General features: G+C 46.7%; 4 protein-coding genes across 10 annotated transcripts in view; 2 read left to right on the forward strand and 2 right to left on the reverse strand.

The window, feature by feature from the left end:
• TIA1 (TIA1 cytotoxic granule associated RNA binding protein) overlaps positions 1 to 3,208 on the forward strand; it is a 22,637-nt gene extending 19,429 nt beyond the window's left edge. For all 4 annotated transcript variants that reach the window (XM_073325173.2, XM_073325172.2, XM_073325171.2 and 1 more), the window contains 3 exons: positions 1 to 28; positions 601 to 743; positions 2,058 to 3,208. The exon at positions 1 to 28 is cut by the window's left edge and continues 96 nt beyond it. In XM_073325173.2, coding sequence (XP_073181274.2) covers positions 1 to 28; positions 601 to 743; positions 2,058 to 2,181 — 295 coding nt within the window. In that variant the 3' untranslated portion in view covers positions 2,182 to 3,208. The remainder of the gene's footprint in view (positions 29 to 600; positions 744 to 2,057) is intronic.
• A 2,140-nt stretch (positions 3,209 to 5,348) lies between these two features.
• Positions 5,349 to 34,545, forward strand: C26H2orf42 (chromosome 26 C2orf42 homolog). 4 transcript variants are annotated; one of them, XM_073325167.2, is made up of 9 exons: positions 5,349 to 8,345; positions 15,868 to 16,702; positions 19,471 to 19,581; positions 19,921 to 20,025; positions 23,482 to 23,586; positions 25,540 to 25,647; positions 28,466 to 28,566; positions 29,401 to 29,563; positions 30,604 to 34,545. In XM_073325167.2, exons 1-9 carry the CDS (start codon positions 8,223 to 8,225, stop codon positions 30,810 to 30,812), a joined length of 1,860 nt encoding a protein of 619 aa, XP_073181268.1. In that variant the 5' UTR covers positions 5,349 to 8,222; the 3' UTR covers positions 30,813 to 34,545. The 4 variants fall into 4 exon arrangements, with proteins under 4 accessions (XP_073181268.1, XP_078706791.1, XP_073181270.1 ...); XM_073325169.2 differs by lacking the exon at positions 5,349 to 8,345 and adding an exon at positions 9,576 to 15,475; XM_073325168.2 differs by lacking the exon at positions 5,349 to 8,345 and adding an exon at positions 9,576 to 14,501.
• A 2,789-nt stretch (positions 34,546 to 37,334) lies between these two features.
• Positions 37,335 to 82,845, reverse strand: LOC140903512 (1,5-anhydro-D-fructose reductase). Its single transcript, XM_073324876.2, has 12 exons — positions 82,741 to 82,845; positions 81,989 to 82,087; positions 70,626 to 70,652; positions 48,426 to 48,593; positions 46,399 to 46,515; positions 45,059 to 45,136; positions 43,391 to 43,507; positions 42,185 to 42,291; positions 41,184 to 41,271; positions 40,893 to 40,976; positions 39,917 to 40,005; positions 37,335 to 37,789 (listed from the first exon to the last, which is right to left on the reverse strand). Exons 1-12 carry the CDS (start codon positions 82,843 to 82,845, stop codon positions 37,750 to 37,752), a joined length of 1,119 nt encoding a protein of 372 aa, XP_073180977.2. The 3' UTR covers positions 37,335 to 37,749.
• A 3,785-nt stretch (positions 82,846 to 86,630) lies between these two features.
• LOC140903547 (low molecular weight neuronal intermediate filament) lies at positions 86,631 to 121,015 on the reverse strand. The gene is made up of 6 exons (XM_073324980.2): positions 120,711 to 121,015; positions 101,359 to 101,513; positions 99,948 to 100,665; positions 92,577 to 92,894; positions 91,378 to 91,502; positions 86,631 to 89,422 (listed from the first exon to the last, which is right to left on the reverse strand). Exons 3-6 carry the CDS (start codon positions 100,656 to 100,658, stop codon positions 89,167 to 89,169), a joined length of 1,410 nt encoding a protein of 469 aa, XP_073181081.1. The 5' UTR covers positions 100,659 to 100,665; positions 101,359 to 101,513; positions 120,711 to 121,015; the 3' UTR covers positions 86,631 to 89,166.
• Positions 121,016 to 121,896: the final 881 nt, after the last annotated feature.

A 121,896-nucleotide genomic window follows, 5' to 3' on the forward strand; every position in this document is an offset into this window, starting at 1 on the left:
ACCAGATATGATCAATCCAATCCAGCAGGTCAGAGAACAGATTTACACTGCCTTGTAAGATGGTGATTAGTGTGATCTTATTAATGAGATTCTTAACAGATTTCTAGCACGGAAATACATATTAGTTTCAGGGTGGTGGGTTGTGGATTTCAGGGTCACGTGGCTCATGTGACCTCCCAAATTAATTCTTAGGTCCCTGATATCTGCCTTTTAAGATACTTGATCAAAATTAAACTCTTTGGAACTTGAGGAAACCTGCTTTGGTCAATGATAAAGAAAGAGTGGGAAGAGCTTTAAGTTTCTGACTAAATCTCAACTTTGCTCTTTCCTGCAGTGCTTTCTGGAAGAGTTATCTGTAATATTAGACTGCTGTACTCCAGAGAATAATCAGCAAAATGTGTGTGTGCAGGAGGTGGGGTGATTTTTCATATATATAGCATTAGAGGGAGTTGCCCAGATAAATTCTATAATAACCTTCAAAATGAGGTATTAGAATATAAGACCTTTTAAGTTCTTGATGAAAGACTAGCTTGATAGATAGGAGTTTCTCCATCAATAGGTGACTGTGTAGTGTATTCAATATTTCAACTTTCTTTGCAGAATCAAATTGGATATCCACAGGCTTATGGCCAGTGGGGCCAGTGGTATGGAAATGCACAGCAAATTGGTCAGTACATGCCTAATGGTTGGCAAGTCCCTGCATATGGAATGTATGGACAGGCATGGAATCAGCAGGGATTTAAGTGAGTATGCACGCTAACTGATCTGTGCGCTATAAATAAATTGCCAAGAATGATGCTGCATTGGGGGAAATCATCAGTTGAATTGGGATTCATTGAAGTCCAAGGAAGTTTTATACCATTGTAAACTGGTGTAAAAAGATCAGGTCCCATATCTATCTGAAAGTACAAGAGGAATTTTAGGTTGGCAGAATAATTACCATACTTGAAATATTTTCAGGGTGTAAGGGACTACTACCCTTGGGAAAAATGCCGGAACTGCTGTATACATCACCTACTCTAAAATGTAGTGTCCTGGTCAAACTAGTACTCTCTCTTTACTAATGGTCATCTTGAACTTTGTGTAAATATAGGCACATTTTGTTCCTTTGTCCTAGCCAAATTCTGACTCTGGTAATTACACTATGATAACTTACAATTCCTTTGAATTTTAAATTTAGATCAGTATTTAGTTATTTCAAACAGCTGCCATTACTTCCCAGTTGTGGGTGAAGTGAGGTCTGTGCGTATGCACTCATGTTTTGGGATGATGGATACTATATTAAGTATGTATCTGAAAATTGGTTTCTTACGCAGAATACTTCAGGGTTTAAATGCTGGATCTGTTAACCAGTAGTAAAACTCAAATCTACTATACTGACTGAAATCCACTGAACTACCCCTTCTGAGGGGTCTGGTGGCAACAAGCCACTTGAGCTCTACACTTTCCTCCCCTCTGTTCCCATGCCAGCCCAGACAAGGAGGTATAGCATCCTCCTCTTAATATAACTACAGGTGTTGTTTATAAAACAATCTGGCCCTCTTTAAAATTCAGCTACATACAGGAGCAGAATTCGTGCTTGAATTCTTTGTTTTTACATTTACTGCCCTTTGTTGTCAACAGTTTTCCTCTTTTGCTTATACTCATAGCTACACTTTATAAACATTTAAGTAACACCAATCTAACTGACAAGTGTTGTGAGGGATTTTCTCTCCACTGAACTTGTTCGTTTTCCCATCTGTAATTGGCCTGAATTTTTTTCAGAAGTGCTGAGCATCTATAGTTCCAGTTGACTTCAATAGTGCTTGGCATGCCTTAAAGTAAGGTCCTAAATGACTTGCCCAAAGCCATAACATCAGTGCGCAGAGCTGGGGTTACATTTAGGAATTTTTCTATTTACTGGTTAAGATTCTGTTGGCCAAAACTTGGAAAGTATCTAATTAGCTTTCACTGCAGTGTGGCAGTTCTTATCCTCTCCAATCTCTTTATGTAAATTCAGTCTCTTGGAACTATACATTTTCTGTAATCACCTCTCTTTCCCCCTCCTTCCACAACAGTCAGACACAGTCTTCTGCCACATGGATGGGTGCAAATTATGGAGTTCCGCCACCTCAGGGGCAGAATGGAAGTGTGTTAACTAATCAAACTGGATATCGCATGGCAGGTTTTGAAACTCAGTGAGAGAAAAGGACTCTGGAACCTAACACCAGTGACTTGAGGCAACAAGGAGTGCTGTAAAGCCTTTGTTTACTTAGATTTATCAAGTCAGCGCAAATGTCAGATACAGTGTATTTATTTAAAGAAATCATTTTAATCATGAAACTATTTGTCATCCACATTGTTTAAAAAAAAAAACAGGAAAAACTAGATGCTGGATGTCTGCCAACTTTTGCCTTCTTTTCCTCCTTTTGATGTGTGTTTCTTAAGATCCTTGTTTGAAACACAACAAATGCAGGGATTACTGCCACTGTTAAATTGGGGCAGAAAATTGCACAAAGTCAAACTTTTTTTCTTCTGAAGTAGTGTGCAGTTTTAGTTTGCATTCCTAATGATTTAAAATGTATTGTAAACAGTTGTACAAAAAAGCCAAAACTGTGTGAATTCTGAAGGTTCTTTACAATCTTCAGCCTGTGCACAAATTTGTTTTAAAAATAGCCTATTGTATAAAGTGTCCATCTCTCCACTTTTGTTTATACCAGGGTTTTCAAATATAAATTATTTTACATCATTTTGTATCTAGACATTTTTCAAACAGTTGTCTTTGCCTTATGACATGAGGAAAATGTGATGCTCAGCATAAAATTGTGTGCACAACTCTCAGATGGATCTAACTGAAGTCACATTGTGTTCTACATGAGAAGGTGCCTACAGAAATCCCTGTTGGATTTGTTCTATAGGATTTTTATCTTCAGTGATAAACTTTGATGTGTACTAGGGAATATAAAATCCTGTTACAAATACCACAATGTGACAAATTCCTAAGAACCAGCTTTTTTCTGTCAATCTATATTTACACATATCCATTATCATGTAAAATATTTTAGCAAACTAATATTTTGCACAAAAGTTAGCAAACTTTGTATGTTTCCTTATTTAAAGGTAGGCTGCAGAGTCCTTTCACATGATTTATGCGTAACGTTTTTAAGGGTTTTTTTGGGTCTTGCATGTGAATATCAAATATACACTTTGGTAGTCTTTTGAATACAAAGTCATCCGCTCTTGTTTTTAAGAAACTGTAAAAGACACAAAGTTGTATGTAGAAAACAAATCAGTCTTGCTGTTTACTGATAGTAAATTTTACTCAAATAGAGTAAGTTGACTTGATTTTAACATGTACAATTAGAGCTGTGAAAACTGTAGCATTGTATGTGTAAGCATCAGGCGGGGGGTATGTGGAATGCTCCAGTTTAGCCTGAAGGACCAGCTGGGCAAAGCATTTTTAAATGTTCAAAGGCCAAAAAACTTTCTATCCTACCTCCTTGACCAGCCTTCAAAGAGCAAAAACTTCTTCATTGTGTAATGTTATTTATTATCCCTATTAAGCTTTGGCTTCTGGAGTTCCCATATTCCTTTTTTTCCCCCATTAGTTGCCGTTGGGCAACTCAGAGTATCAAGGGATTAAACTTCTGCTATATTGACAATTATGTGACAATATATTTCAGGGTCTTATATGAAGTAATAATGGAGGATAGGGGGGAGTGGGACAGGAATGAGGTCAGGCTTCCCTCCCCCCCAGTTAGGGATGTAATATTGAACTGTTTAAAATTTTGAACATTTTTATTAGAAAATGGGAGGGTTGGGGGAGGGGAAGGCGGGTATAGGGCAAATCTCTTAGGAGATTGTGTTGGCCTGTATCTCATAGCCAACGTTCTGTAAGGTGTGGAGGACCTGAGTGTGTGTGACTCTCTGGAGAACTATTCTATGCAGCTGTTTTTAAAACTTGGCTTTAAAGATAGGTGAATACAAACCAACTTTTGTACTTGGAAATGTTTTCCCCCTTGTAACTCTTGCAAATAGGACTCACAACAACAACAGAAAACAAAAAAACAGCTTAAAAGTGAAATGTTTCACAAAGTATATCAGTTATCTTTTTCACTTCTATGGATTACTCTAGGTTAGGGCTCTATTCTGACTTTAATTATGCAAACATACATTTTTACTTTCTGCTTGACCAGCTATGCTGTATCATATTTTGCCCAAAGAACATCCATATCTGTGAGTAGGCTCTGGAGTTTCACTCAATGCTGTATTTGAATACAGATTTTAAAACCAATATATGCATAATGTGTATTTTTACCTCTTTTATTTTGACTGCATGAACAGCATCTGTCTAAATTTAAAAAATGTACTGTGATTCCTGTCATTAAAATGTACACATTACTGCTTGGTTTAATTAAAAGCAGAGTGGGGGAGGGCTTCCTGTGCTGATTGCTGAGGACTGAAATACCTCTTGAATTATAGACTCCAAGAGACAAGGGGACACCTTTTTTTTTTTTTTTAAATGAACCAATGAGAGGTCACATGCAATAGGGAAAATCTGATCTGTAAATGGAGAAGATACCTCTTTATTTCTCTGAGGCCTAGAGTTGTGAAGTGTATTCTCAGAATGAGACACATCTTGAATTCTTCCAATGCACTGTGTTTTTCCTTGCAATGGCCTTGGTGTAAACAGCTCTATAAAAAGCTTGCTAAATGTACATCGTGGAAGTTACGCCATGCTATTTGTTATCAACCAATGTTTAGAACAAACCTACTAAGTGAAATAACTTGTCGTGCTCTCATGAGTTTTGCATTGGGAGCCAGAGAGGGCCGTAAGTGATATTTGTATTAGTGTTGTATCCCGTTTGTCCCCCCCCACCCACTCCACAAAACACGTAAAGCAATATTGAGGTGACAATCATTTGAACACATTCCTCTGCCCTACCAGTGCTTTCCTTTCTTCCTCCCTTTATTTTTTGTTCTGAGTATTTGCACTTCTGCCAGGCTTTGGTGTTTACAGAAATGACACAGCTGCCTTGATATGTAAGGTATGCGTTGCAGAATCCCAAACACACAACAGAAAAGGATAAATGGCTTAATTCCAAGGTAGCAGCCTGGAATGGTTTTTGCATTAGCAGCCCACTTCAGATATGTATGAAACATTAAATTACACTTGAATGAATGTATTTTGATGTTTGTGGTTAGGGGTATAAGACTCTTAACTCCACGACTGGTGACTTTTTTTTAAAGCTGTTAAGGATGTTAATAAAACTGTGTGAACTTGCATATTCCCAACCTTATCAGTTTTTTTTTTATTTTGCTTGTCACAGTGGAGGTTCCAGTACTTCAGGGGGAAAGCAGGCACTAAGAGGATGCTTCCTTTTATTTTAAGCCTTATGCCAGAATGCAGTAGGGCTGTATGTACTGGCAGTGAGTTGTTTTCCTGTTTCCTCAGTGATCATACTGGCTCTGAATTTGTTTGTGCTTAAAGGTGTAGCCCTGGTTCTGTGCTAATACATATAATTTTCTTGATTTCATATTTGTGTTCCCTTTGGCTCTAGCATGCCTGCCCAGTCCTCTTATTACATGACTCACCAATAGCTATATACAGCAGTTTAGTAATGTAGTGCATCCTACTGGATGGAATTCTACTCTTCAAACAAAATATTTTATTTATGCAGTGATATTAGTAAAGCATGCTACTCAGTACGGTAGGAGTACCATACCAAAGGTGTGAGCTTGATGTCACTTTCACAATTTGTTAGCTTTTAGTTGGATTGTTAATGAATTAATGGTTTGTGCATGTGTCCAGGGTAGAGGTCGTGGATAAACTAGTTTAAGTATTTCTAGTGCCCCAAGGTGTTTTTTAGAGTCAGAAGTAATCAAATAACCAGTCTGTCACTTACCTTCCTCTCCAAGTTACTTAAAATCAGCTTATGAGCACTACTTACTAATTTCAATGTAGAAAATCTGTAATAGAATTTACTTTAAAGCAGTTAATGGTCTCCGCTTCTGTATTCACAAAACGTTAAATCCCCTTGTTCATGTAGGTGGTATTGGCTAACAATGCTTAGTCCCGACCATGCCCAGGCAACTACTGATGACCACTAACTTGTCACATACGAGGAGGCTGATACGGCATTCCTTTTGCAGGCATAATTCCCATTGACAATAAGAATTTGGCCTGTGTTTGACTGTCACCAGACTAGACTCTCTGCTAGGATCTAGCAAGTAAAATAGCTCATCAGCACCACTGGCTAAAAGGGATATATCAGTGGCACACTGTTTTAATATTTGGTAATTGGGGGGAATTAGAAGTAGGAATTTTTTCAACCTGAAACTTTTCTAACAGCATAAGAACTTAAAGGCTCTTGATCATGCCCTGGTCCTTTGTAAATCTCAGGGCCATGTTCTGTTACCGACTTAATATAACTTAGCTCTCGTTCCAGTTCTACATGTGCAGTAGCTTTGCCGCTCCCTGCAAGGTAAGTGTGTAGCTGGATAATTGTTGCTTCATTTATCCACGGGAATTTTTGTGAATGACTTCCTATAACAATATATCTGTGGACCAGAGGAAGACAGTGATGCATTGGAGAGTTATACAGGAAAAAACCACATTCCCATGTAATGTTCACAATCTAAATACTGCAACATAGTGATACTGCTTTAGAAAGGGTCACACTGTTGCTGCCTTTCATGACTTTACAAGGAGTCTTGCTTTGTTTTTCTTGAAACCATAGCTCTTGGAATCCTCAGCTTTCATTGGGGGGGGGAATTCTAGCCCTCAGTGTTTGAGAAAAGCTTGACCAAGCTGTACTAGTAAACGTCAAAAATTAGAAGTCAAATGAGAAGAACACATTTTATTTTTAAGATACTAGTTTTAAGCCAATCTCATGATTTTTAGGGCTACCTGCCATGATTTTTGAATAGTTGGGGTTGGCAATACTTGTGAATACCTAGGCACAGATTCACAGAGTTATTTAGGCTCCTTACTTCCAGTGAAATCAATGGCAGTTAGGAGCCTAAATGCTTTTGAAGATCTGGCCCTGAGTCCAATGTGAATGTGTAATTCACTAACACATAAGTGAAAGTGTGTTTTTTAAACTCCTGCAATCCTGGTCTCTTTCGGGAAAGTTTACAACCATGTAAGGTGTGAAGTTAAAGCTCCATGTCACTATAACTGCCCCTCTGAATATCCTTAAGAGCATGTGGTGGGGGTGATGATTAAGCTAAATTGCAAAAAGCCACTTATTCTGGAACATGTTCATGCATGTTTTATAGCGGTAGAGCTAGGGGGCTTAATTATGCTGATACAGCATCCTATAAATAGTAAAACTCTTGTTTAGACAAGGCGCAATTCACATCTATACCTCGGCGCACCCCCTGTAACATGATTACTAATTCACACTCAGTTACACTCCCCGCCATTAACTCACTGACAAAGTTACAGCTACGCTTAAAGAGCTACCGTGGTAATGCTCTTAAGGGTGTCAGTGTAGCTGCTGTTGGGAGGGGTTCTTCCATTAGCACAGGAGCAAGTTTCATGAAATAATTCTTCCAGGGGCCTAGCCCTATCTATGCTGGTGGTATAGCTATGTGTCTTGGGGGGTGGATTTCACCCCGAGAGACATAGCTACACCAGTGAACTTCCTAGTGTAGACCAGCTGTCAGTCCATGGAGCCCAGGATCCTGTCATCCAACTGGAGCCGGATGCTTCAGGGCTAATGCACAGAACAGGACAATTTCCAGTGCCCTATCCCCTGTTTAGTCTCAGCCTCTGGTAGTTTAGGGCAGGGGTTCTCGAACTGGGGGTTGTGAGCTGTCAGCCTCCACCCTAAACCCTGCATTGCCTCCAGCATTTATAATGGTGGTAAATATATTAAAAGGTGTTTTTAATTTATAAAGGGGGGGTTGCACTGAGAAGCTTGCTCTGTGAAAGGGGTCACCTGTGCAAAAGTTTGAGACCCAGGGGTTTAGGGATACTCTGGAGTTAGGACCCTGATGGTAGAGGCTCATTCATCCACTCATTTGCTAATTGCACTCGCACCCATTAACTCACGGGCATCCTAATTCACGCCCATTCATTAATTAGATTAATTACACTCCCAGGCCTTCCTGAGCTCCAGCCACTGGGTCCCAGCGCCCTAGTCAATAACAAGCGCGCTGCTCGGCCCGCCCCTGGCAGGCAGAACTACCTCTCCCATCATGCTCAGCCTGCCCACCACGTGACGGACAGCGGACCAATGGGGACTGCCGTTACAGCCGAGGCCCGCTGGCCGTTTGTAAGGAGCCATGGCGGAGGCCGCTCGCTGACTCCCCTTCGCAGGCGGCCCGGCTGGGACCCGGGGCCCGGGGCGGCCGCCCAGGTAAGGCCGACGCGAGGCCGAAGTCTCGCTCCGGAGGGGCCCCGCTGTGGCCCCCCCCGGAACAGGAAATGACATCAGGGAGGCCGGAGAGGCTACTGGGAAATAGTGGGGGGGGTCTCAGGCCCCTTTTCCCGGGCCCTGGTGTGGGAGAGGTGGTGACATCAGCGTGTGTCGTCGTTACATCACGTGCACCCCGTGACATCAGCGACTCTGTCGCTGTGACACAACCGGGGTAACCATGGTGCTGCGGCACACGCCTCCATGTGATGTCATCGATGTCGCTGTGACACAACTGGGGTAACCACTGTGCTGCGGCGCACGTGCCTGTGTGATGTCATCGATGTCGCTGTGACACAACCGGGGTAACCACGGTGCTGCGGCGCACGTGCCTGTGTGATGTCATCGATGTCGCTGTGACACAACCGGGGTAACCACGGTGCTGCGGCGCACGCCTCCATGTGATGTCATTGATGTCGCTGTGACATAGAGGTGTAACCATGGTGCTGCGGCGCATGCATGCAGAGGGACCTAGACAAATTGGAGGATTGGGCCAAAAGAAATCTGATGAGGTTCAATAAGGATAAGTGCAGGGTTCTGCACTTAGGACGGAAGAATCCAATGCACAGCTACAGACTAGGGACCGAATGGCTCGGCAGCAGTTCTGCAGAAAAGGACCTAGGGGTGACAGTGGACGAGAAGCTGGATATGAGTCAGCAGTGTGCCCTTGTTGCCAAGAAGGCCAATGGCATTTTGGGATGTATAAGTAGGGGCATCGCCAGCAGATCGAGGGACGTGATCGTTCCCCTCTGTTCGACACTGCTGAGGCCTCATCTGGAGTACTGTGTCCAGTTTTGGGCCCCACACTACAAGAAGGATGTGGAAAAAGTGGAAGGAGTCCAGCGGAGGGCAACAAAAGTGATTAGGGGTCTGGAACACATGACTTATGAGGAGAGGCTGAGGGAACTGGGATTGTTTCGTCTGAGGAAGAGAAGAATGAGGGGGGATTTGATAGCTGCTTTCAACTACTTGAAAGGGGGTTCCAAAGAGGATGGCTCTAGGCTGTTCTCAGTGGTAGCAGATGACAGGACAAGGAGTAATGGTCTCAAGTTGCAGTGGGGGAGGTTTAGGTTGGATAGTAGGAAAAACTTTTTCACTAGGAGGGTGGTGAAACACTGGAATGCGTTACCTAGGGAGGTGGTGGAATCTCCTTCCTTAGAAGTTTTTAAGGTCAGGCTTGACAAAGCCCTGGCTGGGATGATTTAGTTGGGGATTGGTCCTGCTTTGAGCAGGGGGTTGGACTAGATGGCCTCCTGAGGTCCCTTCCAACCCTGATATTCTAGGATTCTACGTGCCTATGTGATGTCATCGATGTCGCTGTGACATAGAGGTTTAACCGTGGTGTGGCGGCACATGCACTTATGTGATGTCAACAGTGCCATGGTGACACAGAAGTGTAACCGTGGTGCTGTGATACCACTTGTGTGATGTCATCAGTGTCACTATGACACTGGTGTAGCCATGGTGCTGCGACACACATACCTTTGTGACACTGTGCTGTGTCATCTCTGCAGTCACTGTGACACCGCAATATAAGGATGCCACAGCGCATGTGGCTGCGTTTGGTAGACCAAGTGATGCCGTGAAGTCACTGTAGTATGACATCAGTGTCACATCACAGTGTTGGCCTCTTGATGTGATGATGTAAAAGTGCACATGACCAGGTTGTGGGTCCTTTATTGTCTTCATGGCGTCATTGTATTGTGATGTCATATTATTTGGCATAGTGATGTGATGATGCCTTGAAGACACAGAATTTGCATCTTTATGGTAACTTCGCAAAATCTCTGTGCATCATTACTACATTGTAAACATCAAAACACTTTGCCATTGGGAAATCACAAATCTTTGTATCATGATGTGGCATCACCATGAAATGTCACTATCAGGTCAACCTGTGCTGTAATGTGACATCCTCCAACCATCAGAGGCTGTGACTACCCAAGGGTTTTGGGGGCAGGAGGGTTGGCAAAACTTGCTCATTTTTTGTTAAAAGTGATGCAGATCTGTGATAGTTTTAGTGCGGATAGACAAATCACCTGTGGTCAGTTTGAGCATTGTGGTGTCTAACTAACCCTGATCTGAGCACCTGCCAAATGATAGGGTTTTAAAAACACTGGGACCCTTGTCTACATTAGTGTCTTTACTGTTGTTAACACCAGCACGCCAGTGTTAGCAACAGTGGGAATTTTTTTTTGCCAGAAATGCCTAGGGTAGCCATTGAGTTACCGTGATATTATGACACAACATTCTGCACGACAACTTCTTCAATATTTGGTGATGTGATGGTGCAGAGGTTGTTAGAGAACAATATTTTTGCATCATGTTCATGTAATTAATTCATTGTGGCAAAGCGAAAGGAACTTCATCCTGAAGAATGCTGGATTAGGATAGTGTGTGCTGTGACTCATCTGATGTACCAACCACCCTTCTGTATTAGAGGCTGGATGCAAGCTGCTTCACTATTATGCTACATAGGGACAGCCCTGGGGCTTCTGGCATATTGACAGTGCAGCAAAATTTGGACTCACTTAATCTAGAAAGGTCTAAAAGCTGTAAATGATTTGGATCAATCTATTCAGCCTAGCTTGTAAATTAACTTTTTATTTTATTCAAGCCCTGTGTGATTAAGGAAGGAAAGACCCCTAGCAAACAACTGCATTCAGACACACTGCTTATATAATACTTCTATACTCTTCATCTGCATCTTTTAAATATAAATCAAGGAACAAAGACCAACCCAAATAATCCCACTAAAGAGTCTTTCAAATGCTATGACATTTTTTTCTCCAGTATTTTCTGAACTCTTATTATCTCTGTGTATCAGCTACATGCTTTTTTTGTTTTTACATGTAAATAACAAAACATAGAGATTCCTCTGAATCTGTAACGTTATGGGATTACTGTACATAGCCAAGTTTGTACATGTTTGGTAGCTGTTCTTCAAAGTTCCATAACGTCTCATTCAGTCCTGGGTGAATCTGTCATACATTAAAATCCTTCCTCACCACTCATCTCTTTGTGAGTCAACAATATTATCGCACAAATAAAAACAAACATCCAACTTATTTCTTCGTCTGGTTCCCAGTGTCAACTTGGTCTTGCTTAGATCAGAAGCTCATTGGGGCAGGAAATGGCTTTACTTTTGTGTCTCATCTTCTGTCGTGCACATTGCTGGCACTGAACGAACAAATAACACTTATGACAAGGTCCACATCCTGTGAAATAAATTGACATCATCCTTTGCTCGATCATAAGGTAGCTCTGAGCACAAATAGGTCTCATTGCATAGTGTTTCCCACCTACAAAACATTGGCAGATTTCAGTTTTCTTACAAAGTTCGCTGGGCTATTGCTAATGGTCTCAGTAAGGACTTGTTCTCTGACCTAGTCATTTTGGTTATATCTAGACTTGGAACAATGAGATTTTTTTTGGTAAATGTTGATTTCACTGTACATTGAAGTCAATGCAAAAATATTTTCATTGATGATCAGAATGTACAGATAAGCAAAGAAAGAAAAGAACTATTTGAGAACTTACTAGAGTTTGACTTAAGGGTATTTATTTTGTGTGTTTTGACATGTGACGTTGACAATTTGTGTTTAACAGTTATAAAGCTTTAACTTTTAATCTCAACATCTACTGTCATTAAATCATTTTGGTCCTCCCCTCTCCCCCCCACATAATTTCCTGCAACGGTGAAAAATTTAAATAGATAAAAAAAGCTTACAACGAACCATTGATATTACCAGTCAAAATTATAAATAAATACAAATCTAAGTCTCCTAGCCTAGTTTTTCATTTTGTATAGTAAAAGCCATTAGATCACTTGGTCCTCTCATTCTTTTGCCAAAGTCCTAGCACACATCATTCAAGTCCTAGCCTTATACATTCTACTCCCGGGATGTCCAGTATGTTCCAAAGGTCACTTTCTGCTGCATTGATTGTAGACCAAGGTCTTACCCTCTCTGCAGCTTACCCCTGTGCTCTCAGAGCAACAGCATGACAGTCTGCCACCAGCAGATCAAACGGAACTTCTTTATTATGACACCTCTAAAATTTAGAGGCTAGACACTGGTCAGAATTCCAGGAAGACTTGAAAGCATCAGATCTGACCTTTTCCCATCCCCCCAGACACAGAGCCCACATGAGACATTCTTACCTGAAGATGTGAGTACAACTTACATCCTATGTTGCTTTTCCTCTGAAGGAAGCGTCAGCAGTATTGTCAGGTAACATTGTGGTGGTGTGGGTGGAGGCAGGGATGGGGTTTATAAATCTGTGGTATAGAACATTGACTTTTTTGTCTGCGCCTCCCAGCATGCTGGGAACTCCAGCTGTAATGCCCACAGATATCTATAATCAACTGTGGAAAATAGTCGATCATCCCGTATCTTCACCTTCAGGGCTCTGCACAACTGTTCCCTCATCTCAGTGACTTTTTTTATCTTGTTTTACCACTCTCATATTCCCCTTCTCTTTCAGGTCATCCCCCTGTTCACTCCTACACATGGAACTAACTCACACTCTCTTAATGACCACTAAGGATGTACCCTTACATTTCTATGTGCCTTTCCTCCTCCCAATTCAGTTTGCCATTGACCACTTCCTGCAAGCCACATGCGGAACTCTCATTCTCAGCCCCATGACCGGCAAGAACAAGGCATTCACACTTGAAGGAAGGCTACCATCCGGGCAGGAGGCCAGCTGTCCTACAGAGAGCCAGTGCATAGCTCACTGTGCAGCAGTGGGGAGTAAGCAGCTTTTGGCCATGAGCCTGGAGCAAACCGTTACACGTTGAAAGCTGCTGGGGGATTTTTATGTCCATGCAGAGGAGAAGGGAGATTTTATATATATTCAAAGGACACATCAAAAAGACCCCTGATAACAAGCTGTATAGAAGTCAGTGTTTCTGCCTTAGAAGAGCTGAGACAACCCTACCAGAATTTGACCCCTGGGCCCAGATCATCAAAGATATTCAGATACCGGCATTGCAGTCCCATTTAGATGCCTTTATCCTTTTGAGGCTCTGGGCCCTGGTGCTTAAAGTAGTATCCAGATTGCTAGCAAGGGGTCAAGACCCTGATCCTTGCAGCCTTAACTCTGAGTTGACTCGTGGGGCCTGATTTGCCTCTAACACTTGTGTAACTCCTTGATGTCAATTATTCCTGATTTACACCCGGAAGAGGGAGGCTCTTTGTCTTTAGCAGACCTACGTCTGAGTTAGGGCTGACAGATGAGATCCCTACATAGTAAGAATATCATAGTAATGCCATTCTGATCAGGGTTTTAAGTTCAGACCTTGTCTACACACAAAAGTTATACCATTTTCATTAGACGGGGATAAGTAATACAGTACAACCCTCCTCGTGTGGATGCATGTATACCAGTATTAAAGTGTTTATGCTGGTATAGCTTTTTCCCATATGGGACAGAGGGACAGGAATAAGCTGTACTGGTATAAGGCACCTTTATGTTGATGTAACTATGTAACTCTGGGTATAATTGGTAAAACTCACACATCTCTAATCAAAATAATTATATCAGTATAAAAACTGTGTGTAGACCAGGCCTCAGGGTGGGTACAACAGTATTATGGCTATATAGGCTTCTTTGTTTTCAGTTTAAACTGATTGTTACTGAAAAAATCTTGGGTTTCACAAAAAGTATTATTCATTTTTTTTCCCGATTTTCACCCTACTTTTGTATCATTCAAATATATAGAAAATAACTTGTTCTGTTAGGAAAATACGTATGTTGCATGAATTACATCGTATTACGAGAATACAGTAGTCTGTGTGTCTATGCAAAGCTGCCTGTGGAAGCGAGGCTAGAGGATACACACAATAAACAAACAGGCACGCACGCAAGCCCTGAAGTGCCTGCACATCTGAACGTACTGACGACCCTGACGCCCACCCCGGACACATTTCAAGCCGTTAACAGGGAACGGTTTAAAGATCTGACCCGCTAAAATGGGAAGAAAACGAAAATCTGTATCAGATTCAGAACACAAGGAAAGTTTTAAAAAAACAAAACCAGGAGAAAAGGATGGAGTTGAGTGTACGCGCTGCAAGTGATGTGGCCCAATTCTTAAATGTAAATATTTATTGGCTAATAGTACTAGGTCTACAACTGTAAACTGATTATTCAAATGAAAAGTTTTATTTGGGGATTAGAGCTATCTTGTTTTCTTAAACTCAGAGGAGAAATTGTGTTCTGAGTTCTGTTTTAGTTCTGCAGAAAACCACACTAAATTCCATTCATCAAAACATTCATCCACTGAATACTTTTCCCCTCTCCTTCCGGCCACCAAAATAAACCCTGATATTTACCCAGAAAAATTATTAATAGATTTTTCTACTGATTTTCACCTCTTTTCGTTGTTGTAGTAATAAACACCGATAAATTCCTGGGAAAAATTAAAATAAAAACCAAAAATGAAGGGCCCTATTGATATAGTAAGTGTCTTTAAACTTTACTTTCTCCTGGACTGAAGAGACTTAAAATAGCGTATAGACTGAACATGATGCTGTGTGTGTGTGTGTGTGTGAGAGAGAGAGACACACACACAGAGAGAGAGCATTGTCTCTCCAGAGCTTTTTTTGAAAGAGTGCCCACCTATCACCTCCAGCTAAAGAAACACTAGGATCAATCAGCCACCACTATTTTAACCAATGTGACTGAGATTTTCAGAGCTGCCTAAGAAGTTTGCACACCCAGTTCTCAAGGAAATGTACTGGAATAGGGCATCCAGATCCCTGACATGGCTTCAAAAACACCACCCCACCTTCAGCGCTGCTCTTAGGGTTAGATGGCATGGTGACAAACATGCTGATGGCTGCTCCATACTAGTGCCCCACTTCACACAGTCCGAGTCTCTCAGCTTGGAATGTGGCTATGTATGCATGAGGCTGACTGCGTCTTTGAGCAGGGGGTTGGACTAGATGACCTCCTGAGGTCCCTTCCAACCCTGATATTCTATGATTCTGTGATCTGTGGGGCCCCTTGAAGATTTAATCCTGCATTCTTTTCAATTCTTTGATTAAGAGAAGCTGTGATGAACAACACAGGTAAGGACGCTCTTTGAAATATAATTTTTAATGCTTTATTATACTCAAATGATTTGAAACACACAGCATGGTCTAGCAGATGGGGCATTAGACTGAGACTGGAGAGACTTAGATTCTGTTCCTAGCTCTGCCCTGATCTGTCATGTGATTTTGGGCAAGTCACTTCCCCTCTCTCTGCCTCTGTGTCCCACCTTTTGTCTGCTTTTTCTGTTGAGCTGCTCAGGGCAGGGGGTGTCTCACTATGTGTTTGTACAGCTCCTAGGACGCTGGGGCATTGAGCCCCATTGGGGCCTCTAGGTGCAATTGTAATACAAATTATCATAATATGAGCATCAAGGGAGTGAAGCAGGAGATCCAGTTTGACTGAGTTCTTGACTTCTCTGATGTTTCAGGCTCCCTGGAGGATGGACCCGAACTCAGTGAGGACTAAAGTCCCAGCTTTCTTATCGGACTTGGGAAAAGCTACGCTCAGGGGAATAAGGAAATGTCCCCGGTGCGGCACTTACAACGGCACCCGAGGGCTGAGCTGCAAGAACAAAACCTGCGGGACGATCTTCCGCTACGGCGCTCGGAAGCAGCCCGGCGTCGACGCCGTGAAGATCATCACGGGCTCGGATCTGCAGATCTACTCGGTACGGCAGAGAGACAGGGGGCCAGACTACCGGTGCTTTGTGGAGCTGGGGGTTTCAGAGACAACCATCCAGACTGTGGATGGAACCATCATCACGCAGCTCAGCTCTGGGCGCTGCTACGTCCCATCGTGTTTGAAGGCAGCCACTCAAGGCGTGGTGGAAAACCAGTGCCAGCACATCAAGCTGGCTGTGAACTGTCAGACCGAGGCCACCCCTTTGACCTTGAAAAGCTCCATCTTAAACTCCATGCAGGCCTCCCCTGAAACGAAGCAAACCATCTGGCAGCTGGCAACGGAGCCCACTGGCCCCCTGGTGCAAAGGATTACCAAGAACATCCTGGTAGTGAAGTGCAAGGCTAGTCAGAAGCACAGCTTGGGGTATCTCCACGCCTCCTTTGCTCAGAAGATGAGCAGTAAGAATGTGCCAGAGCACAGATTTCTCTGCTCATGCCAGACTCTTAAATCCAGCAAGGCCAGCTCTGCCAAGGAAGAGGCCGCACAGAGATGCATTCACTTCTTCGCCTGCATCTCTGCCTTTGCCAGTGATGAGACCCTGGCGCAGGAGTTCTCGGACTTCCTGAGTTACGATTCCAGCGGTAAGCGGGGCTAGGGCAGGCGTGGGCCTGCAGGGAGGTTTAGAATGATGAAGCGAGCGAAAAAAGATGGGGGTGAGTGGGAATGAGAGAGCCCAGGGTTTGGTGAGCAATATTCCAACTGATGGGTAGTGTCTGCATGAGGATGGATTGCCTGAAAGCTGCTGTCCATTCCCCCATCTGACGACTGCTAAACCATGCCTGCCACAGAGCATTTCTGTCTCCGTCTCAGAAAACAAATGTGGCCTGCAGCAGATCAGAACCATAGGGGGCTATCGCCCCCTTCCCACCTCCCCCACCCCGGGCTTGATTACCCACCTCATCCCCATGTAAGTAACTTACTTTAGAAGAGGAAGCAGAAACTTCATGTGGATGGTCTGGGTGGGAGTACTGAGGCAGAGGCAGTAACACAGTGGATCATTGCTGGGCTGCCTTATGTGGAAGAAAATCAAGAACCCAGGAGTGGGAGGCAGACAGGAGTTTCTCTTGGGGTAGCTAAACTAGGAGGGAGCATCTCTCCATTCAGGGGTGAGGGGTACACAAGACTAATGGGTTTTAAAGGGTTTTTTTGGGTAGGGAGGTGGATTTGGGTCTTTAAGTGGTGTATGTTAAGAGATGACTGTCTAATCAACCCTGCTTAAATACAGCTTTGAAAGAATCTATTCTCGCGGCCTCTGAAAGCTCCTTACTCGCCTGGTTTAGAGTGGATAAGTTCTTTATTTTGCAGGGAAGGATGCCTGGTTTGTGAGAAGTTAAAAAATTTCACTAGGGTAGGAATATAGACCTACATTGGGCCTGGATGAACGACAGTTTTAACCTGCGTTTGGATGTCAGCACAAGTGATAAGCCCAAAGTATGTGGCCAGAAGAAGAGATGATGAGAAAGGATTGTTTGTGTTTAATCGGTAGTGACCCCTGAAATATCAGGGTTATCTTCTTTAAGGTTTGGGTTGAGATAATAAAAATAAAGACAACACGCTTAATTGTACAGAAAACCTTGATGAGGTTCATCTTGTCTTCAGTGGAGGGAGAAGGACAAAATTCAGCCCTAAACTGCCTCTTGTGGGTTTAGCTGGTGCAGTAACCAGCAATAATGTCATTTGTCTATTATAGTGTATAAAAGGCAAGGTTTTAGGGGTTTCTTTGTCAGAGCTATTCTTTCCCCTTCTGGAGTCATGCCATGACGTGAATATATCTCCCAAGGTATACTGCTGTGAGTATTTGGCCAATGCTTCTAACTGGACATAGAGTAAAAGGGGGTATATGTTTGTATTTGTATTTTGGATGTAATCTACATCAAGTGGCCTTTGGACTAATAAAAGAACACTTGTGTGGAAGCTGAGTAAACTAATTAGGGAAATTATTTCCAACATCTAGCAAAACCAAATTGGCTATGTGAACATTAAGGGCTTGATTTTGCTAGCTATTTAGGGACCTAAAGATAGACCTAGGGAGTTAGGCACCAAGGTGCTCTTGAAAATTCCAGTCGACACCAAGCATAAATACCTTTACTGAATTTAGGTTCCTAAATACCTTTAAAAATTTTGGCCCTACGGGACTAATTCTGATTTATGCCAGTGTAATTAAGATCAGGCATTGGCGCTACACCAGTGTAAATTATTATTCGTATTGGGGAGCAGGGGAGAGCCCCAGTAACGGATCAAGGTCGCATTCTGCTAGGTGCTGTGAAATTGGTGTATGATCAGAACCAGGCTCTAAGTAGCCAAACTATATTAACACGCATTAATGCTGCTGCTGACTTGCTGTGTGACCCGAGGCAAGTCACTTAACCCATCAGTGCCTCACTTTCCCCATCTATAAAATAGAACTGATAATACCTAATAACTTTGGGGGCTTAACTGATTAGTGAAGTGCTTTGAGATCTTTGGGTGAGAAGTGGTAAAGAAGTGCAAGGTATTATGGTTATTGTTCAGCTGTTACCATGTCCGTTTCCACCACCACTTTGCCAAGGTGTACATACTGGGCCAGGTTAATCTCTCATGTAACACCATTTAACCTGGTGGCTCTACCCCATGAGAGAAATTGGCCTATTGAGTTCTTTACCTCTTAAATTACAAAGCAATCCTTTCAGCCAAATGTTTTGGAAATCAGCTAACCCTGGTACAAGCATGTACCGTTCCTACTGAATGTCAGAGTTGTCCGTTTGCATTGGGAATGAATTAATCTTGCCTTGAATACGGGAGCTGTTGTGCCAGCCGTACAGAGGTGTGTTGTGGTTTGATATTAGTTAGGATCGCTAATATTGAAGCAAAAGCTGCTGCACACAGAAGCAATGGAGACCCAAGCTTACACTGACATCTTATCCATGTCTGTATTCCTTTTGATTTTCCCGTTTGTTTTTCTAATTCTTACAGTTGTGTACACATGGGAAAGAAGCTCTTTTCTCACTCACTCTTTTTTTCGCACCTGTAACTCAATGTAGCTAAACTCTGGGTATGTGGCTTATTGACAGTCCGAGATCCTTACTTGTGTGGTGAGGAAGGAACAGGCCCCTTATTAACATGGAGAGGGAGAAATGGTTAGAAATGAACAAAGCTGGGGACGTTTGAAGTACAGACTAAGTTTAGATCTTGCACTTTCAGGTGAGGAACCTCACACACGGGTAGCCCCACTGAGTTTAGTTGGATTGTGCACGTCTGTCAATTTAAGCATACACATACATGTCTGCAGGATCGGGGCCAGGATGTTGCCTTAACCTTGCGCTTAGTTATAATTGATTCGTTATAAAGACTCAACGGTTGTTTTTTCCAGGTCTCAAAGGGATCATAGTGCCCCAGTTAGTTTGCCATCCTGAATCCACCGTGCAGGCTGGCGAGCCCACTGCTTCCAAGCCAAAAAAGAGGAAAAAAGATGAAGCACCTGGTAAGGGACCATTTCAGTTCTTTAATAGGGGTTTCAGTGGGTGTTGGATCAGGTCATGGTTGATTTGGAGGAACATTTGAATCTTCTAACCAGCCTATGATTTTTTAACAGGATTCAATGAAACTAGATGTTTCCTCTGTCTTGTCTCTGAGTGCACGTGAGGTGCTGGTTGTTAGAGGTGGAAAGCACCTCGTCCATTCCATCCCTGTGCAGGGATGGAGCCCCTGGGTATCTCAGTTGTTAAACTTGACTATCAGAAGCGACTATTCTAGCTCTGCAGGTTACAAAGAATATGTTGCTAAAGCTTGGAAACTAAAGCTTTTTTAAATTGAACCTAAGGTACCCAAGGAAATAGCCCACTCCTGGCTCAAGATCCGGCCAACTGCAATCTGAGGAAAAGCGGATTGAAAAAGCCAGCTGTTGCATCTTCACTAAAAAGGCAAGGTAAGTTTCACTTCTGCGGTCTCTTTCGCTCAGCCATAAGAGCAGCAGAAATACAAAAATACCTAGTGAGTGGGGAAAAATGCTGCAAACCAAGGGCCATGAAAGAAACATTATGGGTCTGATTCTCCTCTCACCTACGCTGATGTAACTCCATTGGAATAACTCCAGGTTTGCAATGGAGTGAGATGAAAATCAGACCCTATATTCCCAATGGCCTGTGATGGGATGTTAGATGGGGTGGGATCTGAGTTACTACAGAGAATTCTTTCCTGGGTATCTGGCTGGTGAATCTTGCTCATATGCTCAGGGTTTAGCTGATTGCCATATTTGGAGTCAGGAAGGAATTTTCCTCCAGGGCAGATTGGAAGAGGCCTTGGAGGTTTTTCGCTTTCCTCTGTAGCATGGGGCACGGGTCACTTGCTGGAGGATTCTCTGCTCCTTGAAGTCTTTAAACCACGATTTGAGGACTTCAATAGCTCAGACACAGGTGAGAGGTTTATTGCAGGAGTGGGTGGGTGAGATTCTGTGGCCTGCATTGTGCAGGAGGTCGGACTAGATGATCATAATGGTCCCTTCTGACCTTAGTATCTATGAATCTATTGCAACTGATGGTTCTGTGCTGCTCTTCTGTAATTCCTCCTGCATATTGGCAAAATTATACACCTGAATACCAGTGTCTGTCTGAAAGATGGTGCTGACTCACTCTCTTGTGTAACTGCTAGGGTTTGTTCCTTCTCATTCCGAGTTTAAAAAAAAAAAGCGTTTGTAGAGAGGATAGCGTTGTGTTAATATAAAATAAAAAATTGTTTAAGATGAAACTGAACAGTTTGGCCAAACAGGAATAGAAAACTGACTTGAGCTTTTATTCTGGCCTTTGTCACTGTCTTTGTGTCGTCTCCCAGCTGCATGTTTGCGTGAGAATCAGAATCAGTGATTCACTGTCAGAATCAGTGAACAGATGCATTTTACAACCACCAGGTGGCAAATATTTGTGCAAAAAGACAAGCCAGGTTCTGTCTCCTGTTCTTCTAAAGCCCAGGGCCCTGATTTTCTTCCCCTTTACTCCTGAGTAACACCGGTATAACTGCATCAAATCCAGCAGAGCTATACCAGTGTAATTTAAGTAAGGGAGAGCCAGCACTGTCGTTCTGGCTGGGGACACAACAAGCGCAAATGCCACTAACTCAAATAACTCCTGGCTTTCTTTGAGGTATTTATACATGTATATTTTGGAACTGTTTCATTGTAGGCTCGCTTATTTCTCTATATATTTAGGATTATTTCTGTTTACCGTGATAGATACTTAGGGATTTAAAGCTCAATCCAATTCCCATGGAAACCTGAGAGAGCCTTTCCATTGACATTAATGGTATTTGGATCAGGGTCTTATAAAATAAACTTTTTTTTTTTTCCTATTTACTCATTTTCCTTATTCACCTGAAACTCATGATTGCCAGTGGTTTGTCAGATTTTTCTTAGCACTCTTCTCTCATTACTTTTTCTAGGAAAGAGCTAAAGACTGAACAAATCAGTTTTCCTTTTCTCTGCTTCAAAGCAGTTACTGCAATCTCTGACTCCCTCTTCTATCTCATCAACTCTCAGCTGAAAATATCTTTCTCCTTGTCTGTGCATCTTACTTTTTCTTATTCTGGGGCCTGATCCTGCTACAGTCCAATGGGATTACGAGCAGTAGTAAGAGGAGTTTGTCCATTTTTAACCCGATCGGCTACTTAGAATTCAGGGCCCTGGGAATGTTCCAGTTGGAAATAGACATTGATGAAGTCTTCTGTTTTCTCTGATGCAATCATGTTTATTCACAAGGAATGAACAAAGCCCTGCTCCTGTGAATGCAAGAGGAACCAAGACCAAAAGGAGCAGTTTCTTAGCTTCTTGTCCTCAAGCCTGTTGGGCCAACAGTAGACCCAAAAACACTCTCTCTAGCTTTTTCTAGGGTCACGCTGTTCATACAGGCTCCTAGTTGGTTATCCTGCTTTTTGCCTCTGCCTTTGTCCGTTCTCAGTTCTCTCATCTCGCCCCCCCCCCGCCCCCGAAACAATACTCAGCCAAAATAGGAGTCATTGGACAGGTTCACACACACTTTTTGTCTTAGGTGGAGGCTTATGCTTACAGTTATGTTGAGTGAAGTGTGAGTTTGCACCTATCAATCTCAATGGGGTTTTTAACTCATCCTGTAACAAGGTTTCTCTCAGCTCATAACAGCTGCTTACCCTTTACTGAAAGTACTTTCAACTCTGGATTGGCTATAGCGATTTGTTTAATAGCACACAGTGACACTACGCAGCCATTTAGGACATTTAGAAGCAAAAAGCACCATAGCCATTTGACATTTTAGGGAGGATTTAGTTAAGCAAAATGTAACTATGTCCCCAATCCTGCAAATACTTACTTGATTGCCTAACTTTATGCCCTGTGTATAGTTCCGCAGACTTCAATACAATTTCTCACAGCATGTAAAATGAACCACACCTGCAAGTCTGTGCCGGTTTGAGTTCTGACTCTCATTTTGGGATATAGTTTATATGAAAGTTCATACGCAATATGAAAGGCCTGATTTTCCTGTGGAGCTGAGCACCTGCAGCTTCCACTGAATTGAGGGAGCTCAACACTTCTGAAAATAAGGTGTAAAGTTGCAGGGATGTGTGTGTGTAAGTTACACAAACACTTGGCAGTACATGCCAACTGTCAGGCCCCAATGAGTTTTAATTGTAGAGCTGAGTGAATAATGGCTTTTTAGGTTGGGAGCTGCCCCAAAAAATCTGAAGAAGAAATCTGGTTCGATTGGAAACAAAGTGAATTTTTTCATCAAATTGACCCAAAATGTTTCGAGTCATCCAAAACCAATGCTTTTTGAGTTCTTTGTTTTGATTTGGGCGTTTTTCACCTTTTTAAAAAAGTTTGTTTGTTTTTTAAAGCTGACAACATTTTGATTGTAAATTCGGGCTTGAAATGAACCTGTTGAAACAGAATGTTTCAACTCTTTTGAATTTCCTTCCCCAGCCAAGGCTATTCATCAAATTCAGAAACAGTTTTAGACCCTGAAAAATGCATTTTTCAGCAAAAAAACAATTAGTCAGAAACCATTCACTCAACTGTAGTTATAAACCCCTGAAAATGAGATGTGTAATGGAAACAATGTCTTCTTCATCACAGCAGAAACATTGCTGTTCATTGCTCTCCTATACTGTGCACCCCGTATTTCTGCTTTGCATTTAGTGAAGGGCACCAAGTTCTGGAAACTGTCTGATAAATGTAATGCTGAATATACTTTGATATATATGTATGCACACAGAGAGCTTCTGGTGTGAATCCAGCATGTATCTGGCCTTTTGCTGCTTATTGTTTCCTTTGGGAACACCATTGGGGAAGTGAAGAATGCTTATCCTCTCTGTTTAAAGAGAGCATTTGTATTTGATGAAGGGTTTCCTTTTCTTTTAGCCTGTAATCAGCTGCTGGATGAGTCACAGGTGACCTTGTCCTTCCAAGAATGGCTGGCCAGTGTCACCGAACGCATCCATCAAACCATGCATTACCAATTTGATGGTAAGTATTGTATGGGAGCCACCTCGTGAGAGCCTAGAATCTTGTCTTGTTGCTAGTTAAGCAGCATAAGTTGTGATCAGCTTGAACTATCTGCTGGGTCAAAGAGAGAAGAGCATGTGGCTTGGGGTGGGGCAAGCATTTAATTCGATTTTCTTCAGTCTTGATTCTCTTTGTAAACCAGTGGTTCTCAAACTTTCCAGATTACTGTCTCCCTTTCGGGAGTCTGATTGGTTTTGCGTACCCCAAGTTCCACCTCGCTTTAAAACTACTTGCGTACAAAATCAGACACAAATATACAAAAGTGTCACAGCACAGTCACTGAAAAATTGCTGACTTTCTCCTTTTTACCATATAATTATAAATCAGCTGGAATATAAATATTGTACTTACATTTCAGTGTGATACTTGAGCCTGTTTTTCACTTGTGAGCCTTGTCTGAAGCCCAAACCCCACTGCTCGAGGCTGAAGCATGTAACGTAGCTTCGCGGGGGTCCCTGTGACATGAAGCCCTGGGCAACCGCCCTGCTTGCCACCCCCTAATGCCAGCCCTGCACTTGCGATTCCCCTAAACCCATCCTGTGATACCCCCCCCTCCCCGGGGAGTCACAATCCCCCAGGTTGAGAAACACTGATCTAAATGAGCTGAGTACCCCTTGGAAAACCTCTGTGTACCCCTAGTTGAGAACCACTGCTGTAAACATCAAACATGGTCTGAGTCGTTGCACGAGGCTTTGTGCTGGCTTTTTGCACTGGGATGAGTTTTGCCCTTAAGGCTAGATTGTGCCTTTAGGCAAAGGATGGTGCATTAGCTGCAGTGCTTCAGGATGCATTGTGCCATGGAGAATCCTCCCCTGCTCCCCTCTTGTTCTGGGAGGTGTGTCTGGAATAAAGAAAGCTGCTGTTGCAGTCCTTACAAGGGTGCATTTAGCTGTTCCTCTGGCACCTGGCGCCGGGTAGAGCTGAGCCAAAGCTCCACACAGGCCTAGCACTTCTCTGTCCTCGCCCCACCCATGTGCTCACAGGGATATGCTCTGCACCTAACCTGGACCCAAAATCTGGGTAGGCCTGGGCAGGGCAGTGGGGTGCTCCGCTGTGGAAGCCCTCGGGACAATCTAACCATTCATGATTTGGGATCTTAAACATTGTGACCTTTGGCAACCAAAGATTTTCCAGCACTCGGGAGATTCAGGTGCGGGGAACGCCAACCTTATCGCTGAGTTTCTTGCTGAAAAGTCTGGGTGGGGCTGAGTGAATGATCTGCCTTGGCGCAGGTTTTGTGAGACGATCCACTGGCTGAATAACTTCCTCCGGCTCTCAGGCGTTCTAGGCTTTTTAAAACAAAAATCCCTTCCTGGCACCTCATGTGTAGGGTATACGTCTCCACTGTTGCCGTATTCTGGGGATGTACCCTGGCTAGTCAGGGTCTGCGACAGCAAATGTTAATGAGAACTAGGTCACTTCAGTCTAGTGCATTTCATTCAGAGCGGTCTCAAAGTCCTTTACAACCGTTTGCTGTTCACACTTGGTACATGGGTTCATAAAATGGTGTTAGAAGCATGCTACGGGTGTGGGTGGAAGGTGCTATGGATGGGTACAAAAGTCCATCAGTAGAAGGTATTGTAGTTGGTTATAAGCAACTTTTTGGACTCTACAGCTATTGATTAACTGTTTATTACACCTATTAATCATTTATGAACTCTTTATAAACCATTTGTAAAGGGAATCTTATTGTAAAGTGGGACCCATTTACTGACCGGTCCTGACCCTGCCTAGCTTGTGAGATCTGACAAGACCTTAAAGGGAAAACAAAACTGATTACCTCTTGTGCTAGTGAAACCAAATCCTTGTAGAAGCACTTAAGAATATTTATTAATATCATGTCCCATACCACCTGTTTCCAGTCAAACTGCTCCTTTTTTCTCTCCTCTAAAACCTTCTTGGTTTATTGTGCAGGCAAACCAGAGCCACTGGTGTTCCATATACCTCAGTCTTTCTTCGATGCCCTGCAGCAGAGGATTTCCATAGGAAGCACAAAGAAACGGCTGCCTAATTCCACTACAGGTACAAGATCTTATGATCTCATAAGCGCAGAGCTTTGGAAATCTGAACACTGGGTAATCTCTGGTGGTTTCCGTGCAAAAATCGGTCTAGTTTAGTGTTTTTGGGCCATGCATTGGGAGTGCGAGGTATAAAAAGTTATGGGTGAGGTTGGGAGTACGCTGTTGGCCGGGCTGCAATGCATGGTGCTTCCTCCAGGTTACAAAGAAAATGAAAGGACCACTGGATATCTCTGGGGATTGGTGGTGGGATATGGAGCCTAGATCACCTGTCTCAGGTCAGCAGTGAGCAAAAGTCACTCGTGGCTACCTGATGTCTGTAAAATTAGTTGACTGTCCAGTTCCCAATGAATAAGTGTCCACCCACCTCACGAAAATCCATCATGCCTCTGGGCACTAAGTGACATCTCTGCAGCCAGCCCCAGCAGAAAGGCTAAAGACTGAATGGGCCACAGAGACAGATGCCACCTCCCCTCCTCCTGGTAGAGGTGCTCACTGCAGCTCAAGAGTGGAGCTGGGCAGCATGCGGGAGGCTTTGCGCTACCCATGCTGTCCCTGTACTTTGAATAGAGGAGGCCAGACTGCAGGGCCAGGCAATTCCTCACATCAACTTGACGCTCACTTTAAAAATCGTGTATTCACCTTTTTTTTTTTTTTTTTTTTAAGTTTCAACCTGACTTCAAACCTCCAAAGCCAGGAGGTGAAAGGTTACAACACAAACTCACTGTGACCCTGTAATAAGGCTCGTGGAATGGTTACAGTTACATGGTTATAACTTTTCCAGACATAAGGCCAGTGGTGGCTTTCCAATCCAGTCCACTTGGTCAGTGCCTAGTGGTGGTCAGTCCTCAGATTGGGACGGCTCTCCAGCCACTCTGAGCTGCTATGTCAATGCGTATTTACGATTCTTAAGGCTGTGGATTATTGATGTGACAGATGGTAACAGTCTCCTCTAGCAACATGCATTAGTGTAATTAATACTCCATATATTCCAGGGACTATTCTCTGCATTCATACTAACAATCCTTAGGCCCAGTGGGAGGAATTCACTCATAATCAAAGGGCTTAAATCTCTCTTGAGGTGTTGTGCTGGCCCTCTGCTGAGAGGTGAATTTCACACCATGTTCATTCATCCGGAGCAGTAACAGCTGTCTAAATATTGTTTTCCTGCTCTTTTAGTTTAAAAATGCTTAATCGGAGACAATAGCCTGTAGTGTGTCATCTATATGTGAATCTTCGCTCGCCTTCAGCCTTGATTAGAAGAGAATAGTAAATCAGGTGACAAGGGGAAAGACTTTACGATTCACGGGGTTTTTGAAAATCATTCTGGCTGACATAGCAGTGTAACTTACCTGTTACCTGGAACTGTCTGACAAGTGACTTGCTCAAAGTCTCAGTGGTGCTTCAGCCAATTTGAAGCCATGACCTTCCTACCTCTAAGGCCTTGTATATGTGGGGAAAGCTTTTTCGATATGATCTAAGGTGTGAATGTAAAGCTATACAACCTCCCAGGTGGACACGCTCTTCTGATGTGTGAGCAGCTTTTTCTGGTTTAGCTTGTGTGGTTTGGGAAAAGCTAAACCAAAAAAGCTCTTACGCTGGAATAAGAGTGTCCTCAGAGAGGGTACACCGGTGTAAATGGTAGGTCTTGTCTACATGGGCAAGATTTTTAAGTCACTTCCTCCGACCTCTAGCCACCCACAATGTTTAGTGGAGGGAGTGCAGTCGAATGGCAGGGCACTGGGTCTGAAAAGCAAGCTCTAGTCACAGCTCTGCTGCATGAACGTGGGGCAGGTTGCTTGGCCTCTCCGTGGATCAGTTTATCACACCCAAGTTACAGGTAATAACACTGACCTAATTCTCAAGCGTGGTTTGAGGCTTGCTTTCATGTCTAACTACTTGGAGATGTTAAAGAGGAATAGTTCAAGGGCAAACCCCTCTTCGTAAATATTTACCACGCTGCTTGTCAGTTCTTTCCTCAACAGGAGACTAGTTTCGGGGAGGTCACAGATGCCTCAAAACAATGTTGTCTTGGTTTCCTAGACACGGAGCGTATTGCATCTACATTCTCCTTCAGTATCCCTGTAGGCCAGGCTATATAGCTTGTGTTTCTGACCTCAGAGGTGCGGTTCCGTCACAGAAAACAGTAGGAGGAACAATACGTGGAAGCATTTAGTCACAGCAGAAAGATGGCCTAGCATGGTGCTGTTGCAAATATTCAAGTGCCCAGACTTGTTACAGTTCAGCAGCTCCTCCCTCATATTTTATCTTTGTGGCTTCAGGGGTATTTTTTGTTCCAAGTTTACCAACATCTTGTAAGAAATATGTTTATTTGCCCCTCTTTGGAACCATAGCCTCGGGGCACCCGTTTGAGGTACAGCCAGTCAGCGTTACTATCCCTGTTTTACGGGGGAGTGACATGAGGCATAGGGAAGTTAAGTGATTTGCTAGGGCCACACACGGAGTTAGTAGCAGAGCCAGGGACAGAACCCAGCAGCCTTGACTAGAGCGGATGGAAAAATGAAATGTTGTGTGTGAAAATCTGTTTGTTTTTTTTTAACAAACACCCGCCTGCCCCAAAATTGTGGTTAACTAAACCCAAATTAAACAAATTCTCATTTAAAATGCCTTTCAGTGGAAGAAATCCAGTGTCGTCGTCATCCAACTAGTTTGGTTTCAACTAAATTGCGTTTTTCGACTCTGCTGGTCGTGTCCCATGCAGTGGCCTCCCTCCTCTTGTTACTAGATTAGTTTGCCATCAGATATAGAACAGCGGTGGCCCTACGGTTTCAGCATCTGTAATATGGTCTTCCTGTTCACAGCTTTTGTCCGGAAAGATGCACTGCCCTTGGGTACCTTCTCCAAATACACCTGGCACATTACCAACATCCTGCAGGTCAAGCAAATATTTGACACTCCTGAGGTAAGGCGTGTTTGTTCTCCTGATTCCTCTCTAAAGACCGAGCGTGAAGCCCAGTCGGTTAGGTCAGCAGGCTGGGGAGGAAAGAGGGCAGAGCTAGACATGGCTCCTGCAAACACACGCATGAGTTCATGGGGGCTGCTCACCTGGGTAAAGTCAGATCTGTGCAACCAAGTTTTATCAGCATGACTTTGTTATTTAGAAGCATGTATGTAGACTCGGCTTATACCAGCAATTGTCTTTTTGCTGGTATAGCTTGTGTCATTCGGGGATGGGAGGTGACTTAAGTATACCTACAAAAGAACTGCATCTCCACTAGGAGGCGCTGCTGGTTTAGTTATACTGGCAAAGCCTGTATAGCGTAGACTAGCCCGTAGAGTTTGCAGAATTGGGGCCCTCGATTGCTTCGCAACGGAGTGATTCTGAGCTGGAAAGTCTGCAATCGATTCTAGCAGTGGAAAGCATTAATTGGCAGAGTTCCTTCGGTGGGAACATTTGAGCAGGGATCAGGTGAGCATATTCCAGCCTCAGCTAGAGGGACTAACTGATTACCACAGCTGGGATCAGGCAGGAATACCTCCTACAGCTTCGAAGCAAGGGCTTTGGTGGTGGGTTCTCTCTTCTGGAGCACTGGGCAGGGACTGTAAGCTCAGATGGGCTTACCCCCCACGCTCCAGGTCTGTAGAGGTGGTTGGCAGGCACCTGTGAAGCTGAGACTGCACACCCCAGCTCTGCCAAGAGCCTGCAGGCTAAGGGTCAGTTCCAAATACAGCTTGGTGGTGGTTGACGGCCCCTAAAGCTCTCTTCTGATCATCTGTGCCTGGCTTCTGTTGCAAGATGCCCTTGGAAATCACACGCAGCTTCATCCAGAACCGGGATGGGACCTACGAGCTGTTTAAGTGCCCCAAGGTTGAGGTGGAGAGCATCGCGGAGACGTACGGTCGCCTGGAGAAGCAGCCGATTATCCGGCCTTTGGAACTCAAAACCTTCCTCAAAGTTGGTAAGTTTATAACAGAGGGAAGAAGAGTGAAATCAACCCAAGCAGCTGTTACCTCCTGACCAGTTCCTACCACTCTTGTTTGAGAAAAGAGAGAACTGTCATCCAGTGGTCTGAGCATGGTGGGGGACAGACGGGACACCCTGGATTCATTTGTGTGTGAGGAGTCCTTAGTTCTGGCCATACTGGGTCAGACCAATGGTCCATCTGGCTCAGTATCCTGTCTTCCAACAGTGGCCGAGGCCAGATGCTTCAGAGGAAGTGAACAGAAGGGGGTAATTTCCCAGCTCTGCCACCGACTCTGTGGGTGAAATTCACATCCGTGCAGAGGGTCGGTACAAGATCTATGCACCACTTATTTCCACGAGCGTACAGGCCTCATGCTGATAAATGGCACCCTGCCTGAATCTGAGCAAGTCGCCTCACCTCTCTGTGGCCCCAGACAGGGCTAGTGATGCTTCGTCCGCCTTTGTAAATGTGTTGGATGAAATCAAGTGCCAGATACGGTCAGCTCCATGACTCATGTCATCGTCCTGTTAAAGACTTCTGAGAAAACCCTTTCCTTGCAAAATGGGGCTGGTTTTACATCCTGGGAGTACCGAGAGGCCCCACTGTGTTTGATGCTGTATAATCGTGCCCTGAGACAGGTCCCACCCAAAGTCTTACAAGCTAACAGACAAGACAATGGATGGAAGAAAGCAAGTGTTATTCTAACGAAGGGGCGGGGCATGGAGCCTCAGGGGACACGATTGAATTCTGTGGCAGAAATGGCCGGGAATTCTGGTTTAAGCCAGCGTTTGTGGGATTTATTTTTTAAGCAGTTGTCATTATGGCACAATTAATGCCACTTGGGCAGCCTGGGTGTGCCCACAGATTGGGTACTTGGCCATCTAAAGGACCAGCTATGCCCACAGCTACTCATCCTTAATTTTCAGCCTAGTTTTAACCAGCCCTGTATGTGAGGTCATTTTTTTACCTCCGTCTAATATATTGTTAGAGCGATATAGCTGACATGCTACCGCCTCTTGCTTCTTTTTCCCCAGGCAACACATCACCTGATCAGAAGGAACCGACACCTTTCACTATTGAGTGGATCCCGGATATTTTACCCCAGTCCAAAATTGGTGAGCTGAGGATTAAGTTTGAATATGGCCATCACAGGAATGGACATACCACTGAATACCAGGAGCAACGCCCTTCACTAGAACAGACCCTGGAGCTAACCCCTCTAACCACCATCACCTTTCCTTGACCTAACACACAGCCCCTCTCCAGCTAAGTTTGCACAGCCCTGCTCCGTGGCCTCTCTGCCCGGGGCACTATTAGCATTGAACTTGTACGGGGTTCCGTACTGAACTGCTCTGTAAATCTGATGTTTTCTGATTTCTAAATAGCCGCGGGACCTACACTAGACGAAAGGCACCTCACCTGCTCTCTAAATAGCATATTTTGATGCTGCTTTACATGTAGTCTTCACTCAAACTGTACTGTATTCTGAACACACCTCTGCATTCCCATTCACCAGGATGCATTGAAATCCTTGGGGTGTAGTTCCTTTCTGTCACTTCCCCCTTGAAAACAGACTTATCCACAGCTCACAGCTGGGAGAAGACAGTCTATTACAAAGGGAGTTAGATCCTTGTGTTACTACATGAACCATCATGGCAGTGTCTGATTTTATGCCATACTTTAAAATATTTTTTTTAAATAAAGCACACTGGAAAACGGTGCTGCTTTTTGATTTCAACCTCTTTTGGCGGGAGGAAGGCAATTTGAAAAGGAGAAAAGGCCCTGTACTAGGTTCCTTCTCCGGACTTACAATACTATTAGCCCATCATGCCAGTGATGGGCGGGTGAACTGAGCTACAGAAGGGTTCCGAAGACTTGCTTCAGAGAGCAGCAGCCGCACAAACCAATGCACTGCCCTCCTGCTGCTTTTTCTTCTCCTGCCAGTTTTAGGCCCTAATCCAAAGGCTGTTGCTGGCTGGGTCTTTCCACAGCCCTCAGTGGGCTTTGGCGCGGGCCCCCTCCTCCAAGCCCTCCGAATGTGTTTCCTATTCAACAGCAGCTCGGTTGTGTGCAAAACACTCAAGCATGCCAACCAAGAGTGGTAGGATCAAAATCAAATTCAAACAGGAAGTATTCAAGGGCTGTAGGAGGTTTAGGTTCGCTTCCCTCTTCTGCTAGATTTGAAACCTCAGCACTCGAAGGAATGGCCTCAGTGCTGGGCTAAGAGCCAATCTGATGGGAGAACTGCCTTAATCCTTTCTGTTGAATTTGTTCCACTTTCACTGCATATTAACTGGGCCAACATACCCTGCTGAAGCCCCCAATGGGGTGAGGGGTTAGGGTGCTTAGTTAACATGTAGGAGATCCTTGTTCAAATCCCCACTCTACCTGCTCAGAGGGTCTCTAGCTGATGAGGTAATAGCCCTGGACAAGGGCCATTTTACAGGGCCTCTTGTTCCTTTTAATTAAAGATTAATTGCAGGTGGATGCAAAACCCCCTGCACTCATTCTTTGTCCACCATGATCAGGATACGCACAGGTTGTGGCAAACCCCAGGGCACTCTCTGCCCAGCTCCCAGGGAGAGTCACAGGTGGGCAATTCCTGTCCCAATCCCCTCCTTGTCCCAAGACGACAATGGACTCTTGAGAAAGAGCGGGGAGGGGGGGTTCAGACAAGGATGGCCCACCTCAAAGGACAGTCACCAAGGAAGCAGGAAATCCCTGCTGAACAGGCAGCTGGGGCATTTGAACCAGGATCTCCTCCAACCCAGGTAAGTATCCTAACCACTAGACTAGAGGGAGAGGGTGGGTATTGTGTTGGCCCAAATCACATTTAATTAATGTGAAACAGACTGAGCAGGGTAACCTCCCTCTTACCTGTTGAAGCTAACAGAAAGGTTAGGGCATACAAACAATGGGACAGGTTTGAACCCACCTCTCCCACACCCTAGGCACATAGCTTAACCACTGGACTGCAGAGGGAGCTGCTGGCCTAACTCCCCTTTAATGAAAGTGGAACAGCTTCCACAGGCAAGAGCCCAAAGTTCAGGGCACACGCACCACAGCTGCATTCAACACCTGCCCCAAGCCCTACAGAGCACAGGTAGAGGGCAGATTTGAAGCTGCAGCTCCCAGAACCCAAGCACGTGGCCTATAGTGGGAGGACTGGTTTTGCGGTCACCCAAACAAAAGTTAATGTGGAACAGCTTCCACAGGCAAAAACAAGGGAGCTCCCCATCCCTATGCATCAGGCACCATGCAATATTCAGGGATTCCCCCGTTCACAGTCCTTCATGGGAAGTAGAGGGCAGATTTGAACCCACCAGGCCTGGTACCTAGGTGAGCAGCCTATCGCCTGCATTATACAGGGAGAGAGAGGTTTTTGTCAGCCCCAATAAGACTGCATTAGTATAACAGTTTCAGCAGTGTAGGAACCCCAGACTGGTACTGTAAGGTAAGTGTCCATGATCCAGTGGAGCGATCGGGCTTGGTTCATGAAGCCCGCCAAAGCACTCTGTTTTCTTCCTGTGCTTTCTCCACATCTTCAAATGCTTCTGGGCACATTTGCCTTTTCTTCAAGCTGGCTCTTTTTTATCTTCTGGGACAACATTGTTGTTCACGGAATCACCACGTGCCATCCATTTCAGTCGATTTGTCAACACGTTCATACATTTGTGGACTTTAACGCCACGGTTCCATGGTTCCCTCTTAGAGCATGGCTGATCACTGGAGCACCACAGAGGCTGCCTTCCACAAGGAGTCTTCAAACCCACTGTCTTGCCTCACACGGCCTCGATCACACATGAAATTCACTGCACAATGCTTGCCTCCCATCTGGAGGTGGTCATTGTCCAATTCATTTGGATTCCTCCATTTCATCAACCGTGCTTTGCAGGAGATTGTGTCATCATAGATGACACAGGTCCAGTGTTGGCCCAGAGAGTGGACCATAGCCTGAAAATATTTCATCACCGTGTACGCTGTATTAACATGAGTTGCTGGTGCAGTAGCCAATATTTATAAAATAGCAGACAGAAAACTTCTCAAATCATAATGGCAAATATGTCGATGTAATACGTGGAGCAAAGAGGCTCCTACTGTCATGGGATTACAGACTTGTTTTAACTGAAGGCATAAAAAGGACAGGCAAATGTGACCTGGGGCTAAACAGGTCCCAAACTTTCCAAAACGCTACTATTTTAGGTACCTAGTTGCATTATCAATTATATTTAAAAGCTTTCTGCCACTTTTGGTCAAAATTAGCCTGTGTTGCTTCCAGTTATGGCCCTTTGTGTGATTTTATGACTTTTTCAGGTTGGATGCCCGATAACCTTTAAACATTATGTGATGGGGGAAACTGCACCACTTCCAGCATCTCCATCCACCCTAGTGATGACCACCAGCTATGCACCTAATGTGAGACCAGAATGACATTTTTCTAGCTGATGGGTTACCCTAACTCATTAATAAGACTCCTTTTTAAAATCTGGCTGTAGGCTAAAAGGTTAATGCTGGGTGCTTGAGAAGGGGGAATTGCCTCTTTGCATTTGCCCAAACGCTGTCCTCCTTGCCATGTAAACAAGTCTAATTCCTGCATTTGTCACAAATCAGACCCTTTCAGAGCAACTCCTCTGGCTTTAGACCTTGTTCTGGATCCAGTTAAGTCCAACAAAGCTGTTTCTGGCTTCTAAAGAAGCAGGCTCTGCAAGGAATAAGGGAAGCAGTTGTGTACTTAGCACTGGTTGGAGCTGGGTTTCCCCCAGGTCATTTTGCATTAGGGCACCATGGGAAAAGCTGGGCTCCTGGCCTTCAACTTAAGAGGTGGAGGAAAACTACAGCCTTCAGGATTAAGTACGTAGGACTCCTATCTTGCAAAGGGTGTCCTTTAGGAGCAGGATTGGGCTAACTTTTCAACTTTAAGGAGTACTTGTGGCACCTTAGAGACTAACCAATTTGAGCATAAGCTTTCGTGAGCTACAGCTCACTTCAACGGATGCATACTGTGGAAAGTGTAGAAGATCTTTTTATATACACACAAAGCATGAAAAAATACCTCCTCCCACCCCACTCTCCTGGTAATAGCTTATCTAAAGTGATCACTCTCCTTACAATGTGTATGATAATCAAGGTGGGCCATTTCCAGCACAAATCCAGGGTTTAACAAGAACGTCTGGGGGGGGGGCGGTAGGAAAAAGCAAGGGGAAATAGGTTACCTTGCATAATGACTTAGCCTTGAATAGAGACTGGGAGTGGCTAAGTTAATTGTATCAAATTTGCAAATGAATTCCAATTCAACAGTTTCTCACTGGAGTCTGGATTTGAAGTTTTTTTGTTGTAATATAGCAACTTTCATGTCTGTAATTGCGTGACCAGAGAGATTGAAGTGTTCTCCAACTGGTTTATGAATGTTATAATTCTTGACATCTGATTTGTGTCCATTTATTCTTTTACGTAGAGACTGTCCAGTTTGACCAATGTACATGGCAGAGGGACATTGCTGGCACATGATGTCATATATCAGAATGCCACTAGCCGTCACCTTCAGCCCCCAACTAAAACCCCTCCAATGCATTATTAAGGATCTACAACCTATCCTGAAGGATGACCCAACACTCTCACAAATCTTGGGAGACAGGCCAGTCCTTGGCTACAGACAGCCCCCCAACCTGAAGCAAATACTCACCAGCAACCACATACCACACAACAGAACCACTAACCCAGGAACCTATCCTTGCAACAAAGCCCGTTGCCAACTGTGCCCACATATCTATTCAGGGGATACCATCACAGGGCCTAATAACATCAGCCACACTATCAGAGGCTCGTTCACCTACACATCCACCAATGTGATATGTGCCAGCAATGCCCCTCTGCCATGTACATTGGTCAAACTGGACAGTCTCTATGTAAAAGAATAAATGGACACAAATCAGATGTCAAGAATTATAACATTCATAAACCAGTCGGAGAACACTTCAATCTCTCTGGTCACGCAATCACAGACATGAAAGTTGCTATATTACAACAAAAAAACTTCAAATCCAGACTCCAGCGAGAAACTGTTGAATTGGAATTCATTTGCAAATTTGATACAATTAAGTTAGGCTTGAATAGAGACTGGGAGTGGCTAAGTCATTATGCAAGGTAACCTATTTCTCCTTGTTTTTTCCTACCCCCCGCCCCCAACATTCTTGTTAAACCCTGGATTTGTGCTGGAAATAGCCCACCTTGATTATCATACACATTGTAAGGAGAGTGGTCACTTTAGATAAGCTATTACCAGCAGGAGAGTGGGGTGGGAGGAGGTATTTTTTCATGCTTTGTGTGTATATAAAAAGATCTTCTACACTTTCCACAGTATGCATCTGATGAAGTGAGCTGTAGCTCACGAAAGCTTATGCTCAAATAAATTGGTTAGTCTCTAAGGTGCCACAAGTACTCCTTTTCTTTCTGCGAATACAGACTAACACGGCTGCTACTTTGAAACTTTTCAACTTTAGACTAGACACAGAGTGAATGACCTTTACTCCACTAGAGGGCACTAACAGACAGGGCTGAAGGGCAACCGGGAGAGCTGGTTTTGCACATCTGTTATAATTAAGGGAACAAATAACCTCTCAATTTAAAACAAACTGCTAGTAAGAACAATGTACAGGAACATAAACTGAAGACCCTGGAGAGGTAGTTTAAATGTGAGATTTCAGCTAAAGAGATCTCATCTTCAAAGCCGTGTGCAAGGTATTAAATATTGCTACGTATTAGTTATCTAAATGCATCCTTTCCTTTCCAATTTAATGTGAAACAGCTGTGATAACTAATTATAAGCAAGTTATTTCAACTAGGTCCATAGGAAAGTTTCATCTGACATCTTTCCAATTTGTTTTTATTCTAACCCCCTCCCCCCCACACACACACACAGCGAGCACACTTTGGACGTATATTCTAGGAGTGTAAATTTACGCTACAGCCATTCAACACACATAATGATCATCATCTGGCAAACAAAGTGAACGGCCAACACTAAGCAGGGGCTAATGTATCGTAACCCCTGAGGCATGTGAACTTGTGCATCTTAAAAACCACAAATACACATAAATCTAACGTATATTAAAGGGTTTAAGTCTCTCAAAGTTAATACTGGGCCTGACCATACATTCACTGAAGTCCACTGCAAAACTGTTGTTACCAGTGAATTGTCAAGGTCAGCTTGCTGCACTGTGCAGTCCATCAGGACATGCTGACTTTATGCACATACATACAGTGACCTAGCCTGTTTGCCGAGCACTTGAAGGGAAAGGGTGCTCCTCAAAAGGTAAGCAACATGCAGTGAAAACTGTGACTCGTCTCCAACAGACATTCACCAATGCATCGAGGGCTATCCAGCACATGGGCTAGGCCTCACTTAAATCCCATTTCATCAGGAGTAAAGGGCCAGAACAGGCACAACCTCAGCGGGACTGAAGTGATTGGGTTGGTCTTCAGTTCGGGGTGCATTCTGCCCACAGTAAAAACGTCTGTGACTCCAATTGATAGAAATATTCCAGTTAGTACGACTCTACCCCCGCACTGTAAACTAACACGGCGGGGCAGAACATAGCTGAAGCATTTAAATTGCTGAAGATTTTGAACAGGAGACTGCAAATCCCAGGTTGCATCAAGTTAAAGGCGCTTTGGTTCAGTCTGCTGTTTAACAAAATCCCAGTTGTTCAGTGCTTGGTGAAAGTCCCCTGAAAAATGAACACATGGACTTGAACCGGAGCCCCGGGAATGCTAAATGCTGTCATTGGGCAGCTGGTTTTTATTGAGTTATTGAAAAAAAATCAAGAGAACATTACAGAAGCATCTAATCCTTTACCCCCACATCTAGAAACTGTCTCAAGAGAACAAATAGCTTATCAAGATCCCCCCTTACCCTTTGCTAAGCAGATATTTAAAATCACCCATGTAAAGTTCTTCTCCTCCATTCTCATGTAATTTTAAATAGGCAAATAAAACGTAATTAGGTGTAGCCCCGGTGTACAGGTAGGCAAGTAGATTTTAGTTTACCTTGCCTAGTAAGTTTTCATAAGGATTTTGAGAGCCTGATATGGATCATTTCAAAAGCTTGCCAATACATGCAGTTGATTTACTGGGAACCGGATCTTCCATGATTGACTTGCCATTTCTCTAGGCCACGATAGTTACTGGTCACCGAATGGGAAGTGTTTGTGTGTGTCCATCCTGGAATAAGAGACAAATACAGCCTAAGTAAATAATAGAATCATAGAAGATTAGGGTTGGAAGAGACCTCAGGAGGTCATCTAGTCCAACCCCCTGCTGGAAGCAGGACCAACCCCAACTAAAATCATCCCAGCCAGGGCTTCATCAGGCTGGGCCTTAAAAACCTCTAAGGATGGAGATTCCAATAATCACAGCCATTCAGAATCTTCCATGTAGAAGCTTTTTCAAGAAGCAATACAGTGCAGTAGCCAGCCACTTCTTCTCACATGTAATAGGAATAGCCAAAATAGGGAATTTAAACCTTTAATTTAAAATGCATTAACCCAGGAGTTTAATTAAAAGAAACACAAATAAACCAAGCCCATCCCTCTCTGGATTTCCTGGTGCGTTCTGTTCCGTCAGCCGCCCATCCTGCAACAGATCTGCTAGTAATGGGTTGCGCCAGCAGGTGTTTAAACCCAGAATCTCTCCAACTAAAAGGATGAGCCAGTCCTGCTTTTTAGCTCCTGTTGCATTCAAAGACATAAGGGCCTTGATCCTGCTCCCAATTAAGTCAATAGAAAAACTCCCATTAACTTCCCCAGGGCAATATCAACCTCTGACGACGAAAAGAGGCTCAACTTAGTGGGCCGCCAACAGAGTTTGGTTGTGAAACCCCTGCCCTTCCTGCAGCATGGGTGAGTGGACTGGGAGATGTGGGTTTTGCTTGGAGGACTCTGAAGCAGGTCACTTTGGACTAGATTCACAAAGCTTAGGGCTGAGAATTCCACTTGCTGGCAGGGCACCATGGGCGGGGGGGGGGGGAGGTGTTAGACGTTGGAACGCTTAAGTACCTTCCTGAATCTGGGCCTCTGTGATCTACTGCTGAAAAGTGTTCTATAAGGAGCTAGATTTTATTAGATGAGAGAGGGGCTCCAGTAGGGAAAAGGTCGACAATCCATGCCTTAGCAGGTCAGCATTTTTCACCCAAAATGCTGCCTCCCCAATTAAAAATGGCTTTTTGATCAAAATGAAAATGTCATTGGATTGAAAATTTTCAGCTGTTGAAAACCAGAAGTTTTCTTTTGGGGGCCCATCCCCTCTTTTCAGTGGAAACAGGGAAGAGGAGGAAGGGGAATTTCTTCTAAATTTTCCTATCATCAAAAGACAGAAGTTCTGCAGGGTCATTTTGTTCATATTTTCAGAAGGAAAGACAGACGCAGCTTTATCTTTTAACCAGCTCTACGGCTGATTGAAACATCTTTCAGAGTAGCAGCCGTGTTAGTCTGTATTCGCAAAAAGAAAAGGCGGCCTGGTGACACCTTAGAGACTAACCAATTTATTTGAGCATCAGCTTTCGTGAGCTTCACCACGGATGCATCACCACTAGAGAGCATCAAATCCACATTCTCCTAGCTCAGGTTATGCTACTGACCCCGCCCTCCACCCAGGTGAAGTCTCTTTGGGTCCCATGCTGGCCTTTCCAATTTGCAAGCCCTGCCACCAGGGAAGATTGGATTGCGTGTATTGCACAGGGGCCAATAGGGTCAGTGGTTAAACAAACAATAGCAACACTTCAAACGTATTACACTGGATCTTCAACGTGCTGCTCAAACCTTTGTGATTTATCCCTGGCCTCAGAGTGGGTTAACATCAGTGAAGAAACAACTCCCTTTATAACAGGTGAGACCCACACTGGAACAACCCCACCTGAAGCTAATGGGGACGGTCGCTGCTGGGTTTGGTCCCTTACCTACTTCACTGTGGGTTAATTAATTAATGTTGGCAAGGTGCTTTGAGATCCTTACATGAGTAGATGCTACTCAATATCTACCTCCTATAGAAACCCTGCAGATGATAAGCAAAGACTCATTATCCCCATTTTGCCTGTAGGGAAACTGAGGCAGGGGGTGGGAAGTGACTGGCCTCAGGTCACCCAGCAGGGCAGAGGCAATGCTAGAAATAGAACCCAGGTCTCCTGCATCCCCATCCAGTGCGCTAGCCCCTGGACCACATGACTGAAAGCATCCACTGCTTCCTAGCCTGCAAGCTTCCCTATGTACGATCACTAGCCGGGCCCCGAAGGCAAGCGCACAGTTGCACACGGATACATTTTTTTAGTTAGACGAGCCTGTTTCAATCACTCACCCCATCAGTTTCCATTTAATAAATCGCGTGTTGCAGTTTAGTCCTTCCAGCGTCTGGATTTCTTTGTGTGTCAGCTGAAAGTCATACACCTACACAGAAGAAACAGCCTTTGAACCCAAGCCAAGGGCTTTCTGGGCTCAGAGGTCTGCAGGGAGACGCAAGGCCCCAGCAGAGCATGGAAGTCGCGGGTGGATATTCTGTAAGGCTGGGAAATGCAGCCCCTTGGAGGCTGGATACAGGGAATGGCAGGGTGTGGGCGTAGGATTTCCCCGACACGCACACAGGAGGTTACTGCGTGGCAAGTTGCTGTGCTGAAATTCACCCCCTGCCTTGCCCCACAGCAGACAGGCCCAGACACTTCGTGTCTCTCTCTCTCCCCGAGGTGAAGAGCAGATCTTCTACTGGGTGCCTGGCCCGGCCCATTTGTTCAGCACAGCTCTGCCAAACAGGCATGGCCACCCCCTCAACTCCTCAGTGAAAGGACAAAAATCCCGCCCCCAGATGTACGGGCCACAATCTATTCCCACAGCTGCTTCCCTGGCCCGGACGTGTTTTCATCCGGATCGTCACAGCTGGAGCCGGGACAAGAATGGCTGTAGATGGCTTAAGAATAACTCTGTTAACGGGCTCCCCAGGTACTGCGCAACCCCACCTCTCGCAAGGGGGGCCGTGCATGCCAATCAAGGCTGTTTAATAGCCAGACCTTGCTCTGTATTGTGTGTTCTACAAGGAGCAAATCCAGCTAGGTCTCCAAGCTACAAGCGTATCGCCGAACGGAGCGGCTAACCCTCAAGCTAGCAATACTTAAGGGTCCCTTGAACTAGCCATTCAAATCCTGCTGGGTACAGCTCAGCTTTGGTACAAGTCCCCAGCCGTTGCTTGTGTGCAGCTTTTCACCCCGCTCTCGTGACATTAACACCTCAGCCATTCGCCAGGAGCGGAAGAGGGCTCCTGGCTCACTAGCCATCCCTGTTACCTCTGCGTTCTCCACGATGTGGGACGGGGTGATGCTTTTCGGGATGGTGGCGATGCCCCTCTGAAGGTGGAAGCGGATGAGAACCTGCAGAGAGGGCAGGAGGAGTTGGTGAGCCAAGGTACGTGGCTGGCGTGGTGGCCAGGAGGCACACAGCCAGCAGGAAAAGACAGACACACACACACACACACTTTTCCCACACTGCACCCACAAACCCCCACCTCCGTGTAGGTTAGATAGGATGTCGTGCGGCTATAGACAAACACCGCTAGGGCCAGTGCTGTCCCCCCTCACCTGAGCGCTGGTTTTTCCGTGCTTCTGAGCGATCTCATTCACCGTTGGATTCTCCAGGAGGGGCACCGGACTGTTCTTCCCCGTAGGGCTAAGGGAAGAGATTTGGAGAGTCCTGAACAACGGGCAGCCCTTTGCCAACAGAAAGCTGGTGGGTTCGAGAAATGGGGAAGGGAAAGCACTGAGTCACTCCCCCTGAGCCAGCCACAGGGTCGACGAATGCCCATTGGTGCTGCTGTGCAAACAACGGCTGCTAACAACAGCCAGCATCCCTCCCTGGCCCAGCTCACTTTGCCTTTCCCCTGCTTTGTCACCACGCGGTAGCCAGAACTCATCACGCAGAGGGACCCCTGTTACATTGACCTGACTCTTGATTAAGTATTTATCCAAGAAAACAACAAAGAGTCTGGTGGCACCTAAAAAACTAACAGATTTATTTGGGCATAAGCTTTCGTGGGTAAAAAACCCCACTTCTTCAGACTTCTTCACTAACACGGCTACCCCCTGATATTTATCCAAGATAAATGAATCCAGTAAATGCTATTGGATTCTTCTCCCTCTCACACGAGTGTAAGTCCCAAGCCAGTGAAATCAAACCGGAGAGAGAGCAGAATCCAGCTCAGTTAGCATATCCAAGATCTCAGCCACACCTTGGACGGGTGGGCCAGGTTACCGGCCACGAAGCTCGAGAAGAGAAGGACCCAGCTTGTGTCTCAGAGCCAGCCCAGGCTGAGTTTGCAGCCGTGGCCGCTGGAAGAAACACCTCTCAGGCACTCCAGCTCACACTCACTCCATCTGCCAGTCACCACTGAGCCCCGTGATGCTGGTTCAGGCAGAACTGCTGCTTTGTGCTGTAGCTGTGGGTCTCTACTGTCCCCAGAAGGGTGATTTCCGAGTCATCAGCATGGACTCTGGGGCGGCAAGAACACCCCACCTTCTACCTCCCCCCCTTCTCTGATTAGCTCACTGGTCATTCTCCCTTTACAGGTCACTTTTGGACTGACCGGGGCATAGCAGGGCAGCCGAAGGGACTGTATGCGATGAGGACGATCCCCTTGGACCTGCAGTACTCCACCAGCTTGGGCTGGGTCAGGTAGGGATGCAGCTCCACCTGGTAGAGAAACAGTTATTGTCTCTCACGCCCACGTCCCATTGCCTCAAGGTGCTCATGAGCGGGCTCTGAAGGGCCGGGAAGTCCTTCCCGAGAGGCGGCAGCTTTCATCGGAAAACCCAAAGCTGGGGCCTGGTTTGCTGAATATCATGAGCCCCCGTAGCCCCAGGGTCAGGTGAGCTTCCCTCCTGCCCCGGGAAGGTCTCCTCCTCTTCTCTGCCCAGCCCCACATGCTTCTCCCAGCATGCTGGACCGAGCATCAGATTCGGCCTCCTTCCTCCACACCCTGGCCTAAGAGAGAGGAAGCAAGGCTCCGGCTGCAGCTTTCTGGCAGATCAGGACCAATCAATCCCCCTTCTGCCTGCACAGCATTCCCCGGGGCCTCCTTCTGCAGCGTTAGCTATTGGTCAGTGACCGTGGCTGGCTTGGAGAACGGACACAGGACCGGCCGCAGGGAGGTTGATTGATTAGGCCCGTGGTCCTCAGCCTTCTCCAGGCCACACCCCACCCCCATGTTAGAGAGGCAGCTTGACCTACTTAGGGGCGATTCGGAGCCATGAGGCTTGGGTTCTGTTCCCAGTTGTGCCATTAACCTTGAGCAAGTAACTTCCCCCTCTCCAGGATTGTTTCCCCTTCGCCCGTCTTGTCTCTCTGGACCCCTGGCTTTTCAGTGCTGGGACTGTCTCATACTGAGCACAGTGGGGTCCCAAGCATGGTTGGGCTCTGTGCTTCTGGGAGTCCTTTTGGGGCCAAGCCCTCAAAGAGCAAGCACAACCTCTCTGGCTCCGCTCAAGCTGCGAACCCAGGCATTCGAATGCTGCATTAAGCCCCCAAAGCCTGCTTAGCACAGTACGGAGGATGCCACAGCTGCAGGTTCCCAATTCTTGCTTGGGACCTTAAGCAGCGCAATGCAAAGCGAGCGGGAGCACTCCCTGGAGCGGAGACACGATTGCTACAGGCAGAGCAGGTGAGAGACAAAAACTTCGGAGCTGCACAGAGCTGAAGGAGACTCACCCACCTGGTCTCGCTCATATCCTAGGAGCGGCCTACACCACCACAGGAAACGACATTGTTACCGGTGTAACTCACACGCCTTTACCTGGTTGGCGGCAGGCTTGATCCTGCACACGGACAGCAGCCTCTCCAGCTGGGAGATGTTGAAGTTGGAAACCCCCACCGATTTCACCAGGCCTTCATCCACCAGCTTCTCCATCGCCTGCCAGGAAAACAAAGAGGTGCTGGATGATTTTGTTGGGGAGTGGTCCTGCTCTGAGCAGGGGGTTGGACTAGGTGACCTCCTGAGGTCTCTTCCAACCCTAATCTTCTAGGATTCTATGCAGCAGGTCATGGGCTGGGCCTACACAGCTGGGGAAACGCAGGGGGCTGCTGAAATAACGGGCGAGTGACAATGCACTGGCTGGCTTTGCCGGGGTGCTGGAATGCTTGCAGCTGCCACCGGCTTCACCCGGAGCTTGGGTGCTCAGCACCTGTGTCAAACTAACCCAAAGCCCTCCACCTCCTTAGGGACGTCGGCCCAGATCCTCGAAGGGAGTGAGGCACCGGTGCCTGAATACCTTTGAGGAGGTGAGCCCAGGTGCATGGACCAAGCCCAGCGATTGGTGCTCTCACGTGCCACAGAAGATCCTGCCCCAGTGCTTATGCTGGCAGAAGAGGGTCCCGATTGTCCTGCCCACCATTCGGTCCTCCACGCCCACCCAGGGCAGGCATGCAGCTCCTGCGACGATTGTGATCAATCGGATTCAAGTGGTAAAGGGCTGATCTCCATCTCTCCACGTGCTTAGGCTGGACCTTCAGGCAGTGCCGAGAACGGAGCGCCTTAAAAACACAGCCTCTGCCTTGGGCACCCACACAGGACAGATTTGCCAGGCGAGCTGCAGTGACGGGCCCGAATTCGGCCTTCTGCACATGCCCAGAACGAGGGAGGTGGAAGGCCTCTCGGGAAGCGGGCTGCCCGGCAGAAAAGCCACTCGTTCAACGTCCCAGAGGGGCATTCCCATTTCCGGAGGGAAAGGGCAGCTGGGTTGGAAAGCCAGTGGCTCTGACACCCGGGAGCCGACTGGAATCGTAGCTCTCTCCCCCCTTCGGAATGGGTTTAAAAATATTTCTGTCGGCACGCAAGCGCAGCCTGTCTCCTCCCGCGAAGCAATAGCTCCTTCTTGGGGCCTTTGTGCATTTTAAATGAGGCCATTCCATTGTCTCCAGCCAGACTAAAAACCTGCCCCGGCTCGCAGCTCTTAACCTTGCTGGTAATTACCAATTGCTACGGTGGCAGCCGCATTCAGCCTGCCTCTCTGTCTCTTGCAGCCAGACAGCAGAGGCTGCTGATGGGAAATATACGTGAGGAACACGAGTCAGCCATGGAGATCGTTACGACTGGAGGGGGATGGGCAGCCTATGCTGCTCTTTCCCTGCTGCTCGCTGAGCACTATGGGCGAGCCCATCGAAGCCAATGAGAGTCTTTCCACTGGCTGGAAAGGGCTTTGGATCAGGCCCTGTGTGCTTATGGTATCCATCAATGGTGCACATCACCGAGGCATGCAGGAGGTGGGAATCCGGGCTTCCCCTGATAAGGGATCCCTTCCATCCTAAATACCTCCATGTAGCTCAGCTGCCCTATCCCATCGCTACTGCGCCTTTAGCTCACATAGTAGCAGCTTGGGCTGAGGTGCAAAAGGTCCCAGGTTCTGTTCCTGCTCATGACCCCCCATGAACATGATTACACTTGGCCTGATGTGTGGCCTCTTACCCGCCAGGTGTCCACGTAGTCCACATCCGACTGCAGAAGCAACCCGTCCTTTTGAGGCATGAGCTCCTCGTTGATATTCTGCAGGGGAACAGACCAAGAGCCACTTTCTAGGGTGAAGCATCCCATGGGTATCTCTGGAACTGCTGAGAGTCCTGCCCCGAGTTGACCTGACTTGCCAAGAATTAACGAGTGGCCAGGCATCAAACACCCCCGCTGGCCCGTTCATCCCCGGGGAATGCCCACCACTTCTGTCAGAGTTATTGCAACAGGAGGAAGTGTGAAAGAAAGCCAGGGGCACCAGATTTTTTGAGCTGGATGATGCAGTGTCGGTGAGGTCTGCAGGGGGCTTTTCTAGAGAGCGAATATCCCGGCCTGATTGCTTGACCCCTCTCCCACTATTCCAGTCAAGGGGAGGCAGTCCAGGCTCATGAGCTCAAAGGAGAATGAGGCTGGGTCTCAACGTGGATAGGAGACTCCCCTGCTGTGGTGTTGCCCAGCCGGCACACGTCCAAGTAAGCGTAATTGCCCCAAGAGAGTTTAACCCTGGTGTTCTCACAGGTCCCCTTCCTCTTACCAAAATCGCCCAGAGAGCCTCATTGATCAGGATGACTCTCTGGCCTACCCAGGAGGCCCATCTACAGTAACACAATGCCCAGCACCTGATTGCCCTCAACTTCCCCTACAGCTCCAACTGGATCCTCTCATTTTCTTCATTTCCCAGCCTAACCTATTTTGCTGTTAAACAGTTGCTGTGTGCCACCCCAGGGGTGGCAGCGTTCCAGGTGCCAGGGAAGTGATCCTTTATTGTCTCCAAATGGCACCTTGGACCTACATGAGTCAAGTTCTCTATCGGCTTATGCCACCCATCCATGGAAGTCAGACAACGTGGCCCGGTTATGCCATGTTTCTAAAGCCCTTGTTGCACCTTCCATCCAAGTAGCTACAGAACCTTTACCTTGGCTCTTATCACCGTAATATCTGAGCACCTCCTGCCCCTGGGGAGCGGGACAGTGCTATTATTTCCATGCGGCACAGGGAGAACTGAGGCCCAGGGTCTATCAAGTGACTTGCCCAAGGTCGTGTTTTAAGTCTGAGTCTCAGCTTCACATTTTAGCCATGAGAACACGCTTCCTAGAAGCGCAAAAGGAAACCAGACAACACCCTCAGGGGCTGTCGACCTGCCACGGAGGGACAACCCAGCCTGCCTTGTTTTGCCTCCTGATAATTACGAACGGAAACCCAGTTCTGTCGTGCACTGACTCATCACCGTGTAAACTGCTGTGTGGCTGAGGGGAAGAAAGGGAACTAAATGCCATCAGCTCAGAGAGAAGCCACCTTACCAGAAAGCCCATTGGAGAGTGCATGAGATAGAGATCCAGGTAATCCAGCTTCAGCATCGTCAGGCTTTTCAGGAAAGCCGGCTTCACATCCTGCGGGGCATGGAAGCTGTTCCATAGCTGCCCAGAGAGGATAGTTGCATTATTCATTGCATTCCAGGAGCACCTAACCAAAATGAGGGCCCCCTGTGCTGGGCACTATCCGAGAGAGAGAGTCCCAGCCCTGCCGAGCTCACAGTCTACATAGAAGAGACAGACACAGGGTGGGAGGAGAAACGTGGAGGGGAAGTAAATTACTCCAGGTCACACAGCGAGAGACAGAGCCCAGGTTTCTAGACTCCCAATCCACTGTCTGTTCTACTGGACCAGGCTGCCTCTGTAAAATGGGGGCATGGTCAGAGAAAGAGTAGGAGAACAGGAGTATAATGAGCTGTATAGATGGGAAACAGAGGCACAGAGAGACTCCGTGACTCGGTCATAGCGGGAGGGTGTGACAGAGCCAGGAACTGAAGACAGATCTCCTGAATCCCAGTCCAGTGGCTTCACCCCAGCACCATCCTTCCTCTCAAAGATCAAAAACGGACATCCCTTTCCCCCAGTATTTTACTCTATACAAATGAAGTGTGTCCACCAGGCCTTAGAGCAATAAGTCAAATGTTGCTCTTCATTCCATGTCCCTGCTCCTATTGGTCTGCTCTTCTCAGCAAATAACCAGGAGGAGGAGCCAGCACCATGTGACCAATCAGCTCTGAGGTACACCCAGCTTGGAAATCTCTTCTATTTAGCATTTCATTGCTGCTGATTGTTGTAGGCACCTACCATGGGTCTTTGTTACTTGCATCATAAACGGAGTCTTAGATAATATCATAAATAGAGCTTAGTCTTGAGAAAAGATGACTGACCTGATAACAGTCTTGAAATACGTGAATGGCGGTTATAAAGAGGACTGTGATCAATTGTTCTCCATGTTCATTGGAGGTAGGACAAAAAGTAATGGGGTAAACTGGCAGGAAAGGCTATTTAGGTTAGATATTTATTTAGGCTTCCAAGTTTGTTCATGGAATCCCCTTGCTGGAGGTTTTTAAGACCAGGTTGGACAAAACTTGTCTGGGATAGTCAAGGTTTACTTGGTCCTGCCTCAGTGCAGGGGACAGGACTTGATGACTTTTCAGGGTCCCTTCCAGCCCAACATTTCTATGATTCTATAGTAGCTATGGGTGTGCTCCACAAAAGTGAGATGTTTGTATATATGTAGATAGACAATAGATTAGTGTTCTCAAATGGCATATAAGAACACTTAGCACTACTGGGCAAAAAATGGAATTTGAATCCTGTGGAAAATTCCAACAAATTGAAATTTCTAGTGGGGTGAAAATTCAGAAAAGTATCTATTTGGAAATATTGAAACTTTTCAGTTTGCTCAGGTCAAAATAATACAATCTGGACTAACATAAAAATATGCAAGTGGAAGTTAAATGAAACGGGAAAGTCGAAATGATGTGTTTTGACATTTTTTTCCATTGCAACTTTGCCAAAATTGAGATGTTTCTGCAAAATAGTTTAGATTCCGACAAAATTGTATTTGCCAATGGAAAAAAAACTGTCCCATTGTCCATTTTCGATCATCTCTAGTAAATTAGAAAGTTTAATAACGTTGTTGTTCTGCACTGGGAATGGCAGCTCTTTGACAATTGTGTTTCAATCCACAAGGCACACAGTACAGTCAACATCAAGCCTTCATGAGTCAGGCCCCCCTAGAATCCATGAGATTGGCTTAAAAAGCCATAGGGTCTTATTTGCCTTCTGGCCTTTGGGGGGGGGGGTGTCTCATTTTGCAGCTTCTGTGAATAACCGAGAGGGTTAGGAAATCATTTTTTTATTTAATGGAGGCTGAAATTTTCACCATATCATGAGTCCAGGAGCAGAGGCCACGAGAAAAAAACCACAAACACCCAGTATCCCAAGTCTTGGGGTAACTTAGAAAGAATTAGCAATCCTGGGCTTCTGTCTGGAAGGGAAACGGGGCTCACCTTGCTCACCACATAAAGTTCGTCTCTCTTCAGCCTCCCTTCCCCCAGCATCTTTTCAAAGGCTGCTCCGATCGTGGCCTCGTTCTGGTAAAAATAAGCACAGTCGAAGTGCCGATATCCAGCATCTAACGCTACCTGTAGGGCTTCCTGAGCAGCATCCGGGGGACACTGCAAAGAAAGCAATAGACGCATCACTGCTTGCTGTCTAATCTTCCCCCGAGCCACACTCCTGGGGCTAACGAGCTACACTGATTTACACCAGCCAAAGACATGCTCAATAGCTTGAGATCTCTCAAGCCAAACCCAGGGCCAGGCCTTGTCCACACTTGGGTAGGAGATACCCCCAGAGAATGGCCAGATGCTGCAAATTCCACACATGGTGCTCGTCCTTCCAAGTCGGTGTTAAACCAAGGCCCCAGCATGGCACTGTGGTGCCCACGATGCCACCTTTCAGCTATGGTGCATAGCCGTGCTCCAGCCCACATTCGGTTGTCAAAAGGGTCCCACAGCTCCCCAGGCAAGAGAGCTTCAGCTGCAACTTTGCAGAGCCAAGACTCATGGAATATTTTGTTGCCTTGGAGATTAAAAGGGCTTTGGGTACACGCACAGACGGGGATAACAAGGCTGTCCTCTGCTGCACCAGTCTCTGGGGGCTCATACGCCAACTACCAACATCCATAGGCTCATAGGCACTTCAAACAGTTTCGACATGCTCTTGCCCTTCATGGGTTTGCAATAAACATTCACACACTTTGAGCTTATGCTCAAATAAATTGGTTAGTCTCTAAGGTGCCACAAGTCCTCCTTTTCTTTTTGCGAATACAGACTAACACGGCTGTTACTCTGAAACCATTCACACACTTCTAATAGGCCAAGAGTCATTGTCCCTCTCTTTGCTACCAGTCCCAGCAAAGTCTTCGGGAATTACCACATTCTCCCTTGAACAAAGGGTCTGATCCTATGTCCGCTGAATTCAGTGGGCCTCTTTCTGCTAACTTCATGGGCTGTTAACATCTGCCTGAGCATTAACTCAGCCTTGTAAACATATTCACCTGATCTGGGCTGCGGCATCCTGCTGACACCCAGCCGCACCCTGGCTGTGTGCGGAAACAGAGCCGCCGAGAACCCTCTCTGTACCAAGCCTCCTTTAATTACAGCGTTTACCCAAGAGTGGAGGCCGGCATGCCCCTGCCTGCAAAGAACACGCAGACAAAGAGCGACCGCAGCATCCGACCCAAACAGATGAACCGGCACTTATGCAGGGTTGTTCCTGCCTTGGAACAAAGGGAAAGCAGGTGGGGAGAAGTGTAGGCCCAGCAGGAGTTATGCCGAGAGGCAGGATCCCTGGGGTAGATTGATCACAGCTGCACCCACCCCTTGTAGCGCCCGGGCTCTCTTGTTCTTGAAAACAATCAGCGTTTAACCTGCGCTCGATATCGGATGCTCAGTACATCATGCCACAGCACCGTCCAATGAGAGAGCCCGCAGTCGGGTGGGCTCCCTGCCTCCTTCTCCCATCTAGCCAACGCATTGCTGAAGTCCTCAGTCAAACCACCCCTCCTCTCCCAGCTCCCTAATGTCCCGCTCTTCTCTCTAGCTGTGCTCTCCCATCTCCTGCACTCTCGTGGGCCAATGCTGGGCTTTAGATCTCAGGCCCTGGCTGGAAATTCGCCCCCCTCTCATCCTAAAACACCTATTCGACAAGATCAGGGCTTGCGCCATGGTGCATTGGCGCAGATGACATCCACCCTGGACCTCCCCCTTGGGGCTGACAGAGAACATCTCATCTCCAAGGCTGCCAACCCAGCAGTCTTTCATCAGAATTCAATTCCCATCAAAGACCTCTTTGAAAGGAGATTAAGGTAGACAATTACCTCTCCCAGCTCTTTCTCGGGTCTCGTGAGTGCTGCTGGCAGCAGAGGCCTGAGTCAAGGCTGGCAAAGCCATGGGGCACCCCACAAGCGTTCCGTGTCCCAGGGAAGTTTATTAAAGGATTAAACCTACAACGATTATTTAATTGCACAACAAAGCAAACGGATCCTGATCGGCCTCGATGGGAAGCCGCTTCCCTCCATAACAAACGGAGCTCTGCCCTGGCACAGAGACATGAAAATCGCCTTGAGGACCAAGGATCCTTTGTGAAAGTAAGGACCATAGCTGGGGAGCAACTACATCTATCCCGTGACCACAGTTGCCCAGTGGGCTACCAAAAGGAACAGTTTTGCTGGCCGCTCTTTACCCTTCAGTAGCCAACATAGTTTCATGGATTGATCCTAATGGAACAAATCCCATTGACTTCAATGGGCTTTGGGTCAGCTGTTTGAAGTTTGCTGTGTTTTGTTTTAAATGCCTTTGGGATGAAATGGAGACGTTTGCAAGAAAAAAAACCTACTGTTATCAAATTTGTTGAGCAACAAAACAAGAGCGGGATTTAAAAAAAAAAATTCAAATCCAAAAAATATCAGTGAAAACATTGGGTTGATTGGCTGACTTTAGTTTCTTCACAGAACATAACATCCCAGTATTTGCCAACGGGTCTACTCTGGCAAAAAAGTTTCAGAACAAAAGCAGTAGAACTGGTTCCCATGCCTACAGTCCCTTCTCTCTTATTTTCTCCCTCTCATCCAACCTCCCACCCAGTTTTTCCTGGCTCCTCTTTTTTGGTACAGGCTAACACTATTGCTGCAGAAAGGCAACCCATTACGACCTCATCAACACTTGAAAGTGAGGCCAGTAAAACTATTTTGCTTGGTGCAATTTTCTTCCAAAATAGGCAGACCAGACAAAGATGTAGCTTTGCCTTTAACCTTAGTGTGGTTTTAACCACACAGGAAAAGGAATAAGCTGCCCTGATCTTTATAGGGGAATTGTATTACTTCAAAATTGTACCAGGATAGTTTGAGTTGGCACAATTTTGTAGTATAGGCAAGTCCTGTGCGAGATTAGCCTGTAAGAGTCACTGCTGAAGGATCTCAAACACTTGACACAATTCAGGGAAGAATTAGACACAAAGAGCATTGGCAGTTGGACCAGCCAGGATCCAAGTTAAGAGACTTCATGCCTCAGGGAAGAACAGAAGATCCACCAGCTCGCAGAAAGAAATACTGATGTTCAAAGTCAAAAAATGCTCACGTGCTCTGAAAAGTGACTGAAATGGCACCAGGAGCTGCCAGGTTTATTGGCTTGCAGTGATTCTAGCTCAAATCTGTTCACAGTTTGCAAGTAAGGTCTGACCGGGGCCGGGGGTGTCATTAACAATAAGGGATGAGGAAGGCGGGCACAGTTGCAAGAGACAAGACTTTATCAAACATGCCTAAGAGGCCAGTGTTACATGCCGAAACTCTGGTGTTTGTGCACCAGCAGCCTGGCCCCAGCATGCCTTGCTAAGCCCCTGATGCCTCCCCAAACCAGATCCCTCTGGAAACCTGACCCTCTTTCTCAAGTTCCACTCATCACGCTACAGACTTGGTGCTGCTCTTATACTCCAGCTTCTTTGGCCCCTGTGCACGTTACAGTTGCACCGAGGCTTGCTCTAAATTGCACCCTGCCTGCCCACATCCCACATGAGCCACTTGGGCTGTCAGGATTGCCAGAGTTGTAGGAACACCTTGGCCATCTCCCCCTTGTACTTCACAACAAATGCAGATTTATTAATTTTTTTTTTAATAGCTTTGATTGAATCCAATGACGACAAACAGAGGACAGTGCTTCTCAGCGCTGGCAAGCCAGCACCTGACATAGGTGTTATGCATTCATTCTGCAACTTCCATTCTCTCTTAGGACCACTGAAGTCAACAGGAGTTTAAACATTAGACTTCAGTGGGTCTAGAAAGCGGTCCTCAAATGAGTATCTGCCTCCTGTAAATCGACTGCCAGTGAACTCAAAATACTGTTATGTGGAGGATGTTAATGATCTTTGATCTATAGACAATCACAGACCTGGTTAAAGCCAATGCATGTGCTAAGCACCTTTCTTCCAGGCTCAATAGAAGGAGCAATTAAGCCCCTTTATGTCATGAGATACCGGATAACAGTAGAAGCCACCACGCAAGCCAATGGCAAGATCAGAAGCGGAGCCATGTGGGCTTCCCTGATTGCAAACACAGAAGCTAGGCTGTGGCAATTGTTTGGCAAGGTGTGTGTGTGTGTGTGGGTATATTTGAGCAGAAACCAAGCAGACAGAGAGAGAAGCAGTTGTGTGGGGGAGCAGAGAGAGCGAGCTCCTTGTGGCCTGGAACTGCTGGAGAGGTAGGCTTGGAAACTGAAAGCCAGGAAACTGCTTGCTGTTTGTTTTTAATTGTTTTCAGGGAAAACAAGCAAACTGGCCTGTGCTTTCTTTGTAAACAAAACAGGATCCAACCAAACAAATACCTGTCGTCAGTTTCTCCTCCTAACTGAAACAGACTTGCCAGATCCTGATAATTTCCTCAGTGCTGGGACTAAGGGGGCAACGGTACTTAACATGTTTGTAAAGGCTAGCATGGACACTCCCCACACATCTAATCATGTTTGTGGTTTACTCGGTGCTATGTCTTCACTGCAAGAGGTGCATTTACACAGAGATCGCTACTTCGATGTAAATTCCAAGTGGAGACAAGGCACAGGGCTTTATGTTTTTACCCCAATGTACCCCTTAAAGTAAACTCCTGAGGGATGAAGGGTGGGGAAGAGGGTTGACCTCAACTAGCTACATCAAGGCAAAAACTACCCCTGCCTTGTCTCCAGCAGGATTTTGTTTCAAAAGAGCTATCTCGAGGGATCAGCGGACGGTAAACTACAACCACGTGCCGCAGCTGGATCAAGCGTGAGGGGAACATCCCGACTAGTGTTCATAAATGCGTTCTGTACCTCGAGTGAGTCAGTGACCCGGAGCTGAAAAAGTCCAGCAAAGACGTGACTCTGAGAATGGGAGCATCCGTAGCCCAAGGAATTTGTAACAGGTTATAAATAAATACGATTGCATTGCCCAGATTCTGAACTGCCCCTTGGAAAAGGCCCAGAAATACCCAACTGCAGCCCAGAACACGGCTGCCTTCCCTGCCTGGCAATACACCGGCGGATGCCTCATCAAAACATTGAGCATATCTGCGGGGACGGGACAGCTCCAGCCGCTAGGCTGTGTGAGAGTCGGTGTTGTCAGAGCTGACATGAATCTGCTGTCTGAAAAGACAGCGAGATGCCACGCAGGGTTTAAACTCTATTTGAACTCGAGCAACAGCACTGAAATTCAGCTAGTGCCAGTCTCTAATGCCCCTTGGTCATTAGGCCCTTGGGCTTCTGGGCTTGTGTTCTCGCTTGTTCTGGCGGCTTTGATTTTAAATGCACAAAGGGAGAGGACAGGAGGAAACTGGCTAAGATTACACTGAAACGTGGAGGGCGGGGTGGGGGTACTGAAACAAAGGCAGATGTGTTCATGTTGGCTCTGAGTTCCAGGAGCCCAGTGGGTCGCAAAACTAGGCATGGTCTGGATCAATGGTTCTGCTTTCGACCGGTCTCTGTGCTAAGCTTCAGCTTTGTTCAAACCAGAGCCCCCCTGCCTGACAACTCAGTTGCTTTCGATTAAAGCCACCTTTGTTTAGATTTGGTCTAGAGGCCTCATCCCGAAAGGGGCCACGTGCCCCTTGGAACGTACTCTGTACCCTCAACTCACTGCGAGGACGCTGCTTTGGGATCAGCACGCTGCAGGCTCGGGCCCTACATTGTTGATCCCAGCTTGTGTGGAGCACCCGCAAGCCTCATCGACGTCAATGGGAGTCGAGAGCACTTGGGGCTAGATTCACAGTGGGCTGAGGGCACTGCAATGCTGAGCTTTGCAGTAGCTAATTGCTAGGTGCCAGGACTCCTCCCGCATTGTATGCTGAAAGTTGGGCACTGTACACAGGGGTTCTCGGAAGCGAATGGGCTGAGCAGGGAGCAGCCTATGTAAGCTCGGAGTGAAACGCAGAGGGACAGGGCAGGGCCAGATCCACAAAGGGAGCCAGGTGCCTAACTCCCACTGACCTGGGGCTCAGGCACTTGAGTGACAGGCCAGAGGGCGGTGTCTTTCTCCACTCTGGATCCTCAGCTGTGAGCCCTCTCTGGGAGCGGAGCCCTTTCTCAGGAAAAAAAACAGAGAAAAAGCTTCCCCTTTACCCCCCCCCCACACACACACACATCCACACCACAGGGCGCTCACTGGGTAGGTGGGAAAGGCAGGTTTAAGCCCTTGCTTCAAATCGGGCAGAGCAGGGCTTCAAACCTAGGTCTCCTACAACCCCCTGAGTGCCCCGGCCACTGGATCCTGATCGACACAGACACACACCGCGGCCTGAGTGGCTTGTGGGTGGGTCTGGTGTGCTTGGAGCATATCTGTCGGATCAGGCCCTGCAGACGAGATAGGCAGAGGAAATCCTAGCTGGAGAATCCCACTGGGGTTTAGGCCGTGATTTTGTGAAGGTCCGTGGGCCTGAGCGGTTGGTCTTCGGCACCTAAAGAGACACTTAGGCACTTAAATCCCTTTGTGAAACCAGCCCTTCGCCAGAGCACTCCAGCATCTTGCCAGATTGCGCCCTAGAGGAGCGTGACCCATCACCGATCTCTCGAAGGAGCTGCTCTAGGGGGAGCACATGGCTGGACACAAGCCCCAAAGGATAAATTTGCCACTCTCAATAGTTCTCAGATTTCACTGAAGAAGGGGGAGCACCCCATACTCCTTCGCCTGGGGCTGCCACTGGTAATCCAGACACTCAGTGGTGCCTCCAGAGAGCCGCTACTCAGATCCAACTGGCTGGACGAACGCTTAAACTTGGATGATCCCTAATGACTGAAGAGGAGACAAGATGGAGGTTCGCCAAAGCCAGGGTGGAAACTCACCAAGACGCAGCTAGCGATGGGGAGAGAGGGGAGCAAATCTCAGCCGGGGGTGGGGACACAGCTGCATTTACTCATTAGTTTTGTTGCTTTTCCTTGTGCCAGCTGCCCAGTCCCGGCAGGGGCTGGACACAGACCGGGCAATCATGGGGCAGACCTGCCTTCCTTCCGCTGATCTCCATGGGTGTAATGTTATTACTACTGTCCCGGCACTCAGCAGAACAAGCCGCAGGCAATTTCAGTGCTGCGCATTAAGCAACTCAAATATGAAGTTAATTCTAACAGGGCACATTTTGTACCACGTATGGATTAGAAGTTTTGGTGTGGGATTATGTAATGGATGCATAGGAAGCTTTCTATGGGTAAGCCTTAAAAAAAAAATGAAGTCAATGAGTCATGTACAGCATCTAAATTAAATCTTTTCATGCTTGGAATTTGATTTTGACCCTGTGTGATTTCCATGGCTATCTAGCGGAGGTACTTAGCTGGTTCCCACCACTGTAGGGTGTGGGCACCTCCCACCCTTTAATATATTTAGCCTCACAACCCCGCTGTGAGGCAGGGCTTTTCTCTTACTCCCACTGCACTGATGGGGGGAACTGAGGCAGAGAGGCTAAGCCAACTTGCCCAGGTTCTCACAGGATGTTTGTAGCAGAGCAGGAATTGAAGCTAGATCTGCCACAACCCATGCTAACCACTGCCCCTCCTCTTCCCCAATATAGCAAGTCAGATTTCCAGCTAAGTGTCTTAAGGGCCAAATATCTAAGCGGTGCCAAGAAATGAGATCCAAACGGTGTGGCTTGGGGTGTCTCCAAACCTTGTCGGTGGTGGATTTGGCATTTTAGTGTCAGCCAATAGGTAGTGGGAAAATGCTAAGTTTGAGACCAGATAGAACAATGGTCCGATAACAGTACAGACCCTCCCACGTAGCCAAAAGCTGCTTTTAGGACCCGAGCTTCTGCTCTATTGACTAAAGCTATGTGGGAATTGGGTCCCATCCCCAGTGAATGTTGGGATTTTTACTCAGGAAAATCAAACAGCCTCCAAAACTGAAGATTTTCTACCAAAACCTAAAAGTTTTCTGGCAATTTTTCTCCAAATGTTCTCTTTTTGAGGGTGAGGGGTAGTGATTTGTGGGATTACTTCAGCTAAAAACCGTTAGCAAAACCATTTGGTTTTCTGCCAAAATGACTGGTTTTCCAAGAAAAAAAAACATTCAAAGTACATTGATTTTTCCAGACAATTTCCATGAAATTTCTCACCTTTGTCCAAACCCCAATTTTTCATTAAAGCAAAGAGTTAACAAAAAAGATTTTCAACCACTCTCAAACCCTGCTAAGCGTGTGTATCACCATTCTGCCCCTTTATTGGGCGCCAGGCTGGGTGCTGGGCAAATCAGTACCAGCTGCCACGTGGGATACATGACCTGCTTCTTTGACTTTTAATCCCAGCCCACGCTTTGTCGTGGACAGCTCTCTGCCCCTTCTTCTGCATGCCATGTGGAGCACAGAGGTGTGACAAGATTCTGGTCTCCTCTGCAAACATGTAGATTTCCCTGTGCCACGTTCTTGTTTTAAGAGAACCACCCTGTAGCTGACAGCTGTGGTCTATGCCCAGGAGTTGCAGGCCATGCAGCTGGCTTTAAACTCACGTCCAGTGGATGCTCTGCTCACCCAAGTGTGCAGAAATTCAGCAAAATGGGCTCCTTCCTACAGTGATTTGTTTGTTAGATTATGGGAACGTGCAGAAAGACATACATAGATGGGGAAAGAGACACGTATAGGGATGACACTAGTTTGTTACACTGGATCATTGCCCAATCTTAGCGTTCCCTGCTTAGCTCCCCAGCACATGAGCACTATGGGGGGTGGGGTGGGGGGTGGGAATCAGAATCCCAACACTTAACACCTTGAGTTTTGCAGCATTTGGATCCCAGAACTGGTTCCCACAGTACGGATCCATCTCCAATACGGAACATTCTGCAACACGGCAGGTGAGAACTGTGGTCGTTCAGCCCTTACGAAAATCAACTGGTTTAAAGTGGCGTTGAAATATCATAAGCGCTGTGCAAAAATATTTGTTTCCTCCATCCATAGGCCCACAAACCCAGCATTTTTACCATTTAAGTATACAATAAATCAATTGGAACATAAATATTGTACTTACATTTCAGTGTATAGAATATAGACCAGTATAAACAAGTCATTGTCTAGAGGACATTTTAGTTTGTACGGACTTCGCTAGAGTGCTTTTTATGTAGCTTGTTGCAAAACGAGGCAGATATCTAGATGAGTTGATGTACCCTCGGAAGACCTCTGCATGACCCCAGGAGTCCACGTACCCCTGGTTGAGAACCACTGCAAAACAAGCAGACGCTTCCACTGCCCCCCCAGTCAAAATTTAACCTCAGAGAGAATCTGCTTTGAAAACCCAATTGCCAAAACAAACTGATACCAAAACAAAACGTACAATTTCTAGAAAGCTCTCCACTCCAGTAATGTTTTTGTCGCCTTTCTTAAATTTTTTTTTTTTAATTACAAGCATGGGAAAGGCTTTCCTAACAACATTGTTAATTTGCCCGGTTGCTGTAGTAAAAATGAAATATTTGGAGTACAATCAAAGGCTAATTCTTTAAAAGCCAAACTCAAAATGTGCTAAGGAGTATTTTATACAATTGCTTGAAAGATGTAATTTCATGAACTAGTCACATTTATAACTCCTGAAGAAACAAGTTTTAGAAAAATTCAAACTCATCCCTACCACCCCCACCCTCCCAAAAAAGAAAGGACACCTTGCCTAGTGGGTAAAGCACTGAACTGTTACTTGTGAGTTCAATCCCCAGCCGTGCGATCTTGAGCAAGTCATTCTGATCAGCTCCTGCTCTGCAAATGGAGAAAATGCTTCCTTCGCCTGTCTTATCTAGTTACACCCTGGTCCTGCAAACGGTGGGCTGCTATGCCCAACACAGACCGCCAAGGAAGCCACTAGTGCTCTGCCCATGCAGAGTTGCAAGATCGGGACCTTGGATTGTAAAATCTTTGGAACAAGAAGTGTTTAATACAGCCCCAAGCGTGGACAAAGCCTCTACATGCTACCATAATCCAAATAATTATTATAATCCTTTAGATAGCTACCAATCCATCAGCAACAAAGTTCTAAATCTTACGGACCTTCCTGATAAGTCATCCACTCCCTTAGGATTAAGAGAGATGTGGCAAACACTTCTATGGGGTTATTAAAGTGCAAATATTTTGGTGTGTAAAGTGAATTCTAGGGGTAGCGTCAGGTGGTGTATTTAAGGGCCTCAGCTTGCAACCACAGGATTGGGTCCAAAATGGTAAACTAAAAATAAAGATAGGGGAGGAGATAACATGGCTCATTTGACATTGGGGACGTATGCCTTTCCCCGGCAGATGAGACTCTCCTTTTGAGAAAATTTCAAAGCCAAATTCTGTATACCAGGTATCTCGCTGAATTCCCAGACATCGACTGACATGGCTACATGTCTTTTGACAGACTCCCTGCTTTTGCAGAACGTCATCTGGCTCCCACATTTGACAGTGGAAGGCAGGAGGGAGGTTGATGCGATGCTGGCCAGCACACTGCACCAGTAGTTAGCTAGTAGCCCCATAGCTTTTTGTGGACTGTAAGATTTTATATTTAAAACATTCTAGTTTTAGTTGAAGAAACTTTTCCCAACCTGATCCTCCTCAGTGCTGACTTCCCGAGTCTTCAGGTAGCAATATTTGTAAAGCAATAATTTCAAGAGAGGTGGATGCCCCATTCAGCTCAATTGTGGGTTCATGCTGAAGCCTACTGGCCAAGTAAAATGCCAATTTGCTCCTTATTCCAGGGCTGCCCATTGCAGCAGAAGCCTCCAGCTATTCTGGGAGAAGGGGTATTGTTTCAGTGGCTCCATTTTCTCCTTCCCCTTCCGACTACTGATAACAGGGTTCTTTCAGTAGGTGCTACTCAAGAGATTTCAATGAGGAGTCCATATAGCTCAATGGAAGACGATTGGGTCTTAGAGCAATGCTGGGTTTGCAGTGCGAGCTCTTACGAGCACCGTGGTAGGGAAATTTAAATGGATTGGGCTACGGGAGACCCCGTGAATTTGAATTATTTTCATGTAATTAACTTTTTTTAAAAAAAAATCCAATGCACACTGAAAATCTCCAGTTAAGCAGACGGTCTTATCTCGCCTGTCTGACAAAGAGACGGTCACATACTGCCCACTGCTTGCTACCCAACATAGCGCCAGACAAGCCTGGCACCAGCTGAAGACCCAGTGTTTTAACACGAACAGCAGGGGAAAGAGGACTTTGGGTTCCCTCGTTAGATATAATATTTTGTACCGCAAGAACCCTGTTTGGCCAGAGATCTCCAGCAGCTTTACAGCCATTTGATATACAGCGGTTTGCTGCTATTTAATAGCTAGTGGGCAAGTCTAATGATTCAGATTGTGGTAGCACCCCGAATCCCTAACCAAGATCAGCGCCCCACTGTGCTAGGCACTGTACAAACATCATACAAATTTGTTCCCTGCCTCAAACAAGGAGAAAGTTTAAGTGATTTCCCCAAGATCTGGTCTGCATTAGGGTTATTTTCCAAGAGCACTGGGCATGCGCCAGCTGCCGATTTAGCCAATGCCCTGGGCATCGACGGCTACAGCCAGGGCTGAAGAGCCAGATTCGCTAGCTGCCGGCGTAACAGCTTTCTATGCGGTGGAGACAGAGCAGAAAGATGGCCCACCTGGCACACCTTCACCAGCTGGCTGCAGTGGGAGCCCAGGGTCCAACTTTAAGGTGCGCTCAGCCAATAGCAGCTCCTGTTTCTCTCTTCATCTATGCGCTGAAAGGAGAATGGGGCTCTTAGGAAAATCGGGCCCCCTACGAGAGCTGTCCCACCAGACTTTTAAGCAATCAATTAGAGACTAAAACACATTTATTTGGGCATAAGCTTTCGTGGGCCAGAACCCACTTCATCGGATGTATGTAGTGGAAAATACAGGAGCAGGTATAAATACATGAAAGGATGGGAGGGGGTTGCTTTACCAAGCGTGAGGTCAGTCTAACGAGATAAATCGATTAACAAGGGAGGAAAAATAACTTTGAAGTGGTAAGAGAGTGGCCCATTACAGACAGCGGCAAAGAATCCTATGGCACCTTATAGACGAACAGACGTATTGGAGCATAAGTTTTCATGGGTGAATACATTCAACGAAGCGGGTATTCACCCACGAAAACTTATGCTCCGTTACGTCTGTTCGTCTATAAGGTGCCACAGGACTCTCGGCCGCTTTTACAGATCCAGACTAACACGGCGACCCCTCTGATACTTGACACCATTACAGACAGTTGACAAGAAGGTGCGAGTAACAGTAGGGAGAAATTAGTATGCGGGAAATTAAGTTTAGGTTTTGAAATGACTCAACCACTCCCAGGCTCTATTCAGGCCTAATCTGATGGGATCCGGTTTGCAAGTTAATTCCAATTCTGCAGCTTCACGTTGGAGTCTGGTTTTGAAGTTTGAAGCTGCAGAACTGGAATTAATTTTGCAAACTGGATCCCATCAGATTAGGTCTGAATAGAGCTTGGAGCAGTTGTGCAAAAAAATACAAACAGACTCCAGCATGAAGGAGACAGGGAGCCTGGGGGAGAGGCAGTTAGGGGACAAGGAGTGGGGGGGGGGGATGGATGAGGGGGGCAGGCTGTTTGCTGAGGCACAGCCTTCCCTACCTGGCCCTCCATACCATTTCGTAACCCTGATGTGGCCTTCAGGCCCCGGACGTGGCTGAAGTTGCATAACGTAGATCGATCCCTCCCCACCCAATCTGGAAAGAGAACGAGACCAGAGAATTGCTGCCATGGAGCTTACCTGCCAGGTCCCTAGGCCAAGTAAAGGTAGGCGGCCCCCAGACAGCAGCGTTACCGCCTTAGAACTCATCATGACGCTTTCAACGTTTCAGTCTCAGAGCTCCTGACACATGGCGGCACCGTTTCAGGGACTGGACTTTTTATGCGTCAGCTAACGCAGCCGAGACATGCCCACAGGTCAGGGGATAAAATGACGGCACCCTTCATAGTCATTGGCTATATGAGCAGCCAATGGGAAAGCTTAAGGATATTTTGGGGCCCTGAGAGTCCTGGAATGAAAGTCTTTATAGGAACAGCTAAAACAAAAAAAATTCTGTCCTGCCAAAAAACCAAACAACCCCCCCCCCACCCTCCAGAAGCATCCGACCAGGGAGGTTACCTGACAGGCAGCAATGCAGGAGGGGAAGGGAAGAGTCACCTGGACCCTTTCATCATTCCTACAACTAGCCAAGGTTAGTTCTGAAAACTAGAGACAGTCGGGGAATTTTCGGAGAAAACGCCTTTCTGTCGAAGAATACAAGTCATCAAAACATCTTGCAGGACAGGGTCAGATTCCACAAGATTCCCATTTTGAACTGGTCCAGCCGTCCTCTTTGGACACTTTTGAAATGAAAAGTTTGTTGCTTTTTGGTTCAAAAGGACTTTTTTTGTTTAGCAATCAAACTCCTTTTACTCCAAATGATTTAAACAAAAAAACCGTAACCAGTCAGAAACAAACACCAAACACTTCCAAAGTTAAACAAAATGTTTCAAAAGGTCAAAGTCTTTTTTTCTCCACATTTATTTTTGGATCATGAAAATTTTAGAAACAAGTTATTTATTAATGCAGCCTGGTCAATGTGAGTTAGGTAACCCTCAACATTGGTAGCTCCCTCTTGATTTCTGGCCCAAGTCTTCTCTCAGATCTCTTTTAAGCCAGCATAACACCAGTAGAGTTATTCCTGACATGCACAAGGCTCAGGTGAGGGGCGAATCAGCCTCTGCCTCCCTACTGGAGTATTTAGTAGTGATAAGACTGACCCACAGGAAAGTAAAAAAGTGAAGTGACTGTCCCAAGGTCACACAGCAAGTCAATGGCAGAGTCAGAAATAGAACACGGCTAGCCTCTTAGAGAAAGGACATCAGTCTGGGACTTAGATTCAATTCCCTGCTCCACTATACCTCCTGGAAGTCCTTGGGACATTGCTAAGGCCCAGCTTATTAAAGGCTTTTAGGCCTTGAGCCACTCTGCATTGCAATACCCAGCTGACTTCGGTTCCCAGGTCTCATTTACACAGTGACTCAGGCCCAACACTGACTGGTTAGGGACAAGCAAGGTTGATATCCCTGCTCTTCCATTCTCCCACATAGCCCTGGAAGGTAGCATCTGTCTTAGACTCTCCTGTTGGAGCCGCTCCGCACTGTATAAATATTTAAATATTCACTGGGCCAAAAGGGAAGAGAGACAGATTCTGTGGCCCAATGGTCAGAGCGCTCCCTGGGAATGCAGGAAACACAAGCTCAAGTCCATGGTCTGAATCAGGCAGAGCAGAACCCGGAGGACTGCCCTCATCACCACACGGCTGTTCTGGGGTGGGTGGCTCTCAAACTTCCATCCTGGTCCTGAGAAACCATTTCCCCATGGCAGTTTCATTAACACAGGTACGTGCCCACAAAAGAGTTTTCGTTTCAACACACTGGGAATGGTTTGATGGAAAACGCCAGCTAGCTCGACTCATCGCCCCGCGCTGCGTTCATGGCAGAGTTGGTTGAAACGTTTGTGATGAAAAGTGGCTTTTTGGTCAAGTCATAAATTTTGGCAGCCCTCCACCCGCAAAAAAGCAACGCACTATTTCCCAACCATCTGTAATTTCCAGCCTGACACACAAAATTATTATTTACTCCTCTGGTGTAGCAATTCGTATAGATGCATATTTAAGCCTGCAATGGAAGTCAGATTAGAATGCCATGGTGGAATGCCTGATGCAAGCTAATTACCCTGCGTGCTCAGCCCCTGATTGCTGGCGTTAAATGCCTCAGATGTTTCCATTTGTTTGCTTTTTAAAATCCCACAAGTAATTAGACCCCCGTTCTGGATTAATCACTTGTCAAATTGAATTTATTCAGCTAAAACCTTTTTTTGAGCTTTTTTTGTATGTACAGTCAGGTTAATGGTCTGGTGTTCCACTTCAGACCAAGAAGCTACATGGGCAAGACCTACCAATTCACTCCAAAAGAACTAAAGCCGAATGTTCTTCCATGCAAGGGATTTTGTGACCACAGATAGATATATTAGGCTTGGGGCTGTAAAGAGAAGGAATGGCAAGAAGTAGGGTGACCAGATGTCCTGTTTTTATAGGGACAGTCCTGTTTTTTGGGACTCTCTTATATAGGTGCCTATTACCCCCTACCCCGTTTTTTCACAGTTGCTATTTGGTCACCCTAGCAAGAAGGGTTTAGGAAGGTCAAATATGGGAAGGCAGCCTTAGGCCAGACTAGGAATTTGGAGCAGTTGACATAAGAACAGCCATACTGGGTCAGACCAAAGGTCCATCTAGCGCAATATCCTGTCTTCCAACAGTGGCCAGTGCCAAGTGCCTTAAAGGGAATGAACAGTACAGGGAATCATCGAGTGATCCATCCCCTGTCGTTCATTCCCAGCTTCTGGCAAACAGAGGCTAGGGACACCATCCCTGACCATCCTGGCTAATAGCCATCAATGGACCTAGCCTCCATGAATTTATCTAGTTCTTTTTTGAATCCTGTTATAGTCTTGGGCTTCACAGCATCCTCTGGCAAAGAGTTCCAATTCCTGATGAAAGATCTAGTGCATAAATTCTTTAATTTAAACCAGCGGTTCTCAACCTGTGGGTCAGGACCCCAAAGTGTGTCAGGACCCCATTTCAATCGGGTGGCTAGGGCCAGCATTAGACTTGCTGGGATCCGGGGCTGAAGCTAACGCCCGAGTTCCACCTCTACCCAGGGGGGCAGGGCTCAGACTGTGGGCTCCCCCTCCCCCCCGACCCAATTAACTCTAATCAGTCAGACCCATTAACTCTACTGAAGTTACTCTCAATTCTCACAGATGGGCACGAAGAGAAAGAACTAGGCCCAGTAACTTCAGTGGAGTCTCTCCCTGTTTATACGAAGGTAAGAGCGGAGAACTAGGTTCCAAGTCCTTTTCATCAACATAAGCCGAAGAGAAGACATTAGAACAGAGTCCCTATCCAAATCTCCAGATCCAATTGCTCCAAGTTTGAAGATTTGGGTCTGAACTTTCCCTAGAGTTCAGAGGTATCTCAGATTGTGTCCCATCCCAGATATACTCAGGTGCTACTAACGCTGATCTAAGCCACATCTCTACGCACAATGAAATAAGGTGATCCAATCACTGTTCGCTGGTTTTGGGGCAAGCCCAGATTCCCCACCCCAACACTTAAAAAAAAAATATCAAAGGACAAAATCCGATAGCAGGTGTGCTCCCTTTCAAATAAAGAGAGGAAGAATGGTCTTTTGGTTAAAGCACAGGTCTGGGATTTGGGGCCAGCTCCAAGATCTGCTGTGTGGGATACTGCATCTCACCTCATCTCCCGGTGTCGCAGTGCCCCACCTGTACAAAGGAGACAACAGTATTTCCTTGGTCTTATCTACTTAGATAGTAAGAGACAGTCCCTGAGCTGAAGCCATTACAGTGACCACATGTATACACAGCCCCTATCCCAGCAGGTCCTGATCTCAGCTGGGACTGCTAGGTATTACCAGAATATTATTAACCTGCCAAATCTTTTGGCTGTTTTCTGTTAAGCAGCCACAAGTGATGAACCAATTAGCGTCTGGGCAGAAAGCCTTTGGGTGAGAAGCGAACTCTGCCACTACGGCGGTCATGAAGAACTCAGGAAGGCACTGAAGACCCTCTGTGCAAGCCACTTACTACTTTACTAAATAAGACCCAGGCGAGCAACTGCGAGGGAGATTAAAGGGATGCCAGCAGCGGGCTAGTCACGACGGCGCTTCTGCCAATGGGGCTGTCAGTTTAGCGAGTGAATTTGACTGCAAACAAAATTACTTTCAAACCAGACCAGACAGTCTGCAATGCAGGAGTCTATATTTAGCAGCAGCTGAAGCTAGGGCCCGGGGGAAATGAGACCAAGCACTGCAGTATTTACTGGGTAGAACGTAACATTTGCTGTTCAGTGGTGACCGTCACGGATACCCCAGGACTGATGCTTGATCGACTGCCATTTTATTTCAGTCTATTGAGCAAAATTCAACCTCCGTGTAATCAGCCCTGAGGCTGCTCTAGTTAACACCAGGGCCCAGACTGATGGCCCCAGGATTATGGACACTTTTCTACCTCTTCAGCCTCCCAAATTGGACTGTGCATGCCTCCCCTCTGCTGGAGGGCTGAGCCACTTCCCTATTTAAAGCCCTATAAAACTTAATAGGGACGGGAAAAAAATAGGGTTCTATAGAAGGAACTCTAAAACCTTAAAGAATTTTAGAGGGAACAGGATTCTTGCTATAGGGTTTTGCACCATCCTGTAGAAATCTATAGTAGAGATCTCTCTCCATTAAACCACAGAGGATGGTTAAAAAACCCTTGAGAGACTCTCTCATTCTCTCTTAGGTTATCCCTTTCAATAGGGGCTCTCCTACCACACACAGGGTTGGGGTAATGGGAAATTATCACAGTTGCTGGGTTGACTGGACCGCTGACCCTTCACCATCTCTTAGAGGACACCCCTCCACCCCACCACCACCCTTCAGGCCTCAAACGGTCACCTCTTTGCAGGAGGGTCACGTAAAGGGGATCTGGTTGCAGTCCCCCCAGTGTATCAACTAGGATTAGCTAAATCAGACTGGATTCATGTCCAAACTGCATTTCTTTTCCTGGAGCACTGACAGGTGCAACCAGTGACCAGACAGCTTTCTCTAAACCAAGTATTATTTATTTAGGACAAAACAGATCTTAGCACAACAAACAGACAGCGCGTGTGTAGTTTACTAGGTGTCTACCCATCTTCCACATGGGATCCCTGGTAAGTCTGATGCCCCATCAACTCCTTGCTGAGCCTCCTCTCTCTGCATCAACTTGTCCATGCCAAAGATAGTTGACAAAACTCTGGCCAGCCCCTGGCAACTGACCTCGATTTTGATCTGGTAATGCTCAGCGTTGGCAAACACGAGGTAGGAGCCTTGAAGCTAATAGCTTCCCCCATTGTCTGTCAAGCCTGTGCCTGAGTATTCGTACCTGGGACCATTGCTCTCTGGCTTGTTCCAACTGAATAGATATAGTCATATATTGTGATAGTTTATTGAGAGAGACTGTATAACTTGTCTAAGCATTCCACTAGGTTGCCAGCAGTATTCTTAGACTACTACAAAGGCTCTCTCACAGAGTATAAAATTATATGAATATAAAAGGGTTGCTAATAAACCAACAACATGGAAGTGTTATTGCATTATTTCAAAGCTACTGCTTTCCACTCCGGCACAGGCTGCATTTCAACTGCTCCCAATTTATTCGCAGGTTTCGAGATGGGCTGCAAAGGCTTGGATTTTTAGCAATGCATCTGGAATGGACTGAGGCTCGGGTTCAGGGAATACATAGCCCAGGTGGAGTGAGGACTACGGCTCAGATATGAAGCTGAGCTCAGGAGAGATTTCGGCCTTCATTGGTGGATCTCACAGGATCCAGGGTTCGAGGTCTGCCATCTTTTATTGTGAGATAAACAAGAGGAGTCTCTTCCACTGGTGAAAGAGACAAGCTGTCAAAGGACACAGCTCTGTGTAAGCTCGAAAGCTTGTCTCTTTTAGCACCAGAAGTTGATCCAATAAGAGAGATCACTTCACCCACCTTGTCTCTCTCTCATATCCTGGGACCAATTCGGCTACAACACTGCAAATATCTTTTATTATGTTTATTACATGACCTTCCGGGCCCTGATTCAGGAAGGCCCTTAAAGCCCATCACAGCTTTTGCATGCATTAAAGTATGTTTCTGAATCAGCACCTACATAACGATTCTGCTGACCTCATACGTTTACAGCTCCTATTAATATCAATAGCCAAATTTCAAGTTAGGTAGCCTCATTCTTACTGCTTACATTTATTATTTGCTTGATGGTAGCGCTTAGAGACTTCACCTGAGATCAAGGCCCCAGCATGCTAGGTTCTGCGTGCACACAGAAGGGTAGTGCACACACTCCCTGCCCCAAGAGAGTACGATCTTTTTAGAATTATCCCCATTTTGAAGATAGGGAATTTCGGCACAGAGACACGCCCAGGGTCATACACAAAGAGCCAGTAATTGAACCTAGGTGTCCCGAGTGTCTGTCCAGTGCCTTAACCACAAGGCTTTTTATTCCTCTCAATTCCCTCTGCAGTTTCAATAACATTCTTCCTGTCCTGTCCTGATCAGTGGGCATGCTTCTACATGCGCTCTTCAACCAGACTCCCCCTTGAAAAGTGGGGACACTTCACAGAGGGGGCAAAGCAATTCTTGCCTGTTTGGTGAGGTACTTCCGGTTAGCCTTTAGGCTGAGAGGTGCCATGAAGAAATGAAAGTCATTAGCATCCTTTCCTCTCCATTCTGACCCAAGGGGCATTCAGAAAAAATGTTAAATTGTTTATTTCAGCTGATGGAACTGCGCTTTGGAGCAACCTGCAGAAATAAATAATAAAATTCTTCAGTCAAGCGGTGTGAGGGCTCAATAATGAGACCAATAATTGCACTCCGAGCTGAAATTCATTAGCAGAACACTCGTTTGTTACTGTGGGCACTGGCGACTGTTGATTTGAAACTCCGTGGTTCCCAAAGAAAGATTTCCAGAGATATTAAGTGACACAGGAATCGTTTGTCTGAGATGAATTTGCAATTCTAGCAAATGCTCCAAAACCTTATCGCGGGTAGGTGCGTGATTAGCTGATGAAGGGCATTATCTTTACAAGACCTCCCAACCAGGTGTGCTCAAGCATCTGCATAACACCTAATGGCCCTGATGCTGCTCATGGCCCCATTGTGCTCGGGCATGTGGAATAAAGGGTATGTCTAAACACATATGGCTTGCCCGTGCCTGCTGATTCGGGCTTGCTGGCTCAGGCCGGAAAGCTCTTCTGTTGAAATTATTTCTGCCAGCCTTGCATGCAAACACATTAACTGTGCATCCAAATAAGGCAGGCAGTTGCTTGTACAATGTTTATTATGGTAATGTCTAGGAACCGGCCAAGAGAACAACATTATACAGTCACAAAAGTAGGAGATTAGCTTTCCCCAGAGAGCTTACTTCACTGCACGCCTGCCTTTATTCAGGCTCAGACCCATAAAGCACAGTTCCGACTAGCCACTCTGGTTACATGCTGATGTACTCCGTACAAGTTAAATGAGTTACACTGTCATAAAACCAGTAGATTGAAAATAAGGTCCTTTAATCCTGTAACAGGATCCTAGGTCCAAACTCCCCCAAACTGGTGTGTTCCATAGCTGGATCCAAATCTGTCACCTTGAGACCATTCTTACTAATATAAATGATCTGAGGGGGGTTTCAAAATTGTAACCAATTCAGTTACACCAGGGAAGAATTTGGCCCAGTGTTTGGTCGGGAAACTATTCTTTGTTTAAGTGATGTGCACACCCATAGTAGATTTATCTCCATTTCACTGACATAATTGTGTATTCCAGGAGATGATCCAAACGCAGACCCATTTATCCAAATCAGCCTGATTCTGACTTAGACAAGGACAACTGGACCCTTTCACAGCGCCTCATAAATCAGCTCATCAAGATGGCTGTTGGCCTTCTCTGAACTCCTTCCAATTCACCAGCATCTTCCTAGTAATGAGGTTCCCAGAACAAGATGCAGTTTCCCAGCGGCGGAAGCAAGGCTATTGCATCCCTGCATCAATTTGTGCTGCTCCTGCGTTTTAGAACCAGAGCGAAAGCGGACGGAGGTCATCTGAAGGACTTTCACTGAGGTCAGTGGGCTTTGGATCAGGTCCTGGCAGCAGAACAGTGCATTGGCTTTTCTTTGCAGCCCTACCACATACTGAACTCATTTCCAATTTGCTCTCACTCCCAGCGATCTTCCTGGACCTTGGTTAATATTCCATGAGGTTCCATTGCAGTAACCCACACACCTTCTGGGTGTGGTGTTCTGTCCTATCTAGTGACACCGGGACCACTTAAAGAGAGAGAGAAAAGGAGTCTGTTCTACGGCCTTAGCTAACCGCCAGTTGGCTTTTAGCTCATAGGGTAGCGGCTCATGCACTAAGCTCCAGAGGTCCCGGATCCCCACCCGCGGACGCCCGGAGTCTGTCGGCATCACATACACACGGCAAGTTCAGTGCACGAAGGGGGATGGAGGATCTCTGAGAGCTTCAGATGCAACGACCTTGAGGCTTGCTTTCCCATTTGCAAAGGGTCAGTACCATGTTATTTCATTCTTCAGCACTGCCATTCATCACAGTTAAAGCACTTTAGAAATGGAAATCAAATGAAGCAGGAGGAACCATGACCTTGTCAATATATAGTATTCTGCAGCAAGAAAGCCGCCGTGTGCCCTTGAAATGAAAAACCATGTCCCAGCATTGAATCAGTTTCCTTAAGAAGCAGCCAACCCATTGATAGAACGGGGACTTCAGAGCAAGTCCATGGAACAGTCCGGAGTTCTGATTCCCAGTCCCCTGCTTCCATCACTAGAACACACTCCCCTCGTGATATTGCAGTCTTGGTATTTCTACTATTTAGACAATATTACAAAATGTTTTGAGGTCCTTGGCTCTGAAGTGCTAGAGAACTGAAGAGCATTATAAGAAGTAGTCCCTTAAAATGGGACAAGATAAAGACCCTATCCTCGGATATTTGTGGGCACTGTAACAAAGAAAAAGAGACCCTGACGCATGTGTTATAGGATTGTCCAACAAATCAGACAGCTGCAGAAAGAGGGGGACACAAACGTTAAAATAGCGCCCAGCTTCAGCAGCCAAACCTCTGCCAAAAATGATACCCTAGGTTTTTGGTTTTTTTAACCTGCTGAGCTGGGTTTAACTCCACCGCCGTTCTGGCAGGCTGTAATGATCACGAGGCATTTTACAAAAATGGAAGAGGACGCTTATGCCCAGAACAGAGCAATGGTATTCACACTTGTCCGACCTATCGGCCAAAGAAAGAAACAGCTTATCTCCAGAGAGAGCAATTCTATTACTCTGAAGAAATTTGGACCCTATTTCTAGATACATTTGGATAAAAATGGAGATCTGGAATTCTTTGAGTCATCTCAACATTCTCCCAACCCTCCTCTTTTTCCCTTTTTCCCAGTTCCCTCCTCTCCCTATTCATGTAGGTCTTTTATTTTATTACTTTTACGCTCCCCTCTTACTCCCCCTAATGTGGGTCTATACTATCGTCTGGTCTTGCAGCTTTGACAAGTTGTAAAATTGCATAATTCTATTGGCAAACCACACAGTATTTGGAAACACAAAAAAGTCAGCCATTTACCTTTTTGTACTTCTTATCGGTTTCTTCCTGAAACAAAAATAATCACAAAAAATAAGAAATAGTGCTGTATTTTGGTTAAACATACCGATTGGCTTCAAACTGTAGTGCATTGGCTTGGTTCTGTGTGCAAGCTGGGAGCTTTTATACCTTACTTTGTGTGACTTGGGGCTGAACTCTCTAGCTCATCATTTTCAGATGAAATAAAAATTTAACCATAAGCACTGAGTGCTCTCTCCACTGTACACGTGACTGGTTATTTTTACTTGCGACTGAAAAGTACCGAAGGGAATAGAAAAGGAAGAGAAGGCATAAAGACAGGCTAGGAAGCAACCGACACAGACTGGGTATCACAAGAATTTGGTATATGTTCCTGGAAGTCCCAAACAGTTTAGCACAAAGATAACCATGACCTATTGAGTGAGAAGAACATAGGGTCTGTCTACACAATACACTAAGCCGAGGCTCTGACTTAGGTTTGACCCAAGACCCACTTACGATGACACTTAGTCTGACTCGGGTCAGCAAGCACAAAAGACCAAGGTTTAGGACCCTGCTAGGGGGTGGGTCAGGGCTTAAGTCCCACTGAAGCTCTGGTCCAAATGCTTTAATTTTGCAGTGTGGATGCAGCTCAAGCCACAAACCTGAGTGGGAAGATCTGTGTAGTGTAGTATGGATGCATTAGCACGGCTGTGAGACCCAGAGCCAGGAACTATAAACCCAATGCAGTTTGGACTTTCAAACATAGGCTTGGAAACACAGTCCACAAGCCCAGGTCTCACAGACACGGGTTTTCAATGCAGTGTAGACACACCCATAGAAACCGGCACAAGCCACAGAGTTTGGCTCTGGATTGATACCACCACCAAAAGTTCAGGGACATTAAGATACAATGATCTCTAATAATATAAGCCCGTTTCATGCCTTGATCTCATTACAAAAATGTCATCCCCACCCTTTCTACAGATGGGGAAACTGAGGCAGAGAGAGGCTTAACTTGCCCAAGGTCACATAGCGAGTAAGTGGCAGAGCCAAGAATAGAATTGTGGTTCCTGAGTCCCACTCTAGTGCTCAGCCCATTAAGCCAAGCTACCTTCCCCAGTGGGCTGCTATTTAGGTTACTTGTGCTAAAACCGTCTCCCTTTAACTTAATCCTGTTTGCACAAGAAAAGAAGAGGCCTTCCTTTGAAAAGTCACTTTTGAGCAGTCTAAAGTGCGAGGCCTAGCAGTGGCCTTGCTATTTGCTATCGCTCCCTGGCAGTCGGTCCCCAGGGTGCACCGCTCTGACACGTTCGGATTGGAAATACTCATTCTCCGAGATTGGCAGTTTGATTTAGTGGGTGAATAATTGGATTTCTGGCCACGTCATCTCAAAAGCTTCAGTGAACGGGGGGATGGGGGGGGTGGAAGGGGAGGCAACACGGCTCGCAAGGTCAGGAGCAGCATAACCTATTCCTAGCCAGCAGAAGCCATCTATCAGGCGGTTCAAAGCCCCTTTCTCTTTTGCATCAGAGTCTCAAACTGCATTCCTGCAGAGAAGCTGTCCAACGGGTCAGCGGGGTAGTATGAAAAAGGGTAAATCAACAAAGCGTGGGTGCGTTTCTGTAGTAGCCACTTTGGGGACCCACTGTATCCACTGCAGCGATAAAGAAGTCATTACGAAAAGAAGCCTTATATTCCCTAAATGCTGCTTTGAATGGGGTCCTGTGTTAGGCCAGAGTTACGCCTGTTGTCCCAATTGCAGAGTGTCTCACTCGACATGAATAGGACACCAGATTAGATTCAAACGAGAGAGATCATTTATGCAATATTTAAACAAACCAACCAACCAACACCCCCCCTTTCATGTAACAAGGCCCTCGGGAGGCCACCTTTTGGGACTGAACCCTGGAGCTCTGGATGTAAAGGCCAGAACCTCTACCGTTTGAGCTAAAAGACTAGCTCCATTTGTTCAGAGGCAGTAGCAGACTCAAACCTCTTTGTTCAAGATGGTTGAAGTTTTTCATTTACAAAAATTGGGTCCTGAAAACCAAATTTAAATAGAAATTCCATTTAAGTTTTCAGAAGAAACAATGGGTTTCTTCTGAAGTTTTTCAGGGAAATAGGCATACCGTTTCCCAATCAGTTCTATTCTTTAATTAGTCCAGACACTAGAAGGAGAGAAAGCCACACTTGGCCAGTGTGTTACATTTATGACCATGAATCTGCAGCAAGAATTTTTGTAACTCCATAAAGAAGTCTCAGACTTGGTTTTGTATTTGTATGGGGCCTTGGTGTAGGACTCTCAGGTGCTACCACAAAGAAATAAATACTCTATTTGGCCAAAACTATACAGCGATGAGAAACATTCCTAAAAGCCTTCCCTCACCGCAGTGATGATTTGAGAACCAGAACAACATTCAGACGGATTCAAGATAAAATAATTCTTTGTCCACTGTTGCAAAGCTCAGGCTATGTATCTAGCTACCACCACCTCCTACCCCACAACAAGGACAAACAGATCATAGTGCCAGCTATTTTCTCCAAGATCTACTCTCCTTCAGCAGCATCCAGTCTCTCTGGTGGCAGATCCATCTTTAAGATGCAACCAGCACGGGAAGGAAATCAAAAAGAACTTAATCTGCAGTAAGCATGTTCAGGCCTTGACAGCTAAATTCATTTCCCTCTTCCCCTTTGTTCTTCTTCCTCCTTTCCATTATCATTCAAATTTGAATCCCTAGGTATGATCCCAGTCTATCCATTCTCCATGGTGACGGCTGCCTTAGATCAAGTTAAACTGGGCTGTGATGGATTTCGTAAAACCTCAGTCTGCAATGTAGATAGCCCCTTTGCAAGTCCGGTCTCCATTAATATACAGAGTAACTATAGCTACTGAAAAGCCTCTCTCTAGAGAACTTCTGCTAATGAAATATCGGTCATTATGGCTCAGACTTGTTCAGCAACAATTCAGATGAGAGCCTGGCGGTCTTCATTCTAATGGAAGACATGAGCCTCATGTTTGAGCTACCGAACTGCCAGCATAAAGCTACTTAATTACAGTTGTATGGTGCCTTTCATGTCAAAGCACTCTATGAATGCACAATATAGGATTTGCTTTGTCCACCACTGGACAGCAGCCACCTCTGAGATGCACCTTGGCAACTGTTTTAACAGAGCACATCAGTTTAGGAAAAGAAGTGAAGATTTAGCTGGTGTTGGTCCTGCTTTGAGCAGGGGATTGGACTAGATGATCTCCTCAGGTCTCTTCCAACCCTAATCTTCTATGATTCTATTATTCTAATCCTACAACCACTTGAATACAGAAGAGGGTGTGGGGACTGAAGTCACTGGAGTTACTTCTGATCCACAATGGCATAAGTGAAAAGAGGACAATTAGACTCAGTGTGGAAGAAGGGCATCTGCAAATGATATGGGAGCAGTTTTTCAGCATGGATAAAGTTCTCTGTAGCCTAGATTACAATAATAAAGATGAAAGTTACCCCAGATGGCACTAGACGGAGGTTTGTAATAAGAGACAATAGACCTGTGTTTAGTCGTTTAGGGCCCCATCCAGCCCCATTTGAAGTCAATGGTAAGACTTGCACTGAGTCAGGCCCTTAGTACACTCTAGTGGTTAGAGGACAGTACTAGGAGAGAAGATTCCTGGATCCCACTCCTTGCACTACCATTGCCTGACCATAGAGAAGGAGGCTAATAACCTACCTCCTGTGGATGGGGAGGATTTAATATCTGCAGAGCATTTTCACCCAAGAACCTCAGAAAGTGCTACAGAATTGCCGAGTAACTCTAAACTGTCCGGCATTTGGTTTCCTCAGATCCGTCATCTGCCCGGATCTCTTTCCTAAGGCTGCATTTTGATAGGTTTGCATCGGCTTCTAAAGCATGCAGTCTAGTTACTGTAATGCTGAAACATTACAAACAAATCCAAATAGCTGTGGAATACAATACCTCAAGCGCCGTGCATGAAATAATTTACCCTCACAACGCCCGCAGGAGGCAGGAAATCATCATTTGATTTCAGTAGAGACCCATCAGCCTGAAATTTGAAGTACCACAGTGAAGCATCAAGCCTTGGACTACAGGAAGGGAAAGAAAGTCTGCCCGGTTTCATTTCCAAGCACTTCTTGCAGCTACTATGCTGCATGCATCATAAATCATTAAACAGCTGGCACTCTGGTAGCTCTTCCTGAACGAATCACTGCTTGAGCGTAACTTGAGAAATGGCTGAGAATGGAAAGCAGGAAGCTAAAAAAGGGGAACCGAATATGGCTCAACTAACCTTGTTAGCCTGCTCTTCCTAGCCATTAACGCAGACTCAGAGGAACCATTTGCTGGGCTTCAAAACTGAATTTGTGATCTAATTTTGCTGCTGCTAATGCTGTGGGTTTTTGCTGGCAGTGCTAGATGATGATCTCATTGGTAGCGGCTTATAAAAAATTTAATTCCCTGCATTAGCAGCAAATACTCTGCAAGCGGCTTGTGGCAGGACTTGTGTTTCATGTATCTCAACTAGGATCCTTACGCTGTGTAGAAAAATATTTACACTCCTTTTTGCAGTGGATTATTTTCAAGCTTTTGATATTCTAGATTATTATAAATGAATGAGAGAGAGTGTTTACTTCGAGCAGCCTGCCATAAATTCTGACATGTAAATGTGTTTGCCATATGGATACTAAAGCAGTTAGTAAGCTTACTTAGACAATACAATTCCTTTTCCAATCCAGCTGCTCTAAGGTAACATGCACAAAACCACCTCAGTTAACATACATCCGTTGGGCCAGATGTATCTCACAAAGGCAGACATACAAGGGCCGTGAATGGATGACTTGAGGATTCATGGTGAGTTGGCGCAACGGACCATACCAGGGTAAGGACTCTATTCCACATTCCATGTGTGACATCTGCTTTCTTGGCCAATATACCAGGTACGAAACCAGGGACTTCCAGAGCTAAAAGCATGAGCTGTTACAGAACAAAGCTGGGGCTGTAACAACTCCTATCCTCACAGTTACCCCTCTCTGCCGAACACACACATTCATTAGGGGGTTACACACGCCTAGTTCTTCCCACTTTGTGTTGCAAGCACTCCACACGCAGGCCTCCCATCGACTGCCATGGGAGTTGCACTGGCAGGATTGGACCCAACTGAACAAATCTAAAGTCTGCAGGCAGAGACTGTATTCTACAATCGACTATTATTTCTATGACAGTAGCATCTGGAGGATCCGACTGCAATCAGGGGCCCATTGTGCGAGCTGCTGTAAAAAATCACATAAATAAGAGACAGCTCCTGCCCCAAAAAGGTCACAGTCTAAATAGACAAGACAGACAGATGGGGGGGGGGGGGGGGGGGAAATTAGCCTAATATTTCCTCTAAGTGGGGAAACTGAGGCACAGAGATTAAATGACTTGCCCAAAATCACACAAGAAGTCCCACTCCCGTGCCTTAACCCTAAGACCATCCTGCCTTGTCACCTACTTTCCAATCTTCTGACCAACATAATCCCACTCAGCCTCTTTCTATGGCTTCAAACCCTAAGTAACATTTGCTTAACACTGGAACAGTATTTCCATTCACTTTTGCGGTGATCTGGTGATTTATGGTGTAATTATCTGCATGCCCCTGTTTTATCACCTCTGTAATTGTTTCTATCTTTCAGTGATATTTCTCCCTTCCCCACTCTTACACACACATCCCCGAGCTTGCTGAGCAGGAATCCATTTTTTTGTATTAAAAAATAAACAACAATCATAAATGGGATAAATATCAAAGCCCTCTCTTCTCTGCAAAGCAACCTGACCCTCACCACATTTCTGAAAGGTTATTGGCTGTGGGTGAAACAACTGCACCTAGCAGAGAAGAAGGATTTCTTCCACTGTAGGAATGACAAGGTGGGATTTGTTGGTTTGGGTGTTATACAGGAGGTCAGACAAGATGATCACAAATGTCCCTTCAGGCCTTAAGGATCTACGAGCCTCTCACTGAACAGACGTCAATTTTCCAAAACTGCAACCAGCTTCTTTTCTTCAAAACAATTCAAGAGAAAGTGCTTTTTGATTATTATTTTTGCAGCCGACTAAATACACATAGAAGTATCAGAAAGGTATTGACTTTAAGGGTCTGTCTCCACTGCTTTGTGAACTGAGTCTGTGGGACCTGGGCTCATGGACTTGGTGTTTCCAAGCCTGCGCTGGAGTGTCCACACTGCATTGTAAACCCGGGTTTCCAACTGCTGGACCCATGTCTCACAGCCGTGCTAATGCAGCCATCCTGAACGAGGCAGTCTTGGCTAGGATCTGCAGCTTCAGCTGCATCCACACTGCAAAATAACAGGGGATGGACCAGAGTCAGAGCAGGACTTGGGTTCTGACCCACGCCCTTGCAGGGACCTAGGTCCTGAGTGCTTGTTGACCCAAATCAGGCAGATTTATGTGTGGATGGAAAGCAGGCTTGGTGGAAACCAGAGTCAGAGCCTGGGGTTAGAATGCAGTTTAGCCATACCTTAAGGAGTCAAAGGGACTGAATTAGAAATGACAAGGAGATCTTTTTTGGCCTGGGGTTGGGGAGGTTAAGGATGATTAGAGGGATTCTGAGCTGCGGGCAGCTATGTAACTGGAAAAGGATGTCTGGGTGTTTTCTGGCTACTGCTTCTTTACACACAGAGGAATTTCCCTGCCATTTTGTGAAGCAGTTCAGATGCAGGATGCTGCAAACTGAATCACTGTATATATACTATACACACTCTCTTTTATGGAAGCTTTATATTTGTTCTTCGTATTTTGGTTTCCTGAGCCTGAAGGCAAGTTATGGTAGCTAGATGAAGTGCTACATGACTATGTGAAAAAGACACTAACCTATCGCACCTCTCATTCCCATGAGTCAGAAAATAGCCCATAGAATCTAGAAATCTTGCCACCCAGCAAAAATCAGTTGTTTTATTTCATGAGTCGGGATCCTTCACTTTGGTTTAGCATCACCCAGATGTGACTCAAAGGACAATAAAGTAGGACTAGAATAGAATAGTGACAGGATCCTGTTTTATGGACATTGCTAATGATTTCCTAGCATCCTGCTTCTGCCTAAAGAGATTTACTGTAACAGTTAAGCCTTCTACCACACTTCCTTACAACCACTTTGCAAAGTTCATTTTAGAATGTATTTAACATCCTGGTAATCATTAACACAAGCATCAGTTCCGACAGGTCTACAGACAGGATTTCTCTTCCTAACGTTAATAAACCGTAGCCAGAGACAAAAGCAAAAAGCTAGTATTATTTCACATAGGATAATTACAGCCCTTTTAAGATCTCATTTTCAGGACTGGATCCCCCACTACGGTTAGTTTATTTTCCAGCAATTTCACCCACGTTAAACTCTTGAGCCTACCAGATTAGGTGGCCATTTATATCCACAAATCTTGCAGAGCTGCGTTGGTGCCATTCACACATTCTCTCTTCCATTTTGGTTTGAAGTTTATTTCAGGAAGTGGGGTTGTAGTCGCAGGCTGGGAATTGCAAGAGAGCCTAAGGGAATTCCATGCTGAAATCCCATGGGATACAAGCTTTATCAAAAGTCCCAGTCTCAGTAAGGAATGGTCTATCCAGTGAGTCAACAGTGAACGAGTTCTCCAGCATGGTATCGTGGTTTGGTGTGCTACTGAAAGCAGCATGGCCTAGTGGACAGAGCACTGAGCTAGGACTCAGGAGACCTAGGTGCCATTCCCAGCTTTGCCACTGGCCTACTGGGGGACCTTGACCAAGTCACTTCACTGCTTCATGCCTCAGTTTCCCCAGCAGTAGAACACAAATCCTTTGTAACACATTTTTGGATCACCTGATGAAAAGTGTTAGGTAAAGAATAGTAGATAGAAAGAATAGTAAATATGGCAGGCGACCAGCTTGGCTTAATGGTGAAATCCTAGCGGATCTTAAACATAAAAAAGAAGCTTACAAGAAGTGGAAGGTTGGACATATGACCAGGGAAGAGTATAAAAATATTGCTCGGGTATGTAGGAATGATATCAGGAGGGCCAAATCGCACCTGGAGCTGCAGCTAGCCAGAGATGTCAAGAGTAACAAGAAGGGTTTCTTCAGGTATGTTGGCAACAAGAAGAAAGCCAAGGAAAGTGTGGGCCCCTTACTGAATGAGGGAGGCAACCTAGTGACAGAGGATGTGGAAAAAGCTAATGTACTCAATGCTTTTTTTGCCTCTGTTTTCACTAACAAGGTCAGCTCCCAGACTGCTGTGCTGGGCATCACAAAATGGGGAAGAGATGGCCAGCCCTCTGTGGAGATAGAGGTGGTTAGGGACTATTTAGAAAAGTTGGACGTGCACAAGTCCATGGGGCCGGACGAGTTGCATCCGAGAGTGCTGAAGGAATTGGCGGCTGTGATTGCAGAGCCATTGGCCATTATCTTTGAAAACTCCGGGGAAGTCCCAGATGACTGGAAAAAGGCTAATGTTGAGCCAATCTTTAAAAAAGGGAGGAAGGAGGATCCTGGGAACTACAGGCCAGTCAGCCTCACCTCAGTCCCTGGAAAAATCATGGAGCAGGTCCTCAAAGAATCAATCCTGAAGCACTTGCATGAGAGGAAAGTGATCAGGAACAGCCAGCATGGATTCACCAAGGGAAGGTCATGCCTGACTAATCTAATCGCCTTTTATGATGAGATTACTGGTTCTGTGGATGAAGGGAAAGCAGTGGATGTATTGTTTCTTGACTTTAGCAAAGCTTTTGACACGGTCTCCCACAGTATTCTTGTCAGCAAGTTAAGGAAGTATGGGCTGGATGAATGCACTATAAGCTGGCTAGAAAGCTGGCTAGATTGTCGGGCTCAACGGGTAGTGATCAATGGCTCCATGTCTAGTTGGCAGCCGGTATCAAGTGGAGTGCCCCAAGGGTCGGTCCTGGGGCCGGTTTTGTTCAATATCTTCATAAATGATCTGGAGGATGGTGTGGATTGCACTCTCAGCAAATTTGCGGATGATACTAAACTGGGAGGAGTGGTAGATACGCTGGAGGGCAGGGATAGGATACAGAAGGACCTAGACAAATTGGAGGATTGGGCCAAAAGAAATCTGATGAGGTTCAATAAGGATAAGTGCAGGGTCCTGCACTTAGGACGGAAGAACCCAATGCACAGCTACAGACTAGGGACCGAATGGCTAGGCAGCAGTTCTGCGGAAAAGGACCTAGGGGTGACAGTGGACGAGAAGCTGGATATGAGTCAGCAGTGTGCCCTTGTTGCCAAGAAGGCCAATGGCATTTTGGGATGTATAAGTAGGGGCACAGCGAGCAGATCGAGGGACGTTATCGTCCCCCTCTATTCGACATTGGTGAGGCCTCATCTGGAGTACTGTGTCCAGTTTTGGGCCCCACACTTCAAGAAGGATGTGGATAAATTGGAGAGAGTCCAGCGAAGGGCAACAAAAATGATTAGGGGACTGGAACACATGACTTATGAGGAGAGGCTGAGGGAACTGGGATTGTTTAGCCTGCAGAAGAGAAGAATGAGGGGGGATTTGATAGCTGCTTTCAACTACCTGAAAGGGGGTTCCAAAGAGGATGGCTCTAGACTGTTCTCAATGGTAGCAGATGACAGAACGAGGAGTAATGGTCTCAAGTTGCAGTGGGGGAGGTTTAGATTGGATATTAGGAAAAACTTTTTCACTAGGAGGGTGGTGAAACACTGGAATGCGTTACCTAGGGAGGTGGTAGAATCTCCTTCCTTAGAGGTTTTTAAGGTCAGGCTTGACAAAGCCCTGGCTGGGATGATTTAACTGGGAATTGGTCCTGCTTCGAACAGGGGGTTGGACTAGATGACCTTCTGGGGTCCCTTCCAACCCTGATATTCTATGATTCTATGATTCTAAATCCTCAGCAGCATCATTCCTGAAAGAGTCTGAAACCAAAGGTCCCCAGACCCACTTGTTTAGTCAAGGTCCCATAGCACCCTTTATAAAAAGCATCAAACTCTTAACCCCTCTTGCCCTCACCAAATCCCTCTTTCATCCTGCCCACATAGAATTGAGGACAGGTCACTGATGCAGAGAGATCTGGATCCCTCGGTAAACTGGGCGCATAGCAAACAATGGGTGTTTGAACATGGCTAAAATGTAAATGCCTACTGCTAGGAACAAAGAACACAGGCCATGCTTACAGGATGGGGAACTCTATCCTGGGAAGTGGTGACTCTGAACATGAGCTCCCAGCATGACACAAGAGCCAATGAGATCCTGGGATGAATGATCAGGGGAATCTCAAGTAGGAGCTGAGAGGTTATTTCACCTCTGTATTTGACATTGGTGCAGCCGCTGCTGGAATCCTGTGCCCAGTTCTGGTACCCACAATTCAAGAAGGATCTTGATATATTACAGAGGGTTCAGAGAAGAGCCACAAGAAGGATTAGAAAACATCCGTTAGGATAGACTCAAAGAGCTCCAGCTATTTAGGTTTCAGAGTAGCAGCCGTGGTAGTCTGTATTCGCAGAAAGAAAAGGAGGACTTGTGGCACCTTGGAGACTAACCAGTTTATTTGAGCATGAGCTTTCGTGAGCTACAGCTCACTTCAGGGTAATTAACCACTGGAACAAGTTACCAAGGGTCATGGTGGATTCTCCATCACGGATAATATTTAAATCAACATGGGATATTGTTCTAAGAGCTCTGCTCGAGAAATGGTTTTGGGGAAGGCCTCCGCTTTACAGGAGTTCAGACTAGCTGATCACAGCGGTCCCTTCTGGCCTTGGAATTCCCCATGCAGTTTGCACGAGGGACGATTTGTATTCTGGACTTCCTGTTCTCAGCCGTTGCGTAACACTCTTGTGCATCACTGAAGAGCCACTCTATTCCACCCCAGAGCCAGCTGCATGCAGGGGAAGGTACCTGCCCCTGGAAATATCCCCTTGAGTACACTTAAAGCCCTGCTCTGGCACATACATAAAGCCCCCTGCAGCCATGCACAGCCCCACTGACTTCAGTGGGGTTGTGCCAAGCATAGGTCTTCCTGCATGGAGCACATGGGAGAGTCAGCTTTGGGCAGATGGGGGTGTCACTGATACATCTGTCTATGGGTGCTACATCAGTCATGCCCACCCCTGCTTTGCAGGAGGCAGGCAATAAAGGAGAGACTGCACTACTTCTGCTGCCAGGCAAGTGGTATGAGGGGTGGAGCTTGAGAAGAAGAGAGACAGAAGCAGAACACCCCTGATCTCACCCTTCCAGGAAGAGACTAGTAAATAAGCATAGATACCTGTATTTCCCTGGCCGTTTTCTCCTCTGCATTAGAGGACTGCTCTTCTTTGCATCTGGGTTTTCTAGCCTAGTTTCCATAGACCCAGACTCTGCAGTGTTACATCTCACTCGCCAGCCAGGCTGGATCCTTCTCTTCCCCAGGAGTTAAGCTCAGCTCCTTGACGACAGGATTACTGCAGACAGCCAGGGCCTGAGCAAAATGCAGCTGAGCCTAATCAGGTTGATAATCACAGGTGACAATGTTGATCAGCCTCCCAAGTCATTACACCACTGCTCCTGCACAGCACCCAGCATCGCCTTAGCAGAGGGCATTTTCCCCGCTGCTTCCAAAGTCTCCAACTATGTTCCTAAATTGTCTCGCCCTCATTAAAACATTTAATCAAATCGAGTTTAGTGCACACAGTGTTGTTGATATGCAGAAAGGGCTTTAACCCCTGATTGTTTTAAGTGTAGGCCACTAATTAGAATTTTATATCCCAGTCGTAAAATAAATCACCAGCCAATTCAGTTATTTTCCTCCATTCCCATTTGTATCCACTCCAGCTAGCAAATGCTCTGCTAACAGAAGCTTTAGGTCCAGATCCTCAAAGGTATTTAGGCACCTAACTCCCATTAGAATCAATGGGGGTTAGGCACCTAAATACTCTTGAGAATCTGGCCCCTAGACTTTGAACCTACAAACCCTTAAGCCCATAGGGAACTTTAATCATGTAAATAACCCTCATACACTCTACAGGAGAGCAAAGTTATGCGCATACTTAAGTGTTTGCAGGATCAGAGCCTTTGCCATCTGCATGGTGAGCTGGAGTTTATCCATGCACACAAAGAGACCCTTAGAGCTTATAGTAACAAGAAAGACCTTACCTGACAACCCCACCTCATAATGCTGGGAGTAGTAGCAGGACTTTTCATGGCTCCTTGAGATCTCAAGGGGTGCAGGTAACTGTAGAGACATCTCAGAGGAACCATGTTTTCACTCCCAGGGGAGAACATCTGGAACAAAAGCTGTTCCTCTCTCCAGGGCTGCAGCTATACTGAGAATTTTGCAGAAATCTTCTACTAATGCAAGCCACAGTTGGGAGCATAGACAGGGCTTGGGCAGTGGAGTGGCACCTGCCCTACAGTGGTGGGGGAGGAATTCCCTAAACTTCTCTGAGGCAGATTCTCTCTCACCCTATACCTGGTGCAGCCCTTCACCCCTGTGCAATGTGGATTGAAAACACTACCAGCCTGATCTGCTAACGCTTTGCACGGGTGTCAGTAACTGCACAAGCTGGAGAACAGCAAAGAATCAGGCCCCCAGCATAGACCAGGTCTAGGAGCAACTATAGACAGACCTAAAATTTAGGGGTCCTTCTGGCAAGCTCACAGGAAGAGAGACCCCTCCGAATGCAGCATTTCACTGCTAAGCTAGCTGATGATGGGCCAGATCGTCAGCTGATATACACCGGCCGTGCTCCATTGACTTTACACGAGGAGCTGCCCAATGGCTTTATTGGAAGGGAATTAGTAGAGTGGAATATGAGTGAAATGAGAACACAGCGGAATGAAAGAACCAGAGCCTCAAAGTCAAACTCCCCACTGGGAGTTACGCCTCGAAGTACCTTTGAAGATCTGAGCCAAAGTCCATTGAAATGCCATGAAGCACCATGGGACATCACTACAAAGTAGCATTTCACTATGACCAAGTTATAAGCAGGCTCTGCTGTATTCCTAAAAGGTCCCTGGCTGTCAGGAGCCTAACTGCTTTTGTGCGCCTGGTCCTGTGTGTTTTAAGCCATCCGCAAAGCTTTGTTTTTCGGCTCTTGTACCAATTACCTCCTTGGGAAGAGCTGGCTTGCAGGGAGCCTTTGTGTGATTTCCCACTGCCTTTATTGGGCCGGGTTTTGTATACACATCGTTAGGGTTTTCAAGCTCTGCACCTTTCCAAAGAGGATATGGGGGAAACCCTGACAGACTCGCTGCCTGTTTTCAGGCTTTACCAAAAGGCAGTTAAATGGCAGAAACAAAGCCCTTGGGAAACCAAAGCTTTGAGAGCTGAAGGTGCTGCTAGAAATGCAAAGGATTATTGCTATTACTGCTTGGGGCTTCCCATGGGGCCTAACAGCTTTAGGTACCCAATTCCGATTGACTTTCAATGTGTGCCTAACTCCGCTGGTCTCCTTTGAAAATCCCAGACTTCATTGTTAGTTATTAAGTACTATTGTTAGTGTAGGTTTCAGAGTAGCAGCCGTGTGAGTCTGTATCCGCAAAAAGAACAGGAGGACTCGTGGCACCTTAGAGACTCACCAATTTATTTGAGCATCAGCTTTCGTGAGCTACAGCGCACTAATAAATTGGTTCGTCTCTAAGGTGCCACGAGTCCTCCTATTATTAGTGTAGTGCCGTCTAATTTAAATCAAATGCTTACCTATCACTTTCAAATAAACAGCTGTTCTTATCCTCCAGCACATGGTAGTGCTTATAATCTCGATAGCAATGTCTGAATAACACAATATTGGCAAATTTCATGATCACAGAAGCTTTTTTGAACTCACCACCGTGGCCTTCCTTGTCATTAGGGTAAACGGCAGCTTTGTGTGGCATTACCCACTGCTAACTGCCTAGAGCTATCAAAACCAACCTGTATAAAGGGTAGAAATCATATCGTTTTTAATAGAAATGGTTTGGTACCTGAGGCTTTTAATCCAATAAAACAGAGGATGAAATTAATCAGTGGCCTCATTAACAGAAAGTTCCGCATCCTTTTTATTGAGTTCCACAGGAAACAATAAATACCCCAAAGATAACTGCTACTGGAAATTGTTATTTAACTGAATACTGGGAAATGATTCAATTGATCAGACTGGGCAATGTACCATAAAGAGCATTAACTCTTTAGAAATACACACTAAGAAATCCTTAGGACTTTTTTTTTCATGTTCAGATTATATTAGCAATAACCTCCTGGGGATTAATGAGCCCACTCACTTGAGCCCACTCAATTATGCTCTGTTAGTTTCTAGAAAGTGCCCGGTGCCCGATTGTTATTGGAAGTAAACTCTTGAAGGGATTTTTTATTCACGTAGCCTGTGTTTTTAATCCAATACAGTTAATAGTCACTTATACTAATAAAGAGGCCAACCAAAGGCTATTGCCGTTATTCATATCTAGGATGCATCTAGACAAAGTTTGCGTGACCAGCCGCGGTAAATGATGGAGTAGAGGTTTTATGGGGAGAGGAATACAGTGGGATCAGATATACTGAAATTCCATTCACAGTGAACCACAGTGCAATGCCCAAGCCCTTGTAAGGTATCGGCAATGTATAAAGTGCCATTCAAGCAATAGCCAAACATCCACCGAGTCTTTTTCATCTGACGAGCTCAAAGCACTTTCCCAAGAGGGGCAAAACAATAACATCAGTATTCCCATTTCTACAAGTGGGAGAAATGACACACAAAGTGGGCCTTTTAGCAGTCCTAGAAGAAGAGCGGACAGCAGAGAAGTAACGGTGGCAAATTTAATAGAGGGCCTATGCCCTTGGCTTTGTATCCTGAGACACGGCACTGAGGCTTAGGGTTCTAAGTAATACTCAGCCTGAGCAAAGCTTGGGCTACACACCCAGTTTTTGTACAGGTACAACTATAGAACGGGGAATAGAAGCCAGGTCGTGTGAGTTGCACTGCAGTGCTTTATCTCCTAGGCAACACTGCCTCCCAAATAGCACTAGGACCATTTTCACCAGCTGAGGATCTGCCCCTGGAAGTCTTTCCATTAACTCAAAATTAGATGTGCCTCCAAGCATTAAACTTCCAGAGGAGTTGGATCCAGCCCCTGGAGATTTCAGAGGAGGCAGTCGGAGGATATTTACCAGGCCTTTCAACCTAGGAGCTCACTGCTGGGTACCGAGGCAGTTCTATGTGGTATGAGTTCATTATGCAATCATCAGCTCTATTTTAAAGAGCAAAGTGGCACAAGCAGCTAGGGAAAAGCTGCCCCGGGGGAGCTAGAAGTTTTCAGAACCTCTCAACTTATTTTGGGGGGTTAAAATAACTAGTTTGAATTCATGAATCTTTTTTCCCCCCGACCCTCTGTGATTTAAAATTATACGTCTCCCCCACCCCCCCGCTCCAACCCCCGCGTGATTCAATTAAAAACAAGAACAAAACATGCTCTTCTTACTACACTGCAGCCTGTAATCCGCATTATGGAGAAGAGCCCCCCAAAAGCTTGGCTGGCACAAGTGAGTGCCCTGTGTTACAATATAGAGATTGTGTTCATTCTGTTTGAATGCTGTTCCCTCCCACCCCAACTCCTTTGTCACAATGGGTGCCTAGGGGTGAAGCTCACCCCTTTGCAAAGAATATGTCCAATTCTGAAGGCTTAACCGGTGCATAAGCCTTGCACTTGCTGCCGAAATGTACCCCCACCCCAGACATTCTGCAATGGGCTTAAATACAGAGCCGGATATTGAGCTGGTGTAAATCAGTGGGTTTCACTGCCTGCAGCAGAGTTATGCCAATCTACATCGGCTGAAGATCTGGCCCAGTATTTCCAAATGGGGAAAGAAATGGACAAAAACAAAGCCAACAACCAAATCATGGTCCCTGGACTAGAGTATGGCACATGTGTTAAACCAATGAGTCTTAGAAATACAGGACCAGATCCTCAGCTAGGGGAAATCCTCGTAGCTTCACAGACATTGATGGAGATACATACTGAGGATCGGGCCTAGGATGTCATGCAGATGAGTTTACAAGCCGCAAATAACATTTTTGTTCAGACACCAACACACTGTTTATTGGGGGTTCGATTTTCTATTCATTTAACTGCCAAATAAACAAAGAATATTTTAATGGAAAAGGAGGAAAGTCACATTCAAATGATCTGAAAGGTAGCTTCATGCAAAAGGATACCTCAATCCAAAATGTCATATCTATTAAAGAACACTTGCAATAACCACTGTCTTATGATCAGTCTACATTCCACAACACATACATACTCTAGATTAGGCCAGGCATCTGCATTCAGTAACGGTCTAAAGTTGATGTGGTCAAATCATTCACAAAAGAACGGTGTGAAATATTTCTCTCTTTCTGTTCTGAAACGCAACACTTCGACCGATCTCCAGTTGACGGAAAAATGGGGAGAAAGTTTCTTCCCAATTTTTTTCCCCTTCAAAGGTCAAATTCTGAAACTGTCAAAGTTTTGAAATTCGGAAGCATTATGACCAGCTCTAGATTAAAGTTTTAAGCCTACCTCAAGCTGAACTCTAGTGTTCCCAGCGATCAATCGCGGTCTCCCCTACATTCAGAATATCAGGGTTGGAAGGGACCTCAGGAGGTCACCTAGTCCAACCCTCTGCTCAAAGCAGGGCCAATCCCCAATTTTTGCTCCAGATCCCTAAATGGCCCCCTCAAAGATTGAACTCACAACCATGGGTTTAGCAGGCCAATGCTCAAACCACTGAGCTATCCCTCCCCCCAATATCAAGCTAATTCTTTCTACAGAACATTCACTTTCATGATACAATTCTTTTCCGCCCCCTGGGTACATTCGTGGGTTGGAGGAGAGACAGACAAATAACACCCGAATGTGAACTGAAAGATATCAGACTGTTTACAGACCGTCTCTCTGTATCATAATTACAGCACCTGAATTTCCGCGACATCTTCATTGTTTCAGATGTTACACGTCTTCAGATGGCCGTTCCCAGAAAATATTACTGATGCAATCTGCCCTACGCTCCCGAAATCCTGTTTTCTTAAAGAAGAGCTATAAATCCACTATTAATCAAGAAGGGCTAAATTTGCAAATTCCAAAATCCTGGCCAGATTGGCAGAAAAGCTCAACACCAAACACGCCAAGTGTGCTCTTGTGAAAATCTATCTCAAAGGGCCAGATTCTTAATACCCCCCCCCTTTTTTTACACTGATACCCTTGCTAGTACCCCCAATGAGACCACTTATGGAGTAAGGTGCTATTCAGTGTGAATAAATGAATCTGGCCCTAAAGCAGAGCTATTCTCTCTTCTCTTGTCATGCATGGCCTTATCTACACTAGAAAGGGTTTGCTGGTATAGCTAGACGACCCAGGAAAGGCAGAACAAGGTGTAAGAGGTGTAGAGTGAGGGTTCTCAAACCTTTTGCTGGCACAACCCCATTTTAATGAATTGTTTCCTCCCGGGACTCCAGACAGCCTGGAGGATGCCATTTTGAAGAGCCACATAGCATCCTCCGCACAGCATGACCTCATCCATGCAGTGCATACGAGGGCTCACTGTGCGGAGGAAGCCATTTTGTAGAGCAAAATGGCGCCCTCTGGGCATCGTGACCTTGCACGCACCATATGTGCGAGGTTACGCTGTGCAACGTAAAATGGTGTCCTCTGAACACTAGGGATCGCCATCTGCTGATGTTCCGTCCCTATTCGGGATGGTGACCCGCAGTTTGGGAAATGCTGCTCTAGCTATTGCTGAATAATAGGTGGGTCTAGTGGCCTTTCAACAAACCATTTACACCCACTTGGTTTCCATAGGGTATTTACTGGCTTTGGCTCCCAACCCTTTCAGGCAACTGGACCAAGTTTGCCAGGCTTTGGGCCAATAAAATGGTCCCCTGGAATCTATGGGAGTTTCAATTTCACTTCAACAGGGACCAAGGTTTGGCCCTGCGCATCTAGCTGCGCCAGCCAACCTCCCATTCACCTGAGCCTACTCTATAAACTGCAACGGAGAGAATAGGGGTTGGAGCAGCTAACGGTGCACTGCAGAGTGTGGGAGCGAGGGGTCAGGGCTCTGAAGCCCTGGACACTTATGTAGGGGCCCAATTCTGACCCCGCTGAAGTCACTAGAATGTTTTACCACCATGTGCAGTGTGAAGGGGATGAGGGCCTGGAAGTCTAGCCTGGAGAGGGCAGGGGATGCACATACATACCTTTGTTCTACAAGCATTATTATAGTAGCACCAAAGGTTCCAACGGAGATCAAGGCCCCATTGTGCTAGGCGCTGTACAAACACATAGCCAGAGACAGTCCCTGCCCAGAGAAGCTTACAATCTACATAGACATGGTGAGAGAGGAAACTGAGGCACGGGGAGGTGAAGTGACTTGCCCAAGGTCACCCAGCAGGCCAGTGGCAGAGCTGGGACTAGAACCCAGGTCTCTGAGTCCCAGTCCGGAGCTCTAGCCACTGGACAAGGCTGCCGCTCAGTGTTACTGTAATTGGCTACATTAGGACACAACGTAATCTCTCGCCTGTGAGGGACTCCTTTTCCCCTTGGGGAGGCGCATAGTGATTTCACTCCAGTTTAGTTCTTGGCTGGGGCGGCTTCGACCTTCTCTTCTCCGGGCTGATCTTCCTCGGCAGGCTTTGGCTCCTCTGAAAGTCTGGGGTCCTTGATGCTTTCCTGCAGGTCTCGCTTCTCCTCCCTCCTGACGGTGACCGTGCTGGTGGAGAAGGCTTTTGCGCCGGAGAAGGGGCTAGACGAGAACGTGTAGCCAAGGCCGAAGGTGTTCCCGCTGCTGACGGTGCTTAGCCGTGTTTCCTCCCCTTCCAGTAATTTCCTGGGGGTGGGAAGAGGGAAACACCAAGAAAGGTGCAATGAAGCTGCTGCTAGAGATTTCAGATCCCTGCCTTCTCCTTTCTAAAATATCCTCCCCAGATCAGTTTTCATTGAGCTGTGGCAACGGGAACTCCCCCCTCACCCCGCCCCGCCCCCCATGGGAAAGCGGCCAAGGCATCAATCAGCACATTGCCCCCAGGAAGGAACAGCCTTTACCGCAGGCTCAGCATTTTGCTACACACTATCGACAGAAGGCTACTGAGACCCTAAGAGCTACTTCATGGGCAGAGTCCATACACCACTGTCAGACTATCCAGCCAAACCGTGTCTTGGAAGGAATCAGATAAAAACTGGTGACACGCTGGTCACGAATATCATCGCGGAGTGCATGTCCAGGTCGCATAGATAGCGTTACAGATGTGTGCTGGAAATATGTTCTTAAAATAGGCTTTTGGAGGCAGCCTGCCCTTGACAAAGGAATGCTGTCTTGGCTGTTTGCCTACATCCCCAACGCATATTGAGCAAGGTGAGGCCAGAGACAATGGAAAGACATTTACATCAAAGGGAAAACAAGTGATTAAGCCAAGCAGAGAAACAGATTGATCAGAGGAGGAAGGAGACAGCCTGGCATCTGCACAAGCAGGAAGGGAGAAAAACTTTACATGGAGATACACTTCAAAGGTTCACGGGACTATAAAAAGAAAGGGAAAGAACCCTTAGTTATCCATCACTTGGGGACATATGGTACAGCACCCTCTGAGCCTGTAAATGGTAGAGCCCTGCTGATAATTTGCTGCACGCAAGGAACTGTTTTCTGCAAAGATGTAGCTAGAATTAAATTTTAGGCACTAGAAAGCATGTTATTTTTGTATTGTTTAATCCTTTTTTCTCTTTTATTCTTGCCTTATATCACTTAAATCTGTGCTCTTTATTAAACTTATTCTTGTTTTATACAAAACCACCTCAGCACTGTTATATTGATGTGTTAGTCCTCAGCCAAACAGGCTGGTGTGTGCTCTGTCTCTTCAGAGGTAGCAAACTTCATAATTTCTAAGCATGGCCGGAGAGAAGGAGTGGACGCTGCGGGGAGATGTCTCTGCGGAACTCAGGACCTGGGCTTCACGGATTCTTACCTGCAGGGCCAGGTTTGGACTGGCAGAGTCTGGAGGAGCTCGTTAGCAAGGCAGACACACTGGAGCATCAGGGAGCTGATGCCCAGTTTAGCAGCCGCAAAGCTCTCACTTGTCGAGGCAGAAGGGTAATAGAGGCTTAGGGTTCTGTATTCCCTGACGAGAGTGTGATGCACGACTCAGATGCCATGGAGACGAGTGTCCAGGCAACATGGTGATGACAGGGATATATGTCAGGGATCTTCGAAGGTGAATAAGGGAGCTGGATACCATATTCCTGTTTAAAATGGAATACGAGCACCTAACTCCCTTCGGTCATTTGAAAATCCCAGCTTGAAGACCTAAACAGACAGATGGCATTTTGATCTAGGTTTCCTAATACATATCACTGTGGATTCTTTTTTGGATGTTTTTTTAAAGGATCTGCTCTAGGAATTATTTTTGGGGACGTTCTCTGCCCTGTGTTATGCAGGAGGTCAGACTAATAGATTCTAAGGCCAGAAGGGACCATTATGATCATCTAATCTCTAGAAACTTTAAAATGTGTATGTGTATGAGGAGGATAGGAGTAAAAATAGGAGCAATGGGGGGGCGGGCGACTTTTGACCAGTTCTAACCCTGAGCCAAACCTGGGGATCTGGTGCAATAAATCTGTTTTTTCTCATTACAGAACTGCGCAGCTGGATTGCTACACAATATTACAGAACATCCAGGGGTACAATGTTTCTGGGTATTTGTTTCTCTCTACGCAAACAGAGATGTGTGACCGCCAGCATCAAACATCCCCAAAGCCACCAGGGAAGAAGGCCTCTTGGTATTGTTTTACCTGTATGCAGCTATTTCAATATCCAGGGCCATTTTCACATTCAGCAGGTCTTGGTACTCTCGGAGGTGGCGAGCCATCTCTCCCTTGGTCGTCCTTAGAGCATTTTCAAGCTGGTTAATAGTCTCCTGCAGAACAAAAAGTGGAAGGGAGAACATTTTGATCATGTCAATAGTTCCCTCTCATTTGCTTTTAGTGCCCCTCCTTCCAGATATGTTGTTCAAACTGATCTCAGGAGGAGAAATCAGTGTGGTCCAGTGGATTAGAGTGCTGGACTGGGACTCAGACTGGACTGGGTTTCTATTCCTGGCTATGACATTGACTTGCTGATTGAGCAGAGCAAGTCATTTCACCTCTTTCCCCTCCCACCTCTACCTTGTTTATTTCAACTGCAGTCTCCTCAGGGCAGGGATTGTCTTATGTGTTTATACAGTGCATGTCCCAAATCTCAGTAGCGATCCTATACATTTACTAATACGAGCAAACATTCATTTGGCTGGTCCCTTCCCCAGCACATCAGACGTCTGCTGTTCTAGCAAATGAGCTCTGTACCTCACCAAAGGAGTTCATGTGATTATTATTTTGTCTAATAGTCAAATCACGAGACTAGAAGCCTGGATTCCTGGGTTCGATTGTTAGCTCACAGCCTGATTTTGGGCAAGTCGCTTAGATCTACAGTTTCAAACAAGTCCAATAATTTGGGAGGTACAACTGGAATTTGAGGAGGCCAGCACCTCTGGGAATCAGCCCCACAGTGGTCACCCAAAAAACAGAGGCCCCCAAAGATCAATGAATGCTTTGCGCCTCAGTTTCCCAAGCTGAGACATGGGGCTAATAATACTTACAATCTACCTCACCGGGGGCTGGAGGGCGGGGTAGCGAATGAATGTTTTCAAAGTGTTTGAAGATCACAGGCGGGAGATATTATAGAAATGCTACTAACATAATCTCTCCCCCTACCATTCAGTGCAAGGTTTGCTAAGTACATCCCATCTCTGTGTAAGGACGGTCTTCTTCCCAGCGCAAACATACCCAAAAGCGTGGCCTGCACAAGCTATCAGGAAAGACAAAACCCCAGGATAATCTTTGCTAGATGCATATCTGGCATTTTACCACTTGAGTCTCTGATGCGTAGGGCTGCGAGTGAGCTCTTGAGCTGGAAACAAATAAGAAGCCAGTGTCTTTTGGCAAGTGTCAACTACCTGCAGATTATGGATCTCCCCATTGCTCCTCTCCTCCGCTTCCTGCAGCTGCCTCTCCAGGGACTCGTTGGCATTCCGCAGTGCCTCGATCTCGATGTTGCGGGCCTGCAGCTGGCGCCGGTATTCCGTGATCTCCTCCTTGGCCTGGCGGATGCTGTCACTGCTGCGAGCCGCCTCCTCGGTGAAGTTGGCGAATTTGGATTTGTACCACTCTTCGGCAGACTGCTGGTTCCGGGCGGAAAGGACCTCGTACTGCATGCGGATCTCCTTCAAGGCGGCCGTGAGGTCAGGCTTGCTCACGTCCACCTCCACCGAGACCTGGAGAAGGCACAGAAGGAAGGGACCCCACCCCACATACAGCATACAGCATGAAATTTGGGGAAACGGATAGGAATACAGACACTGAAGCTGCTCGGGGCTGTTCCCTGCCATCCGAGGCTGTACGCCCTGAATGAAGGCTCAGATCCTTCCCCTTGTCCCCCATGCAGAGCCAGAGGGCTCAGGACACAATAGAACAGCTGTGTTTCCTCTGCATGGAGCAAGCTGGAGGATGAAGGGCTCCCATATGGAGGGCCACACCTCTTGTGAGCGGTGGAGCCCAGCACCATGCAGTCCCAATACAGAGGTTCTTTGAATTAAGGAAAAGGTAGAAATGAAGTCGGGGATTTAGTGCTACACGGCTCTTCTCTCCACAGGCATGCACGGTCCTGGAGCTCATCTGCCATCACGGGAAGTCCTGAGGGCAGGGGGAGATGTTGATTGCCCCTGTGGGGTTTCCCCAGCAGCTAGCCAAATTATTCAGATACTTGGGGCAGGAATAAGTCCTAACGAAATGGATTGGTGGACAGGAAGCGGGCAGTCACTGGTGCATGACAGACTATCACATAGACGGGGGAACATTGCAGAACCCTCACCTCCACGTGTGTGATATGGCATAGCTATAAAATACAAAATTGTATGGGACCAGATCCTTAGCTGGTGTAAATCTGCATAGCTCCTCTGAAGTTAGTGGAGCGATGTCAATTTATACCAGCTCATCATCCGCCATGCCCTCTGCCCAGTGCCTATATAGCCATACACGGTGAGTAAATATGTATGCAGAAAGACCAGAGAGGCAAAAGACACAGATGGACAGGTATAGCTAGATAGCTGCATTGACAGACATTCTCTCTCTTGTGCGTAGATAGAGAAAGAAAGGGTGTGTATGGAGGGAGGTAGATAGGTTGGTAGAGATAGATATTGACCAATATCTCAGAGCAAACAGAGCAAATTAACCTGGGTTCAGAGAAATGCATCAGAGGAGCAAAGACTGACAGGTACAGCATTTATTTTAGACATACAAGTTGTGCAGGTTCGGTTAGCAAAATAGTTTATATTAAAGTTCTTTTTTGATCCTTCACACAGCTCTGCTAAGTGTTGCCATATTGCTACCGTACCACCACCCAAGAGTGAAAGGACTCATTTATTTAAATTATCCAGTGTTTCCGCATAATTCTGTATAGTGCTGGCCTTCGGTCAGTGTTCAATCTGAATCTAAATGAGCAAATGTAACTGGTTTATTGCTTCCCCATTTGATGGAGGAAAATGACAGAACTGTGGGCAAACACAATGCATTGCTTTCTCAGTCCAGCCCTCAGGGCCTGCTGCATTTTCTGTAGCTCTGCAGATTACAGATTTTTACCCACTGAAAGTTTTCCACAACCCCCAGGGCCATATGCTGCAAAGTATTAGGAAAGCCAGAAAGTTATTGGTCTGTCAGTGAATTTTCATACAGATGGTGGATTATGGCCATGATATAGGAGCTCATTTTAGGGTTTGCTCATCAGATGCCTGCACATATTCATTATAATACAGCCAGTGAAGTTCCTCACTGAGGAACATGGACCGCAGAATATGGAATAAACTCTCTCAATGGATTTAGTCCTATGTATGAAGGTAAGTTATGTATTAGAAATGAATGGCATTCCGGAAGTGGAGTTTAACCTTGCAAACAAAGGACATTGTAGCAAATCTGCAAAAGGAATGGCATTTGCCAGTATCATTAATACCCCATTACACGGGGGGGGGGGGGGTATCACAAGTGAAATCAAACCTCTAATTGCAAATGTATGGGAAAGTCCCCCTTTAAATGAAATCTGCTTCAGCTCCTTGTCTAGGAGAAGTTCAAATATTCATGTATTCAGGAATGTACTGGGTCAAAGTCAGCTGTAGTGTAAGCAGATGCAACTCCAAGGCTGAAGTGGCCTCATTATGCTGGCTTGATCCTGTAAGGTGCAGAGCCCCCTGGCTCCAATCTAGCAAAGCACTAAAACTTATGTATTTACTGCAAGTAGCACAGTTAAGGAGGGACTGAACGCCGCTGTCCGAGGAACAAGCAAAACAAGCAAGGAAGAGAACAAAGTGGAAGAAGATTCATATTTCTAGGTTTTAACGCACTCTGAGAATACAGCACAACCTTGATTATTGCAGCCATAGTCAAATTTCCCTGTTATATCCAGAGTTGTACCCTTCTCTGCCTAGCCCCCCCTCCAAAAAATCTATTTGTGGTATTATCACAATTATATCTACGTGCCCCAATGGGCTAAGTACTGTACATACAAAGATTGAGACATTCCCTACCCACCCCTGACAGTTTATGATCTAGAGAGACAAAGAATGGGAGAGTACTGTCCTGATATTACAGACAGGAAACTAAGTCAGGGTCAGACTAAGCGACTTGCCAAAGTCACCCAAGAAATCTGTAGCAGAGCTCATCTCAAATCCCAGTCCAGCGCTGTAGCCATAAAACCAACCTTCCTCTGCATAAATTAAATGAAAATTCCCCTTCATTAGCCAAAGCTTTGGTCATCTGAACGTATTCTGCATCCCTCATGACATCTCAGGGAAAATCCATTGTGGATGGGTGAGGTCCCAGAGTAATGGGCAAACATAGGATCTGTTTTTAAGAATGGCAACAAAGAGCACCCTGGAAATTATAGGCCAGTCAGCCTAACTTTAATACCTGAAAAGATACCAGAACAAATTATTGAACAATCAATTTGTGAGCACCTAGAGGATAATAGGATTACAAGGACTAACCAGCATAGATTTGTCAAGAACAAATCATGCCAAACCAACCTAATTTCCTTCTCTGACAGGGTTACTGGCCCAGCAGATAGGGGGAAGGAGTAGATGGGATACATCCTTATTTTAGAAAGGCTTTTGACACTGTCCCACATCACATTCTCATAAGCAAACTAGCAAAATGTAGTCTAGCTGGAATTACTAGAAGGTGGGTGCACAACTGATTGAAAGACCATACTCAAAGAATTGTTATCAATGGTTCACTATCCAACTGGGAAGGTGTATCCAGTGGGGTCCCACAGGGGTCAATCCTGGGTCTGAAACTATTGAATATTTTTATTAATGATTTGCATAATGGAGTGGAAAGCGTGCTTATAAAATTTGCAGATGACACCAGGCTGGGAGCGGTTGCAAACACTTTGGAGGACAGGATTAGAATTCAAAGTGACCTTGACAAATTGGAGAATTGGTCTGAAATCAACAAGATGACATTCAGGAAAGAAAAGTGTAAAGAACCACACTTTGGAAGGAAAAATCAAATGCACAGCTACAAGATGGGGAATAACTGGTTGGCGGCAGTACTGCTGGAAAGGGTATGGGGGTTGTAGTGGACCACAAATTGAACAGGAGACAATGGTGTGATGCAGTTAACAGGAGGTAACTGTCCTGTTCTACTCGGTACTGGTGAGGCCCCAGCTGGAGCACTGTGTCAAATTCTGGGTGCTACACTTTTGGAAAGATGTGGATAAGTTGGAGAGAGGCCAGAGGAGAGCAACAAAAGTTTAGAAAACCTGATCTATGAGGAAAGATTAAAAAACCTGGGCGAGTTTAGTCTTCAGAAAAGAAGACTGAGGGGGACCTGATAACAGTCTTCAAATACGGTCAGAGATGTTATAAAGAAGATGGTGATCAATTGTTCTTCATGTGCAAGGCAGGACAAGACATAATGGGCTTAATCTGCAGCAACTCTAAGGCCACGTCTACACTATCCGCCAGATTGGTGGGTAGTGATCCATCTAGTGGGGATCGATTTATCACATTAGTGTAGACGCGACAAATCGATGCCCGATCACTCTGCCATCGGCTCCGGAACTCCACCACGGCGCGAGGCAGAAGCGGAGTCGACGGGGGAGCGGCGGCCGTCGATCCCGCGCCGCGAGGACGCAAAGTAAGCGATTCTAAGTCGATCTAAGATACGTGCGTTCTCGTAGCTGAAGTTGCGTATCTAGATCCATCCCCCCCTCAGTGTAGGCCAGGCTTAAGGGTAGTAAGCTCTGGAACAGGCTTCCAAAGGAGCTTGTGGAGTCCCCATCATAAAACCTCCAATGGACAGGCTGGACAAACACCTCTCGGGGACAGTCTACGTTTACTTGGTTCTGCCTCAGCACAGGGGGCCGGACTTGATGACCTCTCAACTCCCTCCCTGCCCTATGTTTCTATGATTCCAGCTGGATAATCAAGGCTGCATTACAATACCTCGGCACCAGCTATTGATTTCAGTGCTCAGGAGAGCCATCCGTTTCCATCAATATTGCAACTGTAGCTCTAAAGCCGCTTCACTAAGCTGCTCCGGGTTTGTCCTTATGGATCTGGTGTTTTAATACCTTTACATGCAGTTTAACATTTGTCCGGCAATACCTTGCAAAAGTGGACATTAACGAAACCTACATGACAAAAGAGTTGTCACTGAGCTGCCCATTAAACCTCCATATAACAAGCTCATTAGGATAACCGCTATTCTCGTGTGCATCAGAGAATGAACGTGGGTTAGCTACATTTTGCATTAAGCAGGCTTCATTCTTTCCTCCCAACACGTACGGAAATAGTCCCACGACTTCACTTGAAACGCAGACTGATGAATGAAGCCAGGACCGAGCTTTCCTTCTTTTCTAAGCTTCGGTCCTTTCATTCCCCTAGCACATGGCTCAGGCACAAAGATGGGCATTGTGTGTGCTCTGCAGGGTGGGCGTGAGGTACCTATTGTACCCATGGCGCTGCAGCATAGGATGCTATGTTCCCAGCAGGGCTTAGCAATAATGTAATCATAGAATCATAGAATATCAGGGTTGGAAGGGACCCCAGAAGATCATCTAGTCCAACCCCCTGCTCGAAGCAGGACCAATCAAGGTACAGTTTGCTATGGTATTCAAAGAACTGAATCACACTTCCAATAGCCTAATGTGAGACAATCCAATACTCAACACAAAGGAGATCCGGCGCTGATTTAACCTTCCAGGCGACTTTATGCCAAATACAATGTAAATCAGAAAAGCAGAAGATGTAAGTACCCTATTACCCAATCAATATAGGGAAGGAGGATTGGGATCATGCCGGCACACAGTGCCTTTCCATCCTGTAGCTATCCAACACCATAAGGGGAGCCAGTCAAATGTCTGCCTTAACGAAGATAACCTTCCAACGACCGACCGACCGCAATAGCTTTGTGCCCAGTGCAAAGGATCTAGAATCGATCCATTCAGCATATGTAAGAGGAAGAGAATAGGGGGAGTGTATGTAACAGTCCTATATGCTCAGCCTATGGAAGTATAAAATTATGGGGTGGGGATGAGGGCAGTGGTGTGATGCACAGCATAGAGGAGGAGGGCAGTATTGTGTGTGTATGCCACACCCTATCCATCTAGCACACACAGAAGCGAGGAAATTGGAGTGTATAACACACCTCATCCAGCACACAGGAGGGATGCATGTGTGTGTATAGCACAGACTTTATCCAGCACAGAGAAGGAGGGGTGCATGTGTGTAGCACTCCTTAGGAGGCGATGGATACTGGGGGTGAGCGAAGGCAAACCCTATCCACATGGCATGCGGAGGGGAGAAGGGCGCTGGGCACCTGGGGATGCAGGCGGTGGAAGGGGGTCTGGGGTGGTTGAATCCTGGAGGTGAACACCGAGCCCTTGGGGGTATGTGCCACCCTGGGGAGGCTGCTGTTTGGCATCCTGCGGGGAGGGGAGCACTGGGAAGGCGGGATACAGAAAGGGGAGTGCTGCGCTGGGCAGGGACGGGTGGGGGGGAGAGACCGCAGTGCAGCAGTGTTGGTCTGTGGGGGGATACAGAACAGGGGGCTGGGCAGGAACAGAGGGGAGGGGAGAGGAAGAGAGAGCAGGGCTGGGCAGCGGGAGGGAGGAGGGGAGAGGAGCGCAGGGAAGGGTAGGGGCAGGGAGTGCAGAGAGAGGGGAGTTCAGGGCTGGGCTGGGGCAGGGGGAGGGGAGCACAGGGCTGAGAGGTGTCCGGGGGATGGGAGCGCAGGGCTGGGCAGGGGATTGGAGTGCAGGGAGAGAAGGTCAGAGGGATGCTGAGCAGGGGCGGGGGGGGAGCGGAGCGCAGCGAGGTAGGGGGAGGCTAGGGCAGGGCAGGGCTGGGCAGGGGCAGGGGGAGAGAAGCGCAGGGAGAGGTGGCCAGGGCCGGGGGATGCTGCACAGTGGCAGGAGGGGAGCGCAGCGCTGGGCAGGCTGGGAGGGGAGGGGAGAGCAGCGTGGAGGGGGGAGCGCTGGGCAGGGACAGTAGGAGAGGAGCGGAAGGGCAGGCGGGGAGGGGAGCGCAGGGGCAGGGGCAGGCGTGGAGGGGAGCGGAGCGGAGCGCAGGGGCGGAGGGGAGGGGCAGGCGGGGAGCGCAGGGCTGGGCAGGGGCAGGCGGGGAGGGGAGGGGAGCGGAGCGCAGGGGCGGAGGAGAGCGCAGGGGAGCGGAGCGCAGGGGCGGAGGAGAGCGCAGGGGAGCGGAGCGCAGGGGCAGGCGGGGAGGGGAGCGCAGGGCTGGGCAGGGGCAGGCGGCGAGGGGAGGGGAGCGGAGCGCAGGGGCGGAGGAGAGCGCAGGGGAGCGGAGCGCAGGGGCAGGCGGCGAGGGGAGCGCAGGGGCAGGGACAGTAGGAGGGGAGCGGAGGTCAGAGCTGCGCGGGGCCAGGCGGGGAGGGGAGCGCGGGGGAGGAGAGCGCAGGGCTGGGCAGGGGCAGGCGGCGAGGGGAGCGCAGGGGCAGGCGGCGAGGGGAGCGCAGGGGCAGGCGGCGAGGGGAGCGCAGGGCTGGGCAGGGGCAGGCGGCGAGGGGAGCGGAGCGCAGGGGCGGAGGAGAGCGCAGGGCTGGGCAGGGGCAGGCGGCGAGGGGAGCGCAGGGCTGGGCAGGGGCAGGCGGCGAGGGGAGCGGAGCGCAGGGGCGGAGGAGAGCGCAGGGCTGGGCAGGGGCAGGCGGCGAGGGGAGCGCAGGGGCAGGCGGCGAGGGGAGCGCAGGGCTGGGCAGGGGCAGGCGGCGAGGGGAGCGCAGGGCTGGGCAGGGGCAGGCGCGGAGGCCGCCGGTACCTGCGCATCCTGCAGCGAGGCTTGCAGCTCCGCCACCTCCTCCTCGTGCACCTTCCGGAGGAAGGCGATCTCGTCCAGCAGCGCCTCCACCTTCTTCTCCAGCTCCAGCCGGGCCAGGGTGGCGTGGTCCACGTCCTTCCTGTACTCGCGCAGGGCCAGCTCGGCCTCCTCCCGCCGGCGCGCCTCCTCCTGGCACTGCTCCCGCAGGCGCTGCAGGCCCTGCGCCAGCCGCTGGCTCTCCAGCTGCGCCTCGTCCCGCTCGTGGCGCAGCCCCTCCGCCTGCGAGCGCAGCTCGCGGATCTCCTGCTCGTAGAGCTGCTGCAGGCGGGAGGGCTCCGCCTGGCGCTGGCGCAGCAGCGAGACCTCGGCCTCCAGCAGCCGGTTGTGCTGCTCCAGCTGATGCACCTTCTCGATGTAGGTCACGAAGCGGTCGTTGAGCCCTTGCAGCTGCTCCTTCTCGTTGGTGCGCACGATTTTCAGCTCGTTGCTCACCGCGCTGGACTGGGACAGCAGCTCCAGGTGGTCCACGGAGCCGGGCGCGGCCAGCTTGCGATAGGAGGAGGAGGCGGCGGCCCTGGCATGGGGGGCGCGGTAGCCGGCAGCCCGGGGAGCGGCTGAGCTGTTGTAGACCCTGCTGGAGAGGCGAGGGGACTCCCCGAAGATCTTCTTGTAGGAGGAGGGTGGGTAGAGCAGGTCGCTGCTGTAGCTCATGGTGAGGCTGGGTTGGGGGGGAAGAGGCAGGCAGGGAAGGGACTGAGGCTGGGTGGGTGATGCACAGAAATGGGGGGAGGACAATGCGCCCGGCTCTCCCCTTATATAGCCCCGCAAACACCAATCCTCTTCCTCCTGCTAATTAACAACGCCCAGTCAGCTGCAAATCTGCCTGGCAGGGAGGAGGGAGCGAAGGGGCTGAAAGGGAGGCCCTTGCCTTTCTCCTTGCCTGAGATTCGCTTGATCAGCAAGCGCTGGCTGCAGCTGGGGCCTGCCACCGAATCAATGTGTGTGTCTCCCCAGGATTGACAGGGGAAGGGGGGGGTGCTTGGGCAAGGTGGCCCCACGGGGCTGGCAGAGGATGCAGCTGCTTGCAACAATCGCCAGAAAGGGTGAAGGATACAAAGGAGGGGTGGGCCATGGGGGGAGAGCAGGGAAGGTGTAGGCAAAGCTGTCAGAGATCGCTGCCGTTCCTGGAAGGGATGCCGGTGGGATGCCACCACTATCTCAGAGCTGGGGGCTCATGCAGGGCAAGAGTCAGCGAGGGATCAGGCAGAGCCCTGACAAAAATGCGACTGAATGGGGCAAGCGAACATATAGGGTTGTTTTTTTTCATCCTTGGGGATGGGAATGGGAAAAGGAAGACCAAGAAGAGGGGCTATTACTCAGGCTTTGACCCTTCCCCCAACAAATCACTGACCTGTCATCTTTATGGCCCAAGATTTCCAAACGGCTAGTGATTTTGAGTGCTCAATTTGACTTGAATGGCATCACCACCTACAACTGCAATTGCAGGAACTGTCCACTGTCAGGGCACAGCACCTCTGAAAATCAGCTTCTTTTAAAAGGTGGCTCCTGTTGGCAATCCAAAAACAGAGGCAATCAAAACAACCAGTCACTTAAAATGTAGGCCTATGCATTTACGACCAGCTTCTCTTTCAGCGGTGGTTGCTTAAATGCAGACTGGGCTATCTGCTGTGAGAACAGACTGAGACCCAGAGTGAAACAGGTTTCAGAGTAGCAGCCGTGTTAGTCTGTATCTGCAAAAAGAAAAGGAGGACTTGTGGCACCTTAGAGACAAACCAATTTATTTGAGCATGAGCTTTCGTGAGCTACAGCTCACTTGCATCCGATTGTAATGCATCCAATGAAGTGAGCTGTAGCTCACGAAAGCTTATGCTCAAATAAATTGGTTAGTCTCTAAGGTGCCACAAGAACTCCTTTTCTTTTTGCAAATACAGACTAACACGGCTGCTACTCTGAAATTAGTCTCTAAGGTGCCACAAGGCCTCCTTTTCTTAGAGTGAAGCAGGCTTTGCATTAGAACTGGGATAAATTTGAAAGCCAACTCCCCCACTGGAATTCTTTAAATGACCGCTCTCTTCACACTGGGCTGAACCAAAATCCTAGGTCTAAGTCCTTGCAGTTTGGGCTAGTTTGAGATCATGATTGAAAGAGTGTGGTTTCAGCCCCTCTCTGCTTTAAAGAGACCTCCAGATCCAACAGGGTTACACAGATGTAAATGAGGGTCAAGCCTGCAGTTTGGTTTTTGCATGTGCCTTGCAGATTGGCTGCTGTCCCTTTGCTCTGCCTGCTTATTCAGGTAACACCAGAACACACACAGCTGTCTGGACCGGCCTTCTTACCCTGTTTTGTAAGGAGTAGATTTACTGACATTTACTGGTTCTCTGTTAGTGCAGAGCAACAGAGAGGTGGGACGGCGTGGGTGAAGGGAAGGTGGGGGACCTGATGGCCGAGGAAAGCGTAGGAGCAGTGCTTCGGATCCATTTCTGGTTTTCAAGGACAGAAGATTTGTCAATGTAAGTTAGCTGAATTCAGCATGAAAATGAAGTGAGCCATTGCAAAATATAGAGAGAAAGGATTCACTCACCTTCTCTTACACTTCACTGCGCATCCAGCTTTGTCCCCACCCTGCAGAGCATTCTGTTTGTCAGCTGCTTGGCTGCTTCCAATTAAATTCTTCACCTTTATTTCAGAAATCAATTTTCCATTATGCAGACCATGTCCAGGGGGTAAAACCAAAGTCATCCACTGATGCTGACTCAGGTGTATTTGCTGCACCTGTGCAGTAGATTGATGTTTCCCCCTTAGATGAGGCACAGGATTTAAAAACAAGAGAGATGCTGCCCTGTGTGGATTGGATTGTAGAGAATCCACATTGTCTCTTTACATGGAGGAAACAGGAGGCAGAATGGGCCAAATCCATGATGTATTGGGGAGGGGAGTTTTCATTTGTAGCCTCTTTAATGAACAAAACATTTCTTAGTTTTGTTGCTTTCATGTTCTGTAATGATCACAGAATTGCGCAAAACATAGCTAAATGCAAGAAGCCAAATTCTCATGCTACTCAAAGAGCTGGAAAAGAGATCGAAATTCACTCAAGCAATGCATCACGCGGGGGGGAGGGGAGGAAGCACTTGCAACTCTTAATATAGCAGATTCTATTCCCACTGAAATCAAATGGGAGTTTTGCCATTGCCTTCAATAGGCACAAGCTTGGGTCTTAATACAATAGATATAGAGTTCCATAAGGATAAAGACACTGCTAGGTGACACATAAAAATGTAACTCCTGCATTCATGTCAAAACCACTAGCAGGTTGTGGCCAGATTCTGGTGGAAGTGGCCAGATGCCCCTGAAGAGGATGGATGTTCAGCCACTTTTCTGCACACTCATCATGTCCCTTAGGGCCTGAGTCAAAGCCTACCGAAGTAAATGAGTGTCTTTCCATTGGATCAGGCCCTTGATAAGTAGGTTTGGTTCTATTTCTGATCTTGGGTGTTATTCAGATAAGCAACAGCACAGTGTGTTACTCCAATGGGCTGGGGGGCCTCAGGGGATTAGCAGCAGAATGAGATGCCAATTGCTCATCAAAGCCAGCCCAAGCTGGCAGTGAGCAAAAACTGTTACCACCTAGCAGGGGGGTGGACTAGATGACCTCCTGAGGTCTCTTCCAATTCTAATCTTCTATGATTCTATGATCTCATGGGTATTCGGTGACCTACATGAATTGAGTTGTTGGTTCTTAGATGGCAAATATCCACCGCACTTAGATGACTGGTGCTCATTGGCACCTTTGCCAGAAGACCTAGAGGAGAAGGATTCAATATTGTTTACAGTGTTGTGGCCGTGGTGGGGTCTTTGAGAGACAAGATGGGGGAGGTGATATCTTCTATTGGACCAACTTCAGTTGGTGAAAGTGACAAGCTTTTGAGCCACACAGACCTGAAGAAGAGCAAAGGACTCTCATGTTATTTAAGGCCTGAATCCTTCAAGGTGCTGAGCATCAGCCTCCATCTCTCTGTACAAGACTGTTCCGAGTTTTCTGCTGTGGGACAGGTGCACAACCTAGATTCATAGATTCCAAAGCAAGAAGGGACCACTGTGATCATCTAATTTGCTGTCCTGGCCAAGGCACTTCCACGAAATAATTCTGTTGAACTAGAGCAGAATTTCTGTTTGAGAAAGACATCCAATCTGATTAAAAATGGCCAGCGATGGAGAATCCACCACAACCCTTGGAAAATGGATCCAATGGTTAATTACCCTCCCTGTTAAAAATGTACACCTTATTTCCGGTCTGAATTTGTCTAGCTTCAGCTTCCAGCCATTGAATCTTGTTATTCTTTTGTCTGCCAGGTTGGAGAGCCCGTTGCCAAATATTTGGTCCCCATAACCCCAAAGACTATATGGTATTTCAGAGAACGTGTTCTTCATACCGCTTGAGCAAAGCATTTTTTAAAAAGAGGAGGGGGAAAAAAAACTACAGCTCCCTCGCCGGAGACATCAGCAACTAGACATGACCCCACTCGCTGTCAGACTGATGTTTTTAAAAAGCTTCAAATGCATAAAGCAACTGCATTCAGCGGTGGAAAAAATCAGCTGGAAAGGAAGGCAGCTCTTGAACTTGGCTATGTGGGAATTCGACTGGGATTTCACTGAGGGGAAACCATCATTGTTAATTCAAAGGCATGGCCCATGGTCTTAGATGATGGCGGGTATGTCTTCACTGCAATCCAAGGTATGACTGCAGCTTGGGTAGCTTTACCCAAGCGGTGGCGTAAGCGGTCAAAGCCCCCTGGGAACCCTGGGTATGGATTTGTGTTGCTAGCCTGTGCCCCTGTGTATACACAGTTATTTTTAGTCAGGCTAGCATAAGTACATCTGCCCAAGCTGCCACCACACCTCAGACTGCCATGTGCACAGAAGAAAAGAAGGAAACGAATACCTAAGCAGAAAGAAGCAAACGAATACCTTCTCGAACAGCCTGGCTAGAAAATCTGGCCTTCGATTCTCAAAGTACTGTTAACACATGTGTGTTGTGTCATGTCGCTGGGGAGGTGGGATGCTGGAGATCTGATGGAAGGTTACATGCTCTCAAAATGTCCAGCACAGCGTGAACACGCTGCAGTCTCATTCCAAGAAGGTGACTTCAGCACGGGCAAGAGAGCGTGGATCCCTGCTTGGCGGATGCTGTTTGTCACTGGAGTAGGCAGCAAACTGTTTTGCCGACCCAGGGAAATTTTCAAAATTTCCAAAAAAAAAAAAAAAATTCCTGTCGTCAATTGGGACAAAATATTTTTCAGCAACCGAAAATCCCCCCCGAAACAACCAAAACCAGTTAGTGTCAATTGAAATGTTTCGTCCTCATCTTTAAAAAAAACACCTACAAATTAAATTAAATTTTGAAACAAAATATTCCAAACTCCAGAACTTTTCATTTCACAAGTGTCAAACCAGGACATGTCGACAATTTCAAAATTTCAATTTTTTTTTTCCAGAAAATTTTTCAGAACAAGAAATTTGTCAAAGCCGAGCCTTTCCCCACAAACAGGTTTCAGTTTTGACAAATCACCATTTTCTGATGAAACGAGTTTAATCAAAAAATTCCTGGCCAGCTCTGTGTATCACCTGGATCAACAGAGGTTGAGCGCCTACCAGAGCTGCCAGCGAGGGGATTTAACCCTTTAGCTCAAGCTTTAGGCTGAGCTAAAAGTTTCTAGGCTGGCAGAAGTCCTCTGTTTATCTACAGTACAGGTAGAGACTGGCCTACCAGGGTGCTGCACCCATGACCAGGAAGAGCCATTCTCTGTGGCTAAGTGGGAGTCATAGAATCATAGAATATCAGGGTTGGAAGGGACCTCAGGAGGTCATCTAGTCCAACCCCCTGCTCAAAGCAGGACCAATCCCCAACTAACTCATCCCAGCCAGGGCTTTGTCAAGCCTGACCTTAAAAATATCTAAGGAAGGAGATTCCACCACATCCCTAGGTAACGCATTCCAGTGTTTCACCACCCTCCTAGTGAAAAAGTTTTTCTTAATATCCAACCTACACCTCCCCCACTGCACAGTCCAGTGTGTCTGTCCCATTTGGTCCTTGGCCTCTTTGCTGAGACTGCCAATTTTAGGTGTTGCTTGTAGAGGTAGCCTTTAGGTTATGGAATAATCAAAAGCACTCATCTCTGGCTTAAGTGCCCCATAGGCTTCAAAGACATCTGAGGTATGTCGAGGCTGAATGCTTTGGAAAATGCCACCTTGTCCTGCAGGAATGAGACTGGGGCCCCACCAAGTCCCTTCACATAAAATGCCAAACCTCCAGCAAATGGTAATGAGCTCCCATGACTACCAGCAACCCTAGGTTGAAAAGTCTGAATAGTCCATTACCCCTTCTCCAGGGCCATCCAGTCCTCTAACTCCCCGAGCTCTCCTAAGCAGCTACGCAGCCTGCGCGCCTGTTCTCTTCAACCTGTTTGGGGTAACGCACATTCTTCTCCAGTGACACTTATCAAAGTCCAGCCAAGAAATTGTCAGAATAAAGAGAATCGGTTAAGACTGGCGCTCAGGAAGACACCAACCTGGAGCAGACAGGGTGTCCTCACTGAAACACGGGCATCACTCACACCAAGGTGAGAGCTGACTTTAAGGATACCTAGGCAGGGAATTTTGTTGCAGCACCGCAAAACCAGGATGAAGTTTTTACAAAGGAATTGCAACACTGGTTTGGATCCGGCATCCGTCTAATCCAGTATCCTGCCTCCAGCAGTGTTCACCTTCAGCAGAAGGTGCAAGAAAACCTTGCAACAGGCAATGATGAATAACCTGCCCCCCAAGTTCCTCTTAATTCCCATTAACTAGTGCTTGGCTTATCCCCTAAAGCAGAATGTCTCCCAAAACTTTACTTTTTCATATTGCAGTAGCACCTTGGAGGTCCACTCGTGGATCAGCACCCCATTGTTCTAGGTGCTGTACAAACACAGAACAAAGAGGCAGTCCCCACCCAAGGGAGCTTACACTCTAAGTACAGGTTAGTATTTACTATTCTATTACTATTTTTGCCTTTAGAAGATTGCATTTAATTTTCAGTCTTTCAATACTTCATAAGGCATTAGATAATGGGTAAGATTTTCAAAAGTGCCTAAATCCCATTTTCAGAAGTGACAAGTGTCTAAGTCACTTCTGAAAATGGGATTGAGGGTCCTCAGTCTTCGTCACTCTTGAAAATATTATCCAATAGCTTAATTCATGACCCCTTATTCCCAAGGGATCCCAAAGAGTTTTACCATCTATGATCCAAATCTCCTTTCCCTTTGTGGGGCGGTTACTGCTGGAGCAAGTCAGAGTAGTCCCAAGGCTGCTCCAGCTTGCACAAAGCCCTGGCTGCCCCAGGAGTGGAGATGAAGGGGGTACGAGAAGGGATATAAAGACACCTAACTAGCATAGATGAGGCACATAAAGCCTCTTGGTGCTACTGCACTATAAAAGTGATAACCAGTAAATGCAAGAAACACGTCACCATCCATGAAATGCAGCCACCTCTGGGGTGGAACATGGTAAGTGTGTAAGACCTCAAGGCAATGCTACACAGTGGCTTAGGGCAAGAAATGGTTACATGGAGATGAAAAAGAGACAATTTCTGACTGAACTGGGGCTTTGGGGGAGTGTGTGTGTGTGTGTACGGGGAATCTCAGACAGTGGAAGCAAGCAGGGGCAGTGGCAACAGAGTAAGGGAAGCGATTAAAATACCCAGTGGGAGGATATTAAGTCAAACCTGCCACGGCTGCCAACCAAGAACTTTGTGACCTCTGTGTCACTGCTCATAGAGACATACTCACTCAGTGTCAGTTTCATAAAGCATCCATTTGTACCTCCTGGGAACAGTTACAAAAGAAAACTCTCTCCGCTTTGTCAGACCTTTTTAATATTTACTTCAACGCTCAGCCAAGCTACTTGCTATTCCCACACAGCCAACAAAGGCAGGGCAAGTGCCTGGGGACTCAAAGTACCAGTGAGAGGACAAAACCCTACCCCACTGCCGTGGTTAAAGGCACAGACAGAGCCTGTAGCTGTGAGAGTTAAATTCACCTTGTGCACGGGGCCAGCACAAGCCAGTGGTGCATAGGCCTTTGCGGGACTTAAATGGTGCATAGTACTTGTTCCATCCCCCTGCACATGGTGAATTTCACCCTGAGAGTGATATTGGAAGAAGGGATGAAGAAGACCAGCAAGACTGGATCTGTCTTTGTATTAGCACCTCCTTGCACGGATTATGATTATTTGTACTACGGGCTTCAGCTGAGATCAGGGCTGTTGTACTGGCCACTGTAGGAACACACAATGAGAGGCAGTCCCTGCCCCTGAGCAATTACAGCATAAGTGATAGATAGATTAAAGGGGAGTGGAAACGGCGGCACAGAGAGGCAAAGTGACTTGCTCAAGGTCACAGAACAGGGCAGTGGCAGAGCTGGGGATAGCCCCCCCACCACTTCTGGATCCCAGTGGCAGAGCTGGGGATAGCCCCCCACCACTTCTGGATCCCAGCCTTTATTATTGATAACAAGACGCCGTCTATGCCTGACTGCACATTGCACTTATTTCCTTGGGGTATGGCAGGGAGGGTTAAGACAGGATCACTGGATCCTTTGGAATCTGGTTCGCACCAGTGATGAGGAGAGAGGATGTGAACCTTTAGGGCTGGTAATCAGGTCCTTTTTGGGAACAATAATCACCTTGAAAGCTACCTTTACAGTTCACATACCCTCCAGAGAACAGTACACTGAAATCGAACAAGGTTACAGTTGATAACCATCCGAGAAATAGTTCGATGTTGCAACATCAGCCACTTTAGATTGTAAACTCTTCAGGGCAAGGACTGTCCTTGTTCTATATCTGTACAGTGCCTAGCACAATGGGGCCTTGGCTTCTAGGCAACTGTTTCTCAATTGGTGCTGGTCCATGGCAGCCTCCTTGCCACTCCCTGAGATTTCCCTGACACAGTTAAGGAACGCAGCAAGCCGGTCCCTGGTATCGAAAAGGTGGAGAAACATTGCTGGTGGCAATACCTGAAAGCAAGCAAACAACAGCATTGTGTCACAGGTGACGGTACCGTCCTCAGCTGCATTTCACATGCATTCTCTGTTTTATGCCAATAACTGTCTGACAATGAGCTGACATGAACTGCACGCTGAAGCGCTTTGAACAGACGGAGATTTCACATCCCTTTCACACTTATGTAATGCCACCGACTGCAAAAGGAGTTACTCCCGATTTAGGTGTGCTTAGCACTAGGGAGATGAGAATCAGGTCCATCCTGCAGATCTGAAGGCAGTGGCTTGGACGCGTTGGACTCCATAATCTGTAGACAAGATATTCCGAGTGGCTTATCCGTGTCCCATGCCTTGGATCATTCAGCCACGCTGGAGACCACACGATTTGAGGGGATATCAATCTGTACGCACAGACACCTGCCATTTTCACAGCTTCGCACATCCTGCTGTTGCTGCCAAGGCAACAAGAAAGCTGAGAAGTCCTGATTGTATTGTACCGAAAGAAACGGGTGAGCAAACTAGGAAATGGACTCGAGGAGCCGTTGTATCAGGAGTAGTTACACTGCTGGGTGTTGTTATAAGCTAACACTGACTTACTGAAATAGAAGTCAGCTGGGAGAATTCCTTAAGAGTGTCTGGCTGGGGTGCGGGGGGGGGGCAGGAAGCTTCTTGGGCCCGAATCTCATTTACATAAGAATGGCCATACTGGGTCAGACCAAATGTACATGTAGCCGGGTATTCTGTCTTCCAACAGTGGCCAATGGCAGGTGCCCCAGAGGGAATGAACAGAACAGGGAATCATCTAATGATCCATCCCCTGTCGCCCATTCCCAGCTTCTGGCAAACAGAGGCTAGGGACACCATCCCTACCCATCCTGGCTAATAGCCACTGATGGACCTATCCTCCATGAATGTATCTAGTTCTTTTTTGAACTCTCTTATAGTCTTGGAGAATTCACAAGGTTGCCTGTGCGTTGTATGAAAAAATACTTCCTTTTGTTTGTTTTAAACCTGTTGCCTATTAATTTCATTTGGTGGCCCCTAGTTCTTATGTTATGAGAAGGAGTAAATCACACTTCCTGATTTACTATCTCCACACCCGTCATGAATTTATAGACCCTCCTTAGTCGTCTTTTTTCCAAGCTGAAAAGTCCCCATCTCATTAATCTCTCCTCATATGGCAGATGCTCCATGCCCCTAATAATTTTTGTTGCCCTTTTCTGAACCTTTTCTAATTCCAATGTATCTTTTTGGAGATGGGGTGATCACAGCTGCACGCAGTATTCAAGATGTGGGCGTAGCATGGATTTATATAGTAGTAATATGATATTTTCTGTCTTATGATCTATCCCTTTCCTAATGATTCCCAGCATTCTGTTCACTTTTTTGCCTGCCACTGCACACTGAGTGGATGTTTTCAGAGAACTAGCCACAATGACTCCAAAATCTCTTTCTTGAGTGGTAACAGCTAATTTAGACCCCATCATTTTATATGTATAGTTGGGATTATGTTTTCAAAATGTGCATTACTTTGCATTTATCAACACTGAATTTCATCTGCCATTTTGTTGCCCATTCACCCAGTTTTAAGAAATCCTTTTGTAGCTCTTCGCAGTCTGCCTGGGACTGAACTATCTTGAGTAATTTTGTATCATCTGCAAATTTTGCCACCTCAGTGTTTACCCCTTTTTCCAGATCATTTATGAATATGTTGACTAGGACTGGTCCCAGTACAGACCCCTGGGAGACTCCACTATTTACCTCTCTCCATTCTGAAAACTGACCATTTATTCCTACACTCTGTTTCCTATCTTTTAACCAGTTACCAATCCATGAGAGGACCTTCCCTCTTATCCCGTGACTGCTTACTTTGCTTAATAGCCTTTGGTGAGGGACCTTGTCAAAGGCTTTCTGAAAATCTAAATACACTATATCCACTGGATCCCCCTTGTCCACATGCTTGTTGACCCCCTCAGAAAGTTCTAGTAGATTGGTGAGGCATGATTTCCCTTTACAAAAGCCATGTTGAGTATTCCCCAAGAAATTATGTTCATCTATGTGTCTGTCAATTTTGTTCTTTACTATCGTTTCAACCAGTTTGCCCGGTACTGAAGTCAGGTTTATGCCTGTAATTGCCGGGGTCACCTCTGGAGCCCTTTTTAAAAATTGGTGTCACATTAGCTACCCTCCAGTCATCTGGTACAGGAGCTGATTTAAATGATAGGTTACAGACGACAGTTACTAGTTCTGCAATTTCACATTTGAATTCCTTCAGAACTCTTGGGTGTCTTATGGCATTGCTATGGAAAGACAGCTTCAAGGCTCATTTCACATTCATGCATCTATGGGCTACCAAAGAAGATGCATGAATGTGATCGGAGCTTCCTGCTTTAAATATTACAATGAGTAAAAGCTCCCTTGTACGCCACTATCACCTTAAAGCGTCTGATCTGAAGCCCCCTGAAATCAACAGAATGATCCTCATTAACTTCAGTGGGTTTTGGATCAGGACCAAAGAAAACAGGAATTTTGCAACTCCACTTGTACCTTCCTGAGCAGCAACGGAGGGTAACGAACAAGGCTGTTTCCCAGCAGGTGCATATGTCATGAAGGATAATTAAAATATAGCTAATAAGACTGGGGAACTCTGGGGTCTCAGTAAGTTTCCATGAGCCTTTTAGATCTGATGCTTTTGAATTGCTTCAGCAAGAAATCTACCCATTATTTGAATCTTCCAATTAGGCAATAGCTTGTTTGAGAACGGCTGAGGAGTCTATCCCCTTATAATTTTAAGCCTCCCCTTTCTGCACATCTTTGTACAGATGATTGTTCTTTATCCTTAAGTTATAGCCCTGTATGTCCCCAAGTTTTAGTAGGGATGAAGTGTGCTCCACCTCCTAAGTTAGCAGTGCCATTAACTTATCTGGTGTCCACCCCCTGATTTGTAAGGTACACTTGTTTTGCACCACCGGGACACAAGAAGTCACCATTTTTCCACTTACACAAGTTTTCCAACCAACTCACACTTAACAATGTAACCGGACATGATTGTTCAGGTAACTGCTCAATTTGCCCCAGACACATCCGTAGGAGTCAGACCTGTTTCCATCAGCACTGGATCTGGTTAATCAAGTTTAAAGCCCATTAGCCAAACTCATCCCTGGTGTAACTCTGCTGCCAGCAATAGAGTTACATCGAGACTAACTCTGGCTCCAGGACGGTAAGAGGCAGCAATGAATTCTGGCAGCTATCTAAGGGTTTGGTGGAGCAGAAAGATGCAAAAACTAAATGCAAACTGTCAGCACTGTCATCTTCATGCATCTGAACAAAGTGGAGGCAAGGCAATGGAAACGTATAGATTAGATGATGCTTTTGACAGCTGGCGTTGCAAAATGAGACATTTGCACAAACGACCAAACAGATTCTACCAAGCACCATCCTGAAGACGGACCTGCAACTTCAGGGACGCATCCAACATGCGGGACTCTCAGAGATTCTTGCTGGATAGTTGCATGCATTGCTGTCATGCTACAGATGAGCACCACCCGGGGCAAGGGGAGAAACCCCATTTAGCAGGAAGCGCGGCACTGCTTTATGCTGATTTAGAATCAGGACCGAGAGTTCTGCGACCACAATACGGTCAAATCCAAAATGCAGGCATTAGTGCTGCAGTTGGAGTGGCTGCTGGAATCATCTGTTAGGATCAGAAGCAGGGGATGACATGCTCAATTTCCTGTGATTGCAAGGGAGAGTCTCGGTACTTCCCAGCAGCTAGTAGCAGAGAGGAAGGGGATGAGAAAAACCACAGAAGAGAATACAAGACAGGACTTTTATCTGTTTGGGATTAGAGTAAAATAAATCCAGGATTATTCTGTGTGTGAACAGATGAGATATGTTTATGGAGAGTGGCTTCAGAGGGGTAGCCGTGTTAGTCTGTATCAGCCAAAACAACAAGGAGTCCTTGTGGCACCTTAGAGACTAACAAATTTATTTGGGCATAAGCTTTCGTGGGCTAGAACCCACTTCATCAGATGCATGGAGTGGAAAATACAGGAGCAGGTATAAATACATGAAAAGATGGGAGTTGCCTTACCAAGTGTGAGGTCAGTCTAACGAGACAGTTCAATTAACAGTAGGATACCAAGGGAGGAAAAAAAACTTTTGTAGTGGTAATTTTCCATTAGGCAAATTTTCAGCTCGACTAGAGCTGACTCCTACACTAGCCATCCCCAGCTACAGTGCAGGGAATGATTCATGGATGACAGCAGGGTCTTCATTTAACCATATAGCTGCATTGTTGGTGGCCAAATACGTGGCTGTTGAATCCAAAATTACAGGCCACTCTCACTTGAGTGGAAAGAGAATCGGTATTAGCTCTAGATAGTGCAGAGGATTTGTCATACCATACCAAGCCATCCTGCCCAGAGCAGGGGCCATTTCCAGATGTTTCAAGAGAAGGTGAAAAGTGGGTATGCAATGTATCAGCTAAATGTGTCATCTCTCTCTCTAACGGCTGGTCATCAGAGGATAAGAACCTACAACTACCTCCAGCTAAGGGAGTTACTCCTTTAGCTCAGAGTTTAGAGGCTTTTGCTCTAAAATTGAAGCTGCAGGGCTCTCTCCCTACTAATGATTCATGGTGGGAGATTATGCAATTTACATCCTCCATTCTCGAGAGGGCAAGATGCTTGTAAGGCAATCAACACTTTACTGGATGAGTATACAAGAGACCTGTTAGAGAACAGCCGTGCACTACAGTGGCGTTGTATCCTGTATCCTGATCAGCACCCTCAGCCATCACTGGGGTGCCCAGTCTGCAAGTTCACTGCCTTGGAGTGCATGAATTAATTTGGGAAGGCACCCATTAGCGAGGACCTGGGATCTGCTACTGCTCAAGGGGAGGGCCTGTATTTCTGGAGCTTGTTAGAAAAATTTAGATGAAACATTTTTGGGGAGGGAGTGGCAAATTTGGCAATTTGTTGCCGTCTAAACATTCCACAGAGATGCGCTGATTTGGACAAAATTACAATGGAGCCCAGGCAGGTTCCCTGCCAGTTTGCCTGCCTAGCTCCTCGACAAGCTGCCTGGCACGCTGCTGGGGAGCCTTGGTATCCAAGCTCCCAGCTGCTGGTGGGGAACTGGGAGCCGGGAAGCCCTGGGAGCTCATGGATCCTCAGCAGCCTGCCAGGTTCGGGGCTCCCATCCCAAGGAGGGTTTTGAAATTTTGGGAGTTTTATTCTGACTTGGAATGAAACCAAATGTCAAAACCCTCCGTGAAATGGAATTACTGCCCTGCCCTAGAGCCGAAGGATCTGAGTTGTTGTCGCGCTTCCCCAGGGGGCCCACGTAGTTCAGGGTGGGATCTTTGGAGCGGAGCTAGTTGCCCACATCCCACGAAAATCCAGTGTGAGCTAAATGCCCAACTCCCTTAAGCTCCCTTGAAAAAGCCCCACCTTGGTAACTGTTCATTGCCCGCAGCACAAACGCTTGTAAGCAGCCTTCACAGGAGCAGCCCTAGTCTGCCTAAGTCATGCCAGGAATAATGCCCCCTTGTAAGGGCCTATTAGGACCATATGGGGTTAGTCTCATTGTACAGGTCTCACTTAGATAAAACTACATTGTTAAGACTCTCATTCCTAAGGGGCGGGGGGGGTGGGGAACATTAGGAAGAAAGTGATCTACCTAGGAGTTCATGTAGGCAGATCATCACCGCCACTTGTATTAATTAGCATACATCACTACCCTGGTAACAGACACTGAAAATAACTGATGAATCCCAGGCCAGCTAAGGTAGATGGGAGGGGCGGAGGCGGGGGGTGAGTAAATGACGTGTCTGACACTATTGTCAGCTCCATGGTGAATACAAAGAGGCGCTTAAGCTGCACAAGGTTTCCTCCGTCTTAGATGCTTCACTGGAGGTCTTGTGTGACAAGAGGTCACATTTGCTCATGATCTGCCTCACACTGTCACTGCGGAGGTCTCTGTTAAAGTTTTGCTCAAGAGTGTGGTTGAAGGTAGGGTGCAAATTGCTTTGTGGTATCTGCTAGAGGAGCAAGCAAATCCTTATGGAGTGTGTTACCCGTGCGGTTTACAGGCAATGTGAAAGTGGCGAGGAACACAGGCTGTTTCCCTTGTGGTGGTTGTGTTTTTAGAGTTTAAGGTTTGGCGGGTTGGGGGAGTGTTTTGGTGCAACCTTAACTGCCACTAAACAAAATCCTTTTTAGTTTTTAACAATCGTCTTGTCCGACCGCCTGCATAACGCAGGCCATATCATTTCACAAAGTAATTCCTGTCTCATCCATATTCACGTCACTTACCATTTAAAATGGTTACTAGTTCACCACAGTGCACAGAGCCTAACGCTCCTGTACATTTTCATGAGATGGCAAATTATGCATTTTTTAAAATCAACGAATGATGCCTTAAGGGCATAAGGGCTGGTATAAAGAGGATGGTGATTGATTTTTCTCCATGTCCCTTGAAGGTAGGACAAGAAGTAATTGGCTTGATCTGCAGCAAGGGAGATTTAAGTTAAATATTAGGGGGAAAAATTCCAACTCTAAGGGGAGTTAAGCTCTGGAATAGGCTTCCAAGAGAGGTTGTGGAATCCTTGTCACTGGCGGATTTAAAGACAGGCTGGACAAACACCCGTTGGGGATGGTCTAGGTTTACTTGGTCCTACCTCAGCACAGGGGGCTGGATTTGATGATCTCTGGAGGTCCTTTCCAGCCCTGCATTTCTGTGATTGTCCCTGAAGTCATCTGACCAGGGACAATGGTAGAATTGACACAAGAACACATTACTGAGCACAACAGAAAACTCCCATTGCTAGCGGCTGCTTTTGAAATCGTTTTGCCGTGCTGGCAACGTACTACTTGTACTGACTCACAGACATAATGCCGATCTTAGGACACACAATCGCAGGGATTTATTGTTCTAACCTTAATAGCCAGATCCTGAGCTGGGGTCAATCAGAGCAGCCCCAAAGGGGTCAGTGGAGCTAGACAGATTTACACTTGCTGACCATCTGGCCCATATATTCCCATTTTCAAACATCCCTGCTCTCTGCCTTTAGTGCCATTTAATCCACGTTTTCATGCAGCAAAATGATGCCCTTATCATGGCTTTCTAGGGTGACCAGATGTCCCGATTTTTGGGTCTTTTTCTTATATAGGCTTCTATTATCCCCCACCCCCTGTCCCGATTTTCCACATTTGCTGTCTGGTCACCCTATGGCTTTCTTCATCTCACCGCTAGGGAAATTACTTGCTTGAACTGTGTCTGCGCTCAGATCCTTTTGTCTCGTGTCAACCGAGATCCTGTCCAGTTTGCTTGCTATTTCCCATACAATAGCCAGTTTGCAACAAAGGCTTGGGGACAAATCCTCGGCTGGTGTACATTGATTGGGTTACACCATTTACACCAGCTGAGGATTTGGCCCTAGGAGTACGTAGGAGGTTGTCTAAGGGATTGATTATTAGGGAATAAACTCCTACATAGAGACAAGGAGAACCTGGGGTGGGGATGAACAAAGCAAACCTAATTTACATGTTGTAAAAAATGTATGCTGCACTCAGACCTTCATAAAGCATGCAGCCAAGTCTTGATTGCCAGGCAGTGGGCTGCAACTGATGGAGGAAGAAAAGGAGGACTTGTGGCACCTTAGAGACTAACCTAAGGTGCCACAAGTCCTCCTTTTCTTTTTGCGAATACAGACTAACACGGCTGCTACTCTGAAACTGATGGAAGGTCATCAGAAGCTGTAGGGCCAGTTATCCCCCATGAGCGAGATCACGCATGTCCGGGCTGCGATAACTGTGTGCCAACAACATTAGAAAGCAAAATAGTCACTGCAAAAGGCCACGTGGCCGTACACACTGTTACAGCAATGCCGAGTGCTCATAGATCTACTTTGTAGGTCAGCTGGAGTTTAAATAGCCCACAGCCTTCCCTCCTTCCTCATTCAAGGAGAAGGGGAAGTGTTATTAAGCAAGAGAAAGTGTTTGGGCCAGATTAACTCCAGGGTCTAGACTGGCAGACGCCAGCACGTGCCCTGCGACAGGATCTCCACTGCAGCACTGCAAAGTCTACAGAGGTTAAAGTCTACAGAGGAGCGCTCTCCTTCCGCCCCCCTGGCTTGGATAAGCAGCATTCCCTCCCCCTGCTGCTGCCCCCTTTCCAGGCTGGTGATGCCACCTCCCCCCATTTCATTCTGCTTTGATGCGGGCAACCTCCTTCCCACGCAGCGGCCAGCAGGCATCAGCGCCACCCCTGGGTTGGGGACGTGGGAAGGGCCGCACTGATTAAGAGCCAGTTCCGTGGGGGAAAAGGCCACCTGGTGGTGGCTCTTCAGGTCGGTGCAGTACCTTCTTGCTGACACGGGAGGGCTAACGTGCATGTGGAAATCTGGCCCATTGGCCTCTTTCTGCATCGCCTTGCATGACCCCAAGGCCTTTCTACTGCCGTCATTGCTGGTCCTGGACTCCCCCCACCTTGTGTGGAGCCTAGACTCCCTCAGGTTCTCCTTGCACCTCCGCCAGATCAACGTATGCACCCCTAGAATCATAGAAGATTAGGGTTGGAAGGGACCTCAGGAGGTCATCTAGTCCAACCCCCTGCTCAAAGCAGGACCAACCCCAATTAACTCATCCCAGCCAGGGCTTTGTCAAGCCTGACCTTAAAAACCTCAAAGGATGTAGATTCCACCACCTCCCTAGGGAACCCATTCCAGTGCTTCACCACCCTCCTAGTGAAATAGTGTTTCCTAATATCCAACCTAGACCTCCCCCACTGCAACTTGAGACCATTGCTCCCTGTTCTGACCAAGCTTCACGCCAATTAGCAGGGCTCTGCGCTGCAGGCCACGGATCTTCTCCTCCGGCCTCTGCCCTCCCCCGCCCCTTGTTGGGGGAATGCCAGAGGCGTGTTTGAAGCTGTGTGTCACAGGTGCGAGGGGGTTATGGAGGGAGGGCTGCTTTCAGAACCACTGCAGCACCTGTGTTGTGTGTCCCTCCGCCGAGAACTCCGGAAACGCTCTCAGTTACGGCTTTAGCCATGATTTAAATTGAAACTGTAGGGATCACTCAAAGGAGTAACAGACTCCTCAGTGTGTCAGGGCATTGATCTGGCCACAGGGCATGACTAGATTCAGCCCCCTTTGTCTTGCAGGAGTAAGTAAATTCAGTGGGGCCGTACTGACAGCCTGGGTACCTGAAAATCTCAAGCTACCTAACAGGGACAGTATGCTCAGTGTGTCAGCAAGCTACTGAACCCCCTCAGGCCTCTATCAATGTGCCTTATGCCTGCCCCAGAGGGACCCCTTCTCTTCCCTCCTCAGGGTGGGATCAATGGCTGCTCTGGAGCCTTGGATTCTCAAGACACTGTTGGGTGATAGCTGCTTGTGTAAAGGGGACACTTTTACATAGGAAGCCGGACTGATCCCCTCCTTATACCCAGATGGGAATTGCAGGAGTTAAGGGAGGAAAGGAAACCATGGATGAGAATCCGAGCTGTGAGGGGAACACGTGTCATTAATGCAACCCCCGTTCCCTCCAAATAACGCAACAACTATAAACCTAGGGCCAGACACTCAGCAGATGTGAACTAATGCAGCTGCTCTGCCGTGAAGATTTATACCAGCGGAGGCTCTGTCCCTTGGATGTTATTTACAAGCATTCACATTACTGCATTCTGCATTCACATTACCCTTCCACAGAGTTAAACCTGTCGTAAAACAGCGACTCCCCCTGATCACATCGGGTATGGCTCAGTCCAGACGCGTGCTGGACGCTTGGGCAGCACGCCCAAGGGAATGCCAGGGTTGCACTGAGCTGTGCTGTGCCCTGCCTCTGAAGACAACGTTTGATTGCAGCAGCAACGGGGTCTGTGCGAGCTGTGTGTGTTTGTGTTTGGATGCCAAGTATAATAAAACCCCTGTTTTCAAATGGTCCCCGGTCTGGGAGTGTAACTTTAGCAGCATATATCTGGCGCTTGTGAATGAACTTGGCTACAGTCCCTATCTCTAGACAGGTTTCAGAGTAACAGCCGTGTTAGTCTGTATTCGCAAAAAGAAAAGGAGTACTTGTGGCACCTTAGAGACTAACCAATTTATTTGAGCATAAGCTTTCATGAGCTACAGCTCACTTCATCGGATGCATACTGTGGAAACTGCAGAAGACATTATATGCACAGAGACCATAAAACAATACCTCCTCCCACCCCACTCTCCTGCTGGTAATAGCTTATCTAAAGTGATCATCAAGTTGGGCCATTTCCAGCACAAATCCAGGTTTTCTCACCCTCCGCCCCCCCCCACACACAAACTCACTCTCCTGCTGGTAATAGCCCATCCAAAGTGACTACTCTCTTTAAAATGTGTATGATAATCAAGGTGGGCCATTTCCAGCACAAGTCCAGGTTTTCTCACCCCCCCCACCCCCCTCCAAAAACCACACACACAAACTCACTCTCCTGCTGGTCATAGCTTAACCAAAGTGACCACTCTCCTCACAATGTATGAATGTGTATGAAAATCAAGGTGGGCCATTTCCAGCACAAATACAGGTTTTCTCACCCCCTCCCTTTTTTTTTTCCCAAAAAAACACACACACAAACTCACTCTCCTGCTGGTAATAGCTTATCCAAAGTGACCACTCTCCCTACAATGTGCATGATAATCAAGGTGGGCCATTTCCAGCACAAATCCAGGTTTTCTCACCCCCCGACCCCCATACACACACAAACTCACTCTCCTGCTGGTAATAGCTCATCCAAAGTGACCACTCTCCTTACAATGTGCATGATAATCAACGTGGGCCATTTCCAGCACAAATCCAAGTTTAACCAGAACGTCGGGTGGGGGTGGGGTAGAAAAAAAACAAGGGGAAATAGGCTACCTTGCATAATGACTTAGCCACTCCCAGTCTCTATTTAAGCCTAAATTAATAGTATCCAATTTGCAAATGAATTCCAATTCAGCAGTTTCTCGCTGGAGTCTGGATTTGAAGTTTTTTTGTTTTAAGATAGCGACCTTCATGTCTGTGATTGCGTGACCAGAGAGATTGAAGTGTTCTCCGACTGGTTTATGAATGTTATAATTCTTGACATCTGATTTGTGTCCATTTATTCTTTTATGTAGAGACTGTCCAGTTTGACCAATGTACATGGCAGAGGGGCATTGCTGGCACGTGATGGCATATATCACATTGGTGGATGTGCAGGTGAACGAGCCTCTGATAGTGTGGCTGATGTTATTAGGCCCTTTGATGGTGTCCCCTGAATAGATATGTGGGCACAGTTGGCAACGGGCTTTGTTGCAAGGATAGGTTCCTGGGTTAGTGGTTCTGTAGGCCAAGTTTGTTGGCCCCAAGCAATCCTTGCTTTAGCCTACCCTGACCCCTGTTGGCAGATCTAGGGAGCACATCATTCTGATCAAGGTTAATGCACTTGCCTTTCTCAAGTGAAAAATTCACTTTCATTTGATCTGCTCTCAGGGGGTTAACTTGCAGTAGGCTAGGGTGACAAAGCCACTTGGCAGTAGGCCAGGGTGACAAAGCTAACTCATTGTTCCTTACCACAAATTCCCTGCGATTGTTAGTGATCGAAACCTCACCTTTTACATTTCTTCCAACTCACTTTGCAGCTTCGGGCAAGTCACTTTAACCCCTCTGGGCTTCAGTTTCCCCAGGAATAATAAACATCTACTTACCCGACTGCGGTGTTTGCTGCAGGACTAATTTACTATCTTCTTCCATCTGGGAATCTCAAAGTGCTCTGAAAAGTGTTATGTTCTTATCACAAAAGAAAAGCTTGTCCTTGTTCCCCCTTAAAGGAAAGTCTTTGCCTCTGTTTAATAATGTGCATCTTGCAAACAGCAGATCTTTCAAGGTCACTTTTCCCTTTCCATCCACCTGTTTGACACTGAGGCTGTACAGAATGACGCAAGGCATCTGCCGCGCATTGTTTGCAATACAAAACTCAACGGAGCCCTCTTCCCTCTTGCAAAGCAGAACTGATGAGGTAGCCAAGAGCCCTGGAGACCAGGTGAGAAAGGAGGATTATGAGTGACGCAGGAGGCTGGTTCTGGCAGACGAATGGTGCCTCCTGGTGACAGCCTGGAAACCGCACTGTTTATTGAAAAGTAGCAGAGTTGTGCATTGAGGTCGATGCTGGTATCCACAGAGGCGGGAGACAATCCGGACAACAGGCCCCATCAAGGCCCCTGTATATGCACCTAGTGTGGACAAAGTGGATGTGTTTAATAGATAGAAAAACAACTAAAACCAGATTTAGCGGGGCAGTTCCTCAGCCAGTGTAAACGAGCTCTGACTCCATTTACAGCAAGTTAGGGTCTACCTATAAACCTACGGCATTGCGTGACACGTTTTGCTCAGCAGCAATCCAAGGTTCGGAGGCACCTGTCATTTCAACATTTTCAGACATTCTTCTTTTAGGGCAACGTTCGTCCTGTAGCACAAGGCCCAAGCACCACTCAAGTGCTATTTTGAGGCCTTAAGTGGTGCACGGACCGTGCCCTGGCTCTCTGCACGGGGATGAATTTCACCCTTCATGACGTGAACATCACAAGTACGTTTCTGCCAACGTTTCTGTCAGCGTTTCTGTCAGCCAGCTTGGGTCAAAGCCTTAGGAGAATAGCAGATCTCACGTGATTTCGGACACCTCCAAACCCCCACTGGAATACTGAGCCCCTGGCCAGTTTCAGACCTGAGCTGGGACCAGGCCTCCGGGAAGCAAGTTTGGATCCAGAGACTTGAGCCACCCCACACTCAAAATGTAGAGGGGATCAGACTCCAGAGTTTGAGTCCAGACTGTCAGAGTTCGAGTCTCCCTCCACCCCTCCAATGTTAGATCCTTTAGCTGGCAGCATGTCCTGC

The sequence above is a fragment of the Lepidochelys kempii genome, chromosome 26 (assembly GCF_965140285.1).
Source record: "Lepidochelys kempii isolate rLepKem1 chromosome 26, rLepKem1.hap1, whole genome shotgun sequence".
In the NCBI taxonomy this organism is placed as follows: domain Eukaryota; kingdom Metazoa; phylum Chordata; order Testudines; family Cheloniidae; genus Lepidochelys; species Lepidochelys kempii.

Excerpts from the sequence above, each read along its gene's own strand:
- C26H2orf42 (XM_073325167.2), top strand. The coding sequence starts at position 8,223 with ATGGGGACTGCCGTTACAGCCGAGGCCCGCTGGCCGTTTGTAAGGAGC. Across the intron at positions 19,582-19,920 it reads GAAAAAAGATGAAGCACCTG|GTACCCAAGGAAATAGCCCA; the intron begins GTAAGGGACCAT and ends ATTGAACCTAAG. Across the intron at positions 25,648-28,465 it reads GCTGCCTAATTCCACTACAG|CTTTTGTCCGGAAAGATGCA; the intron begins GTACAAGATCTT and ends TCCTGTTCACAG.
- LOC140903547 (XM_073324980.2), bottom strand. The coding sequence starts at position 100,658 with ATGAGCTACAGCAGCGACCTGCTCTACCCACCCTCCTCCTACAAGAAG. Across the intron at positions 92,895-99,947 it reads CCTCGCTGCAGGATGCGCAG|GTCTCGGTGGAGGTGGACGT; the intron begins GTACCGGCGGCC and ends TGCCTTCTCCAG. Across the intron at positions 89,423-91,377 it reads ATTGAAATAGCTGCATACAG|GAAATTACTGGAAGGGGAGG; the intron begins GTAAAACAATAC and ends TCCCACCCCCAG.
- LOC140903512 (XM_073324876.2), bottom strand. The coding sequence starts at position 82,845 with ATGGTTCCTCTGAGATGTCTCTACAGTTACCTGCACCCCTTGAGATCT. Across the intron at positions 82,088-82,740 it reads TTATGAGGTGGGGTTGTCAG|GCTCAGCTGCATTTTGCTCA; the intron begins GTAAGGTCTTTC and ends CAACCTGATTAG. Across the intron at positions 43,508-45,058 it reads ACTACGTGGACACCTGGCGG|GCGATGGAGAAGCTGGTGGA; the intron begins GTAAGAGGCCAC and ends TTTTCCTGGCAG.